Source organism: Echeneis naucrates, chromosome 22 (genome assembly GCF_900963305.1).
Source record: "Echeneis naucrates chromosome 22, fEcheNa1.1, whole genome shotgun sequence".
NCBI classification, from domain to species: domain Eukaryota; kingdom Metazoa; phylum Chordata; class Actinopteri; order Carangiformes; family Echeneidae; genus Echeneis; species Echeneis naucrates.
Window position 1 is genome coordinate 3,853,350 of NC_042532.1, and position 144,179 is coordinate 3,997,528.

Consider the following 144,179-nt stretch of genomic DNA (forward strand, 5'->3'; position numbering starts at 1 on the left):
ATAGGGGAGATGATGACTATGAGGGTGCAGCTGAAATCCAAAGAACACACATAGTCGGTGCTGCTTCTCTGTGGACAGGAGCACTGGGCACTGGTTTCCTCACACATACTGAGTCCTCATTGAACCGTGGCCAAACAGGCATGTGACATTTTATTGTACAACGGTCAAACTCCTGTCACTCTCACTCCATTTCCCTTCCATCCCTCCATATTATCCACAGAGAGAGAGAAGCCTTTTAACTGCCTTCCTCTGTCTGGAATTTTACACTTTCCCTCCTTTTAATACTTTTCACTGACATTGCTTCTCTTGTCTTGCTCTCTCATTTTCCGCTCTCTTCCGTCCTGCGTCCTCCGTCTGTCTTTGCCATTCACTCCTCCTCAGTGCTGCCTGACTTCCTCTGTGATTTATGATCGCCAACAGACGTTTGTACCTTTGCCTGCTCCTATATCCTGCACTGCACTCTTCTACTTTGGTCAAGAGACAACACAGCGGAAACAAACAATCACCACACACATTTATTTAATGGCATTAAAGTTACAAGAAATGACATCAAACACATGTTCCTTTATTGCAGAATTTTCCTCTCATTTCAGCTGAAGTGTAGGACTTTTCTATGAGTATGTGTTCAGTTTTCTGTGATTACCACCCGGTGTATTTGCTGCTCTGCCGTTGGTTTGAATGGTTATGTTTTCCCCGTGTAGGTACAGTAGCACCACTTAGTGGCTATAAAACTAACTTCAGCATAAATGAGCGGCACAAACGAGCCACACTCTACTGATACAAAATAAAAATATTAATATATGTTCAGTTGTAATAATATTTTGATGTCTTTCACACAACATTAAAGAGAATATTTGAAGAGAATATTTGAAGAGAATAATAAGAGAATATATTAACGCTAAATATTGAGCAGGGGATCTAATGCTATGAATTTTTTCAGTTTAGTTTTTTTTTTTAATTGAATCTTTTTTTCCCCCACTCACTAAAACTAAAACTGGATCTTTCCAGTATCTAATTTATTATATAGATATTGCAGCATTGATATGATTCTGGGATGAAATGAAATGAAAGGTTCAACACTTATTACGTACAATTTTTTCTTAACTCATTTAGCTTTCACCAGTTATTAAAATGTTTATAAAAACTTCAATCTCCCTACAAAAATATGTTAATAATACATCTCTGTTTCCATGTTGATGAATGACGAATGAGGGGATTTTAAAAACTTTGATAACCCAAACGCTCCCATGATGCTAGTATAATATTTCATTTATATTATGCCAAGTAAATGTGATTATTTACATGCATCTTTTAATTGACTGTGATTTTCATTGTCGACATTTTGTACCGTACACACTGAGAGGCCAAAGAGCAACACGCTGCACTTCTCTAATGACGACTGACGTAGACAGATATATGGGACAAAGTTTTATCTGAGTGTCCTTCCGCAGACTAATCTTTTTCCTTTTTAACTAGACAGATTAACGAGAGCCACTTGTTTACAGTTTGGAAAAAGTATGTGGGGGTTGTTTACTGTCAAACAAACAAACCTGACTCAACAAAAATGAGTCAATATTGTAGCTGCACCTAAAAGGGAGCAGGGTCAAATCAGACCAAGCGTAGCACGGACACATTTTTAAATCATGACAGATGCTCAGCCTTGAAAGTAACACACACATGCACACACACTTTGTAATCTTCCATAATTTTTGCCTGTTTCCCATCTCTTAATGTCATTTGGTGATTTGGTCAAAGCGTCACCTGATTTTGTAGATTACTGAGTTGCTGAAGGCCTCTTGATCTCATCTTCATCCTCCATTTGTGTGTCAGGGTTGTCAATCTCTGCGTTGCCGGACTCTTCCTCCATCTTTTGTCCACTCCACCAGAGTTTGAAGTGGGTGTTGAGCCGCTCCAGGATGTCAATGGAGTGGTTAATAAGCAGGGCCAGCCAGGCCAGCCCGAAAAAGATCCATGAGGCCATAAGGATGCTGTACCACTCTGGGTATACTTTATCTGGGTCACTGTCTGTAAAAGAGGGGGGGCATTTCATGCATAATTCAAAATGCAGTAAAGGTACGTGAAAGAAAATAAAAGGACATGGTCTTCATCTCCAGCTTATGACAACTCTGTACCTGCCACAAAATCTCCAAAGCCGATGGTGCTGAGTGTGATGAAGCAGTAGTAGATGGCCTGAGAGTAGGTCCAGCCTTCATGTAGTTGAAACACAATCATTGGAACAATGAAGAACAGAACTGTTCCAGACAGGTAAGACACCAGATGGACAAAGAAACGGGTACACTTCTGCAGTGAGATGTGGAAGAAAGCGCTGATGTTAGCCATGCTTAGTTAAGTGTGTAACACAAACATTGTTAGAGCGCTCTTAAACATACTTATACTTACTCATAGTTAAAATATCAGACTTCAAGATTAAAGAGATATCTCCTCACCCTTCTCCCGGTCTTCCCCTCAAGGAAGTCAGAAATGTTCCGCTCTATTACGAGCATGTACTTGCCCACCCTGTTGAGCACCACCATGTTGAGTGGGATCCCAAACAGAGCGAAGAACACGCAGAAGATCTGTCCGGCTGTAGAGCTTGGACTTATGTTCCCATAACCTGCAAAACTCTAAGTTAGCACCTCACCTCATGGCAGTGGAAGGAGAAGAAACGTGAAACTGAGGCGACCTGTTGCTCAGGTAGATTTGTTTGTTAAAATAATAAAATCAGTAATACTACATTCAACTAAATAATAATTACGAATAAACTATTTAGTTGATTATTCTTTTATAGTATATAGTTTACAGGACCGGTGGAGAGAAAATGAAGGAGAGACGCAGTAAAAATCCCAGCCAGCCTGGGGATGCTGCTCTTCACTGTTAGCATGTTAAACCCTCAGCCACAGGAACAGCCCATAAAATATTTAATGTAATAAAACTTTCCAGGACATGAATTCATTTCTTTGGAATCCAGTATATTTTCCATTTTCTATTTCATAATTTTATTGTCTATGCAAGGACATTTTATTTTCCTTCATTTGAAAATATATTATTTTGATTCCTATTCTCATTCAGATTTTCCCTATTTGGGGTCACCACAGCAAGTCAGACTTACATGACTGATTTGACTATAGTTTTTTACCTCGGACGCTCTTCCTGCTGCAACCCTCTCCATTTATCTGGGCTTGGGACCAGCACAAACCCACCACTGGTTTGCCAGGTAGGTGGGGTTTGAACCCAGGGCCTCTGCTTGCAAAGCAAGCGCTCTATGGTTCAGCTTCGTCCCCGGGCTTGTCTTACACAGTTTATGATATAAATTGGTCAATGGTTTGAAAACTCAAAAGTAAAATCCAGTTCCCATTACTTCAGATCAAGATTAAAATTGCTTGTTTCTGTTGACTACATTAAATCCCATCATTTTATGATTGCATGAACTGTCGTATTAGCTTAAAATGTTTAAAACTCCCATAATGTAGAAAATCAGGTGCAGGTTCTTTATTAATGCCCTAAAAGTATCAAAGGACCTGAGCCTGCTTTAGGAAACTGAGCCCTAACCAGCTGTCAGGACTTTTGGAACGTGATGCCAAAACTACGCAGTCATGCTCTCAGTCATGCCTAAAGCCCCGCCCACCTGGACATATCATTCATCTTTCTAAGATTTGGTTTCTCTGAGTGTACCTGAAATCTGCTTTGATTTTACTGCGCCACTCAGAAAGCAGACACGTGAGTCAAATAATTTAAGGGTGTTGGATGAGCCAATCAGAAAACAGACTCAGATCCTCTTGTCTAATTGGCTGACTGAGCAGCTGTTACCAGAGGTTCAGATAGAACTATGCTCAGATATATATTCTTATGATACCAAAACACATTTTAAAGACCTGCTTATGCCTAACCTATAGTTGTCACCACAGTTGCAGCAAACACAGCTGAGCTTGTGAATTTCCAGAAGCCATCGGTGGTGTTGTTGCCCTTCAAACTTAGGCCTGCCTTTGATGCATCTTGAACAACCTGAAAAAATTACAATACATATATACATATATGATTTTATCATATTATATTCAAAGGAAGACAAATAGAACAATGGCACAGACTTGGATCAGACCCACAATTATGCAACTGTTGTACATATTGACCCTCAAGAGACCTCGGATCATGCAGGTCAATACATTAAACCTGTCAGCATGTCACACAGACACTCAGTTACATCACCACAGCGGAAAATTCCACCTTAGATATATGCAACAATGGGATACTGCTGCTTTGTCATCACAGTTTTTAGATTCATCAGCTACCATGCAGCCTCCTGATCCCACACAGGTGTAGTAAAAGTACTTTAGATGTCTTCAAGCCATCTTTTTGTCTACTGAGCTGCTGCCTTTAAAGCTTCTTGGGATTTCAGAGCTACCTCAAGGCGGATCTGGTCATATTACTTGGCTGGTTTATTAGTGTGCAGCATAACAGGGTTGTCTGTGAGATTTATTTCAAGGTTTAAATGTAAAAACACTTAGTAGTTTCCGAGGGGGAGATCATACAACCTGGAGCTGTGCTCAGGAAGGTTACACAGGCAAAGTAGTGTTGACTGAAAGGCTGCAGAAGCTAATATTTGCATGGAAGAAGATGCCCCTCTGCCACATAAACACCAAATTAGGCTGTTTTGTTTTCAGAGCATTGGGCTGTTAAATGAAATCTCGTTGGATGCATCAACAGAAATACACCACACATCCGTACAGTGATTGACTGAAGAAAATCTGCTGCGGCAACCCCCCAGTGATCCAGTAAATTAAAACACAAAGCTACATCATGTGAGACCAATGGGCAGCTCTGCTGAAGAATTCCTCATTGAGAAGTGTAAACATAAAAAAAAAAAAGGAGTAGGATTGGTTTTAGAAACTGTGACTGGAACACTCCCCTCACATTTCAGTGTTGACGTTCCCCCATCCAAAGGATACAATGTGCAGCTGTGTCGGCTGAGCCTCACCTGAGCCACTGCCTCCAGGCCGTCTTGGTTCAGACAGGTGTATCTCATAAGCAGATTTTTTTTGTTCGATAGTAAAAGACTGATGTCCTTTTCTCTGAGGTCTCCTTCCAACTTCCAGAAAATCACCCCGCCGATCAGCACGTAGATGATGTAAATCACCCCGAGCATGAGGATGGAAGGCACCCGGGCCAAGCTGAAAATTTCCTTCATTCCCATTTTGGATCTGCTGCAGGATTTTTCCAGATGACTTGAAGAGCTCACTCTCTACAGCCGGGAACGGCAAGGAGTGAATGTTTACCTGCTTGGCTTGATGTCTTTTCTTGCACTTCAGGTAAATCAAACTCCATCTGAGCTACTGTTTGAATCACTCCTATGGCCTCTTATGCAAATCTGGTAACATGACAAAAGAGAGACACCAGCGAACACTGAGCTGTAAATGGAGTCTGCAAAAAAAAATAAAAAAAAAAATCACCCATTGTCGATGAAGTCATGAAGTTTACCCAGACAAGATCAGCTGCAGCAGTTTGTAGTTGTAAGATTTCAGTTTCAGTCATCTTTACATCTTTTGGTTAAATTAAGTGACTATATTCCAAAAACACCCTGACAGATAAAATCATAGGTCATCATGGACCAGTCCTGTTTGCTCTCACATCAACCTACTGATTAATGAGTTTGTTTAAGATACCTCTCCTGCTCCATTCACTGAACCACCATTACACAGACACGTCAACGCACACGCAAAACATACACATATAAACATTTTATAATAAATACATAAAAAAAAAAAGCACTAAAGCATCGTTTAGCATCGTCTGTTCTATACCTGAGGAAAGAAAGACATTAGAGGGTGCCTACCTGAAGTAATAGCTGATCATACATCCTGACTTTGTCAAACTGCTAACAGTAACTTTTTCAGAAATATGAAATAATAGTTAAGCAATTTGTCAGGAATCAAAATTAACAGGAGTAGTCTGAAATAAAAGCAGTGCCGCGCACAACTGAGAATAATAAAAGTGGACATGATGTGTAAAGTCAAATGAAACATCTCTATATTTTAAAATACAGTTACACTTGTGTTTTGTCTGCCTCTTCCGCTTTGGTCATGGTTGGAAATTTTGACCTTCACTTTCTTTGCAATCACATTCTATATATTCTCCATATTTGATGTTTTCTCTGATCTGCCCTTTGACCCGGATGACACATCTTCCGACACGTCTTCTTCCGCTTCTTGTGTCTTTAGGCCTGGGTAAGTCAGGACGGCCACAATTTCTATTACTCTAGCTGCCATGTTGAGGATGAGGGCAAGCCAAGCAAGAGCGAATATGATCCATATTCCTGCAAGGCTTCGGTACAGAGCGATGTACTCTTTGTCCGGGTCAGTCCCTAAAACAATTGACATTACTTTGTTAGAAGATGTGAAGCCCGGGGCAGTTACGCTAGTGCTCTTTCAATTTGTATAATGACAAAATACAGATTGTATTAAAGCAAAAAAAAAAAAAAAAAAAAAAAGAGTTTTATTTAACACAGCTGACTGCTGGGATCTTTCCATCACATTAGTTCTTGTTTGCTCTCTTTCTACTCACCCACGACATAATCTCCAAAACCAATAGTGCTGAGGGTAATGAAGGCGAAATAGAAGCCCTCACTGAATGTCCAGCCTTCCACATAACTGAAGAGCAGAGGAGGGATGACCAAAAACAGCAGGCTGCCACTGATGAAGAATAAGCTCACTGCCAGAGTCTCAACAGTTTGCTGGGAAACAAACATAAGTTCAACCATATCAAGGTTGCGTTGTAGGCAAGAACTCAACTTGGTGGTAGCTCGCCTGTCTGATTTAACAGTTTTTCTGGCGTAATGAGTGGAAGACAAGCTTTTTACAAGCCATGCAAAGCAAAGTAAAGGTAAGAAGGTAACAAACCTGTTTTAGAGTTTAACCGTCATGTGAAAAGGAGCCACGTACCTTGTAAGGAAGGACTGAGACCATCCCCCTCTTGAGTCGACCCAGGTGGACAGTGAGACACTTCCCAGCCTGTTTGAGAAAGGCTAGGTTCAGTGGGATCCCACAGAGTGCGTAAAAAACACAAAACACCTGGCCAGACATGGTGCTCGGGGAGAGGTTACCATAACCTGTGAAGCAGATGACGATATGTAGTCAGCAGTGTAATCCACCTCAAAAATCAACAGTTAAAAGTGGAAATATTCGAGAGCGCTCACCTATAGTTGTGACTACCGTGCCTGCGAAAAAGAAGGAGCTGCTGAAATCCCAGTTACTGGGGTTTGTTGAGTTTCCTGAAGGATTCACCCCCTTTTCCCAGGCATCCAAAATCACCTGTACACACACAGACACACACAGCAAACTGTTAAAATAAACGCACACTCACTCGCTTTGACATTCGAACATTCAAAAAATGGAAGTGGACCCATTCACTTCACTAATGCTAACACTGAAGTACTCCAATTGCATTATGTATTTTGAATACTGAGACATTGATTTATGGGTCAGACAATTTATTGTTGGGTGCCTAGCCTAATCACATAAAACCTAATAATAAAATTGATCTTTCAATTTCTCCGTATTTGATTTGAGCTCAGCATATTGCCTTTTGCCAAACATCACCAAACTGACCTTATACATTTTAGTATATATCACTATTAAACAAGCTGAGAAATTTGGTGTGACTCAACAAAACCTGCAGTTGCCATTTATTTTAAAAGTGAATTTCTGCTGTTATGTATCAAGAAATCTCCGAAACAATAATAAACCATAGATTCCATTAAATCTGCGAAGAATCCCATGGAAAACCTTTACAAATTTCTCCAAGGCTGGTCCATCTAGGCAGGTATAATTAGCCAAGAAATTCAACTTCTCCAGCTGGAAGTGGTTACGGCTGTTGCTCTCGGCCTCTCGCTCCAGTATCTGGAAGATTATGGCCCCGACCAGCAGGTACATGAAGTGGGCCAGAGTCAGAATTGCTGTCCAGCTCACTTTGATCCGGTCCAACTGAAAACTCGCCATCAACCTCCCCAAACACCATAAAAGGCAAAAATGTAGGTGTTCACACTCAGAATATGGTTTAGTCACTTCAGCAAGGACCAGCAATCCAACACATACATCTCGTGTATTGTTCCTCAAAGAAAACATCCATCACTGCAGAGTTCCTATTTTTCAAATGGAAAGAATAGGAAAAAGTGAAACAAAAATGCATTCGTAAAAGCAAAGTCAGCTTTACATCGCAGCAACATGAAGAATGGTGGATGTTTGGTGGAGCTGTATCTTGGGGTGACATTTGCTGGTAAGGTAAACTTCCCCCCATATTGCTCTTACTCTGATTGGACGGATTGCCATAGATGTTGGGCACTGATTTATGGGTTGCTTGGGTAACGATCAAACTCCTCTTTGCCATTAGCATGACATCTGTACACATGCACACAGGTTCATCTGTTTACACTAATAAGGAAGTGGTGGCAGCATCTTGTCAGCAGAACAAAAGTTAATATTTTACCTGACCGATGTTGATTTTCCCGAGTACCCTCCTTTATGGAGTCTTTCAATAGGTCTCTGCTTTGTGGGGCCAAATTTTACTCTCCGAGCTGGAAACCTGAGAAAAGTGCAGTTCAACCACAAACTATTGGATTCCCGATGTCAACATACTTCACAGAAATTGCTGTCAAAATAACAATGATTGGTGCCCACCATTTGAGACATGGCAAGGGAGATAAATTTAACTTAATTAAATCCCGACACTTTAAAACCTCATAATTTTGAAAGCTCAATTTCTCCAAGGATGTCTGCTAGAACAATCATCAGAAGCTTCACAGTACATTGAGAAGCCGGGCAAGTTTATGGTGAAGTGGAGAGGAAGGAGATGACATTTTGGAGAGGTGTGGCAAGCCCAGCTTGGTCGTGGGCCATAAACCAACAAGTTGAAAGATGCCTCAAGATAGAAACAAATTGAGTTCTATGGTTTCACTGTTTGTATAAGACTGAAACTATATATATATACATACAGCTGTAATGATCGTCATCATTTTTGGAGAAATTCTCAGACCTGCTTTGGTAGATTGGGTTCCCACTCGCTATTTTCTACCTAATAGAATTTAAAAACCCTCCTGTTGAGCTTTCATCAGTGTAGAGAGCAGATCGGAGAAACTTTAGGACGACCTGTAATTCCTATGCGAGTGTCAGTGTCATGGTCATGTTTGGATATTCTTTGAGTTGAGTTTCCTAGTTTTTTTGTAAATACCCATCTCTTTCCTCATTTCGGACATGTCACTTTCTGTCCACTTCCTGTGTTTCCACTCCTCCAATTACATGCTCTGAGCTAATGTGTTTCACGGCCTCAATGACAAAGAACAGATATCCCATACCCTGTCATTTCTGAGAGCTATTGAAATATTTGCAAAGCGAGATCTTTGGGGAAAGCTTATCAGCTGGTGAGGATAAGGGAGAGGGAGAAGACTGCCTCTAATACAAACCGAGGCCAATATGAATATTTGTCTGTGTATTTTGGTCTGACAAAAGCCCAAGTGGTCTGCCAGGCCCTCATCAATGAGGCCTTTTGTGGAGTTTCTCGGATCCTGAGTCATTCTTGGGATCTAGCTTTTGTTAGTGTTGTCTCTAAAGGGCCCACTCCTACTAAGTATAAACAGGTCCAGCAATTCCTTCACTTCTTCAACGTCCATAGGATGTTTATCTCCGCTTCATTAGCATCCTTGCCTTCTCGCATGCACTGAGTTTGACCAAAACATTTTTAGTGGTATTCTCAGGCAAACCAGGCCTTTCAGACATTGATATAGTGCTTCACACCCACTGCTTCGGACCTGCACACCTTTTTGGATGGGACGCTCCTCTTAAAGATAGACAGCAGGCTTCACCTTTATGCTCCCATTTCCCAGAGGCTGGATAGATAGGGAAGCACTGCTGTCATGATCCCAGTTGGCTTCACTTCAAAATGGCCATTTGTTCCTTGGTCATTCATTCATTCATTCGCTGAACACACTCCTCCTGCTCTTCTGTGATTCAGGAGTAAAACAAACAATTTTTGAACTCAGAGATGCTTCTGGTGCCCGTCATGGAGACGCAGGTCGGCGTGTATGATGTAGTCCATCCTGCCTGTGCCGGATATAAAAGATGCCCTACTCCTGGGTTTTTGTGCCCCCTTCCTGCTCTCTGTTGCCATGGGGCTGACATCTTACTGGAATTCATCACAGCTTTTCTCATTTGATTTTAATCCCCATGCCCAATTGCTGCCAGAAAGACGGCAGAAGTGGTTCTGTTCAGTGCGTTTCCTCTATGCGTTTTCTCCAGGGATGTTATCAGTCCGGGGGCCCCCTGATCATGTTGTTCTGGGAAATGTTCCCTGCACCTTCATTCCTTTTGTCCTTGTACAGCCCAGAGTTTATGAGCGGTGTTTTTATGTTTTTGGACCTGTCTTTACCCTGACGTTTTTGATACATGAACTTTTTTTTTTTTTATCTGATTAGCCCTTATACCTCATCCAGAGCTGGAGTAGATGTTTTCTAACTTACAGTCTTCAGTTGAGTTTGAGTCAGCTGATATATGCACTCACATTTAAATTTCCGTAGTGAACTCTCTCAATCTATCAGCACTTTCGCGAAAAATCTATTTCCTGCTCACTCTCACTGTCCGCAAATTGATGCTGGGCAAATGTTGTGCCGTCAAGTAAACAGTAAAAAGCGAAGTACATGGGAGTTGCTTTTAGAATAACATGATATTAAGTAACAATTCTGGCTATATTTGTAGAAAACCGAAATATCGACCGATGTGTCCTCCCTGCATTGAAGGAAACACTATGCTGGTTGTCTGAGCTAAGCTTTTTAATATACCGTATGAAGTATCTATTCAGGGTGATGAACCAAGTCATTGATGTGATTGAGAGAAAAAAAAAAAAAAACAGATAGTTTGACTTGTCCAAGGAAGGCTTCCTCTCCAAGGCAACTCTGCCTGGATGCAAATTGTGTAGCTGCTTGTCATCTGTCAAACAAATCAACACAAAACAATGCAAACACGTAGCTCCAGTGTTGTCAGGTCATCTGTTTGGAGGAGATGGCTCCAAGGTGATTCATGGCCAAGACTAACCAGGCACAATATAAGAAGGTGTGGAACTGTGGAATGAAATGAATCTATTGATTGAATGATGATACATGTTACTGCACATGTAACATGTATATGTACTGTGTCTTAATTTATGCCTGGCACTCACCTATAAGGTGTAACACCGGCAGCGTGCCTATATAGAGTGATGATGCAAAAGATTGCACAAAAATAAACTTTCACACTTCAGAATTGTTGGTTTGTTAGTGTCCATACATAATTATTCATTTTAGCACGGAATCATCCGTGCTGCAGGCAAAACACAGCTTTTGCTCAATTTGAATTTCAAATATTGCATCTTAAGGAAGCCTGTCTACACAATTCTCTAGGATATTTTCCTGCCACCAGTGCATGCTGGGATAGACTCCACCTTCCTCTGCACATGTACAGTAAACTGTGGTGATGAATATTGACTGTGTGATCTCTTACACAATGGCTTCAAATTTAAGAGAAAGACATGTTTATTCAAACCTTTGTAATACTGCATGGAAGAAGTTTCCAAGATCAAAAGCAATTAAAGGGCAAAAGCTATGAGAAAGCCATTTGCATAACTGATAAAACAGCTGTGGCAATGGATGTGACTGATTACAATCCCAAAATTGTATGACTTTTTTAATTTACATCTCTTACCGACATCTTCATGCAGAGTAAAGATCAATATTGGTGACACAGAAATGGTTTTTCACAATTTGTAATTCTGCCACTTTATTTTGGAAAAACCGCCACACTAATGTACACATATTTGATACATCTATTGGCATTTTATAAAAGAGAAATAATATGAAATCAGGTTGAAATATGAAATGTATTTACAATCACTCTGCATGTTGACCATTTGAAAAGCCATGGTTCATTACAACCTTAAACAGACACTAAACACACTTTTCTATTGCCTGCTCCTTCCTCTCATATCTAGAGAAAACATTTGTTCAGATCAAATGGCTGGCGCAGGCTATGATTTATACTGCTGCCCTCATCTTCAATAAGTATGTTGATGCATGGGACAATGGGGCAGGATATGAGGTGTGTGTTTTTGAGGAGCACTTTCTAAAAAGAAATTTGATATGTTCGTGATCACTTTTCCTATTAGTATGATTTTGTCACCTAACAGATGCAGAGTTTGCTCAGTGGAAAGACAGTGATAACTTCAGGCCTTGAGAACATCGTGTCACTGCTGAGGTAGGCCTGAAATGATCAAAAATACAAAAACACAAGGGTGACAAGAAATTAGCAGAAAAAACAAAGAAAAATTGAAGAAAAGATATGCAAACTATAGCATATTATTGTTCTGTCTGTTACTATATATCAGCTCCCTACACTTCCAAGCATGCACTGGTGACTCAAAAGCTGTTTTGATAGAAAGAATAGCACCTCACAAAGGTTAGCAAACAGTCAAGTAGAGGGGCTTTCCAGCTTAGGAGTGCCAAAAGTGAAGAGGTATGATGTGAGAGAGACAGAAACACATTTTCAGTAGTCAGTTGTGCTCCTCAGCTTGACTGTTTTTCTATGTGGTGTCCCTGCTTATTTGGCCATTGTTCTTTCTGTTCTTCAGACCTCAGTTGCTTGAAATAGCGGTAAACCGCAAGAGAGCCAAGTCCTTAGTAGTCTCTCACATTCAACAGCAACGAGAGAAGGGTCAAGGGAGAAGAGAGATGGCAAGAGGCCGAACCATATAAAAGCTACAGATGAGCAGAGAAGAGTATAAGGCTAAGATGGTGAGGGAGCCGTAAGAAGAATTTTCACTTATAGGCCTTAGCCTATAAAAGACAATCTCTATTTGTCATGCTGCCGCAAAACTAAGTGTGATGTGTACTCATGTTAAGCTCATAATTGGTATTTTATCAAGTGTTATGTATATACAGGTAATTTCTAATATAGAATATGAAAATATGAATTGCAACGTGAGCAAGTGAACTGAATCTCTCCAGGCCATAAAACAAGACATCTACACTAACGTAAACTTGGTTGCAGGGTTGTGTGGTTTGAGGCGTACATCACCAGAGGGCAGTATTGATCACGGAATACATACTGTGTGAGTGCCTAGCGTGCCTATATTCTTTTTTGCTTTGTGTGTATGGATTACCTGTTCTGTTGAGGAGGTTTTGCCTGGCTCTGACAAAGGCCAGGATGTCAGCATCGGTCTGCTGATCTCCAGTCAGGGGAATGGAGGAGGATGAGAGCTTGGTGGTGGAGAGAGCCCTGAAGTTGATGTGACGCATGGTTTATGAAAGAGTGCAAAGATTATACCAGAAAAGCACAGTTTCACAGTTTTGAAACAAGTAGGGACTTCATTATGCTAAAATCAATCAAGACTTTGATTTTTTTATCTGTGCAGTGTGTGTGTGTGTGTGTGTGTGTGTGTATGTGTACCACTGCTGTAAAATGTCTTCACTGTTCTTTGTCCAAGAGCCCAAGTTACCGGTTCCCTTGTATCATAAAGCCCCCATTTAAAACAATAGCATCTCTGTGCTACACATGCAGAAAAGCATTTATATCATGCACTGCTTTTAAAAAGTCTGTTTCAGCAGCAGCATTCAAGCAAGACCTTTTGATTTGGTCATAGGGTTTGGAGACATTACTTCACAAAGAAGTGAAAATTTATGGTCCCATTTATAGATGGAGAAAAAACATGGCGCAGCTGTATGGACAGATTTAAGGACTACTGCAAACATATAGGAACTGCTTCTGGCTTGGCTTGCATTTAGTGAGCCACTTGAAAAAATGCAAACATGCACAGTATTTAAATAAACTTGGTCTTGGTAAGTCCATAATGGCAGTAAAGAAAACGACACTGTCAAAATCTGGAAATCACACGAGATATTTTCATACAGCAGAGGAATTGTCTTATCTTAAGGAAGCCCAATGCAATATTTCCTAGAATTTAGAGCTTGGTTATAGAATTTCCAGAGCAGGCTCAATATGCTGAACGGATGGAGAGAGACATTTAAGCTGCTGTAACACATAAAAACAATGCTATTTATTACTATCCAGCAAGCCCCTCTCCTCATGTACCTCCACTCAGGTGAGGGAGTGGAGTCAGTTACTCTCCCATCCATCGACGTATCATGCCACACAGGGACAGGTGTTAAGGGGGGTATGTCTCTGGGGTTCAGGCTTCTGAAATTCACAAAGGCACATTAATTACATTCTTAATATGATTAGGATGAAGTGTCACACTTAGGGAAGACTGATTGAGTGAAGATGGGCCAACCTTGAATCGTGAACAGATGAGGTGGAGTCTGGATTCGGGTTTCTGCCTGCTGGTAGGTCTCTGAACGTGCTGCACAGACCAGGTGCACTATGAGATAAGAAGGCATTTCATGAAGACATACAAAGAAAGAAGAAGAATCTTTTATTGTCCTTGTAGACACACTGAGGCCAATTCACACACAACAAAATTACATTTACACTCTGAGATACGTATATATACGTATCTCAGAATTTTACACAAAATTTAATCCCTCAGTGTGTATATATATATATATATGCCTTGCTCAAGGGCACCTAAGCGGTTCCCTGGAGAAGGACTGGCATCTCTCCATCCACCAGTCCACACTCCACATTTCGTCGTCCGGGCTGGGACGTGACCAGCGACTCTCCAGTGACTCTAAGCCATTCCCAACCCACTGAGACACTGCCGCTTAGCATAAACCAAAGATTTTTTGTCGAACATTAATAAAGATTGCTTCACTGTCATACCATTCAAACCATCAAAGAATGATGCAAAAACAATTGGGGACATATGGCCTGGATTATTTTTCACTGTTTCATATTCTTCAGCACTTTCTGCAGTACAACCAACCATGAAGCAATGTGAAGGCAACTTGGGCTCAGCTTGGGTCTTCACATATTGTATATGTACAACAGAAATGGAACAAGATTTCAATGTATAGCATTTATGGTATTTTGTATTTTTCATTTTATTTTATTTTATCATACTTAATTTTCCTGATTAAGGGATTAACAAAGGTACATTTTTATCTCATATCATCTTTTCTTAAATGAATGAATCAAAAATGACGGGAAGTAATATCACCATTACCTTTTAACATTTGTTCCACGAACACAAGCTGCAGGTCGATGGACATTTAAGTGGAATTCGAACAAATTGTTAAAAAACAAACAAAACAAAAAAAGAAGCAACAAATTAAGCAGAAGTGAGTCATGGTGATGGGAGGGTGCTTTTGTTACTTTGTAACTTTGGACTTGGACTTTTATTTACATTTTTAAGTAAGTATAAGTGGTGCAGGGATAGACAGTTGGACAGTGAGTCATCTTTTAAATGAATCAGAGAAGATGTCTCACCATAATCCTGGAGTGCTGGGTGAGGATGGCTGCATGTTTCCACCTGGTGACCCCGAGTGACATCTGGCTGCCTCTGTCTCTGGGGCCTTGGTCATAATCAGTTAAAAAAAAAAAAAAAAAAAAGACACATGAACACCAAAACACAGATTAAGGGATGAGAGAGCCTATGGTATTTTGTGTCTCATTGCTCCATTGTGTCTCCAAGTGAAAATTGAATCCATTACACAAACTTTAATCCCTTACACATGTGCCATTTGTCCTAAACAGACCAATAAATGCCTAAGTCTGTTATATATGTACTGGAGAGGCAAAAAGGCTGCTTCCTACTGGTAAGATCAAAACCTGCACGTCTGTCAGACGTCCTCTTTGTCATTGAGTTACATATTCCCGTTGCTCAGATGTGATATTGTTCTCCATTCATAAGAAAGAACCTTCAGAAGAGGGGAGCTTACAGTGTCTGCTGGTCAGATGTTGCTGCTTAGCATCTTTTTTGTGGTGGCGTTCTCAGATGTGCACAGCAGCCATTGGGGCCAAGAAACGCATGCAAGACCTAGTTCTCTCTAAACCAGCATTATTCATAATTTGTGAGCATTCAACTCATCTCTGTGGAAGCTTTTGTAAACACTGTCTGTCACCATACTGTATGAACCTCTTTACTATTTGAACACAAACACAAAACTATTATTACAGACCGAAATAAACACTGACTCACTTCTCCCCCGCTATGGTGCTGTAAAGCTTCATGCACATGTTGTCCTTGTTAAGATTGGAACTTCTGAAGCTGTGTATTGATGCTGTTGTTGTCTTGCCTCTAAACTGCTCCCCAGGCCCTTGAATGGGTCACATGGAACTCTGTAAAAATATGTCTCTGTGTATTTGCCTCCTACAATCTTCCCACCAGGGCTCATTCAGCATGATGTTGAACAGAGGTAGCAAGGGTCACACTGGTGCCTTAAAATCCTCCTAAGCTAGAGACACATGCACATCATCCGACACAAGCTAACACGCCCATTGAGGCCATCGCTGAGGAAAACCTCCATAAATACAGAGACAGAAATGAACACAGAAGCCTACCTGTCTCATGTGAGGAACATCTTTGACGTGCTTACCTGGCAGTTCTGTCATGTGACCAAAGCTTAATGTGGTGCTGTCATGTTGACTGATAGAGGAAGGTAAGGCCAGTCACCTGCACACTAAAAGTCTCCTGGTTCCACCACTTATGGAAGTCCCTCTGGAGTTTGACCTTTGCCCTCTCCAGCAACAGCTGCAGGTGCTCAATCTCTGTCCTCAATGCTTTTAGCCGGTCAATGGAGCTCTTGTAACTGACAGGAGATATTGTCCACATTACACAGCATCTGCTTTGTCTTTTCAATCTAAGCAGGGTCTTGGGAGAAACAATGAAAACATGCTAAGGTATTCCAACAAAATGCACTTTCATTTCACTCACGCCTTTCTCTCTTGCTCAATGTGTTTGCACAGGTTTTCTTCCACAGAGTCCACCTCCTCCTCAGCCTCTGTGTAATTCCCCATCACACCTACAGTAAAATTGGGTGCACACAAAGCAAGGAAAGTCTTAAAGACAGATAAAAATTTGTGAGGACACATTATTGATAAAATCATGTTTGTGTTCAGAAGCTAGTATGCCTGTGTTGTGTACATGTGAGAGCATTTCCTTAACACAGCGTTTAAATATTGGCCCAGGATAATAGTTGCCAGGCTGCTGTGAGACCTTCTCTGATGCCGGGCTCAAAATAACAAGAAAAGCCTTTGGCGTCTAAATATGTTTGTATGCTTTACAACCAGATTTCCCCATCAAAGCATTTATGTCACTGATCAAAACAGTCAGAAAAGACAAAATGAGGGAGTTTCAGAGTTGTGCCGCCCAGACCTTGGTCACTGAGCTTTCAGTCACAAGCCTACTGCAAAGGCTTTGAAGTGGGCACTGCATCACATACAGTTCAAGAGAACCCGCAAAGTGTTTACCATACTGTTCTGAGAGTTCAGTATCAAAAACATGACAAAAGAGTCACCCCTTGTGACATCTATGTTCCTCCTGTCCCGATGTAGACTGGATTCTCTCAGATACTGTGAGCTTGGCAGATTCTACATACACCCATCCATCTTTAGCTGTTGGTGTGGATGGACTTGGGTATCTTGCTGCTCTTCTAAAAAGACACGATTAAAGGTTTGTTGTTGTAAAATCCACTGTCAGCTGGAGCTTACCACGAGCTGCCCGCTGTCTCCTCCGCATCTCCAGCTGCTTCTTCAACTCATCTGAAAAACAGGGGTGTGGATTTTATTTTATTATATTTTATTTCAAAAATCATTTTCAACAAGAAATATACATAAGAAATACACTTGATCAAATCTTTGCCATGAAATGGAAATGAGATGTATTTTTGAAACATGCTGAGAGGGACATTGTAAAATGTAAAAATCAAACATTGCTCTCTGGTGGACAAAATGTGATTGTTACATTTTCTCTAAGTGACCTAAACCTAAAGTCTTTTGTTCACCATGAGTCATTCATGAAATATTTTAACAGCTCCATTTTACACTATCCAATGAACAAAGAAAACTATGGAACAACTAAACAGCTGTCATCATCTTTACTTAGAGATATTTTGAGTTAGCTGTCTTTCAGTAACAACCATTGCCATTTTCACTTACATAATTCGCAGGTCTTTCACGGATGAACTTACCACTTGAGTTGTTACAGTATGTCATTGTCTTTAGACAGGCCACACTGCTGAGTGACACACAAACATTCTCCTCTCTCAACTCTCACTTTGTCTCTTCTGCTACTAACATCGGAAAGGCATATTCTATAGCAGATTTCTCTGATTTATTCTATCTGTCTCGCTTCCCCTAATGGGTAGAAGCAATGTTTCATTTGTGATGCAGTGTTTCAGTGGCAATGATTTTAAGTAAATGCACAAAAGTATTTTGTACAAGCCATATCTGAGGCAAGTTCTATGTACACCAAACATCAAACTAATGGAATCATTTAGGATGTATAACGCGTCAGACATTGAGATGAGTGAATGAACAGAGCAATTATGAAGCCAACTGAGTGATAAAAGGGGCATTGAGTGACATAAAACTGACATTTCAAAGGCTCTAGTTTATAATTTGACTGTTGCCACCTTGTTTTTTGAAACCACACTTGGATGAGAATGTGGAGCTGAGGATGATTGAGAGCTGATCTGACTTACACAGTAGCCATGCACTAATTCCTTTCCTGCTTGATGGTCTATGTTCCTCTACATGGGGCCATCATTTAACAATCAACATCATATTCCATTATATAAGACTTGAAACCAGAAACTGAGACCATAAATTTAGAAAAAAAAATTCTGAGTGAATAGATTAGTTTAGAAGTAGGGACATTTTCCCAAAGATTTCAATACAATTCCCTCTTTCAGCCTTTTCCCTATTCAGGGTCACCACAACAAGTCAGCTCTTTGACTTGCATGAGTGATCTGGCAACATTTTAAGTCAGATGCCCTTTCTGTGCCAAGTTTCCCCATTTATCACGACCACTGTTTGCGTTGTGGCTGGGGTTTGAACCCAGGGCCTCTGCATGCATGCAGCTCTACCACTGAGCTACATCCCATGGCCAAATAGTCAATACAATCTGACTTCATTTTACAACCAGTGGAGTTGCCCCCTGATGATCGTTCAGCATCAGCTTCTCTTTACAGCTCTACTGCATCCACTTTTATAGATGTCACTTGGAGCCAATCCCAGCTGACATTGGGCCACTGTGCAGTCCACCCTGGACAGCGGGCTTATTGTATATAGAGACTAACAGATCTGCAATAAAGGCGACTTAGAAACCAAATGTGAATGTCTTTGCTCTGTGGGAGGACGCTGGACAACCTGAGGGAACCCATGCAGTCTCAGGAAGAACATGCAAACTCCGCACAGAATTTTGGGTGGGGCTTCATACTCAGACTCTTCTTGCTGTGAAGTGCTAATGCTAGCTGCCCAATCTAAAAATAGAAATCCAAAAATAAGAACAGTAGCTGAAGCCACATTTTGTGAAAAGTTGGGTATGTGAAGACACCTTTTCATACAACACCTCTTTGCTGCTATAACAGTTGGATTAGAGCTGTTGCTTTGCCAGAGAAGACACAGAAAGCATTTAAGACAAACATCGGTCCTGCTGAAATTACCTTGAGTAAAGCTGGGTATCATATAACATTATCAAAAACTTCAGGCTCAGTTTAACAGCATCTCACAAGGTGCCACTGTTGAATGTTTTAAATCAGTTTGCAATTTGCCCATGCAACAGACAGGCCAGCTAATGTATTTTTTAAAAGCAGACTAGGGTTTGGAGTTAACATTGCCAGTGGAGATGTGAATGGATGATCTGAAATGTAATAAATGGCCCACACAAGGACATAATTTATCCATGATAGCAGTGCTTTTCCACTTACTATTGGGTATGAATCAGAGTTGGAAAACCACGTGTTATCATACAAAGTGAATTTGCTGGGTTGCTGGGAATATAAATGAAGTGAGATGCCCTGTGGCTTTAAATCATGGTCAGATAGGAAGCCCTCGTCTTCTGGACAGACACAGCCCTCACAAACAAGCCACCACTTATTGACATATAGTCCTCTTTTTCATTACAACAAAAATAAAGAGATGTTTATACTATAATTATGAAGTGAGCACATGACAGCAGTATGAAGACCACCCCTAGTAATTTTGCATTAAGCATCATGACAGTAAATTAGCTCTAAATGGCCCAGGAAACACACTGCAACTTAAGAAAATACATGTAAAAAGCAAAAGCACATTCGTCTTTTTGATTGTGGTATGCAGTTGTGTGTATATGTTGACAAATTGATGAAGCCGTTTCCTGAATTTGTTTGTGTTTTGTCAATTTGCATGCATTCGTTAACTTCTCAAGGCAACTGTACTTAATGATACCCTCAGTGCTCTACTGTAACAAAATGTAATGCAGATGCATTCTGCACAATTTTCTACTGCTGTTTTTCTTGGACATTTGTCTAAAGTCATACACATCTGTGCAATGATTGAAGAGTCAAACAATAAAGACAAACCCTCGCTATTTTTGGTCTTTAGAGGCCATTAGCCGCCGAGACAGATTTCAAGTCAACAGCATTTTGGACCTTCACTGTCAAAAAAAAAAACAACCAAAACATTCCTTTAAGATAAATTTGCATACGTGTCAAGTAATAATGGTGTGTGGTGTGCTCACTGCAATACTTCATTACAGTTGGATGCTCTGCCATCTCTCCCAGGGCAAGGCAGTGAGCTCAACAGTACAAGCTCTTCCAAACCAATGCAGGGTTTCCCCCCACATCATCAGGAGACATGCTGTCGTCTTTAAGGACTGGTTTCAAGCTACAAGCCTCAATAAATATTTGGTGATTTTTGTGGCATGGAGGTTAAATGTGATATGCCACACAAATACCACAGTGAGTTAAGATCCAAACATCATACAAGCTACCCAGCTTCTCAATATCTAATTGGGTAACGATTCAAGCGCTCATGAACAACTGAAACATTATGTGCCCACGCTAATGAGAAAATCCTGTACAGCTACACAGACAATGCCAAGATGAGAGATGAATGACATTTCATAAACTACTCTTTTGGCAGCTGATGGTGTGATGCAGGTACATCATTGGAAGGTTTAGAATAAATCAAGTGGCTGATGGTTAAAAAGACAACATCTGCCTTTGGATTTAAATATTTTTGGAAATGACATACACCATGGGCTCTGGTTGAGTTTCCTTGTAATCTGTTTAAAAATACTTGGGTCTTTGGGTCACTTCAGCAAAGGTGAAGAGAGGAAGGCAGTCCCAAAGCAGATACCAGATGCTCTATTCACTTTACCACATAAATCCATTCACATCTGGCAGAAATATCAAGAGATGCTGCTCATTTTCAGCTGCCCTACACCTTTCATGCTGTAGAAGATCTGCATCGCTGGTCTTCCTGAATAAATATATATGTTTGCACTTTTTGGACATAGGGGCTCAGAATGTATGCTTCTCCAGTGAGAGTGGATTCCAAAGCTGTGTGTTGTAGCCAAGAACTATACTGTATACCAGGGAATTGTTTATACACAGATGTTTCCGTGGGCTACCGCCTCTCCTCTAGCTCCTGCTACGGACACTCATACTGGGTATATCCATCAGAAAAAGCAGCATTACGCTTCTGTCTATATTATGCTAACTGTTTCCATGTTCTACATTAACCATGAGACAAAGATAGTGTAAAATTTCCATGTGGGTCTTCCAAGATGGCAAGGAAAGACACTGAACTAAATATTATGGTTCTACTTTCCAGCCAGAAGAGGCAACCACCTTCCACTAAAAACACTGTCTCTCATCTTGGAAGAATGCAGCTCTATGCACCTAACAATGTAATAATATTTGACAGCATTGAGATTTTTGGGGATTTTTTTTCCATATTTGAATAAAAAGAAAAATTTGCTTAATACTTCTCACAAAAAAACAAAACAAAACTTAGATAAAGTAGTCAAAATCCAGTTTCTGAACATAGCGGTGATTACTGATTTTGACTTGCTAGTATTCTACATGTTGTCATTCCTGATTTCTGTGAGGTTTGACATGTGCAGGATATGACTGTGTCAGCTGCTAACGGGAGCCTGAAGAAAAAAAAATTAAAAAATCTAGCAGTGATAAATGTATTTTGGCTTTCATGAGGCCAAGAGGCAAATGCTACCAAACCACCAAGTGTGATCTGAGGCAGCCATGATGCCAGGGACTGGTGTGAGCTAAACCTAGCCATTTCAGAGGCATGTGTAATGAGTCACAAACACACACAGTCCAGGGAAATTCATGAATGTGGCTTGCAACTATAAATGCAAACCAGATTGAGCCCTAATAATACAAGTTAAAGTGTAGAAAACTCACTCTTAATGACGCTGGTGACAGGGATTGTCTTTCACTAGCCATGTGTTACTGAATAATGTAGCTTCAAATCAGTGTGGACTCTTTTCAATCTCTGATGAGGCCCTCTGGATGATAGTTCATCAAAATAATAGGCTAAGCAATTAACAGTTGTGTTAATGTGTTAATATACACTATTATCTACATGTACACACACACCAGACCAGTGAAACCTAGGACCAAAGGTGTAAACGTTGGGTTTATGCCCAGCCTTATTTTGGCATGACAAGGCTACCTGTCAAGGACATTACCCAGAAGAGCACAGGGGTGCGCTTAAAGAATTGCCATAAAACAGCCTGAGACAGTCTAATAAAAACTACAGGTTGGAAGACGAGGTGGGTGGAAATTAGAATGCCTCTCTGTCCTGGAAAAATTGTGGAATGTGCTGAACGACATTTCTCCACTCCAGGGAGAAGAAACTCTGACAGCGATCTGTTCATGAATGTTTTCCAGGCAGGTACACTGGCTAGCGTCTGCCGGGACCCAGGGAGCACAGATTAGCATTCAGCACAGCAGTGCTGATTTACCAGTGGCATTATTATGACAGCGACATACAGACCTGACTATGCTTACAGGTCCTAAATGTGATGTGAACCCGGCAAAGCTACTTTGACCTGTGGAAAGAACTTACTGACTTTAGTCCTGGCTTCAATGAGTTGCTCCCCAAGTCTCTTAGCCTCAGTTGACCTGTTCACAAGATCTTATGCATTAATTGCAGCATTAAAAAAACATTGTATAAAGTGAATATGGTGAAAGCATGCGCAATATTAAAAGCTCTATAGGCTATAAAGACTTAAAAGTGAGGCATTACATGCTAACATCAGATGCATAACACATTGCTGTTGCTGAATTACTTAGGAAAGTTTTACAGGTTTTTCTGATTCCAGACAAAAACAATACATTTATAAAATATCACATTCCCTGCAGGTGCTAATAATCCTAGTCAAAACCAGATGCTGTCAGCTGTATGGTGCCAATGGCCAAGGGGCAGTACATTCTGCCTTTATACAGAGCTTTCAATGAAATACAGCATCTTTTACGCAAAAAAAAAAAAAAAAATTAACATCTGTTTTAGTTGTTGTCATTAATTTCAATGATAAACATAGCTGTAGAATTATTTATTCAATGAAAAGATTTTGTGTGAAAGTAGGTTGTGGCCTAAAACTAAAAAAAGCACATAATTCTATTGCGTATGTTTAAATGACAAAAGGGCAATATCACAATGTAAAATAATTGTCTCACAACTTGTCCTACTGGTCACCAACCTCTCCCTGAGTATGTTCTTGTTGTCTTCAATGGTCGGATAGTCCTCATGGTCTCTTATGAAAGTCTCATAAGCCTCTTGCTTTCCCATAGACAGCTGTGGACCTGAAGGAAGAAACATCAAATAATTGAAGTAGTCTTCATATCAACGGGTCCATGATAAAATAACTTCTACCATACAGATGACCATCCTATTCAAGACTTTGTCCCTGTCATAGCACTGATAGAAATGTACTAAGTATGGGAAATTGTGTCAGGTCTAGGTTCCCATATCCACAGGTACTTAACTCCAATCTGGCAGCCAGATGTGAGCCAGAGTCCCACAGACTCAGTTGACCTCCTGCCTATTATTAATTACAAAACTGTATGACTATTAGCCTGCCATTCAAGGTTTGGAGACAAATAAACACAAACATAATCATCAGTTGTAAACATGTCAGGATAGCTGAGTTAATGCCCCCCTATGTGGCAAGTTGCCAAATGTAAGGAAACATCATTTTGGGAAAAACATCCTGCTGACTGTTGAATTTTATTTTTATAAGCCAGTCGTATTATTTAATGAGCATCTTTATTGAAATTCTGCACATCTGGTTTAAAGAAATAAAAATATTGTTTCTTTTTACCAGTGAATATTGGATTTAAATTAATTTGAAAATAATAACATAGTAATAACACCAAAGAACATTTACAGCCTGTAATAATGGTGCAAGACCCTGCTCACTGATTGTAACTGGAAGGCAGTTGCTAGTAATGCTGCTGATTGTTATTAATTCGTGGGGTTAATGTGCAAGCAAAGCAATTTTACCATGTGTTTTTTCATTTTCACTGGACGTTATGTTTTAGTCAGTTAATTGAAGTTACTGGGAGCAAACAGACAAAAACTCAAACTCAGAAGTTCAAACTCCAAGGCAGAGACAGAGACATGAAAACAAGAGGGACTTTTTATTGTGAGGAATTTTAGTGACATAATGTCAAAATGATAATGCTTTGTGTCTTGTCTGCTTCTGTGTTGAGCTCGCAGGAGTTCAAAATTGGCAGTTAATTATTAAAGACTGCTGCATGATTATTTGTTTATTTGTTTGTGTTATTGTCTGACAACTTTAATTTACTTAAAAAAAAAAAAAAAACATGGTTGAAATGTAGTTCCACTGACTCTTAGAAGTGAGTGCATTTAGCTCACAGAAAAACCACAGATCCATCCAACACAGATCCAACTCTCTCTTGTGTGATAAAATTCAGTACAAATAACAAGTAATTGTGGGGAATTGTGAAATTTTGGATTTTCAACAAACTAACAGCTTTTCCAGAATGCAAGACTCCACTGGAGTGCATATTAGCTAATCTTAGAATACAGGCCAGCATGATTTTGCTCTTTCTGTGTGAGTAAAAACCCAAAACTTCACAAAAACCTCCAATGAATTCACTCTTGTTAGGAGCATATGTGACAAAGCTCCTCTAACTGAAGACATACACAGGACAGTAACTCATCTGAGAAGAATTGTAGGATAGTTTTGGAATTTAATTTCTTTATTTTTGGAAAGTCCTGATTAAAACCAGCACACATCCCACAGGCATATGTCGCAAGAGCCAACCTCACCGAATCAGCTTGAGGGTTTCTTCATTCAATATGAGAGTAAAGAACAACCACATTCCAGAAATATCTAAGAGTGATATGACATCATATTATGTTGTACTAAAATCATCTGTGGGATAGTGAAATCACATGGACCGTAGTCCAACTTTCCTAATTCTTTTTTTCCATGCTGACAAACCACAGAGGTTTTACTGGAGAGGTATGTGTTGATAATATTGCTGCTGTTTCAACAAATTTTAGAAATGAAATAGCATCAAAATGATGTATGACTCGATTGCATAGCAAGGCTAGCTTAAGAAATGCAGATGTCTGTGATTGGCTGACTGTGTGCTCCAATTACAACATTGGCTAGCCAGTTAAGTGTTGGATGGACCACAGTGCTCTTTCAAAACAAATGAGTTTATATTGCCATCATGTCATCATTAGGTGTTTACAGACAGTGTTGTCAATTTAGCCAATCCTCTGCATTTTTTTTTATCTAGATTAGTGTCACCCAGATTCTTTTATGTGTTAGAATCTCCCCATCTCTCCTCCTATCTCTGTGACACAATTTACAGCTGTAGCCCAAGAGCAAAAAAGACTGTCTAGCTTTTGCCAAGGCTCATGTTGAAAAATGTGAAGATTAGGACTCCATCTTTTGGAGGGAAGAGACAGAGATAAATCTTTCTGGCACTGATCTGTTCCAAACTGTATGGCGATACAAGGGCCAGGAGTTCACAGAAAACAGTTTGGTACCTGCAGAAAAGCATGGTGGTGGTGCAGTTGTCGGGGAGATGCATTACATCAACGGTAGCATGAATTTAAAGACGTACTGTAAAATTCATTCATTCATGTTCACACGCTTATCTGCTTCCGGGTTGCGGGGGAGTGCTGGAGCCAATCCCAGTGACTGTCTGGATGTAAATGCTCCTCCAATAGAAACTCTTTGTGTCAATTCTTTTTGAAACAGCAACAGCCATGACGTGGTGAAAGTCCATTGTGGTATTGGTTGCCAGCTGACCAATCCTGTAACTTAATAGTCAGTGATCCATACTCAGTTAGCCGGTAAGTCACAGATATGCATAACATAGAGTTGGCCCCACCACTGCAGTCCAGACAAAAATCACTTTCTGACAAATATGGCAACTTGGACAAAGCCTAATCTACTTTTCAAAGAAGACAGTGGCCAGTAAAAAAGGGGACGTAGCTTGGAAGCAACCGGAGCTTCACAGGTAGTCTAAATTTGTTACACTGTCATTAGAAGTATTAGAAGTTAGAAGTATTTTGGTTGATGGTAATAGAGTTATATTTCTAGGTCCAATTCTGGCTCTTTGATCTCCTGTAGTCTACAGAGTCCCAGGCCTTTGGTAAGATGACAGAAGTGTGTGGAGGGCCTGGTAGAATCATCAGCATCTCATTACCTACTAGCAGGATTTACATTAAGATCTAATTCCCTGTAAGTCTCAAGCCGCTTTTCAGGATATAGTCACCAACCTGAATTACAACAGGAACACTTTCTCCATTCACTAGCCATCTCTTCAAACTAGAAAAATGATCCTGAGAAACACAGACAGAGGACACTGTACATCGGTACCCGTGAAGGTAGACGAAAAATCTGCGTCAGAAAAACACACAGGTAACTTACAGAGACAGACAGAGAGCAATCAATTTAAAGACACATAGTTCAAATCTAATGCTATGAGGAAATCAAAATTTTGCACTGTATGGAAACAGTGTCCATCAGGAACTATAAAAAGCCTCATTTTATTTTGTTCAGCAAAAAAAAAAAAAAAAAAGCTCAGTATAGAAAGATGTACTAAGGAAAGAGTCAATTATACGCCATTTAGTAAGCATGAATGTTTTCCATGGAAAGGTCATCATCATTAAATTTGCAGTTAATCTTCAGGGGAAAGCAAATACCCTCCTGTAACCATAGAGTTTGTTGGCCACATCAATAGACTCCCCAGTTTGAACCTGAATTAAAACATACATAAACATTCAGTGACCCATGGAGGAAATGATAAGTGCATTGCATTTGTCTTGAATTAGGGCAGGCTAAAGAACAATGATCTAATGCACATATAGTTTGGTTATGCCTCTCCAAGTGGGTCACTGAAAATCGGGGCTCCAGATGTGAAACATCTGACACATAATATAGTGTTATAAGAACTGTGCCAGTTTTCTTTTCTTAATAATTTAAACATTAAATGAATTTAAGATAAATTCAATATGTAATGAATGCAATGGGCTCTTAGACAACACAATTATGTGGTGATCTTGACAAGAACCCTGACACCAGGTGTGCTTCAGGATTTTGGACAGTGAAAGTCAGACACGCTAAACCCTGATCTTCTCTAATCTCATGAACTGCTCCGCATGTTTTTAAAAGCTTTTACTTCCCAAAGTGTAGATCCTCTCTGGACAACATCAAGCTTCCCCTTCTGGTAACCAGCTGATGGAGCTGGAAGGGTGCTCACAATCTTGGTTGCCAACAGAGCAGAAAGAGACAAAAATTACTCATGAAGTATGAGAAAAGTGGATGAACATTCCAGAGTGGACATGTAACTGCCAGCAAGGGACCAAAGGATATGGGAACTTTTCTGTAACGGTGGCAAGTTTTCCACAAAAAGTTGGACAATAATATACACCACCAATATTGTTGGCAAAAGTACAAAATGTAGTAATTGTGTAGTCTGGTGTAAGAGTGATGTCATGTGTTAACAGTATCTCTCTTCATACCCCAAAATAATATTGGATCTTGTGAAGCTGATTATCTTACATTTTTCTCAAGAACTTAGAGCATGACCTACAAAATCTTCCAGTCTAACGCTTACATGTTACAAACTCAGCTCCAAAACCAACAACCAACAACTGAACTACAATAAAATACTGAAGTGTTTGCCTTGTGTGTTATTACGTTTGTGGGAAAAGAGGAGCCAAAATTTAACAGGTAAAGCAAGTACAGCAAAGGTGAGCACTCGAGTGATTTACTCACTTTAAGGGTCAGTGAGTCACAATGCGAACAATCGGTGTACTGACACCCTGGCCTGCATTACACTGAGGAGGAATTCATTCATTCATTCATTCATTCATTCATATTCTACCGCTTATCTCTTTCAGGGTCATGGGGGCTGCTGGAGCCAATCCCAGCTCACTCTGGGTGAGGGCGGGGTCACCCTGGACAGGTCACCAGTCCATCACAGGGCCAACACACAGAGACAGACAGAGACCAACAACCACTCACACTCAGACCTACAGACAACTTAGAGTCACCAGTTAACCCAAACATGATGTCTTTGGACGGTGGGAGGTAACTGAAGCATGTGGAGGAAACACCCACACAGGCACAGAGAACATGCAAACTCCTCACAGAAAGGCCCCAGGCCAGGAACTGAACCCACCACCTTCTTATTGTGGGGCAACAGCTCTAACCACTATCCTGCTATTTTCCCAAGAAAGAGATGATCTCTGTTGTCAAACTTTAACTTTAACATCTCTTTCAGACAAAACTCAGTTTGATTCCAGGGGCCCACACATGTTGACAATGACTTTAGAAGCCTCTGCTGATGGAATTGCTTCGCTCAAAGTCTTACACATCAATGGGATTTTCTTTTACTCTGACCAGTTTCTTAAGCCAATGTAGTTTCTAAATTGAATTTCTTTTGCTTAATTTCTCAGTTTCTGTGGTTCACAGCGTCTTTGATATTAATCCAACTAAACAGTGACAGATTTTCTATATATTGGAAAAAAAATTCTATAAAACTGCTGTACCGATGCTTGAAAGCATCCTGGTGAAGACGATTTTGTATTGTTGTGATAGAGACGACTAAACAGAGGTCAAAGTCAGTGTGTTCTGATTGCTAAACTGCTTATTACCTGCAACATCTCCTTTAACACAGAATCTAAGAAAGACTCAAAGTGAGTGAGAAGTCCTGAAGCTCAAAGAAATGTTATGAGATTTAAAAGAAGAAAGGGCAAAGTCTTGTCAGCTCTTCAGTGTCCACATCCGAACTAAAAATCTGGATCATGGTCTGTAAACTATGATGTGGACTGAACAGTTATCGCCACGTTAAGATAATTTATGGGCCTATTTTCCCCCAGGTCAAAAGTTGTTTTCTTATTTGTAAGCTATTACAAATAATAACCTGTGAACAAATGTGGGAGGGAACAGCAGTGAACATGTCAGTGTTATATTACTGACTTTGTTGGTGTTCTTGCCAAAAGTAACTTTCAGTCAATCAAGTATTCATATCCTTAAGATGACAGAAATGACCTGTGCCGTCTCGTCCTACTTTGAAGCAGTTAGATACTTTACATGTAATACTTGTATCAATATCTAATATATCAAATCATGATTCTGTTGCTCCTCTGAAAAAGAAATAATGACACAGAGGAAGCTTGTACCTTGTTTACAGCCTTCAAATTTGCACATTAAAGCAAATGCCACAAACATTGAAAAGGAAGTGATACAGATGAATTCTACTTAGCCTGGAAAGAAAGCTTAAATACATATATAAAAAAACAAACATTGCCAGAGACTCCAGCTATTCACCCCCTGTCCTTCACACTTGCTCTCACTGTGTCTCTGACTGCCCCCATCTCTCCCTCTCTCCACCCAACCATTCGAGACAGATGGCTGCCCTCCCTGAGCCTGGTTCTGCCAGAGGTTTCTGCCTCTTAAAGGAAGTTTTTCCTTGCTACTGTCATCAAGTGTTTGCTATTGAAGGGATATGTTGGGTCTCTTTAACAACTCCATAAAGAGTTTGGTCTAGACTTGCTCTATGTGTAAAGTGCCTCGATGCAACTTTGCTATGATTTGGTGCTATATAAATAAATTTGACTTGATTTGATTTGATTTGATTTCAATATTTGGACATAGTATGAGAATCTATGTGGCATGTTCGGGTAACTTGACCAACTAAAACATTCTTTTCTACAAAGTTAAATGTTTATGATCTTACCATAAATTCAGTTCAGTGAATATTTAGCAAGGCATCTGTGTACATGTGTACATCATGCATAAAAACTGCTGTCTTTCTGTCTGGTCTGCGTGGTTGTGAAGCTATGGATGTCTTCATAGCCCAAGCCAACCAAGTGGAAGTGGAACCCATGAAATAATAAAAACAAATCCAAAAAGATCAACTGTAAGGTGAAAACCAATCCTCGAGAAGCAGACATGGTCATCTGGTTCATCACATTAACTCACATACCCATCTCAGAGACATGTGGTACATCATTCATTAGTAATTTGTAAAACCGCAGCTTTGCAGCCACTCATCACACTGGATCTCATTGTCCCCTTCGATGAATGACTGAGTCGCTCTGTAAACCCTGACTGGACTGAGTTCAAAAATGTGCTTGTTTTTGAAGAGAATATTCTTTCACAGGCCCTGTTTGCAATTACCTCTTCACTGGCCTTATTACCACCCTGGGCACCATTACACACAAATGTCAAAGAGGATGAGGGAGCTGTGGTTAGCACAGTCTCACTTGATGAGTTGCTGGCTAATACAACTGTGTCTGATGGGTATGACCAGACTTGTTATAAGGGGTCAGGTTTATCATCACACTTAAGGCTCCGTTTACAGGAAAACGTTTTAAACAGGAAAAGCCAAATAAATGCTACTGCTGGCTAGGGACCATAGCTGAAAGCCTGATTGGCTTGACTTTCAGCAACCACCACATTCCCGTGACATTTCAACCACAGTTCATCTCTTGAAAAGTCACATATTGACTGACCATCCAGTGCAAACTTCAGTCTGAAGTCTCTACAGCTAATTACTTTATCTCTAGGTCTCTATGTTTAGCGACATTATTGTAACTAAACCATTGGATGCAGATTGGTAAAGCTCCAAGGACATAACCTTACCATTTGCAACACTGTGATGACACTCAGTTCAAGACCACATGAAACAGTAATGTGCCAGTTACTGGAACTATGAAAAACAGACCTCTCTTTAATTAGATCACATTTTTAATTTTCATGTTTCCCTGTGTATATAAAAGACACATAAATATCCTGCAGCATGTTTACCTATATAAGAAATATATTCTAGTCTTACAGTAAAAGGGTTTAACAAATTAGGTATTAACCTTTTCATTGAATGCGGGGTTGCTGCCTCTACATTTAAACTCAAATTTTCTCAAATGTAGTGAATCCAGCTTTGTTATCCCTCTCACGTCTGAACAGTGTCTCATGTGTTTACATTTCAGCATTCTTGGCTCCTGTTCCCTGCTTCATGTTCCAGTGAGTATTACAGGTTTTAAACTCATCAGCTTTTCATCAGCAACAAATTACAGGTTTAATGTGCTGTACTGTCTAATGTTGCTTTGCTGACAAAACTGCACTGGACCACTTGAATGACCTCCAAAGGAAACTTCTCAATACATGCAATCCCATTGAAGACATTGTTTCAAAATAAGCAAGTCTGGGGGCTATGGGACATCAGACGGTTGTACAGTAAAATCCAGAAATAAAGGATTTGTCATACCCGACAGGCAACCTCAGCAGACACACTGAAAATCAGCTCTGGCCACAATGAGCTGCCCACATTCCAATCAAGAGAGATCACTCACAGCTCTTAGCACCTAATTCATCAGAGAGTCATTGCCTCTTCCACCATAGTATGTTTGACTGTCATGTTTAATACATTCAGCATCTGTGCTTCTTCGATTTTATTTGTCCACTACTTAATAACGTTTTTCCCCATTATTATTCAGTAGAAGTGAGCAGCTTTAGCTTTTACAGTACCTCAAACAAATGTGTTTTGGAGGTTGGAAGGAACCCTTGCAAACACACCAACTTCACACGGAGAGGCCACAGCTGCCCTGGCAGGGTTCATCACGGATAAAAGATTCAACAAAACACACTATCTGGCCATTCCTTTCATTTTGCCACTGAGATTAAAGGTGGGAACTGATTTTTTGTGGACTACTTATGGTCCTGACAGTAGGGAAAAAAGGCTCTAATAAGAATTTAATTGAATCTGGGGCCCAAAGCCTTACTGCATGGAGTTTGCAAGTTCTCCCTCTGTCTCCATTGGTTGGTTCCTGACCACAATCGCACATTAACTGGTGACTCTAAATTGCTTTTGTGCCAGCCCTGTGATAGACTGGCCACCTGTCCTGGTTATATGCCACCCCGCCAACTGATTGCCAACTGGGCTTGACTGAAGCCAGATAATGGAGGCTTTGGGATGGAAGCAAAGTTTGATAACTTTGTCAATACCATCTATGGGGCTATGTACTCTAAGTTGTAAGTTACAAGTAAAAAAAAAAAGTGTGGCCTTGGTTTCTACATTATTATTGTAGTTTGTATTTTAATATCTTACCTCATCCTCAGCATTTTTAAAGTTATTTTAAATCTTTAAAATTGCATTGTTTTGTGTAGACAAGCACAAAGAAAAAGTTTTCTACCTCTTTTCATGTGTTGAAAAGCTCGTGCTTCATGTCCCCCATGGTTGGCTGAGATGGTGTCTGCGCTGATTTCCCTCTGCAGTGGCACTGACTGCAACCTCAATGCATTTGCGGAGGCCAAGCTCTCACTATTGGCGATGTTGGCGAAGTGAGCAGCAGCATCCAGGGTCCTTTTCTTCTCCCGCTTCAACATCTTCACTAGGATACCTGTAGGCATCGAGTTAGGGACTCTACCTCTCATCCACCAACTTCTGGAAAAAGACATCTGAATTGCATATGGATATCAATTGATCAATGCTGATTAAATGTATAAGTCAGTGAGAATTTGACTGCCTGAGTACAGTTTTTATGATATGATAACTCATCCAATTATTCACAGCACACTCAATGAATAAGAAAAAGAAGAAACTAAAAATGTCAATATAAGGAGAGAAGGTACAGCAGCAACCAGTCCTTTCCTACAGGCAGTGACACATGTCAGCAGATGCCCAGCATCTGACCTCACAGGCTTGGGGAGATGTCATGGTGTGGGATGAATCAATTAGGTGAGGAAGAGCCAGAGAATCGACAAAGAATAAGTCAAGATTCCATGGAATCGTCTCCCCTTGATGAGTCTGTATGCTTTTGTCTACTTGAGTTGCATCATAGATGTTTGTGTAAGTGTGACAGACAGGAGGTACTTGAGTATCTGCAAGTCTGAAAGTCGAAAACTCCTGCTTAGATCATGTTCATATTGTTTTTATTGTCATGACACATTTCACTTCTACCTCTTAAATGTCTCTGTGCATTATTATATGTGCACAAATTTCTTTAATTATTTCCTTTGCTCCATATACTGTACTTGGCTACCAGCACTACGCTACAAACAACTGCCTCCTACTCAAACAGCTTTCAGCTGGCACAATTTTGTTCAACACTTTCAAATTTGATTATCACATACACGCCTGGTTGCTATGCTTCGGCACAGCACTTGCAGACCCGTAGAGCGACTTTACTGCTGTTTCCATTACTGGTGAGACAGTACTAGTGGAGTATTTTTTGAGCTGCTAACAGAGGTGCATGGAAAAAACTATATAAAGAAAAACATGACCAAGGCATTTTACAAGCAACTGCCAAAACTGCTTTTAAGATGTCAACGAAAGCAAGAAATCAAAGCCTGTCACAGGTTAGAAGGTAAAAGACAAAAGCTTAGCCTAAAGTTATTCCTACTGTAAATATGCAAGTAAAAAAAGGACATATAACCTTCAGGTAGATCCTCATATACATTACCTCCATGAATAAAAGACTGCATTCTCATAAAATATTCATTCATCTCCTGCCTCCTGTTTTTCCATTATAAACTGAAGTGTGTTTGATGGCCTAATCACAACCCATAATTTAGAGTCAACACATTAGTCAGCTCTTCAAGCATGGGTCTATCATGAGATTTGCAGACATGTAGCTGTGGCCAAAGTGAAACTGTGGTGGTCAGCAGACAATTTGGGATGCTCAAAGAAAGAAAAGTCAGACTGTCATTAGTTTGGATGATGAATGGACAGTTTTTGAGGAGCTGGAGAAGATAATTTATATTACTGTAAGTCAATACAAAGGGGTATCAGTGGGAACAATAACATGAAGGAGTTGGGTCTCCAATTACCATTTCCAAGGAAACCAACCATCTAATCTTCATAACACTGCCAAAATCTAAACCCAACACAATTTAAACTGACCGATAGAGGCCAAGTTTTCAAAAAAAAAAAAAAAGAAAGAAAGAAAGAAAGAAAAAAGTACTGTTTCTGTGAGTTCTCTGTCATTGTTACATTCAAGCCATTACTTCAGACTGATGTTCACCAGGTTTTTCCATTATTGAGATCTCTGGCATCTGATATAATCATTCTTGCAAAATACGACCATAGACTTGTAGTATATGAGGAAAGATTTCTCTTGGGAGTAAAATGTTAAATCTATGGGCTGCTTCACATGCCACACACTCTAAATGTTGTCAAACTCAGCTCATGATGTCCATTCAATCTCTCGTCCTCATCTGTCTTGTCACTTACTATTGTACTCTACGATGAAACAGACAGGAAAACTCATTCAAATTACACCAGTGGGCAAAAATGCAACAAATTTGATTGGTGCCACAAATAGCTCTTTACAAGTAATAAAACATTTTAAAGAAGAACTTTTACTTTGTAAGTTTTTGCAGAAAAGATTTTTACAAAGCAAAAACTAAAAAAGTGAAGAGAGATAAATAGTAAATTCAAACTAAAATGAATATCAGTTTATTTTAAAAAATAATCTCTACCAGTATCTTCAGAAAAGGATTCTAGTCAATAATAATTACTACTTCTCTACTACTACTACTACTCCTGGAAACTAAGGATGTCAGCTGATCACTGAAGGCTAATTTGACCATGTATTTTCAGGCATTTAACCTCAGAATGAGATATCCTGACAATCTAGCCTGTTCTTAAAAGAAAAAACTTTGGTCATTTTAGAAAACACCAAATAGCAACACAAGGCAAGTTTATATTCAAGTGAAAAACAAGTACATTAATGACCAAATTCCTTTTCATTTTACCATTTCCCCTTTTTTCCACCGATAAGGGAGTCAGATGACATGTAGATTTTGGACTGCACCAACTACATTTATAGTTGTCACTAAGTGTTATGAATGGTCCTTAGAAAATTTCACAAGACTCAGACCTTTAACTCTGTCTCGAAGGGCAGCATCGGGTCAACATATGTTGTGACGGAGTGGATGGATTTACAGGAAGTCTGAAGGGTAATCTGGGCTTCCTTATGTTTCTGATCACCCTGTGCTCTCATATCAGCAATATCTTGTCTTGTGGGTCATAAGGGTGAGCTTGTCAAGATGCACATCCAACAGACCCTGACAAGGTCAACTGTAATCAGTGACAACACGTGAACCAAAGGACGACTGGGGAATGCATGCTTAATTAGTCCCCAGTATCCTCTAATGCAAAGACACCAGAGACATGCCATCAACACAGCAATAGTAAGATTTACAGTGAAAGTAAACGCCGATAAGCCAGACTCTACTTCATATCATTCAAACACTTATTTTTTTTGCTGCAGTTACAAAAACATCTGCAAAAAGACCAGTTTATCTCAATCAGCTTCAATTTGCATATCTGTAAAAATGGTTTGCAGCTGGTTGAAAATGAAATAATTGCCTGCCATTATCTTTGACAGCTTGTAATTATGTACAGTGTTAAAACAAAACCCAATCTAGATGAGCTACACATCTGACTTAGGGCATAACAATCACATGACAGACAACAGCAAACAGTGATAACGTCCCACCCTGGCTTTGATTGTGACACATTCATAAACACTATGTATTTATGAATGCGGTCCACTAAGTTTTGTTTAATCAGGCCCAGAGATTCAAAGTGAACTTTCAAATACTGAGGTTCAGAATAGTTCCGACAAGGATTTATTGTCAGGATGTAATTACCATTTCAATTGTAATTATTACCATTTTTCAACAGGAGCAAAAATAATAATGGCACCACCCAAAGAAATGTTCCTTGCCAAACTACCTCTATTTTCCTTTTTTCTATTGAGGAGGAAGAGACTTTTGTGTCTTTGATCAAAACATTTAAACAAAGTTAAACAAACTTAAATCCAACTGAACAATAACCAGAGTTGTTCAGGTTATCCAGAAAACTTGTGCCAGTGCGATTAAACCTTTCTTGGATACGGTCAGTACCAGTGGTCCAAGGGAAAATAAAAGTGAATGGTGGGCCAGTTGTACATTCAACAATTCATTGATTTTGATCTGAAAATGTATTTTAAGTACTCCAATTTAATTCCATTTTCTAGTTGACCACACTGTTGAGCCTCTTGTGGTATAGTATCCTAACACACAATGGTCATTTTAAACAATATGAAATGGATATGCGGTCATACATGGCTGAACTAAAATCCGCAGACAGCAGAACTAAAATATTGCAAGTTAATGCCAATAAACTCTATTACTCTCTCAATTTATGCTGGCTATTGTAGCAAAACACTGGGTTAACTAAACACGTTCCTAATTTGTGCAAGACAATTCTAAAGCATTGTTCAAAATGCAGGCAGCATACTGATTAGCGGTGCTGTTCCACAAAAAGGTTGTCGGTTCGGTTCCCAGCCTGGGGCCTTTCTGTGCAGAGTTTGGATATTTTCCCTGTGCCTGCGTGGGTTTCCTCCCACCATCCAAAGACATAGGTTAACTGGTGACTCTAAATTACGTAGGTCTGAGTGTGAGTGTGAGTGGTTGTTGGTCTCTGTCTGTCTGGACTTTTGACCTGTCCAGGGTGACTCCGCCCTCACCCAGAGTGAGCTGGGATTGGCTCCAGCACCCCCTGTGACCTGGAAACAGATAAGTGGTAGAAGATGAATGACTGAGTAAATGGTCAAAATGCTCAAAATGCATGTGTGGCAGCAATGTTTGTTAGTTAGTGCCTCGGGGCTCTGCACAGACTGGACTGGACTCTGGGCTCTGCCCATAGTCACTATTGTTATCCTCTTCTGTCAAAATTTCAATTTGTCACTTGACCTAGAGAATTATATATAAAAATATGCGAGTCTGTGTTGATCGAGGTGCTAGATTTTTTCTACAACATATACGCATTTCTGGTGGCGCAAACTCAAAAAAGCAGCCAAAAAATGAATGGGTGTCTATTGTGTATTGTGTGTGTAATTCGACTGTCAAGTTTTCAGGCTTTTTCCAACCTGTACTACTTCCCCGTAGTTACAGCAACAGACTCAGATGTTGACAAAAGTCTTGTCTATTCTTCATAGTTTTCAGCCATTTCACATCTCTTATGCTTTTTGGGCATCAAATGTTCAAGTATCATGCTCAATTTTGACAAATTATCAGTTTATGATGAGTGTGTATTGCATGGAAAGTTCAAGCATGGTGTGCATTTTGGCTAGAGTGGAGAGCTGAGGTGAAAATTATCTGAAAAAATGTTAATAAATTGACTTCACAGACACATAGTCTGAGCTAGCCACACATTTTTTTTTCCAGAGTAGTAGAGATTCTTGTCCTGTTTCAGACAATATGTCTACTTTAACTGTGAGCCAAACAAACTGTCTTTGTTTTTTACATCGCTGTTTTGTCCAGATTTCAAGATCTAGAAACACCAAAAATCACACACTGCTTCAGGAACTTGTTGCAGCAGTGACTGTCTGCTCAATTCTCTGATAGAAGCTACTGTTTTGTCATATGTCAGTCTAGTTTGAGGGCTTCACTGAGCCAAAAATCAGCCTCTTCTCTCAGGGCTTTGTACCGGCAACCCCGGAGCTATAGCTGACAGTTGCAGGTGTGTGTGTTTGTGTGTGTACACTCAAGGTGCGGAATCCTCTGATATTAGAGTTGTTGATCAACTGACATGGACACACACCCAGAGTTGCATACACACAGGGTTAAAATTAATGTTGTTCACTTTGTTCATACATTATTTTGAGACAGAGACACACACAGACAGACATACAACTAAAGACAGATACATATAAACAGATATTCACACAAACACCTACAAACATTGAGTGGTATACACAAAAAGGCACACATAGACAAACACAATAAAAGAGTTAAAGCCATTGTTGTTCACAATAAAAGCAACACACACACACACACACAGTGAGCAATATACCTAAACAGACACACAAACAGAGTTAAAGTCAGTATTCTCCATTTTGGTCTGCGTGACTGTGGAACAGCAACACACACACGTGTGATCATGTTTACTGAGCTGATCTGAGATGAAACAAACATGAAGTGGTTTTAACGAGACGCAGTTTGACTTTATGGAAAGAAGACTCAATGAATCAGTGCAAAATAACATCGACTGGAGAAGCAGCTTAGATATATAACACACATTTAGATACATACAGACATACAATGAAAGAAAGATCTATATTCACACACACACACACACATACAGTGACTGACATATATGTAGAGACACACAAAGACAGACAAACACAGACGCTGATGCACACACAACACACAGACAGACAGACAGACAGACACACACACACAGGATTAAATTCAATGTTGTTCATCCTGTTCATACATAACTCTAGGACAGAAGTGACACACAGGGGTACAGGTACACACACATATCGAGAAACATAGAAAGCATCAAAGTCCATGTTGTTTGCTTTGTTTATACATTGCTGTGGGACAGACAAACATCTCCCCTGGCATCAGACCCCCCAAGGCACTCTGAACATTTCTGTCAGGAAATGTTCTAGTTGCCCTTGCTGCTCATCCACATGTTAACTGTGGATGTCTCATCATGCCAACAGAATGAGTTGAACAATACCAGGTGCCTTATTCTACCTTGCATGAGAACACACGGGGACTGTGGGTAGGGAACTCTCTCATTATCAACCCTGTTAAAGAGCACTAGTGTGGGAGGAGTACGCCAGGTGAACAAAGAGCCAAATTGAGGGGATTTTTAGATTGGTTACTTTCACATAGAAACCATCGGGATTTAAAAAGCATAGTCTAAGAGGGTTCTAGATATGGCGTAGTCTAGACAGTTATAGCCTACCCACCATGACTGAGACCAAGGGATTCAAAGCTTAGGCAACAACAACTTTATATATAAGCTTGTATATAATGTTGTGTAAAAGGGTCTCTCTCTGATTTGATGAAATATGTGCTTTTAAACATACGCTCTATCGCAATTTTGTGATAACATTTGTATCATTTTAAACCAGCGTAAGGCATGTCTAGAGGAAAAATCTACAAGGAGGAAAGGATTTTACATTACACACACACGATCCAAGAAATACTACAGTCAAATATCTGCATGATAATAGTCTATTTATTTTTTGAGAGCTGAGGTTTTTGTGGTGAAATAATCAAGCAGACATCTCAATTTACTGACTAATGTGCTGTGATATAATGACAGGCCACAGCAAGAGGGCTTGAGAGAATACTAATCCCATAAAGCCATTAGAAATCTAATATTCAAATGCAAATTATTATGATTAATAGCAATCCTATGATAAAATTATGATTAACTGAAGTATTTAGATAAAGATCTATGTGAACATACACACTCTAAAACAATATGTTATGCTGGCTTTCATTGAAGGACTATTTCCATTTTTTAATTTATGTTTGTGAAGTGCTGTGATCCAACTATGCAATAACACAGGCAGATTTACGTTAGGATAAATATATTTCTGCTAATGAACAGTATTATAACTAGATTCAAGTTCAAATTTTAGTTAATACCTATACTCTAGTTAGTCTATTTAAATCTCCAAAGCTTATAACAATTTTAATTACAAATTTCCTATACGCTACACTCCCTTCTAAAACCACTGTTCACCAGGGGAGTGTGATGGGTTCAAATTTACCTTTTATCACATATTCTTTAGCAAAATGCACTCTGCAGGAACATCAGGAGTACTTGTTGTAGAGTGAGACGAGAGTCAGTTCTTTCTTTTACAAAAACAGCTATAGGTTGTCCAAGTCAGGGTTATTTTGATGGCAGAAAACCTGTCCAAGCTACTTCTGCACCCAGTCTTAAACTCCATGATTCACTATGCCAGGGGACACTTGAACAAACCCAGAACTCAAACTCAGTCCTTCAGAGCAGTGTCCCATTAAGCGCTGTATTGTTAGGAAGCCTTATAAAGCAGATGTAGATTGATCCAACAAGAAACCATTTGTAATATGCAGCTAATCTTGGCAAATTTGTCTAAGAAAGCAGTAAAATAGTCATTAATTTCAACTAGTGAATGTCTTTTCTCACATCATACTAGGAAAACAAAAAGTAAAAAAAATTAGCAGACCTGATCATTTACAACACCACCACCACCAAACACCACTTTTGGTTTAGAAGGTGTTTGCATTTTGATGTGACGTAAGTGAATCACCTATTATTGCACCTCTCTGATCTATCACTACAGCAAAGAATGCAGACAGAAATTCTCATGTAAACGATCTTACTGTATCACATAATGTCAAATTTAACCACAAGACTAAACATCCCAAACCTCAATCACTTAAACAGCGTTGGTCAAAGGATACTGATTTCATTATCACGCTGAGCCAGTATCTCCTTTAATTCGGCCATCTTTGCTCCACTGTGGTGGTTGTCTTCAATTATTTCTTCTCTCATTGGTGCTAATGACTCATCACTGTGCTTGCTTCCACCATGTTGCTTGTGAATCATTACCTGCACAAAAAACAGAAAATAAACATTGCTGACTATCTGTGCACATTAGGAGGAAAGCTTTTCAAAAATATTTAAAACTATTTAATCTGGTTGTCTGGCCTAGGCTTGGGAAATTGCACTCACTGAAACCATTAAACCACCACAGATCGTAAACTTCAACACAGTAAATAAGTGGCTTGCTTTCTACTACAGGTGGATTTTCAGTCTGGAACAACATCTACAGTGTAAGCAACCTGTAAAGAAGCTGGAGGCTAAATTGTGGTAGCATCCTGGAAAGTAATGCTCTTCTTAATTCTCTGATACTCCCTATACATTAAATACCACCCTGCCTGCAATATCAGTGCAGAATTTTAGTGACTTTTCAACCTAAAGGACAGGTAGGAAACATGTTGAAGCACTGGAAGCTTATGCACGTGAAGCAACTACAGCAGACGAGAAAGGTACAAAAGAGGAGTGAGGCTGGTCCCAGACGTGTTGGGGTAAGTATCAACCAAATTTTTGAGGGCACTTGAGTTCAGGCTGATGTTCTCCAGATTTGAAATTTGCTTATTAACTCTCCATTGCTGCTGTTTGACAACATACATACAATGTGAAATCACTGATGTTACACTGTATATTTGAGCTTGCAGTGTTGAAAAGTTAAGACTACAGGCATGCACTGATGTATTTGGACATCAGAGTGAAAGAAGGGCAAGTAGAGAGCTGAGCATGGAAGAGCAAGCCTGCGTTGGGAGCAAGAGAAGGAAATCTAATTTAAACCAGATCCAAATTCCTACAGAATCACCGGAGTGTGACTGGAGTGATGCTCGTAGGAATGTAAACTGGAAAGGAGATAGAGTTTGTGGGTCATAACAAACTGATGGAGAGATAAACAGACATTCAAGTGGGTTCTGGAACTATTTCTGGTGGCTGCTCCAACTCCAACAAAACCAGAACCCAGGAACAGTGTGAGCATTTCAGTGTTTTCCCTACGCTCATTTAGCAGCAGTGGGCCATCAGCTGCTGTTTGACAATGTTGAATCAAAGCTATGACCACTCTGACTTTCCCCAAAAACCAAAAACCCTATGCGTCTGTCTTTTCTCCAAGCATTCTGCAAACAACATGCAACCTTTTTCCATGGCAGTGACCATAACACATTGTCAGTGTCAACAAAATTACAACCACACACCACTATCATAAAAATATATAAGAAGGAAATATGACCAAGACTCCTATAATTAGCTATTAAATGACATTAGATACATATGTTTAATGAAGATTACTTCATTACGGTTTACTGCTTCCTATACAGTACCAGTCAAAGGTTTGGACACACTTTCCCATTCGACTGAAGAGGAAAGTGCGTCCAAACTTTTCACGGGGACTGAATGTATCTATCTGTGTGTGTGTTTGTGCGTATTGTGCCTATATTAATCAATGAAATGTCAGTAAACAGTGAAATACTCCTAACTGTCCTGTGTTCCAAGCCAAAAGGTGACATCTCTTGACGATTTGTTTACTTCAACAAAGAAGACAAAGGCTAAGGTTTAAAGCTGCTGTGCAACTTCTTCAGAAGATGCTTTAAATACACATATTAAAAATGACAGTCAACATTACACCTTGCATCTAATTAGATGGCAAACAACTGAGAAACACCAATGTCTAGACAATGGAAAAAATCTACTAAATGAAACAGCGTCATTGGCTCTTGAAATATTTACACTTACTAAGCAGGTTTTGGAGTAAAGCTTTTGTCCAGACAAATGCATTTTTCACTTACTGGTATTTAATAATGTCATCTAAAAGATTTATTTTTTTCTTAGGGCAGAAGGTATGATGGTATAAATTGTGTGCTTTCCTCAACAAAGTATGTTGGTAAAACTGACGAAATAATAGTTGTATTAAGCGTATGAAAAGGAAAAGGAAACTTTAGTTTGGTCCAAAGTGAGGCATCTCTCTGATTACAGCTGGGCTAACAGATGAAGGGGAAGACTTCAGTGATCACATTTCTTTCTCTACTTGGCAATACACACTCTTATGACAATAAAACATTGTTTCATCAAGCAGCATTTAAGGAAAGGACAAGGAAAAATAAAAATTTCGACGTGGAAAATCGATGCAGATAGAGATGTGTTCAATGACTGTAAGTGACTAGACAGCTGTCAAAATTACCTTTAACAGGGAGAAACAATACTGGATCTTTCTCATATCCGGTCCTAGTGACAGAGTCACACCTGGATCAGGGTCATCCAGAAAGGCCTTGACTAGCTCTTCTAACCTAAACAAAGGGATATAGACACAATTACACATACACTCAGACTGTGTTATAACCTAACCAAAGCTTAAATCTAATTCACATCCAATGTTACATCCTTTCTCTATCACACTTAACACAGGTTCATCAGGCTTTCAAACTGTTTGGATCCATGTATGAGGAGCGTTTCTAATGTTTAAAATGTGGGTCTGGTCAAAGAAAACTATTTACTTAAATGTGTGTTCCAGCTCCACTGGGCCAGCCTGTTGATAAACTATCACTAGATGATAGTCCAAACATTGGTTCTTCGTGCTCTGGAACCAGCCACTGGAAAAGACCAGGAGGCAATGGTCCAGACGGATCCAATGTAGGGACAACAATGTGTGGTTTTTATTTTCCGGTGTAATGTGTCTTGCAACGAAACACACTAGGTTTACATGACAAAAGACTTAAAATAAACGTAGCATGCTTGTTTCAGGCCCCTGAAACAAGTTGGATTTTGAAGAATCCTCTTCAAAGCCAAATACAATACTTTTTAAGAGAGATCCTTTAAATGTCAGAATTTGATAGTTTCCAAATAGCTTTCCAGTCTGTGAAACAAATCTAGAAAACTAATGTTTTATTTCGAAAATTTGAATTGACTTTTATGCAAATTGATTGGTACAGCATTGAAAGCAGAGTAAAAGCAAAAATCTGTATGCCCGAAGACATAAAGAATGTGTGTTTGGAGATGCAGTGACCAATAAGTCAGGATGTGTAATAAAGCAGCAAGGCGTCAAGGCATAAACTGGGAAGGAAACGGTAACAAAAAAATCAGCATGTTCACTAAATGTGGTCACAACAGACATCATTAAAGGTTCCCTCTGTGAATTTCACCACTAACAGAGGAAATCGAGGATAATCACCTGGGTAGAAAGGAAATAATAAAAAGGGTGACCCAGGGGGCCAAGGCACGGTAAATACATCAGCACTGGATGAGCTAAGTCGTCAGAAGCTGAACCTTGGCCCTGCAGGGTCCTCTGTCATTTGAGCAAAAAAGTGGAAATATTGAAATCCTGAGAAACACCATTAGATCTTGGTAATCCTGAATGAATCAGCTTGTAGGCTTTACAGCATCAATGTAAAGCCAACCAAAAAAGTTATTTACTCACCTGAAGCTAAAGCCAAATATAAATCATTAAATATATTTTATTAATAATCTCTGGGACTATTGCTGAGCGCTGTCTTCCTGAGTCTTAAACATGAATTAAACATCCCAGACGGCTGACTGGGATGGCTTCAAACACTGCTGCTCACTCACTCCCTGAGGTCACATCTTGTGCACAACACACATACACACCATATACCTGTGATGTCCTCTAGGACATCCTAACTTTATTTCAAGACTTAGCAAGTCTGTTGCCTCTACTTATCTGACATCTGAATATGGAGATGCTATGGATGTCCTTGTTATGTTCAGTTATTCTGACTAAATAGACAAGGAATGAGGGGGCTTGGAATGACGTACTTCTGGATCTCCTCCGCAGAGAGCTGGTCATTTCTCTGCTCCCCTGTCACGATGGCAAGCTCTTCCTTCAGAGACTCAATCTCCCTTTTCAGACGTGCTATTACCTGGTGAATGTACACAAAATGTAGCACACATTTGGAAATACAGTACTATATAGACACACTCACATACAGGCAGACAATACACACAGGTAATATATCACATTTGGACATTTATCTTGCTGAACTAATTCAGCAGGTCTGCAAAACATGCAGACCTGGTGCTTATTACCATTAAAAAACATAATAGTGCTGCAACTTTTTGCTTCAATTGTTTCTCTAATAATTTATGAACCAAACTTTCAGGTTTTAACAGCCTGTGAACTGTCCACAGGTCCCTCCTTGTAATGTAATGCTATTAACAAATTCAGTGTGTTTTAGTGGGATTAAATTCCAGATCTACATTAGGAACAAGAGGTTAGAATGGAAACCAGTTGACATGCAACCCCATGTAAATGTTAAGTGGGTAGTAGTAGTGTGCCACAACTTGAAGTGGGGGTGCCATGAATAAATGGATAAAGCCTACCTACTAAACAAACATCCATGGCTGACTGATTGGCGTAATTAAAAGGCACTGTTTGATTTCTCTACAGGCCATTTATAAGTTCTTTACATCCCTTGAAAAAGGGGAACTGGTCCAATAGTAGAATGCTTTACACCTAAAGAGAGATTTGAAATTACATGTTAATGGTAGGGGAAACTCAATGTATGGTGTGGTTATTGGGGAGAGGCCAGACCAATTATTATAAAAAAAAAAAAAAAAAAAAAATCCACACAAATCACACCGCAAAAAACAAAACAAAACAAACCCACGAAACCACTTACAAAAACAAATGTCAATTGTTCGTTCTTGCACATGGCCCACTTCTTTCTTCTGTATAAATCGCACTTAACTATCGCTGCTGAATTTGACCACAAGACTAAAGCAGGCTGAAAGAATAGAACTGTCTCAGCGGCAAAAAGAATGATGACTGTGTGCTAGAGCAACACATAGAATCACAGTCTAGGATGCAGGGGTGCAAGGGAACCATGGTAAGTAAAAAAATATATCAAAGGTAATCAAACTTAGGAAAGCACTACCACTGTTTGCAGACCAGTCAGACAGTCAGACTTTGTCAAAGCAAGATGCTCTTGAGAAGAAGCAGATCTGCAGTGTGGTTTTGGGTCTGTGCCATTTAACAACAACAACAAAAAAAATAAAAAAATCACCCCTAATCCAACCCATATCATATTTTCTCACATTGAATATGGTAGCTGACTATCCCTCAGCAGAGCCGCTCCCTGTATCTCCAATTTGGAACCCATGGTCTGATGTAACCCTCCCAGCTGCATCCCTAAAATGCTCACCACCAGTTATTGGTCAGCAGAGTGGTGCAGTCTATTTCAGAGTGCCAAGCCCAGACTGGGACCACAACACCACAACAAGACTTCCACACACTCTGAATAAAACTGACTCAGGATGTGACTGATGATGTCAGCACATCACATGGAAACCCATGTCAGTGCAACATGCAGATTGCTAGGCAACAGTGCTTGTATGTCTGTGTTTACTGTATATGACATAATTAACGCTGAAACATTTACATGCACAGTCCTACCTTTAAATTATCCCTCCCTTTCTTGAAAACCTGCCATATTTTCTGTGCTGAAAACCACCCACAGTAAAATGTAAGGGCAGCAATATAACCACAGATTACACCTCAAATGTATATGTTTTCCAACAAATAGGCCGTTATTATGTGATCGCTTCTCATGAAAGAAGATGAGGCACAGTGTCCCACTACATCTTACACCTTAACACATGGACTCTATTTCATGCATGGCACTATTCAAGTATGGAACTCACTGTAGAATAAAGCAAGGAATGTTGTTGCACATGGAACCCAAAATTCCCCTCTGTCTTAAATGGTGGCCACTTACACAAGGCATATGAAAACTTAAGAGACTGCCCACCACCCGCAGGAATTTTTACACCCGCATGACGAACATGTCTCTCTGGTGGCCTTTAATCAGGTGAAAGAGTGACTTGCAGCTATGCACTAATCAGAATTTTCCTTCTTTTTCACTTTAAATTGTAAAGTGTAGAGGGTTCCAGGTTGAGAGAAGTCTCCATAACAACACCTTAGGATCAACTTGTTTGACCCTTTAAATTACAAAGAGAAGTTTGATGGCAATTCAGCTGAACTAAATTAAGGTCCTGCATACAAAACTTAAGTTAAGATACTTGAAATAAAAGCTACTCAGGTTGTGAAAGAATCTTGAAAGTGAAAGCAACTGTTGGCAATCTTCTCCAGAGACTGCAGACCAGGATCAGCCTGGTCTAAGGGAAGGATTAAGATTGATCTTAGTGCACTTGAAGGAGCTCAGAAAGAGACCCTTATATGGTGTGGTCATTGCAGCTGACTTCATTATAATCACTGGTCACTTTCAAAACTTCATTTTTTCCCTGTCCGCAAGAGCCTTGTTAATAGTTTTGTCTGGTCTGGCTGGTTTCCTGGTGTTCAGAGTGCATTTTGTAGCCTGTAGGCTACAGTATAGGACCATTTAGATAGTGTGCGGTCTGAATGATGCAGCAGACTGACTGGAAGATTGTAAAAAGCAAACTCCAGGTTTCAAATCAATTACCACAGCTAGTGTTTCCAAAAGGCTGTGTGCATTCAGATGGGGAAGGCCAAGAAAGTCTAAGTGTCACCCAAAACCACAGAAAAATGACATCATTTTAATGTGCCAACTGCACTGCCGGCTTTGCTTTTTCTCACTAAACCAGGGAGTGATATGGAGGGAGAGACAGAGACACAGGAGCAGGAGAAAAATGAGAAACACACTAAAAAGCCATAAACAGAGACAAGAAGTTTGCCCAAGGAGTTTGGGTTTTCCTAGAGCTGTAACTGTGCCGGACTCAATTGGGAGCCGCCAGACACTGTCACAATTACTGGGCTGGCCGCAGACTCTCTTAAAAATACCTCTGTAGGGTTTGCAAGTGGCCAGCCAAGTCTCAGTAGCAGTAATACAGTAGCAGTTGTTCCTGATGCAGATCTCAATGGGAGAGTATGAAGCAGATGTAGCTTTGATGGCCAACCCTTGCATATCCCCCATAGGCTCTTTACAACAGCAACCAAGTCTGATTTCTGGAAAACTACACTGGAAAAAGGTGTTACAAGGATTGTAGGTAGAGGTAAAAAATGAAGGCGGGAAGCCATTGTTAAGTGCTGACCTGGCTAAAACTGCTCAGTTATTTACTATTACTCTATGTATAACAACATGCAATACACAGCAGATATGGAAGTATGTCTGAGGTCTACTGTAGTGCATGTGAGTGGCCTCAGCAACCACATATGTTGCAAGAATCCAAAGATTTCTTTGCTATACATCTTCAACTCTGGTCTATTTAACTTCCATTTTTCCATTTCCAAAAATAGATAGAAAATACAATGCTACTGAGAGTAAGCAGAATTCCCTCTCTCTCATATATATATATATATATATATATATAGTCATGCAGATGAATGACTATTCATTCATCCATCTTCTACCACTTTTCAATTTCCAGGTCTCTGGGGTGCTGGAGCCAATACCAGCTCACACTGGGGTAGGGCGGGGCACACCCTGGACAGGTCCCTGTCACCCTGGACACCCAGGACAATTTAGAGTCACCAGTTAACCCAAACATGATGTCTTTGGACGGTGAGAGGAATTATATATATACATATATGTATGTATGCATGGGTTTCCTTCGGATACTCTGGTTTCCTCCCACCATCATGTTTGGGTTAACTGGTGACTCTAAATTGTCCACAGGTATGAGCGTGAGTGTGAGTGGTTGTTGGTCTCTGTCTGTCGGCCCTGTGATGGACTGGAGACCTGTCCAAGGTGACCCCACTCTCGCCCAGTGTGAGCTGGGATTGGCTCCAGCGCCCACGAGACCTGGAAACTGAAAAGCGGATGAAGATGAATGAATGCATGAAATACATATTTATGTCCTCAGATCTATAACATCTATCCAGGAAACACTTCTGTGTGGCAATACATCAAATACAATCATGTGGACAGTCCACGCCTGTATTAAGCTGGGTGTTTGAGATGGACATTGGGAAAATATACAATACAAACAAAAAAAGACACAAATTTAAATAAGATTGAGTGCAAAAAGCCACTACTTTAAGATTGACTGCATAACAGCGGAAATTTTTGTTTGTTTGGGAAACCTGAGGAGAGCACTTGAGCAGATGGGTTCCACTGTTAGATTTAGAGGTTTAATTAATCACTGGTCAATTTAAGGTCTGAAAGCTATGTCAAGGGTCTGGCCACAATGAGGCAGCACATTAAGTTATACTTCTGTGGTGTGTCTGTGTGGTGATTGCTGAAGTGGCATGTCTGGTTGTCTCACCAGGGTGGGATCCAGTTCTTCATTCATTATTGCCTCATTTTTAATGAGAGACACACGCTGAGCAAAGCGACAAGTAGAGATGGACTCCTGTCAGAAAAGGTTTTAAAAATATAAATATTAATACTTAAAAACATAATTTTATGAAGAAAAATACAATATCCAACACTCTTATTTTTTTGTGTCTTAAAGATGTAATATATTTTTTGATTTGAATGGCAAGCAATTTCAAATGAGAGGAGAAGAAATGTACATTCAATGAATGAGCATATCATTTTCATCCTAATTTAACACAATGCTGTTTCTGAGCGTGGCATTGAGGTGGCAATCCTTACATCAAGGTTGCTTTTCTCAATTGCAATAGTGGCAATCATGGTGGTCATGCAGTTTCCCCCAAGGCTGTCCCTTAGCACAGACGTCAGCATGGAGTTTCTGTATGGAATGTGGGAGCGGTTCTTCTCTGATAAAGCAATGATCACCTGAGGAAGAGAGCAATTGAAAGGGTTGGCACATTAAAAAAAAGAAAAAAAAGAAGGCTGGGTTAATGAATGAAATACCATATCTGAAAGGCAATGCAGTTATTTATTCAGTTACCACTCATTCACAAGTAACACCAAAGTCAAACATTTAACTTCCAAGTTAAAGATGATTAAAATTTCCTTCTTTGGAGTTGTATTTTAAAGTTTGATGTCTATTAGAAGATGTTTATTATTTTGTAACAACCATCTTGTAGTTTTACAACTTCTCTCTCAGGCTTCTCTTTGGAGCTCAAGTAATAGCCTGGTGAACCAATCTAATTTTTGTTGAAATAAAAAAAAATCCAGCAGATACCCACACAGAGAAACCAAATCCTACAAAATTGGATGGTAGGTTCAGGTGGGCAGGGATTGGGACATAGCAGATGGTGGTGACTACTTTGTTATGACATCACAGAAGATGTCAGAAACAATCATGGGCGATGGTGTTAAATCTCAGTTTCTGAATGCAGTCTGTGAGCATTTCACTGTGTACTGAGATCTTTGATACTTTCAAAGAATCAATAGGATTTATAATCAAAGACCGCATACACCCTGTATAATCTCTGAGATCTTTAACAAATAGCAGACTGAATGTATAAGGAAGTGTGAATATGCAGGATATGCATTAAAAATTTAATCATCAAAACATTTACAGATGGACAAAGGAAGCAAACATCACATAATGTTTAATGTATTTTATTGTTTTCATGGAAAATATTTTATATATCAAAATCCTGATGAAAATAGAAAAAAAAAATTTGGTTACCTGCTCCAAGTAGTGAAGGGAGAGGTTGATGTACTTGGCCTCAGTGAGTAGTTGCCCATTGAGGCCTGTCTTACTAACTCTATCTGAACCAGCCAGGTCCACCAGGTGCAGCTTGGATCGGCGCAAAGTGGCTGAGCCTGGCTCACGTCTGCACAAGTGCACTGTGAAAATACAGTGGGAACGTGTGGATGCCTGATTCATAGGAGTCTGGACATGAAATAACAAAAGAGAGTAAGGTAATGAGAGAAAATCCAAAACATATATTGAAAATATTGTTGAGATGTAGTTGAGAATTATTGAGAATATCCTCAATCCTCCAAAATTTGTACATGTGGTGGACACAAATATAAGAAATTTGGAATTTTATTCTCCATCTGCGGTGTTCCCATATTCAAACAACAAAAACATGTTTCCTTTGATGCCTTTTATTTTTTCTTTGGCTCTTGCTGGTTTGAAGATCAAAGTGATAGCATATGTAAGTGATGAGCACTAAACACATGGTGATGCTTTACAAAAGCTGAGGTTGATTTTGAGATGGTCACTGGAATAGCAGAAGTCAGGTTGAGCGCAGAAAGAGACAGAATTAGACTATGAGTCACTCTGCATAAACAAGCTTTATTAACTAGGAGGAGGAGGATGGGTTACTGACAGAGAATAAACAGAGGAAATGAATATTTGAATTGAGTGCTGAGCATTACTTTTTTGTTTTCTTTGTTTGCGCTATGGCCTGAACCTATGATGGTGGTTGGAAATATCAATTATTCTTAAAGAAACTGTTCATCTTAACATGGATTAGCTTCTGATCAAGTATGAGATTCCATCCAGTCGTGTCAGTGATCCAAAATACAGTCATGATTCACCCCATCTCTTTACTTGAAAACATTACTACACCTTGACAGGGTCATGACAGCTCATGACAGGTCTTTCACTGTCTTAACTGTTAACTCTAACCCTGCACATGTTCATGTCTGTTCCATGGACTATCCTTCAAAGTAATCTGGAGGAGCCCCCAGATGGCAAGGGATATGCCTAGCATATGCCTAGCCATCATAATAGGACTGCATGAAGGCTCAAGGTTAAGGGGAGTGTCCATGTAATGTAGAAATCCTTTGGTGTAGTGCGGTAAAACTTTGCCAAGTAGCCTGTTCCTGAGTTAAGTTCCAGTCACCCAGGGGGCACTGCGCATGTTTGACTGGACTGTCTATTTAGCTTATTTAATAATTTGCACAAGGCACTTCCTGCATGTCAGAACAAGACAATAAGTGCTTTATTTTATTTTGATAGCTTGTTCTGATATTAAAAGTGCTCTCTTGTGCTATGCATTAGAATGCGATTTGTGAATCTTTTTTGTTATATCTTTTCAATCATAACATATTGTAGTTTATATACACATATAGCACCAGAGTAAGATTCTGTATAATACTAACAATGGCAAAGCATTAAACTCTTAAAAGGCACTGTGAATATTTATTGAAATATAAGTGGTTCAAGCACTGCAGTAAAGATCCAAACCAGCACGTTAGACCAAATGTGTCAGTCCTCACATACACCAGCAACCTCCATATAACAGAAACTTAAATAGTGGATTGACTCATGTGTGTTACTGTGTTCTTTTCACTACAGTATTTAGCAAGGCTGAGCAACAGCAAAGAATTGATAGGTTTTGAGATCTGCATCAGAAATTAGGATTCAGAAGTTAATTTTAATAGTCTGAGAATCATGTCACCATAAAAGTGTGCAGACTAAAGTACATCAAATGGAGTGTGTATATTTAAATGGCCATAAACATGCACGTCCACACAGGAAATAAAGTCCACAAAGAGGTAAAATATGTCTCAGTTGTGGAAAAAAAATCTGAACAAAGCAACCTCATTGTAGTCACTTCCTCTTCTAGCCTGTGTTTGAAGTGAACCACATGCTGACCATAATCAGGGTTGTGATGGGTCAGCAGAAAGGGGCAACGTTTTGCTGGAAACATTTCTAGATCACCTGGCATAAGTACATGAGATGGGTAGGATCTGGAGAGAGTCATTCAGTCTGCACATCTCTTCACGTGTTGAGAAGAAACAAGGAGAGGAAATGTTTCCGAATGAAGTTGAAGGAAGGGTGAAGAGTTGAGAAGGTGTATTTTATTTCCTTTCAAACTCAAATGTAAAGGGGATTGCCCGGTCTCAAAGTGAGTGAGCTCATGGTCTACAGAGTGTTGTATGAATGGATGTGTCATCTTTTTTCCACATGGCTACAAGCAAGAGAAGAAAGAAAGCATTACTGTTACCTTTCATAAAGGCATGTGACGAGCAAAGACTTCTGGGACAATTCTGGCAGTGCTTAACTGACCATGATAGTTCTTTGTTTGCTTCAGCCTCCAGAGAAATCTTCTTATAAAAAAGTCCCAAAAAGTACGAGTTCACAAAAGTCTCTGTGTGGGTGGATTATACTGGGTGCTCCCTGCTGACCTGTGCAGCACCCTGACTGCTTGATTAAGACTAATGCAACAGCCAGGAATGTGTTTCCACAAACATATTCCCACAGATTTTACAGCAGTGGACACTGGGAGTGTGTCCTCATGGTAAAACAAAACAATGCAATATTGTTTAGATAATGTTCAGTGGAATAAGTATGACTCACAAGATGCATTTTAAAACAAAAAAAATTAAAGGACTGTACTCAAGGTATCAAAACCATTTCCTGGTTTGAGAACTCCCATTTTAGATCCCGAGACTGTTTCACTGGCAATTTTGTTTCAGGGAAGAATCACAGCCACATCAAAAAGTTACTTTGGAAAACTTGTGAGAAATGAAACAAATATCTGATTGAAAGCTCACGTTTTCTGTCAGCTATTTGTTTACAAACTAGCAACACAAGTAAACAAGGTGAGATCAGTGAGCTCCAAACCTCACATTACAAAGCAAAAGCTGACCCACCACGTCCTAACAGTGTGGGGAGTCCGCGTGTCTGAGTATAGAAGGAAAAAAAAAAAACACCGCAGCATAAACAGAAATTACAGAGAGAATACTTGGTTTTTCTGGGAAAACATGTTAAAAGGGACCACAGGGGACCAAAATAATATTTTAGAAGGGTCTTAAGGTACATTTTAGAATCCATATTGCATTTTTGGATAAAAAAAAAAAAATAAAATCTTTATGTCACCCGGGAGCTGGTTATTTATTTTTGCATGCTGTCTACAATCCTCGCTGAGAACAGTGCCTTGATAGTGTGTGACATAAAAAAGAGGAAGTCATATTATACATTTCTGTGGTGTAGAGTAGAATCACACTGGAACTATGCTGCTCCCCTTTCTCTTACCTCAGCAATCATACGATTGGTGTCACCCACAAAAAGAAGATTCAACGCCTCTTCCTCAGTCGCTGACTGCTGCAATGAGAGATTCTTGAGATGGATATTCTGGTCTGGATCCTCCATGATTATCACTCTTCTGAAAAGAAAAAAAGTTAATTCAAGTATAAGAATTTAGATTTTTAAATAAACTTAATAAACAAAAAAAAAAAAAAGTAATCCAGGACTGCAGCAATTACCACAAACTAATTATGCTAGTTATGTCATCTATTTTCCTCCCATTCCCTTGGACAGAGTCAGCTCTAAAGCCACACAAACCAAGTCTGCAAATCGGTGTGGGCATATGAACCAGTTTGACACTTGCGTTTTATCAGTGGGGTTCATTACTTGATAGCAGACATGACCTGCTTTTAAAAACACAGGTGATTGGTCATTACCCACTTAAGGTAGGCTCTCTGAGACAGTGTGCTTGAACAGATGGGTTTAAGATGACTCCAATCTTACCATATCATTTTCATCACACCACCAGGCCTTTGACAGTGCGGCTACCACATTTAAATGTCAAAGAGAGTGGAAATGACTTGAGAATGTGGATGTAACTGTTGTGTGACAAAACAGTATTGACCGTAATGTGATTACAGACTGTTCTGACTAGATTACAAAAAAATTGCAAAAAATTGCAATTGTTTTATTTTTACACAAACATAAAAATTTGTATATGTATATATTAAATGAATATACTTAATTTAGATAATTTAGAGGATGGAGGGCTGAATGTCTGAGGGAAAAAAGAGACATTAAAAAAAAAAAAGAAAAAAAGATGAGGGATGCTGTAGGCAGTGAAAGGGAATCAGCCAAAAACTCAGAGAGAGAAATCTGTCAGTGCCACAGCTTGCCCTTGAATCAGCAAGTGCAGCCACAGCATGGTTCACGACGGGCACTGTCTATTTGGAGAAGACTGTGATTTGCGGGTATCTAAACCTTGAGATGAAACCTCTGCAAGAGAAAAAAAGCCTTAAAATGGAACTGGTACAAGAAAATACAGCACAAACACCAAAATGATGTATGACGAAGGTGCTGCCTGTTCTACTTTGAGAGAAATAAGAATGGACTATGACAAAAACAGTAAATAAATAAATAAATAAATAAATAAATAAATAAATAAATGGGATCAAAGACAGACAAACCTCCTAACAGAAGGACTTAAAAATTACAAAGAAATATGAATACGTACTAGGAAAAAATTAACAATAAAATAAAGCAGGACAAAACTATTAGAAAGACATGAAACATGAAGAAGAAGAGACGGGTATGACATTTTTTTTTTCCCCCTCAGACCAGCTGCAACAGCGAATGGCCATGAAAAATTATTTCTCCACACGACCTTCTTACTGTGGCAGAGTCTGCCACCAGTTTGACCACATCCATTGCTGTCCCAATGTCTCATTATGTCAGTTGGCAGCTCGTAGTGCGGCAGTAAATGCTAAAGTCTCCACATTTCACCACACACTGACTGTTAGCCAGTCTGACAAATGGCCGTAGGGGAACACAGCTCAGCTAAACCCAAGTGTTTTGGAGAATAACGGATCCGCCAATGATTTGTTGGTTGGTCTATTCAACTTCAGAATTGACAAAATAGTGCAATTATGAGCTGTGAAATATAGTCTATACTGTGTGGCTTAAATGCAGACAATGACAATTTATTAAAAATTTGTTTTGCTGAAGTGTCAGTGTAGCAAAAGGAAAGGATACTGACGGTAAGTCTTCCAGTCGGGAGGCTTCATGTCGGGAATCCAGAAGGTCATATCCCATCTCATTATAGATCTCCAGGTAGGAGATGTGGGTGGTATAAAGCATACTGCTATCCTGAAAAGCAAAAAATTGAATACATAGAAATTGGACTGGACACACAAAGATGACATTCAGCAAAATCAAATCTTTGCAGTAGAAGAAAATAAATGAGGGGAGGGATCAGGTAGGATACTAATTTGGACTTTGGTATATATGAATGCAGCCAGTACTTACCAATTACACTGACACATTAAATCACTAGGGAAAAAAAAAAAAAAAAAAAAAAAAAGCAAGGAGAATCCTCCTGTACTCACCTGGCTAAAACATTCGTACAAGTAGGAGAGGGTACGAGGAATAATACCACGATCACTGTAACGCTCTGCCCCTCCTGTAATGGTAAAGGTCTTCCCACTGCCTGTCTGGCCATAGGCAAATATGGTGCCATTATAGCCAGCCAATACACTGCACAGATACACACATAAATACAATTTTTTTTAGGATAGACAATGAGAGGTCTCTAAAGCTTTTATCGTAATACTTAAGGATAAACATCCAAATCCCAGTTAATATGATATCTTTCAGTAATTATCACCTGAATGAGATCTGTAGAACTACAACTATATTGTTGCTCATTTGCGTCAAGTTCCTCCTCTCACATCACCTTAATTTTCAAATGTGCAAGGGACTGTCAAATGTATCCCAAAACAGGCACCCAAAGTCTGAGTTATTCAATCTGACACTTGAAATTCAGGAAAAGATGGCAGTAAGTGAAGAGCTGCAATGGCGACAGACTTCTGCCGGTGAGGGAGAAATATCTGAGAGTATGAGTGAAGGAAAGAGCCCAAACCCATTCCACTAGGCAGGGCCCGGTAAATTTTGGTTTGGCGCTGAGCTGCCTCTCTGCACATGTAAAAGCCAATGGAAACCAATGGTATTCTGTATGAATGAACTAAACATCTCAGACGATGGGAGAGAATATTGGTATTTTAAGTAAGCATTTTGTTTAGTAGTTTTGTAAATAAGAAGAAATAGTCAAATGACACACGTGTTGAATAAAAGGTGAGGATATGTTGATATATTATTCAACATGAACAATTGCCAACTGAGTGTTGTGTAGCTTTGCTGCACAATTACACACACTTCACGAAAAGGGCAAGAGGAAAAATCTACACGTCAGTTTATATAAAACACAATGTCCAGTCATGAGAATGATGGCTGGTTGGTCAGCCATTGGGTGTTCAGTTAATCTATTATGAGTCATGTTTTGATTGGCAGCGGGGAGAAAATACACAAGCTCAGTGATTCATTTAATGCCCGTGCCAATGATGCGGGCTGAGCCCTGCTACTGAGGCTTGGGCGTTTCCCAATGCTTGTTGCTGTTTACACCTCAGCTTCCCTGGAGATTGGCAACTCATCATACAGTGGATCCTTGTTTTTCCTGCTCATTTTCTGAAAAGCAGTATGTCCAAACGTCTGAGGTGGGACAGTTGAGGATAACGCTGAACAGAAGCCCCACTCTTCTTTGAACTTGAGCTGCAGGTTTCACAGCCTTGTGAAATGGGATTACAATGCAGATAGAGGGTTTGCTTTGCCAGCCCAACATCATTACATTGGCTCTTCCTCTCCTGCAGCTATTAATGCTGGTTTGTTTTTAAACTACTGTGTTGGGGTTGAAATGACTGGTTTCGGTTACACCGCAGCAGAGACAGAGACTAGTGTGTAAGTAAACGAGTTAGAGCGTTTGGCAAAACTTGAAGTACGCCAAGTATGACAGAGTACCAACCAAAACAGCAACCTGACAGTTATTGCTAGTTGAGCAGGACCGACGCCTGGGTGTATGAAACACTGGCGTTTTGTGCGACAGCAAAACTGCTCCGATTCAAAGTGACTCTTGACTAATCCTGAATAAATGCTACCCAACTACAGGGGCTTTAGGAAAAACATTCTGTCAGTTTAGATTTCATCATGTTCGCGATTTCTATAAGAAGACCGGAGATTTATAATGTTAAAACTTTTACAAAACAGGCATCCTGCAGAGGGTACTGGAAACTGACAGCTGATGGCAATATTGGATACAGTTTGTCCTTTAGACTGCAGACATTATAGTTATATCAAAGACTAAAAGCCAACAAGCTCACATTGATATGGCAGGACATTACCTGGTTATGACTAAAAGTTTTTAACCTGATGTTTACCATCTGACACAACAAAGGGGGAACTGTTTAAAGGTTTGCTAGGGAGGGCAACCTAATCCCTAAATCAGTGAACCCATGTGAGTCAGGTCAAAAATATACATGACCTTAGTCAGCCGACCCAGACGTCTCACCATGTTGTTTATATGTCTCATAACAGCAAAGATAATGCAAGACACTTGTGAGATTCTACAAATAGCCCCCGTTGTGAGTAAAAAGACTGTAGTGGAATGCTGGGAGAAGATCAGGACTGGAGGATAGTTTCTGGCAAAGAGAAGAAGAACCTTGGTCACATATCTACAACACAACCAACATTTAATCACAGGAAATTCCAAGTCAATTCCCTCTGTTGTTGGCTGTTTTTTCCTTTGGAAGTCAGTCCACATTTAAACTCAAATCTAGGCAGAGAGTAATGATCTGTTATAAACATTAAGAGTTTTGCTTTGTTGAAATGCAGTGAGCGTTGCTAAGAAGTATCTTGGAGATAAAGCCGCAAGGTGTGAGGCAGAATTTTACTTTTAATTATTATAAAAAGGTAAATCATAAAAATGTCAGCGCTAAACACTCAGAGTAGCATTGTGAAAATATCAACAGGTAACTCTACTGCTTTCAGTCAAGATAGTCGATAATCAGATAATCAATGCTATAAATATTAAATATTAACTGTGTCCATTAAAAATGGCTACAGTGTGAAAAATTTATTGTGCTGTAGGCTAGAAATGAATGAAAATCCACGTTTATGTGACATCATTTAATAAATGAAATCAGTCTGATCATATCCAAATATTCGTGCCATTACTGCACTTTAATGAAATTGTTGATGTTGAAGGCCAGATATTTCACTAGGTGAATCTAATGAATGTGGTCCTTTTGAATAACAAGTAAAACTATATGAGTAAGTGGTTACAATATCTTGCGTAGCTCTGTGCTGTGGTTTGAAAATGTTCAACACTCACTGTGGCATAGTGTGCCATCTTGCCTGCCAGCAAAGTCCACTTAGTGGTTTAAGTATGTAAAGCATGCCAAAAATCACAGACACCCTCCATTTCCATCTTAAAGAAAGCTGAGCTTTACTGACTTCCTGTCAACAGGGCTGGCTAAGGCCTGTGTGGCCCAAACACTACATGGGAGATGAACATGCCTGGGCACAGGTGGGCGGTCAAAACTTGATATGAGCTTTCAGAATGACTTGGCATGAAAGCAAATGTTTATCCAAATATCTCTATTTGAAAAGTGCAGTGTTGGTAGGATTTTACCTGTCTGCAACTGGTTTGGCAATGTTTTCGAATATCTCATCTTGTTTGACTGCTTGATCAAACACTCTCTTGAACCTGGACAAAAATGAAAATGGCAAATACAGTATCACTATGACACATTTGGAAGAACAGAAAAGATCAGAATAATTTCTTGATAATTATCATCTATTACTTAACTTACTACAGTTACAGTAAAGAGGGCATGTTACTGATTTATCGCACACATCCAATGCCCAATAGTCATCCACAGCAGTACTAAATGAAGACAAAAAGAACTTTATTTAATTTCCTAAGTGGATGCGGAGGAGTTTGGTGGTTCAGTTCTCTAAAGCAGTCTCAACCCATCTTGTTTTATCCCACAGAAAGATGAGAGAGATGTTAAAGGAATCCGCCCAGGAGGATTGTTAAAAGTGGAAATTTTATTTCTATAAGGGCACAAGGGAACCTCCAAAAGCTATTATAAGACTCTGTGGTTTTCAAAGGTTCTCAGTGTCCACTGCTGTCTGACTGTAACTGTGAATTTGGGGCTTGGAAGCGTGGCATGAGCCCTGCCCAGAGGGTATATAAGGCTGCTGTGCTCACCACCAGTGTTAAACAGATGTTCTGGCTGTGCACTGACAGAACCGTTGGATGAATTCTTCTCTGGAACAGTTCTTATGCAACCTTGGGAGCTTAAATTATGATGAGCATCACACCTTACTTTGTGTATTTTGTCTTCATTCATGAAGTTTTTTGTTTGTTTGTTTGTTTGTTTTTTTGTTGTTTTTTTTTACAGTGAAGTGAAATTAAAGGCTGAGTTCATCACCACTGCAAAAGTGTGGCTTTTCCTAAATTCAATATAATATGAAAAATTATCATTGTTTTGTTGTGCACTGACCTCATTTCTGCTAAACTATATAAAAGCTGCAGGTGCTTTTTAAAACAAATGGAAAGGGAGAAGAACTAATATAACAGGTTTTACTTCAGCCACTCTTCATTAAAAAGTCAAGCACAGGCATGGATCAGACAGTTGAATTTACCATTTGTAAGCTGATTTGGGAAAGAAAACAAGTGGAGAGTTTTTGTAGATACTACCTGAACTTGTAGCACTCCCTCTTGTTATTGACAAAGCCATCAGCCAGGTCTCTGGGCACCACAAGCTCCAGAGAAGCACCTGTCGGCTCCTCATTGTTTACAGAGTACACCTGAGGAAGCCAGAGACAACAGTACAGTCAGCTCACAGTGGAGCCAGGCCAATGGGCTAGTCCAGTGCTTCTCACAGTGTAGGGCGTGACCCACTGGTGGGAAATGGAGACATGACAGGTGGGGTGCGACAAACGGGAGGAAATTTTGAATTTCAGGCCTATCCTACTGTAAATGCTTTTCTTTATTGACAATAAGGATTCAATCTAAACAAAACATCCGCACGCAAAAAAAGTAATAATTAATGGCTAAAATGATTAATGAGCATTAAGAGACCGGATGAAAAATGTAACCTGGAACTAAAGTGCAAAACATTGATTGACGTTGGGATGTTAATTGCAGCAGGACAACAAGTTAGCAGGTAGCTGTGAGCAACATGGATAAATTTGTGGTGCAGACCATAAAAAAGCCAGCACCATCACATACACACAAGACAGACAAGCCAAGTCAACCAAAAACCCAACCAAAAAGAAAATATGATGAGAGCTATCGTGATCTAGGATTCACAGATGCAGTTTAATAAAATTAAATGTAATTTGTCAAAATTTTTGTTGGGGCAACAGGGTCAAATGGGGCTCTAAAGTCCTCACTTGTTCAAAGTGGGGAATTACGAAAAAAGTTTGAGAACCACTGGGCTAGTCTATCTCAAAATGGGCCAAGGCATGGAGCTTAGTTTACCATGAACGATATTTAGGGAATAAGCAGTCTTACATTTTCTGTGATTTGTATGTTGTTATAGTATGTGCAACCACAGATACAGTGCAATCTAAACACAGACTATCCCTGAAATATGACTTTGGCTACTTGTGGTTTAGGTATTGCAAGCCCCAAAATAAAAACATAAAAAAAATTTAGTTTATGAAGCATATATCCTGTGGAAAGCAATGGAACCAAACAGCCAATAATGACATGACATACAGTGTAGACAAGCTCTGCAAATTAACTTCCGCTTGCCAAAGCAAAAGCCATGCCTCAGGGGAAACAAGAAAAACTGTGGAACATTGAACCAATATAGATTGTGCTCTAGCAGTGAAGGACATTTAAAGTGAGGCTGGTTGGGTCAATCTAAACACTCCCCTCCTCTGAGTTTTGACATATGTTGTGGCATATGCTTTCAATTGACACACGCAATTACAAGTCCCATGGCTCTGTAAATAAAAAAAAAAAAAAACAAAAAACAGTGCGGCTTAAATGACAGAATTGTTTTTCATTGTCACACAGCCTATATGATTTTCTCCTAACCGCTACTGTTCTGCTGTCTATAGATGGACATGTGCAAGAGGCTCAATAGGCCCCAAGGACATAACTGTGCACATTTCATATTGTTGACAATGTGAGCTAAAGTACAGAAACACCCAAAGGTCATTTGAATATTCCTTCAACCAGCTGGTGTAGTCAGACAATAAACTGAGCTTTAAGGAGAAGAAAGTACTTTTCTGAGGAATTTTTTTGTCATGTCCAAAAAAAAAAAACAAAAAAAACAAACAAACAAAAAAACATCCTAGATCAGGTGGCAGGTAAAAATGAATATGCGTTTACTTCATTGGAAGATAACCATGAGTAGGTTGATAGGTATTTCTGTAGGTTTACAAATCTAATATTGGCACAGTATGGTTCACTTTGATAGCTTTACAGAGTTTACATAGTAAACACTATGAAATAAAAAAAATATGGTTACTCTGTTATCACTGGGAGGCTTGAACTGATTCTAACACCGGCTTTCACATCCTATATAGCATTCGGACAGAAAAAAATATATATTGAGGGGGAAGCAATGAACATAGTGCACAAAAGAAGTTACATGTAAACAAAAATAAGATAACACAGGCGTAATCAAAAAACATGTGATGATAGTACATTTTAATTGTTGGACTCCCACGGTGTAAGTGTAATACTTACAACAAATAGTGAAAAGAAAAGATGACGGAAAATAAACAAAAGCCTCTATTTAAAAGAAAAAAGTAAAAATCACAAATTCACATGCTCAATCGCTCTCATTACATTACCTCCTTTGTAACACAGCAAGCCAAATCCTCTTTGAGGCACTGCAGACCATTTTAACCCCAAGCCCCTCCCTGTACGCTTGTCAGTGGTCATTAAAGTCTACAAATTAACACTGCTTAATACCAGAAGTGGATATGTCTGTGTTTCTCCAACTAAACTTAATTGGCCTCATATGCGCACCTCATCTCTCAAAGGTAATTTGATATCAATTAATATTCTGTCTGTGGAAATCAATGTGCAGCAGAGCTACCAAGTGTGCACCCTTAGGAAATTAAAATCAGCATCAAATGGTGAACCTAAAAGGCTGAAGAGATATTTACCATCAAGTGAGACAGCTGGTCATTTGCGGAGTTAGTCCAGGGCAGTGCTTGGGCAACATGCTGATATGCCTGGATAGGAGTTTGAAGCGACTGGTTAACGCCAAGGGCCAGGGCCCGCTCTCCTCTGATGACAGTGATGAAGGCACCGTCTCTTAAACTGAATCTACGTGGGCAGCTTGGAACGCAGTACACTGTACCTGTATACTGCTGAAAAGGCGGGACATCTTTCTGCCTCTAACCATCCCACTTCTGAAACCAAATGTTGCAGGGTTCTCCCCCCCAAAATGAGAAAACACTGGTATAGTCTGTAGTTGCTGGCCTCACAATATTTGATAGTTTACAGACATTTATAACAAAGAGCACAAACTGAAAATAATAATAATAATAATAATAATAATAATAATAATAATACTTTCAAGTCATTCTATTTAAAAGGAAAAATTTAAAACGCACACTTAAGTTCGGCCCTGCGATGGACGGGCGACCTGTCCGCGACCCGGAAATGGATAAGCGATAGAAGATGAATGTATGAATGAACAGTGGTGACCCATAAGCCCCGCCTAGTGGGCGTGCCAGTGCATCAAAGCCCACCAATTCGAAATATGTAATACCGGAATTGACTGCAGCTTAGTTTGGCCAATCAAAGTTGCCTGGCGTACTGCGATAACCTGACTTCCCAGAGGTAAGTTAACAGCTGCTAGGATACGGGCTGTGGGAACAAATGTGTGGATACAAGCAGAGCTACCGAGTGAGCAACTTAGGACATAAAAACAACACGAGCTTTTATCAATTATTAACTGAACAAGAATTAAGATGCCAGCGTGCGTCCCCGCCTGCATTTAGCGGTTGAGACGCCAGGCGACGTCACGTGTGTCCATAAGTATGTGTTTGTCTGTCCCGTTCCATCAAAATATTAAACATCAGCACGAAAAGCATTTGTTAGCCATTGCGTGCCAAATCTGTTTCCACTAGTATCAATAACAAAACGCATTAAACCAAAGATAATGTGAGGATGGCCTTGTCAGGGTGTATTTGAGTAACAAACCAAACTCTGTCAAACCATCTTATTTGAAATGTTACAGCGAAAAACAGATGCAGCTTCATCATCAAAACGTGAATCAAGCCACCTGAACAATTAGACACATTTTATTACTACCTCTAATCACGTGTGTTTTTTTAATGTTATAACTAGCTTGTCTATATGTCTAATGTGTATACTTCAAGATTTTTCTAGATGCATAAAGCACAACTTCAGCAGTATGAGGCCCAGGCAGTTGTATTTTTGGGAGTTCCAACGTGTTACTTCGAGAGCAAATTGGAACAATTAACGTAACTGTACTATATGCCTGCAGGTTCAGTGTTCAGAGAGCCCTGTTTAATATGATGTCAACATGTGCTAATTTAAATAATGATCCTACTAGCATTGATGCTAAGTAGCCCACTTACCGCCGTAGTTTTCTTCGTGGGTTTAATGCGGCCAAATATTTGTATCGTGTGTTTAACCATTTTCCCCTAAAGTAGGAAAACGCTTAATTCTACTTGGTTCTCCTCATTCATACACACATACAAACAGCTATTTAGGCTAACGGCTAACATTAACATCGCAGCAGCGCTGGGCTCTTTGTAGTTTGTTGTCACTGGTTGCTAAGGTGACGGAGGTTCGCCTCCAAAGATCGTCTATGGCAGGGTGATTACTTCTCGGAGCAAAGTCCTCTCGTCTTTTCTTGCTTGCTGTTTCCAAATGCCTGCTGGTATGAGTCAAAGCCAGGTAGGGCAACAGAATGTGAATAATTTGCAATAGTTTGTCAGAAGGATAGATTAACCAATGATTCATAGCTGATCTATTTCCTTCTAATATTTACTATGCTTCTCTATGCAGGTGCTTTGTGTATTCAGGACAGGTCACACTGCTTTCAGTGACTCATTTAGAAAGTGGCTATATTGACAGAGAAACATTCAGTATTGTGGACACTCCCTACACTTCAGGCCACTGGCAGTTACTCATAATGCAAATAGGCATAACCTGCTGCCACGTCTATATTTATCTACGTGGCATGTGTGCTTTCTCTATAGGTACTATTTTACATGCATTTACATAAAACACTTTAAACATAAAAAAAAAAAAAAAGTTGAATTTATCTATCTGCTTTCGCCCAACAGAAACCAAGCACTGAGTTTTGGAAATGAAAGATCAGAAAAATGTGTGTGTGACAATGAGGGTTGAGAGAGACCAGAGTGCTGCATTTGTCCTTTGAGTCACATGCCAGATTGCATTCAGGTAACATCTCACATATAAACACGTGACACTGTGGCAGTTGAGCTGTAGCTTACTGGTGAACTTTTATTGCTTTGATTGAAGATGATTTTACTGTTGGACTAATACCACTTTACCTGAGCCATATGAGGCTTTTCAAGAACACAGACTCATTTAAATGTACAGTGGCTTACACAAGGAAGCACAGAAAAAAATGCTTGTCTCAACAGCTCATAAGAAACACAACTTTCCTTATCAGTTGATTTCCATAGAACTGTATGTCTAATGCTCAGGCAGGCGTGGTGAAGCCGGGGTTAGTGACTTTGACCTTGTCTCCAGCTCCAGTGTATGTGTGTCATGCTGTTTCTGGTATTTCACCTGAACCCAGGATGTCCCCTAAATATAGCGTTGCAGGAGGACTACCCCTATGCTGCACAGACAGCACACCAGGAAGGCTCCTTGGTTTTCATGGTGGCTTTCAGTAGAATGTATCATGTTTGTTCCAGTACATTCCTCTGTGCCGGAAAAAATACTTCTTGTGTGGTTCTTTGTTTAGAGTCGCAAGTAGGCCTGTGTGTGTGTGCTGTACATGATTATACATGTAGTTTGGTTTAAATGTGTGGATAATAATATATCATGTTTGCTACTAAGATTGAGGGGCATTTTACAGTAGGGTTGATGTGTCTGCAGTATGTCTCTGTGGCTGCTCTGTGTTAAACAAAAAGCAAAAGTTAAACCAACACTAGTCAAGCAAAAACATTTTGTTGAATCATGATTAACACTACTGTTTATCAATCTAATATAAATTCTAAACCTCCCATCAAGAAAACTCCCCATTTGTGTCACCTAATGGCTTCTACTGCTTGAAGAACCCATTTTGCACAGGAAATATTTTCCTAACTTGCAAAATTGTGTAAAAATTCTACTCATAGCTTATTAGGACAACATAAACAGTTGAAAGGATCGCGTGAGGATAACAAAATTGAAAATGATATATTTCACTTGGGGTCCAAATGCAGCCATGCATTCCTTCAAGTTGGGCCTTGTTTGGGATTTTTTGTGTTATGTAATCAGCAGGCCTCTGAGAAAGGGAAATGCTCTCTTTTAAATGGCTGTAGCTCACGTGTGTCACGTTGTGCAGTGTCCGACCTGTCATTTGGTTGAAGCAGTTATCAGGTAGGTACTGCCAGCCACACATGACTGATCAACTTCAAAGAAGCAGAATTTTTAGGGCTTTCAGGTGATTTAAAATACTCTCTGGCTGTCATACACTTCAGCCCCAGCTTGTGTGTGGCATAGAATTCCTTTTTGTGTTATTGCAAAATGTTTTAAAAGCACTTTATATCTGTACGCCAATTTGAACGCAAGTTATTACCTGGTGCATGTTAAGACAAATATGCTGGAGGTTATTTTGCTAAATTAACTCAGAAGACAAGTAGAGCAGTAAAAGCTGTTTGATCAGGTTACCCAAGCTGACTTTTCAAGTTGCTTGCTACAAAGGGCTGCCAGTTGCAGCAACGGTGGAAAAGACAATATCATCATTTTCAAATCTTCAATATGGAAATACTAATCAGTTTTTTTTAAATGCTTCCTATTTTACACTTTTCATATGTTTTACTTTATTACTATTTCATTAGACTTTATTATCCATATGAATGTCCATTAGAACAGCCCTGGACATTGCACGGCTTGCAGGCCAGATCTGGCCCATAAGATGGGTCCTTCCAACCTGCAAGATTGAGTCAAAACCGCACCATTTTACTTATAAGGCTAAAGTCAAGTCTCATAAGTAAAGCCAAAGAGACAACTAAAATCATCTAAATTGTCTTTTATTTTGAAATGACTGCATGGAGCGAGTAAGCTTGATTGAAAATGAATTGCCCACCCTCACATTAGAAAATAGCTCCAAGAAAAACACTACTCAAAAAGCTGTATTTCTGTTTAGCAAAGCAACTTCAGGGTTTTCAGTCTCACAAACATGGTTTACTCGCTAACGGGGTACCTTGCCATGGTAATTAATGCCAAACACACCTAACCTGCCCTTGACCAGGTAAAGTTCAGGATAATCCAATCCAATCAGTCTTGGAAAATGGCTTGTCCATTCCCAGAGCCTATTGATGTGAGTGTTAGCACAGAGAGAGAGAGGTTCCTGACCAAGTTAAGCCGGTTTGATTTTGTGGACAAAGTAAATGGACTTGCTCCTGAGTCCACTTTGCTCCACCTGAGGTTGGAACTAATATAATGAAGTTAAAATTATAAAACAAGCATTAAAAAAATCTGAAACATAAATTCATGGGTCGAACATACAGTAAATCTTGCCGATGTTGTGGGAATGCAATACTATAACCCCAGTATTTTTTGCGTTGAAAGTGCAATTTTTTGGCCAGGAGTCTTTGCAGCTTCTGGCAGCTTCAACTGTGTCGCTTTTTTGGTTGAATTACTGACTTGTAGTATCCATATCTTGGTAAGTGAAGCCAGGTCTCTGGCCAGTGAGCCAATCAGAAGAGAGGACCTGATTCACTTAGCAGGTCTCTGTGTGTGTGTGTGTGTGCGCGTGTGGTGACATCATGAAGTCACGGTAGACCTGACAGATGGCTTTAACGCTCAGTTTCTCAATCAAGGCTGTGTGCATTTCTTTTGGTGCTTTGACTGTGGCAATGTAGAAAATAGATGATGTAGAAATTTAACTTAATAGTTAGTGCAATTTTAATCAGTTATTAAATGCACTCACTATTCATGCTACAACCTTTATCCAATATCTTATTTTCGGCTTTTATTTGTCATTGATTTTAAGTGTGAAACACATTTTAGCTCAAATCTGAACAGCTGGTTGCCTGGACCTCCTCACAGTTGGTATTGCCTAGAAAGTCCTCAAACACTGGAGATGCTATCATTATATACTGACAATAGAAGCTATATCATATGGTTGCCTGAATCTCATATTTGCCTAAACAGCTCCACGGTATGAAATGCATGCTCCCAGCTTCATGTGGGGGCAGTGTAAAGTGTGACAGCAGGGCATCTGAAGACACCTGTGTTGACAATAGCAGGATCTGTTTTTTTTTTTTTTTTTTGTAGTTCCTGATTTGATTGTGATCGCCTTTTGATCTACAGGTGTTTTGAAGGAATCCTGTTTGCCTACATTTTCTGTTTCACTCCTCTGCCTTAATAATGGAATCAAAGATCATTTTCCCACCATGAAGTCTATGATGACCAATACCAGAAGAAAAATTTCAAAAGTACGTGGATGACATTACTTAGTATGAATTACAAACTTTGCGCACACAAAGTTAAGCCGTCTTAAGAAGTACCAAGAAGGAAGCAGCCACGTCCACTTTCTACAGAGCAGTTATACATTGTAGTTAAATCTGTTTCCTCAACAGAAAAAGTGCATGCAGTAAACACCAACCGAGGGCTGGACTGGGCTTGTTTGGGAGCTGTGAATTTTTTTTTTTTTTTTTTATATCCTGTTTTTGGTCCATGTGTTGTCTTTAGCTTTAACTGACATAGTTGTGGTTTCATCTGAAAGGAGGCAACTGACTGTACTGCATGAGTGTCACACATGGAAATGGTCCTTAGCTCTGGATGCAAGACATGTTTACCCTCAAAACATAAATGACTAGCACTCTCATTTTGTCTTCACCAACTGAAAATTTTGCTTGCATGCAAACCACAGTTTATTTCTTCCTATATCAAAGTGAATCAATTCCAAATAATTTCATTTTTCCTTGCCAGTAATTGTCCATACTTCTGACACTTTTTTACTTGTTCATCTGTGTTGGATTCACAGGAGGATCAGGTGACTATAGAACATATGTTTGTGTCACAGTACAATTATCACCATGCATGATGACTTTACTGTAATTCTTTGCATGCATGTGGACAAGCACGCACACACACTGCACAAATGAATGCTTCATTACCTCTGAACGCAATAAGCTACAGTAAAGTTATTTCGAAACATTAAGGTTTCGACTATTTGCTTCCACCAAGCACATTTCAAATCTTGCAGAACCTAAAAGGCAAAAACAACTTGTGCTCCAGTAGCAAAGTCATAAACCTGTTTTTTCAGTCGTCTTTGCCAGAGTTCGACATCTTTTTCACTGAGCACTGGGATGGCAATTATTCAAAAAGGTGTGTTTAGTGTCAGAGGATTTCAGTCTGACTGGGAGCTCCTGCATGTGCTCTCCTGACAGCCTGTCTGGATTGGTTTGTGGTTGTGATTGTGTTTGGATGTTTGCATGATGGCCTGGTACCCACTTCAATGCATGTTTTATTACAGCAAGATCAAATGTGGTGCATTGTGCCAGAGTGTGACGTGGGGATGGTCTAAAAGACCCAAACAATAAGGCAGACATATTAAGTGGTTTTTCCAGCAGCGGTAAAGATGACCTGTAAGTACACATCATATACATTTCCATCATATCACCCAGTCTTTGCAATATGTTGAAAAGTTTTGTGTAGCTTGAGACTACGAGTTGTCTTTACAGTAGCAGTCTTGTTATAAAATCAAGCTCCTTTTGATAAACGTACAGAAGTGGAAGAGCCAGCAACGGTAATTGTCATCGCTTGCTCACAGCTTCAACGTTAGTCTGCAAACCAAGCATAAGCAGCAAACTCACAGTTGTGGGAGTATTTGTTTGTTTGTATTTGTATGTACATGTGGGTCTGAACTGTAAATGTAAATCTCAGTCATCAGTGCACGCCCCTGTTACACCGAGATGTAAACACTGTACCCTCCACAGCTCCTGGCTAATTGTTCCTTCATGAAGGCGTCTTGGCATTGCTTTCAAACAGGGTGGTTTTGATTTGGCCAGGCCATCATTACAGACCCGGCAAAGATGATGCTTCAGTGGAGTAGCTGCCTCTTAGTGGCTAAGTGGTTGAGGTTAGATAGATTCCATAGGATGATATTTTGCTCTGTGAATGCATGTGTTTGTGCGTTGTTGTGTGTGTATGCATGTGTGTGGATTATCCCCAATTGTGAAGGAGAGGCCACAGAAACTTAGTGGTGAAATGTCAAGATACTCCTTTAACCAAAGAGATGATTAGAGACAATCTTCTGCTGCTATGCTACCTTGCGTATGCTGTAAGATGCTGTAAAGTCATCAGACATATATAATACACTGTAGGGAATGGAAAAGCCTATTCTGCACTGTAGACATGAGGGCCATTTCAAACAGATGCTGTGATGGCTATGATTGGCAGGTAAGTAGAGGAACTGTTTTATGATCTATTTTCCTCTAAAAGGGACCATCATGAGCATCTTGTTGTACTGAATACTCAAAAATAGACTGAAACCAAAACTCTCTAGGAAAACATTTACTAAGCTAATAAAATAAGGAAGAAGTAGGAATATTTTCACATAGACATCAATACACTCTGCCTTCTTTTAACAACCGTTGGAGTCACCCACTCGCTTGGAGGGATTGCAGGTTTATGGCACTTCAGCATTGAGTTGGCTTTTCTGACAAAGTCTGCATCCACTTCTATGCGGTCTATACGCTGGCTGTGTAAGAGAGTGAAGAGGCTCTCCAGGGCTCTGCTTCTCTCAGCTCCATCAGATATTTTTAGACTTATCATCATGCAGCCAGCATTTCCTCAAACATTTTCGTCACTCATGCACCCACACCATTACTAAACTACTAATGACACATCTCATGGTTTTCTTTAGTTTTTTGCATTAGTTTCATTATTTTCTTTAAATAACATATTATTATCCGCCTTGCCCTTCCCCAGCTCATGATTAACGTGAATTTATTGTCGCTTTCAGTTATGTTGAGCTCTGACTATCTTGTGCGCGTTAAATATGCATATACCAAACCCACACGGCTTTATCCAGAGAGCCTGGGAAAGGCTGAGTGTTGAACGCCACTGCATTCACTGATGTGGCTGAACATTAAAATCTAAGAAAAACCAATGGCAACTGTTAGATTCTTGAACAGCGGACGTACCGCAATGCAAGCTTAGCGCAAGCAACATACATCGCATTTTCATTTACACACTCTACACTGATAAGATAACACTGATTTCACTGACAGGATTGTATGTTTATAAAATTATGATGATAAAATAAAAGGCAAGTATAAGATAGGACCCGCTCTCATGATGATGACAAAACTTGTTGGGGGAACTATCAGTTCGTAGATTCATAGTTTCAATTCAGCCTTAAGACTGGAGGGACTTTTTATTTTAGTCTCCTCAGCACAGCAGAGCAAACTCTAAACACAACATTGTCCATATCTTAGCAACATTAGGATTTATTTGGAGTGAAGCATCCTGTCACATTTGTTTCAACTATTTCGATCTCCCCCTGCGTCCTGACCCCACATAAGCGGATGAAGATGGATGTATATTTCGATCTCCCTTTAAATCTCTTTTTGTCTTCATCTAATATACCCCAGCCTCTTAGCAGCTATCTCTGTTGTAGCACCAGAAAGCAGCATAGTACTGGAGGAGGGCAGCATTGCAGCATAGTGGTTGTCGCTGTTATCTCACAGCAACAAGGTTGTGGGTTTGATTCCCCGGCCTGGGGCCTTTCTGTCTGGGGCTTTCATGTTCTCTCTGTGCTTGTGTGGGCTTCTCTGGTGGGATACTCTGGTTTCTTCCCATTGTCCAAAGACATGCATATTTGGGTTGATTGGTGAATTTGCCTGGCTGAATTGTCCGTAGGTCTGAGTGTGAGTGTGAGTGGTTGTTGGTCTCTGTCTGTCTCTGTGTGTTGGCCCTGTGATGGACCGGCGACCTGTCCAGGGTGTACCCCGCCCTCACGCAATGTGTGCTGGGACCGACTCCAGCACCCCCTGCAGCCTGGAAACGGATACGCGGTATGACTGAATCAATGAAGGACTAGAGGGTGCTGCTGTGAGAGCATACGTTTCTCACCTTGACGGATTTCTCTCACGTAAGATATAATAATGTGATTCAATGTTGGTACAGAATATTGAGCTTCACTGACAAAATAAGGCAAAATAGCTGCTTTTGCACTTGCAAGATTCTTGAAAGCGACTGTGTGCATAATGGGCACATTGTCATGTTAGTGCGTGTGATGGTAAAATATAACAACATACAATACAGCCGTTTCTGTCCATAGCCAGCACAAACCAGAGTGCTGAGTGTCTTTGTTAGGCTGTCCCTTGCAGTGGACTCCATGCTATTTAAGTTTGGGGTTTCAGCAGCTCTCCTGTCTTCCCCTCCAGTGCACAGTCTTCTGGTTAGTAGCCGTGTCCAAGGGAATTCTTTAGGGCTTTGGTTATGTGTTATACTCTGAGGCTTCTGCCCTGTGTTATGCTTGCTCAGCCCAAGCATATCAGACTACAGTCTACATTCCTGAAATACTGTATATGGATCTCCAAGATTCAAAGAGCCGCAGCATTGTGGGATGGACTCAGGGATGAGCAAGAAGTCATGGACAGGGTGACATTGACATTGGGCATTTTTAGATCTGTCAGCAGGGTTGTTTCTCTGAGCAGTTGAGGAAACGTAAAACATGCTGATTTATTTGGTCGGAACTTTTTTGCTCTGTGACGTAAATAACATTCTGCAGTCACAGTATTGCCAAGTGTTTCTGTATGGCGAACTGAATGTAAAATCCAGAAAAAAAGGACATGGTCACTATCAAGCAACTGTTGGTCACAAAAAATAAATAAATAAATAAAGATTCAATAACAAGTGCTTGAGGAGATATTTAGTTAAATTTAAATTTTAAATACAACAGTATATTGAAAATCCACTGATGGGACATTTTAAAATCATACAGTCCATAGTCCATACAGTATCTTTGCTCTCTAACAACTAATGTAGCAATGAATATTCCATGCTCACGTTGATTTATACCAAGTTTTTCCTTCTGTCTGTGTTTATCATGTAATCACATAATTGTTTTTTTGATAACCCCCTGTAGCAGCTCAATAAGTTAATCAATCAATAAATCAAAGTGGTTCCTAACTGTTCTAGGCATGCACAATAAATCCATTTCCCTGGAAAAAAAAAAAACAACTGATGCATACCTTTTCCTTTTATGGAAACTGCAATTAAACTCCTATCACTTTTCTTCTTTTCTTATTTTATTTAATTATTTTTTATTTTGTGCATAGTCAATTGTAAGCCATTTTTGCATAATGGACATTATGCTAGCAGTGTTTGCAGATTGCTGCACAAATATACTCATTGACTCTGACTGCTTGGAATTAATGTTGTGCAATCTCTGTAAATACCAACTAAATACTTTTCTTAAGTCTCCTTGGATACTTGTATATATTTTTCTCAACATAAGCATGGAAAAAGTAGTAATTTGTTTACAAGTATAGATATGGAGGGAATGACCACACACCAGGTTTTGCTGGTTGTCTTATAGGTTTTCATACACTTCAAACAATGCATGCTTGTCTGGTGACTTGCTGTCCTTCCTGCCCAATCATTCCATCCCCTCCATTACTCCAGCCCAGCTGCATGTGGTAAGGAGCTTGGACAGTGGGCAGGAAAAGGGCTGGGTGGGGCTGGCCTGGTAGTGGGGAAAGGAGGTGGATTAGCCCCTCCCTCTATGGCCTGGAGCGCCGAACACAGAGCTAACCGCTCTAACTGCACAGTATAAATAGAACAAACTTGGGTTTGACAGAGCCACATCTTTGCTTCACAACTGTCAGGCAGATAGGAGACGGGAGAACATTGATGGCACGAAGAGTGGGGCTGTAATGAAATCAAAGTAAAGTTATTTTGGAATTTACTTGTGAACTTTTGTTCCCGTGAAGTAGCAAGAGAAGAAAGATAGAGTTTTTTTTTTTTTTTGAGAGAGAAAATAAAAGGATATGAAATGTGACAGGGTTAAAAGAGCACTAAAGGAATATTTGTAGTTGGAATAACAAACATATTCACCTCTGTGGGGCTCTGTACTGTAAGGCATTGGAAGCTCTGGCAGAATTTCTCCAGTTAATCCATTTTCTTCGACCCCCCTTTTTTTTTTTTTTGAGCCATAACTAACAAGAGCCAGAAACTTTCTGTCCAATTTCATTTCCCAACACATGCCAAGCCCAGGTGATGGTTTAGCACACAGAGCATTATGTAAGTAGCGCAGGAATGCTTTCGAGCTGACTGTAATGGCCTGAGAGGGAATCTGACATGAGAGTCCCCATTCGTTCACCAAATTCCTGCTGCCATGGAGGATTCTAGCATTCAAATTCCTCTCCTCTGCAGCACGGTAGAGTTACAATGAAACCTGGCAGTGCTGAACGCGACTGCTTTTGAAGTCCTATACAGGACTGTGCAGTGGCTGCTGCTGTTGCATGCCATTCCTCACACAATAAGCTGTGTTATGCCATTGTTACCCATTGCCAACCCCATGATGTGTCACATCAGACAAGGCCAATGCATCACAAAAGAATTTCAGATTCTTCAGAAAAAGCTGTTGGAAAAAAAGATATGCATCGTTGACCACTGGGTTACACAATGCTATAAAAGCTGACGTAATGTTTCACTCAATCGTTTGGCATCTGTGACAGAAATAACATGGACAGCTCATTGAGGACATTTCCATTACAACATTGGGTTTGTGTATTGATTACTTGCAATGTGTCGCTATCAAATGGGCCACAGAGAGAAGACTAGAGTGAGTGAGGATGCTGCTTCATTCTAGTTTTGTTTTTCAGTTGCCCAGAGGGTGAAGCAAATTCCATTTCTTCTCTGGCTATTGCTGGAAATCAATATGTCCATGTGATGGTTTTTCTCGCTCTCTCTCACAGCATCTGTTTGAGCATATACAGAGGCTGCTGTGCAGCTTAGACTTAGGCTTTGAGGAAAGCTGTGAAATGAGAGGAGAAACTTTTTAAAGCATTGGATCCAAATGTACACTTCAGAGTCAGGTAAACCATCATGCAGGTTACTGGGTGGACTCTGGGCAGATTGGTTATTGTGCAGAGACATGGAACAAATGGCTGGTGAATGAAGTGAAGAACTGGGGCTTATGTGCTGCTGCTTCAGTTATAGTAGATGAATTTGTGAGTCACAGGCATCCAGGTAGATGCACATGCACTCAGCAGAGTCTCACGCACAGCAGAAATAAAACTTAGTGGTATAGTGCTGATTCTACGCTCTTATACTACAATCATCCAAATGTAGCAAGACTGAGCAGGGACAGAATGAGAGAGGATGGGCCAGGGAAAGGGGATAGACCCAAATGACTCTGTATGTGCTTTCAGCATGAAAGAGAAGAAGTGTTTTAGGGGCAATTTAGCTACACTTTCTCCCTCTGTCTTTCACCCTCGGGAGGCAGGAACAATGAAGTGGGTGAGGATGTCGATATTGTGTGTGTGTGTGTGTGTGTCTGCTGGTGTGTGCTGGTGTGTGTGTGTCAGTGGGGAGCATGCAGTTCAGTGGACAATGGAAAGTCTCTGTGTTGTGTAGGATGGCACAGCCAGGTCAGATGTTCAGACAATGTCAAGTGAAGAAACAGCTTAAGGTGCAAGTGGTTCGCAGAATTCTTTATCGATCCTTAAGAGGAAATTAGTCTCTGTTACCCCCCCCGCCAAGAAAAGATAATTACACTGTGGATAAAGTTGGTGTTACAGAAGATAAAAATCAAATGTGTTTTTGCATGTGTGCTTCCTGGATTGGAAAACAAAATTCTCAGCACTAGCTTGCCGATGTATAATCAGCCATCCATTCACCCTCCTGTCCACCCTGCTGCTTGGGTGTTCCCAATGTTCTTGTCAACAGCAACAACTTCCTGCTCCTCCTGGAGGATCCCAAGGCACTCCAAGGCCACGTGGAAAACCTCCAGAGGAAGCCTTGGAGTTAGCACTGTCCTCACCTTTCTCTGCTGCCTAGCTCTTCATGACAGCCGACCCCAAAGACCATCCCTACAGGTGGTGGTCCCGCAGGGTGACGGTTCCATCTTGCTGTTCTTGGCCTAAGTGTCCATTCGTTTTTAGACCCATGGCACGGTTTCCATTTGCCCCCCTTCAGCTCTGTCAATGCGGTTCACATTTTGGCAATGGCTCTTAGTCCCCCCTACCCTTTCTCTTGGGAGCAAAAAATGACTTGTGCAGCAACGCAAAAAAAACAAACAAACCTCATTAGCACTTGTGTGATGTCTGGCATGGGAATTTAGGGATTGCGAGGATTCATTCAGCCTGCATCTAAACTATCTAAAATATATGTAGCTGTGCCCATCTATACTGCTTGCATATGGGATATTTCTATTCCTTTACAGGGAAATATCATTGCGAACCAAGCCTTCTTTTCCAGGAATTCCCTGCTCAAACTAAACTGCACGGTTGCTCCTATTCACCCATGGACAGGCAGGTGTATCCGTTATTTTCCCTGCCCAAAGTTAGCCTGTGAACCTTTTTCTCTGTGCTTCTTTAAAGGCCAACAGTGATTGGCGGTTTTATAGCTGGGCTTATGTTTACATTACAATGAATCACATTAAGGAGTTTTTGAACACCTGTGGTATTTAATCTATACTGAAGGGCTAAGTATTTTCTGAGAGCGGCTGTGGTAGGGTTTTTTTGTTGTCATAGCCCTGAAAAAAGTAGGCTTCTGTTTCAGCAGTGTAACATGTGATAATAGCTTAAACCTTTTTTTTTTTTTTTTTATCTGAAGTGACTTGGACAGCTTTTGGTCTGATTTGCAGGATCGTCTGATCGTCTTTCTGAAATGACTAATACCAGAATACTTGGCAGAGTAAGCTTGTGACCGACTATTTCACTTGTTGGCCAACACACATTTAATTTTCAAGCAAGGATGATCTACTGCAGTGGTGTTTCCATTTGCTCTTGAACTTTCGGTTATAGCCTGAAAAAACCTCTTTAGATACTAACTTGTCATTTTTTTTGCATTGAGTCATTGCCCTCACTCCAGCTCTCTTGTATTTTCCATCATCACTAACATGGCTAAATGGACACACTTACTAGAGCAATTTTCATCATTTCACTGTGAGTATTTCAGTCACTTATTCAGCTGGCTTGTTACTCGGGCAATTTGAAGTAAGTGCCCTTGGTCAAGGGCATCAAGGCGTTTGATGCCGGGTGGTAAATCTGACAAGCAGTCTTTTATCTGAACAGCCATGGTTCATTCAGATGCAACCTGATGTGAACGTAAATGTTTTCACTTTGATCTAAATGAGTATGTGGACAGGATAATGTACAATTTTACCTCCAGTGCTTTTTGAAGCTTAAAGCTCCTGCACGTATCGTATTTGTATCTAATGCTGCTGTTTTTGTCATCTTTTTCTCAAGACTATCACACAGCTCTGTGTCTGAGAGCCTTAGTTTGGGACACTCGTAATTTAAAGATTTTCACATTAGTTAAAAATGGTCAAAATACAGGCATCCCTTCTGAGGATGTGGTCTCAGAAGGTGTGGCCTTGTCGAAGGACCAACCAAAATTAGACGATTTGCTCTTAGGAAGATTTCCTCCTTGCCTCACCAGCTGTGCCCATGCCCATACCGCGCTGTTTTGCAAAGTGCCGCTCCTGTCACCTAGCAATCTTGAAAACATGCCACTTTATTTTTGAGCTCAAACTAAATACTTTTGTCAAAAAGTGTGATCGGTTTGCGTTGCTTGGTGCCATGCTATTTTCATATCTGCCAGGATGAATACAATCATCTGAGTGCAAACTGCAAATTCGTGACATATAAATTGATCTTTGTGCGTCAAATTGGTGGAGTTGCATCAATCATATGTTTCAAATTTCACAGTACACCTCACCATGTGTGCAGCGGTCCGTATGTACTTTCTAAATGGCCATATGCGAATTCAGTTAGCACCATTTCTCTTCTCCCAGACACCCATGAGATCCTGATGTGTTGACTGGATATTTTCACATCTGCAGCCGTGTCAGCTGCCTACAAGCAACCTGGCTCCTGTCTGATAGACGCTCAGAGTCTTCCTGTAACTAGATCTGTTAGTCTTGGCTGTTAGGCCTGAGCAGCAACATGGAGCTATATCTATCTATCTATCTATCTATCTATCTATATAGATGGATATAGCTCCATGTGTGCCCATGTATATATATATATATATCTATATATATATATGTATATATATATATATATCTATATATATATATATATATATATATATATCTATATATATATATGTATATATATATATATATATAGATATATATATATAGATATATATATATATATATATATATATAGATATATATATATAGATATATATATTCTTTGAAATGCTGAAGTGTCTCATTTGTCTGGCTGGACACTTCAGCAGTCTCTCAGAAGTCCCCTTTTCTCTTACAAGAATTCCAGCATTCCTCATGTCTTACAAATGTACTTATTTATTTATTTATTTATTTATTTATATATATATATATATATATATCCAAAGGGATTTAAGCAAAAATTCATACAATTTGTTCCTGGACTTGTACTTGCAAACAAAGTCTGAACTGACTCTTGGCACCCTATAGCCTGTCTGTCTGTATGTATGTGTCCGCATTTCACCAACTCTAATTCACTGGCTGAGTTTTGGAGGTCAGGCTGAAATGCTCAAGTTAAAGTTACTGACTGAGTATCATTATCCGACAAAGTCTAACTCCCCTATGATATACTATCTGCTCTGGATTATAGATTTGACCTCCAGCAAGTTTTGCCAAATTGAAGAGATTAAACCAGGCCTCCTTCTTGGTTTTCTCCCAAGGGCTGAATCACCAACTTCCTCTGGATAATGTCATCCTGGCTTTGACAGGCCAAGCCGCCACGCTACTGAACAGCTCCACTATGTCTGCTCATGGAAGACGCACATAGACGCCACACGTGCCATCTTAAAACGTTGGCACTTAAAGCTAACACGTTTAATGTCTGTCAGGAAGGTGCAACCACTCTGAACCGCACTGAAAATACTTCATAGAAGTCATTTTATAGGGTAACTCTTCTGGATCATTAAACGAAAGGAAGACTTTAAATATGCAACCCTGAACATCTTATTTTAAGACTATGAAAATTCTTTTGCACTAATAAGAATAAGGAATTTAAGAAGTGCTAAACAATGCAGTTAGCAGCAATGCTTCCACCCTAATTGTGTTTCCATATTATTGCTCTCAGCGCCAGTGTCTTTATCATTAGCCTTCATTCTAATATTACTGAATTAATATTACTTATTTACGTGCCATCACAGATCACCTTTGTCATCAGTTTCTACAGATGTCTGACATTTAGTCCCTTTGTATGAAACAAGTACCAAAACAGCTGGATGCTATATTTCCCACAATGCAACAAAATGGTACCCAAATTGTGGTTAGGGAAGATACTGAACCCCATTAGTGTTTGGATGAAAGTGAATGGATGAATGCGGCTTGTCATGTAAAAGACTGCGAGCGGTTGATAAGTGCAGTAAATGTATTCCATTCATGTGGACCCCAGGAGGAGTAGCTGATGCTTTACATCAGCTAATCCTAATAAAGAACGAATTTCCAGCTGCTAACCTGTGTGAAGGGAACTCTGTGTAAAAGCATAAAAGTGAACCTTTAACCTTCTCAATTAAAAAAAAAAAAAAATCTGTTGCCAATTTAAATTGTTGTGGATTGAACAGATGGGGCCTGACAGATGTCCGTCAGAGTTGCAGTCAGCCAGGGCTCTCCTACAGTGTGGATGATTTCACATTTCATGGGTACGATTCACTGATTGTGGAGAGTTCAGTCCGGGCCAGGCCATTCACTCCTGAAACACTCCGTCCCGTTTACTGACCTTTGAGCAAAACCAATTTCTTGCTGAGAAATGATCTCATGCACTCATGCCCACAACATCTCAGCGGGGCTTGTTTCTTTCTCAAACACACAGAAGTCGTATTGATGTCCATGTTTGATCCCAGGTCAAAGTGGATGTCTAGAATTTGCAATCATGAAGGATTATGGGCTGCAAGGAGATCAAAACACAGCCAGTAATGGTGTTCTTTCATATTTCAGAGGATTAAATGCTTCACAGCCGGGGCGGCCAGACCTTCACTTTATATTTGGGGAAACGTCATTGGACCTTATGTCAGAGGCAAACTGAAAATCTGTAACATATGTCTGTGTGTTGACACGCTAATTGCACTGGCTCTTCAGAGCTCTGGTAGGATTTGCGGAAATTGAATGACAAACAAGTTATGATATGACTTTTCGGAATTCTATTGCACAACTACCGGTGCCCTGCTGGGAACTTTTACTTTCACCGCAGCAACTTATCAATGGCTGCTTGATTATTTATTGAACAAGGCCATTCACTATTTACGGGGTGAAATGAGGGATTTGTAGTATTGGGCATGATTTACGTAGTGCTCGCCTTATCTCCAGCACATGGGCGCGCGCGCGCGCGCACGCGCAGGGCACCCAGAGGCAGCGCGGTAGCTTTAAGAGGGGAGGCGTGGTGCTGCTGTTTGGACCGACATGTCAGTTCCTTTACTCTCCACTATCACTCAGCTGAATGAACGGGCTCGTACAGTGATCGCGGGGCAGCGGCTCTCTGTTGGTCCGGCTCTGTCAGGCTGATTCCTGCCCGCCCTGAGCCGCTCACACACACAGGAGGGATTATTACTCACATCGCGCCCACCGTTTCTCCGCAGACACGCCGGGAGGTAAGTTGGCAGTTTGTGTGCAGTCGGCGGCGCCCCGTGATGGTGCTGAGCCGTGGATGCAGAGAGGGAGCCGCCGGCCGGACGCGATGGATGGACTGTCAGCTTCAGCCTCTGCGGGATGCTTGTTTGCTTTAAAATTCAGGCTGAAGCTCTGCCCCTGTAGTTGCAGATGGAAACGTGATTCACGCGGCTGCTCCCACTCCCCGCAACATGCCAGTCAGAGCCAGCACCTGATATACAGCCTGACAATCCGTGGACTGCATTGATCATGACTAGGGGATTATTAATGGCTCTATATCGGTCGTTTCCCATAAAATTATTAGCGCGATTAGGTGCACATTGGCTCATTTACATTCCGTTTGCGCACGTCATCTGTCTCCGCAGATGAGAAGATCGCAGCATCAGGCTGCTGGCTTCGCCGGTCGGTCAGCAGCACCGGTGCGTTTTCTCACGGTGGACGGCGTTCACACGCTGCGCGACGCGTTTGACCTCGACCATGGGCGGCTAAGCGCGGAGAGGCGGATTCGAGCGAGCGTCCAAAGAGGGCGCTGCGCCACCTCCGCTGCTCTGTCACACTGCAAAGACTGAATAAATGAATAAATAAATAAATAAGAAATCAGTAGCCTGTTCACAACAAGGCGTACTGTGCAGCCGAATATTTTTGTCTTTAAGTACCTTTTAAGTTATCATTCCCAGAGAGGCCCCCCACACACACACACACACAAACGTCCACATGTTGAATCATGGAAGTAAAAAAGAAACAAAACTAGGATGTGAAATTAAGATCATTTCATTATAAGACATTGCACATTTGCAATAATAACGACAAACGATAAAATCTCGTTCATGATTTATTCATTCCTGTCCATTGCAAGAATTCCTGCTCCGTTGAGCAAAATTTGGCCAGAGCAACTTCTCAGCGTGTGTTTCACATGCAGACATCAGCACGTCAATATACTTCTCTCTGTAACAGAAAACATATGTCCCTGTCTGGATATCAGAAGAATCTGGACAGTGATGTGATTTTTTTTTTTTTTAAACCCAAGAGTTTCACACTGTTTTCCAAATTGCTTGGTTCCAAATAAAAACACAATATTATAATTTGTTTTGTATATTTGTTAAAATTATTAGAATTAAGGTAAATTACTTTACTCTTGAGGGCATCCATGCCTCTTAAAACACCCACAGCCAGGCCAGTTTATGGGATGGGAAGGCATGAAGAGCTATTTAATCTAACTGAACATCTGGTATTGATGCAGCGTTGGGTCTTCTTGGCCAGTTGTTGAGGCTTTACAAGCTCAGCACCATGCTAAGCACAAAATCATCCTCTCCTCTTCCTCACCCATTCAGCTTTACTTAAGGAGTATTTAGCATCTGCTACATTCCTCCTACCGGATCAGCACTCTGCTACTTGGGAGCATCAAGTGAGGCCACAGTGATTCACAACTGTTTTGCCAAGGTTCAGAGAAATAAGAAAAAGGGCAAAATTAAAAAAAATAAAAATAAAAAAAAACATGATTATGGGTGAAAGGATTGAAGTGGATTATGACATGGAAATGATGTTTTAACCAGGTAAACACATTGGGAGTAAGTGGTTTGCAGGATTTGTCCATGTAAGGCTGCAGGAGGAATTTTTAACAATGTGTAATTCACATACTTTACATGCATCAATAGGCTGCCCAGTGAACCCCAGACTTGTGTTAATGGATGTCACTGATGGATGGATTTATTGTAAAGCCCAGCACTATAGCCGGCTGTATATCTGTAAGCAGAGCTGAAGTCCACTGAGCTTTTAATGCGCTTTAAGCTTTTTCACAGACTCAGCATGTAAATTTATAAATATGAAACAGGGGTATTTGCCTGTTTACTCTCAGGGCTGACCGGAGCAGCTGCTCCAGCAATTTGGCCGGAGTATTTTTAGGTCCACTGTTTGGATTGTCATGCGTAATCCATCTACCTATGCGTTTTCAGAAGGGAGCTAGGGAAGAAAAACAGGTGTGATATCCAAAAGTAACAAGGCCACTGGGCTAAGGTGTTGGGGTTCTGGACGCAGCTTTTGCTGACTGAGTCGAAGGGACAGGACTTTTGGTTGTGTGCTTAGGGGATGTTTGTGTATGTGTGTGATGTGGGTGGAAGGATGACTGGAAGCCCTGCTTAGCTTGGGGGGCTGCGTGTGTGTTCCCAGGTGTCAGAGTGGCCACACATGGTTTGGTATATGCCCAGTCTAAGCTCCTCTGCCACAGGGCGGGGGTGTCAGTAGGGGAAAGACAGGGCCATTGTTCCTGCCCGGCCAGCCACTGAGGTGGAGATTTACTAACTTCCAACCAGGTCAGATGTTTTGGTTGGCAGTAGCTCCTGCCTGCTGCGGCAGTAAGGTGAGAATCTGGGGTGGTAGGCAGGATGAGACGGGAGTTGAGGTAGACTGGGGGCTATGTGCGTGCTGCAAGGAGCTTATTTTCTGTCTTCTGCACAGCCTTTATTGTAAATACATATCTGCCGCTGATTTACTGATTACTTGTATGATTTGGTGGAGTTAGCTTCACCCACAGAGTTGTTCAAATGGGACTTTTATTAAAACACCACACCAATCACCCTTTCAGTTCATAGTAACAATCCAAGTAAATCACTTTATGCCAGTCTGACCAAATAAATCTTATGTAGTTTGCCACCTACTGGATCTGCTTCCTCTTCCTTACTCTATGCACCGAGCATCAGCACGTGCATGCACACACTTGGCGGCAGCCCACCCTCCTCTTTGTGCAGTAGATACAGCAGACAGCATGTTGGCCTTCTGTATGTGTGCAGAGTTTCTGGAAGAGAGTGAAGGAGTCTTGGAGCTGTGAGGGTTTAATCCTAAACCAGACAAAGCGTTGCCTCAGACCTCAGTCACAAGTGGCCATCTCACCTCTTGCATTTCACTACTGAAGCACTCATTTGTGATAATGTGTCAAAAAAGTGAAGCCAGTGTGGTTTACAGATTTGCTTTTGCAGCCGAAGGCAACTATATGTTTACTCTGTGAATTACGTTTGTACAGCCTGCATTTGCAGTGCCAACACACCGGAAAGATGGGTGCTTTTAAAAATGAGGCTCACGTGCACAGGATCACCCTGAAACCTAGAAGGAGTTAGCGAAGGTCAGGTCCAGCACTCAGTCACTAAAATAACTTTGATGCTATACTAGATTAAATACTGAAGGTTTGGAGACCAAGGTACCAAAGAGGATCAGGGCTTGCAACAGTCTTTGGTCTTTTTCAACCAAACAGAAAGTGAGGGTTGTCTCTGCTGTAAGCACCCTAAGTTGGAGAGGAAGTGCAGCATGGCAGGAATGCCCTGTTATGCTTGCATTAATTTGCATCAGATCGGCGTGGGCTTTGCCCATGAAGCAGTCTTTGATACGATTTTAATGTACCTGTGCTGGCACCTCGTACCTGTAATCTTAATATCTCAACAATTTGCTTACTTTCTGCTTTTCTAACTCAGAACACGGAGTGTGAGCAGCACATTAGCAATGATGCAGTTGCCCCATTAGTCCACACTGGATGTCTTTAGGCACAGCGTGGAGTTCCCCTATGTTTTGGATTCTGTCTGAGCACAATACAAACTGTATTACGGACTGTAAAGCAGAGGGAAAAGACTTTGGGCATAAATCCTGCCTCTACTAGCACACTAATAACACTTTATGTACACATGCGCTGTCAGTCTGGTGGTTCTGCCACAACTATGAATCTTTTCGCTCTAATTGACAGGAAAAACCAACATCGATAGGCCATGTGTCACCTCTTCCTTGAAGGAGTAAACTTCCTTTTCTAATGGGATCTATTAAACAAAACATCGCAGGACACTTTGCATTCTTCCACCACCCCTCCTTTTTCCTCCTCCTTAATATGTCCCCATAGTCTAATTTCCTCTTAGTCTCGCCACTCACACCCACTCACTCAAAAAAAACGTTGCACAATAATGCGGTTAATTAAAACTGAATAAACCATAGGTATTTTATTATACAATGGACACTCAGGTTCTGTTCGTGCAGCCCTGCACAGTGAATCATTGTTAGCTGGGCTTTTGGCTCTTCGTGCCATTATAGTGTTGTTGGAAACAGTAGCCTGGTGCCTTGACTACCTGATTAGACATTCATGTTTCCATCGCTGTTATAAATTAAGAGGCTATTTAAGGCTCAGTTTCGCCTTGGATTCTTGTGATTCTACGGAGGGAAGCACTGGCTTTTCAATGACATCAGTGCTCCACACATAAGGAGCAGATTGACGCATCACATTTTGTCTTTAATGTCTTAAGGAGTTATTCCTCTCTTACTGGGGAAACAATGGGGGGTAATGGAGGTTGAGAGTGTCCTTCTATTTCACTACCTGACAGCTCCCGCCAACCCCCTCACCTCTCCTTCCTTTTTTCCAGTCTTGGTCCCTTTTACCCTCTCGGCTCCTTCACCACCCAAGACACTGAACTCAGTACAACGGTTGTTTCTGTCCCTTGTCTCCATGTAGTCACAGGCAATTAGCTCTCGTCAAAATAGGCTGCGGGATGGAGGGTTGAGACTCGGGCAACCAAACCCCTTACTCTCGGAACGCAGGACCTGCGCACGTGCTACCACGCTGAGCACAAAGCAGCTCTTTCACTTGGGATCCAGCGCACATATGGAATCGTTTATCAGATCTCCAGTGCGTCAGTCCCTTGTATTCTCTCTGCAGTGTTTCCCCTCACCTCTGCATCTCACATTCACTTTGCCCCTGACTTGATGTTGAAAGGCTCAACCTGGAGATGCTCCACGGTAGTAGTCAAACTCCAAATGCACCTCAGGTCTACTAGCTCAAGCAGCTGGATTTGACCTTGAGTTGATTTGATTTGTCCAGGACTTTGATTCGCCCATTTAAATAGATCCTTTCACAGAGAGGCCAATAGTCACACTGGGCCATTTAAATAGTATGTCCATTGATACTTTTGACACGGGACAGTTAGCAGTCATTGCAGTTACTGCTTTGTGGAACAATTTCAGTGAGGCTTATGAGACCTTAATTCAAGGGCTTAATTTACTAGAGTTGCCTTTCCTTGAATGAATTACTGTCCCCACAAATTACAGGAATGCTATTTTAACAGTAACACAATGCCAGTGTGACATCATCCCCAAGGATTGGCCTCTAAACTGCACAGCTGGGTGTAGATAACGGAGCAGCTTGGATGTTTATTTTTTCCCCTTCTGCATTCCAGCTTCTTATTTATAATGGCTATGATATCCAGCTCCAGGGGTTACTTCTATAAAAGGAAGTTTGAAGACTTTTGCCGGCCCACTTAAAAAGGAGTCTTGCATGCCACAATTTCTCAAGATGCAACTTTAAGATATCCAGTGGAAGGACATCAATCACATGGCCCAAGTGAAACTGTGTGAGTTTCACTTGGGTCAAATACAGTGGGATACACGATTGAATACCTGACTGTGGACACTGCAGAGTCCAAATAAAAAGCCATCGGTTGTTGAGTTTTACTTTAGTATCAACCAGGTGTATCCTCAAAGGTTTGAGGATCCAAACATCTGAATTAGTTTCATCTCTTAAGTTATGAAAACTGCAATAAGGCACTGGCATAAAGAAGCTGCCCTATTGAAAATAGGCTCCACACATAGTTAACTGTAATTAATGATGACCTTTCACCTGTGACCTTATTTAACTACTCAGTCAGACTGGAATAAAGGAAATAGATTTTGCTGACAGTCTTCTGTCTGAGATGGAATTATCTTGACATATTGGGTAGTTAACGGCATTCAGTATCTAAGTCTATATGTCTCTTTGTGAATTTCCTTGAATGCAAACTTGGTAAAGTTGGTCCCCATCCCCATACTAATGACAATCACTCTGCGGCTTTGTCAGCCGTTGAGTTTTTAGCTTCCACTGTTGATTCCCAGGATCAATCCTCCATAAAAGAATCAAAACTCCCCATCACTAACAATCCAGATGTCGTCAGTGGCCTGACAACCTGCTTAACGTGTGACAGATGGGATTTGTAGTGGTAGGTTCTGCTGAAATGGATTACCTTTAATGAGGTCATTTCCCAATGAACTGTGCCAGTCTGGCCAAATGATGTGGTGGAGGCCCTTAGGACGCTTCCTGGTTTCTATATGTACAAAAGGTTACCAACAGGTTAAACAGTGTTTGTCTGTATAGTGCATTTACCGTGAGGGGCCTCTTCGCGAGATATGGTTTAGCATATATTTCTCTGGGCTATGTTATTGTAACTATCAAAGCTTCTTCCTCTTTCCCTTGCTCCCTCCCTCTGTCTCCTTGGTGGACAAGGGTCCTTTTCGCTGCCCTGTGTGGCTCTGTTTGTGTGTTTGATTGTGGGAAAATTTCTCAACTGTCCGTGAGAGTCCCCCGCTCTCTGGACTGACTTTTCCCTTGGGGTCTTTCAGGCTCATAGAGGCTGAGCCCCACTGCTGCTCTGGGGCCCCTTTCCTCCCAGCAACCCTCTAGTGGTAGTAGAATTCCTTTGCCCTGTCTTTGAGTCCAAAATCACATGTCTAAGCTTTTTGTATGAGAAAGCCCCTTCTCCAATATTTAAGGTCAGCAGCATGAGGTCATTCTGATTTTTCTGCACACTGATGAAAAGCCTGACAAAAAGTAGTCCCCAATCACTTTAGACAGGTGGCTGAGATCAAGACATGGCTCCTGATGTGACACAGACTTTTGGGAATAAGATGCACTGTGGAGGGGTTATTTTGGCAAACCTTGCACAATATGTTCTGGCTCTAAAGCTGGACATTGAACCTGAGATAGATATCATTCATGGCTTTGAGTTTGCAGTTTTGTAAATGAGACTGTATCAGTTTGGTTATAGTATGTTATTTGGCCGAGGAAGTTACCTCATTAAACAAAGTATGTTGTTTTGTACATGGGGTGTGAATTACTGTTTTCTTTTTCACTTTGCATTCAGTTGCCATCGGCTTTGACTTGTTTCGATTTTCGCATGTAGTCCTGTTTAATTTCATTAGTTTAGTTGCATTCTCATGAAATACAGGTATTGTGCTGTTCCCCCAGTAAACTACAATACAGTTTGTGACACCATTTTACTGATGACTGTACTGTTTATTCAGACTTTAAATTCTGCAAATGCCTGCTTGTGTTACAGTAGTTACTGACCAGTAAATAAGTGGACTGTCATCCTTAACTTAAGATAAGGCAGGCTGTCAGAAAGCAGGCCTTTAACCTCAACCCTTATTCAATTTAAACAGCTTCAGTTCCCTTAAGTAGTGTGACAAATGCGTTTTACACAGTACTCAGTTTTGTTAACTTTGTGAACTTTGTTGGACTGTGCAGTTTTAGTTAGTAATGATTTTGGTTTATTGTCTTTGCGATGTGTCACTCAGTTAATTGTCTGGGATTTGATTTTGTACTTGTGTAAAGTGCAGAAGTTTTTATATGAGATCCTACAGTTCACTTTGCATGTCAGGAAAAATCATCTTGTCCATGGAAATCCCTGTACTTCCACAATTTTAGTATCCCAAGGTATAGATTGAGACAAGTGTGCAAAAACCTATCTGCCAAAGTTTAAACTATTCCCTCGAGCATAGTGGCCCAAATGATTAGCATGTAGAAACTGAAATCACCAGGACCTTTCCTGGAGTCCTTAAAGGGCCTTGATCAGGCAGGTTACCAGTATTCCAGAGGTCACGTAAGCAGGCTTCCATCAATGGGGATTTTAGGGTAATGCCCTAAATCCACTTGGAGTAAAAGGAATATAAGAATTCCTGTTTTGATTTTGCCAAACAGCATATAAAGGACTCTTAGATCATGAGTCAAGAGATTCTCTGCTCTTATGAGATGGAAACTAAACTCTTGGGGCAGAACTCCAAACACTGTCTGGAAAGCACCACGCACATTGTGACAGCGTCATGTTATGGAGGAGCTTTTCAAGAGGAGCCAAATACAGACAGTTTTTTTTTTTTTTTTTTTTTATGTTTTATTCTGTGTGGCGATGGTTAGCTAGGACTTTCATTTCAATATAAGGGTGCATTAGAGTTGAACATGTGACCTATCAAAAATGGGTCCACAGTGCTCCTCTTCAGAGTAGCTTCTGGGCCTTCACGCATCTAGTTGATACAGTCATACGGTTTTATGCTCCTTCTCGGCCACTCTGTTCCTCTGAGGAATGTTGTCTGGTTCTGCCATCACTCCAAACTCTCAAAATTCTATCAGAGCAGGAGTGTCCCTCCCTAAAACCAAGAACGCGTTACAATCCACCTAGAACATCACCTCTCCTGAAATCATTAACTAAATGTCCAACCAGCACTATATATGCATCTTTAGTGCAGTCCCTATGCAAGTTCCCTGCACTTATGAAATGAATGTAGTACTTAATACTTCAAGGTATCCTGCCGCAGTCACAGTCAGATAAATCCATCTACATTTGTGTAAATGCAATGCGGGAAAATGGGCTTCTATGAATTACTGAACGAAGCATCTCGATAATTTTGCAAAACAGATTTTAGTTTTTGATTGTTAAGTAAATTAACATAATATAAACGTGTAAAACCTTGCTTTTTTTTTTTTTTTTTTTTTTTCGTAATTTCCCATTATGGGATATTTAGTGTATGCTTGATTGTAGATGACGGCGTTATCTAACAACATAAGTGGTTGCCAATGATCTGAAGAACAAAAAATTGTGTAAACATCCACTACTACACAAAATAACTCCCTAGTGAGTTTGTGTTGTTAAAAACTAAAGGCCGTGACTAAACAATAACAGTTTATGATCTCACCTATGATCTCGTCATAATTCTTTCTAAGACTTTTGGATTATTAAATCTGGCATCCGTAACTTCCCACGCATTTTTTTTTTCCCAATCAAATCATAACTTCATGGTTGCTATTCAGAGTTCTTAAGAAGAATAGAAAGCTGTGACAGGCACAGGCACCTTTACTGTACTCCTCAGACTTGCTCCGAGACTCTAATGCTCAGACTCATCTGAGCTAACTGCCATCTCATTGTCTTTGAGCTGTGAGATGGATGAGTGAGTGCAGTTTAGGATCTAGGAACAATAACCAACAATGATGAACAATGCTATCAAGTAACTAAACAGACAAACACCAGCTCAACAGTGGACCTGAGCCATAGATCCTTCATCCCCGGTGAGTTCTTTTCAAATACTCCTTTTCACTGAGTGACAAACCGCGTGGTTGGCAACAACTAAAGCATTCAGAGGCTGTATGAATAGGGGTCTGTCTCTGGAGAGGCTTGTTGAAATGGGGCCTTTTGCTTTTATCCCTCCAGAGGGGCAGATTGATCTCGCACAGGTTTGCACTGGCAGTGAACTTCAAATGGACTGATGAAAGGCAGCGCGTTTATTTGTGCTGCCTTATAAACTGTGTCCATTTTCCAGATTTAGCATATGTGGGTGTTCTCCATCGCCTGTAAGCACTACCAGGCCAACCCTTCTGCCCTCTGCATTGGTTATTTGTACGTTCACCTGCAACAGTTACCCAAACTTTCTGCTCTGCTCTGTTTTACATGTGCCTGTTCTCATCTGCTCTCTGATGGGAAACGCAGATATTCATGTGGAGTGCTCATGTAGGTTTTCTTTGTGAAGGTGGGGAGGAAGCCTGTTAAAACAGTCGTCATCCTACTCTGACATACACTCCATCACCCACAGTGGTGAAGATCACATGTGGACATCAGGTGATTTCCTTAGCTCTGTTCCCTTGGTTACTCAAATACAGCCTCCTCCTCCTCCTCTTCCACCTTTGAATCGCCCAGCAGCCTCTCAGAGCAGTGTGCTGTTTTTCTTCTCCCTCCACTTGTATAAACCAGAGGGCTATCTGCCATCAGCATTCAGGAAGTGTAGGGGTAAACAAATGACAGGAACCAGCACGAGAAACTCAGATGACCCGACGGTGTCCTAGCAACCAGGGAGAACAGGTTATTTTGGGGTAGTTTCTGTATCTGCGTGCATTGTGTTGGTAATATCGTTTATATATTCATCTCAGGGCAAACTCCTTTGTGCACTTGTGAGATTACATGGGTTGGAAATCGTAAGCAGGATCTATGCTTGCTTTCATTTTAAGCATCAGCACTTTGCCAGATGGCATATGATGCAAGTTCTTTCCAATCGTGCCATGGACTAATTACTCATTTAGAGTGTATTCACTCCCATGCTTGAAGTCTTTTGCTAATGTGGTTATGTAGTTCTGTGTTCCTCTTCACTAATGCGCTGTTGGCAGTCTGAACTGTGACCGGTTTTGAGTTAAAGGATTAGGGCAGCTTTAGCTTTTCCAAGGAGTGTCAATGTGACAAATTTACTGACTGAGAAAGTATATATAAAATATCTGTGTGCACATGTGTGTTGGAAGGTTCTCCCCTGGTAGTAGTTGAGTTATGGGGAATGAAACGACACTGATCAATTCGGTACCCTCTGAGTCTGCCAGGCACATACTCACTGGCTGAACCTCTTGTTCAGCCAGTCAGTTAATATCAGAGGCACTATCAGGTACCATGAAGGCCCCAAGAAAAGAGCATCTTAAAGTCCTGTCTTTTCCTCTTACTGCCACATCATCCTGCATCTAGGCGGATTAGCTGTGCCATGTAGTGTGAGACGTTCAAAACCTGCAACTGTGTGCCCATGACCACATCGATTTGGATTAACATTAGCGGTGAGTGGTGGAGAGAGGCATTCGGCAAACGACTGCACCCTCATACAGATAATTAATGTTGCTATATCAACCCATCCACACGTCCTCATCCCCTGCCCACCCCTAGAATTTTCAGGTCTGCTACGGAGGAACAGAGGGCTGCTTTAATATGAAAGGAATATTGATGTAATACTTGTTTGTAAAAGGCAAGTTTAAATGTTGTTTGCTAAGCTGTGTATATCAATTTAAATGCCTTGATAGATTATCAGTCGAATAAAACTCAGATCCAGTTAGGTAATGAGGATAAAATGAGATTTTCCAGATAGGCTTGAGCAGGTAGGTTGATGATTTTGGATCTCTTCCTAAGTCATTTAAAAGGCAAATCATGTACCAAACCAACATTAAGTTATTTATATGAACGAGAGCAACCCGTAATTCATAATTATGAATTAAAAAAACAAATGCATGAGCATGTTTAATATATTTATAAGGACCTAAGAATTGCATTGCAAAAAAAAAAAAAAAAAAAAAAAAAAAAAGACAAGAAAAAGTAAAAATCACAAAATGCTCCAGGGCTGTTTCTGAAACTGTCTCTCTCTTTTTCTATCCTTCTCTCTTACTCTTTCACACTCTCACTCCTTCCCGTTCTTGGATCGCCACTAGCCTGCTGTACGTTGATTTGCTGCCAGGTTGCCTTGGTGACTGGCCACAGTACATAAACCAGTTGATGTTTGGGGATTGCTGTGCTGCGAGGCAGGAAATCTTGTGCATTCTTTATCTCTCACCCCTTGGATGGTTCTCCCGCTGTCCTGAGTAGGGAGCAGGAGCTACATAACCAAATGGAAGCTTTATTTCTCTGTCCGGTCTGTTTTCCACCTTTTTAGCCAGAGATGAGCAGAAATCTCTGTGGTCTGAGCATCCGTCACTTCCTTTGCAAGTTTCAAAAGGGTTTGAAAAGGAAAGGTAGCAAGAGAGGTTGCCTGTATATGGAATTTTAACGACTTCAACAATGGCTGTGTTGTCCATTCATCTTTTGCAGAGGTTTGAAGCCTTGCAGATTCATTGCTAAGTGTGCACAGGTTCTCTTCCACTATATAAAACATACAGCGAACAACCTTAAACCCTGCCCACTCGCCATTACCTTACCTTTCTGACATTTCACCCATGAGCCTGAGGAAGAGGAAAGCGGTCTGCTGATGAAAGGCCTGCCGGCCGGACCCATTGCACTCCGGTGAGGAAAGAAGCCCTGCTGTGATTCATTCTTGACTTGTGCACATTTGAACACGCTTGTACACACAGTCCCGCTCAGAACACAGTTGACAAAGCATTAAAGCAGATGCTGATCATAAATCTGTCTCGCACTTTTGGCCACTGGTCAATGGTGTGCAGTACATTTCCCAGACTTGTCCCTTTTTTCTGTAAATTTAATTTCTTCTCAATAACTTCAAATGCAATGGCATCAATAATTGGATCTTCTTCTGTGGCATATTTTTAGCTGTGATGCTGTTTCTTGATACTCCTCCAGCTTGGATTGGCTTCCTTTTTTCACAGTTGTCTCCAGTAAAACTAGAACAGTAGGCCAAAGCTGAGTAAGCCGTTTTGACTCTCGCGATGCCACTCATTGGCTCCTTTCACCCCACCCTCAATCAATGGTCATGGTTATTGAAACAGCTGCTTTAGGCCGTGTTTAACATGAGGAGATGACGTTGTGAAAGCAAGGTCAGTGAGTTCTGCTTCATATCACGCCCTGCATCTCAAAGGGCAGGAGTGTTAACTGGTCTGCACCGCAGTGACCGGTGTGGCCATAATAATGCCGGTTTCCACTACAGTCCTACAGTCTCGGGAGAGGGAAAAAATTTCAGACTCATTGTTCTAAGAAGGAAACTAAGATGCAGAGAGAGGAAAAGCTGCAGGGTGGAAATAAAAAAAAAATGCTGACCCACATTTTTGATGCAGCGTGCAATGGGACAACAATTCGAGGCCCAACCTGACTATTTAACTCAAATAGCATGTAATCGGAACAATGTGTGTTGATTGTATGCCGCCAGAGCAGATGTGATTAACCCAGATTTGTGCTACAGGGGTCAAGGTTTTTCTTTTTTTTTTTTTTTTCTGTTTTTATTCTGAGCAGGTTTTCATCCTGTTCCGACCAGCAAACGAAGACAGCTGCTCATTGTGTGACAGCGTTTCGTCACCCATAACCTGCACCTATATTTTCGCAGCGCTGGGCATTTTTGAAGCATGGCTAAGGAAACATCTGCAGCACATTTAAGTGAATACAGTATATAGCAATATGTCTCAAGCTTTGGCTCCAATGATGTTGGATGTCACACATGACTGCAGTTAGAACGTCCCTGGGGATATGTTGCACTCTTAGTACTCCTGATTGGCAACCATTAAAATCTGTGTGTATGTGAAAATGTGCTTGTGTTATCGCTCTGAAGAACAGCTTTCTGCAGAGAGAAAACTGAAGAGGCCTTTTAAGAAGTTGTTTGTACAAAGTGGTCTGACCACATTTGAAGGTGGAAGTGTTTGTAAATTATACTCAACTCGTGATCAACTGCATGTTTATGTGACAGTTCATGGATAAAATGACATTGAATGTGTTAGTATAATGTTGAAAGTGTATTTATTTCAGCCCAGAAATCAGATTATACAAGATTATTCATGTTCCTAATGTTCAGGCACTCACAGTGTTTTGTATAGATTGGTCAGATCATATAAATGCAAATATAAAAGAAAAAATCAGGAATGTCAGTGGCAGATAAATGTTCCTCCAATGAAAAATCATAAATCAGGAATCAGTTGATGGTCACTTGTCCTTTCACATCCAGGGTACTTCAATGGTTGTGCATTTAAGCAAGATGTTTAAAAATGCACAAAATAGGGCTACAAGACGGGTCCCTTGGTGTGAAATATTGGAACAAAAAAATATGATATTTTGAAGTTTGGAGATGTGTTGTAAAGAGGTACGATATAAATAAAAATAGGCTTGCCTAGACTCCTTGCTGGACACCTCGCTGCTCCTTTTGAAGCGGAAGTCACTGAGATGCACTGCTTGACCTTTGAGTCTAGATTAACATATATCCCGTTCACATTTGGTTGTGAAAATGACAGACAGGTCTAGAATTTCCAAAGCCAAAACCAAATAAGCTTGAAAACAAATTTTTATTGGTTCACCAACAGAATTCGCAATCGACGCGTACAAATCCAATAAGAGGCAAAGACAATTTTGTCAAGTCAAACAGAGAGCGAAAAAAGAGACGACACTAAAGGATCCTAATCAGTCCAGCGATACAAGCTTGGGTGTCTTTGAATGCTCAGAGTTGAACTCATGAGCACTTGCATTGCCAAGTCAGTTTTCTTGATTGCATAATTATATTAGGACGATGTACTCGTGCGTGTGTGCGTGCTTGCGTGCGGTGAACTAGCACTCAGGACCAGCTTGTCAGTATGTACAGTGCAGGCCAAAAGTTTGGACACACCTTCTCATTCATATGAATAGGAAAGTGTGTCCAAACTTTTGGCCTGCACTGTATCTGTCAGAAGCCAGATGGATTTCAGAGGCACGTGGGGCCAAGCGTGTGCCTGCCACACCAGGAGCCTGCCCCAGACTCAGCTGGCTTTAATCAACACCCATCATTTACCCTTCTTGTGGCTAATCGCGCAATGGCCACCCTCGGGTTGTCTCCACCTCTGATGGCCCAACAGCAACCCCTCACCCTGCATGGTGCTGTATGTATTTACATTGTCCCGCTTGCGCACACACCAGCGAGTGGACATGTGTGCTCCCACAGTCACACCATTCACTCGCACACTTAAAGTCGCCCAAACTCAAACGTCAGCATGTAGACGTTGAGAAGGATTTTCAACTAAAACTGTCCATTACAAATGATTTATCTCCGACCAATAATTTCCCTTCATTATAATAAACTTCTGTACAAGTAAGCAGGAGCTAAGATCGAACTTTTTTGTTTTTGATGAGTTGGACATATGTGTCCACTCCACGATCCTGCGCATAAAACAGATCACGGCTGTAAGGATAAACCTCATCATATTGCAGTTTTTGAATATACCATTAATGGGGCGCTCCTAGTAATAACTGAGCAGTAAATAAGCACCTGTATTTCCAGTTCTACTAACCCTGCAGGCTTGTATGAAATCGTTATGGATGATATTTCACGTCCCGTCAGTCTTCTATATACAGTGAAACAGGAGCAGCTGTGAAGGTGGTCTTCTGCAGCTGTGATGTCGCTTTGTGTGCTGTGACATAGATGGGAAAGAATGGAGTGACAAATTAAGATTGGGTTCTTATCAGTAAAGCTTGGGGCTAATCTCAGCTCCCTTGGTTTGTGTTCAAATGTGCTTCCAGCTTCCTGCAGACAGGGCAGAGTGTTGCTTATCAGCTTCAAGCACTGAAGTCTAGTCCTGACCCAGCCCTCAAGCTCTGCATTTCAACCAACCCTTTGTCTCAGTGTGTTCCTCTCAGCCACTTGAAGGAACGTGTTGATCCAGCAATCAACAAAGTTGCCAAATCCATGTGATAGTCCACAGCAAAATAGGCTTTAGCCCCCTCAGATGGATAACAGGATGTGGCAAAGGGCTGCTTAACTTCAGGGGATAGTAAATCAGTGTGGTAGCAAGTCTGACTCTTCCCACCAAAATAAGAGGCAGCTGGACAGACGAACTTTCTGTGTGGTTAGCAAGAACACGAGGCACGTGTGTGTGAGTGATGGTGCTGGGTCGAAGGTCAACTCTTGTTTGGCGTGGTAGAGTTCTCCACACAGTCATTACGTGGTTGTGGGAGCAATCCTTCATATTTGCTACAGTGGGTTTTTTGTTGTCGTTGTTGTTGTTTGTTTTTGTTTTTGTTTTTTTTTATTGATCCATTGATGTGGCGGAAGGTGGTTGTGTTTTTCTTAAATTGGCTGTTTTTCCCCTTTCACTTTTGTGAATAGTGCATGTTTCCTACAACATTAACACATGATAATCACTGGATTTCTGTGGAATGAGTAGTAGCTCAGGACAGACTGTCCTGACCTACTGTATAGATAAACAGGAAGTGCTTGTTATTATTCTGTCATCTCTGGAGAGGCTTACAAGATTTCTTTGCAGTGAAACACCCAGCTCAGTCATCATTCCTAGCATTACATCCACCAACAGAGAGAAAGAGGAGCTAAAAAGAAAAGCTTGATTTATTTTCTGCAGTGTAGCTCAGAGTAAACTGAGGCTTTAGCTGAGTTGGTTGGACCCATTATGGTCAAGCCAGACCAAAGGGTTTGAGAGCGAAATTGGTAGGCTATTTTTAGGTAATCCACTTCCTCTGGTTTGTGTTAAAATCTTTTGAGGGAGTATGGACCTGGTTTTTGTCACAGTGGCTTCAAAGGTTTGGTCAGTTGTTGCCTTTGCTGTCACAGTGTTGTGCAAATCCATAATTACAGCTATGTTTTGCTTAATTCACAAATCCACCAGCTAACCGTCAAAGCCTCGGTCAAGGCCTTTCGTCAGTTAATCCCGATCAGCATGTTTATTTGGAGCTGTGAGCTGCACTTTCTGCATCAAACAACAAATGAACCTGCACACTGGCATCCTCGGGCTGAGTTAACTTGACCTTGGCCGTTCAGACGGTGCTGTGTGTCCCTGTTGGTGCCACGGGGGTTGAACAGTTCCCCACCCAGAGAACAAGAGGTCAGGAGTCAAGGAGAAGGTCATGAAAAGAGACACACCTGTTCACATGGGGCCTCCTTCAGCATAACAGATGACTCCCAGATGTTTTCATGGAGACACTGTGACAGCTGGGTCTGTGCGTGTTGTATAGGAGCTGGGGGGTCACCCTGCAACTATCCTATTTACTGGATAACCAAACTGGATAAACCTTTCAATAAAACTCCCCTGACATGCTCCGCCCTGCACGGGCAACATTCAATGGCTTTTGAGGGATGTAAAGGTTTGATTTACATTGTTTTGAATGGGATTTAAAAAGGTACATTCTCACACCTGGAAATGCTCAGATTGAGGGTCAGTGCTCGTTCAGCAAAGACCAACCCCACTCTAGAGTCTCTTTTGAAATGATTGATACTTCTTGAGTAAATTTTTCTGAATGGCAGGATAGAAATGGTGATAAATCCTGACGTCAAACTCACAGCTAGAGTTGCACTTGTGCAGAGAAATCAGCCCATTGTCGTTTTTTTTTTTTTTTTTTCACTTTTACCATCACCACTCTTTTTTTGCTATTACTATTCTCTGCAGTCTCTATTCCCCCTTCTACAGTTTACCCACCTGGACTCCCGCAGCTGAGTGATGTATGGCTTTTAACTGTGCTCTTTGTACTTTGCTTTCAGATTTCAAAATTTTGACAGAATTTTAACATGATTGCTCCATGCGAAGAAATCATTCTAAGTCAGACAGTGACCTCCTCATAGCTAAAAATCTATGTCTTACATCATTGGTTAACATGATGAAGCTGTCATGAGTCAGTCACTGGAAAGCTGGACCATTGTCCAAACATGACAGCATTTTGCTGGCGCTTTTCCAGGCAGACAGCAGAGGTACTGTATGAGCAGGCAGTTGGGTGACCTCTGATCCTGGCCAGTCTGCCTCTGGAACAAAGAGCCATTCAGATGCCCAGTGCACCCCAAACACCCACAGCACTTGATACAAATGAGTGGTAATCCTGATGGAACACTTGTTTACGCTCAGTTAAGATTGGAAAATCAACTGTATCATCGCACTTGTAATGGAGGTTAGAAAAGAGTTAAAGCAATACCGAATCACTGCTGCTGTAGCGGAGGTGTGTTGTTAATAAAGCCAGGAAAGAATGTCACCATAACAACATGGTGACAAAAATTAGATTAGTGGTTTATGGCTTTACTGCCGTTAGATTACTTTTCTGCCGCAGGGTTTTGAAAGTGTTCCCCTCTATCATGATTTATAGCTAACATAGAATTAGACCATGTATAAAAATGTGCCCTCATGTTTATACTGTCAAGCGTTCGGTCTCTGTACAGTGGTGGTATTTTTCTCAGTGCCAATTTATCTCTGCGCTGGCGTGAAGAAAATGGTTGTGTGCAAAGTGCTGTCACAAGAGATTCTTTGCCGAAACAAAACAAACTTAAATTAGAGTTGTCTGGTTAAAAGAACCCCCCAGTAATATATCATGCATGGGACAACACGTCGTAAAACTTGACTGTTTGCCATGTTGGCTCCGGTGGCTGCCAAATTTGGAAAAGGACTTCGCCACAACAGCCCTGGAAAGACTTCCTCCAGATGCCAATACGTACAGTTTGAAAAACTTCTCAGCCTCTCCCCCAGCTGTTTCTCACCTGTTATCAAGTTGACTTCCTCTGCATAGCAGAGGTTTGCAGGAGAAAGTGTGGTTTATGAGCCTGAAGGAGACCACCTTGGGTGACCCACTTCTTCTGGTCCAATATTCCATGCACCTTTTGTCCAAGTCCGCGCTGACCGCCAAGTTACTCCTCACTGCTGCCCCAGACTAAATTTAGCACTTGTTAACCAGGTGGTGATTGTTTGATTGTTCCTGCACTTGTTACTGTTGTGGATAATTAATGCTCATGAAAAGTTACCAGCTTGAATGCTTAATGGACTCTTTCATCTGTTGTCTTAGTGGATTGTGAAGGAATTGGACAGGAGACCACCAGGCAGGCCATTCACATCATTCCTCCAAAGAGGAAAGTACCCCACCTGAAGCGTCAGCCTCACTCAACATGCTCTGCAGCTGGTTTATCAGTCATGACGTTTGCCGTCCAGCGTGATTTACTGTGGGCAAAATCCCGACCTCGCTTGCATTTAAAGAAATTACCCAGAAGCTGTGCAAGTTCAGCAAAAACGAGTCTGGAAAGGCCACAAAGTGCGGTCAGTCTCCTTGGCACTCACATTGACAAGATGAACTTTCCAGTGAATGCGTAACCTCCGATTTTCTTTCTTTTTGCAAAATGCAATTTGTCCAAGATGAATATAAACAAACATACCCCCTTAAGAAGAAAAGTAGAACATATTAACCTATTTTACCTTTTTTTATTATTATTATTATTTAAGAAACAGACTAGCTCACTCAATTTGTGTCAATTAGCCAAGGTAATTCCTGAGGCATTGATGGAAGCTGCAGGGCAGCTGAAAAGCACTATGCTACTCTAAATCATTGCACTTGGGCCATCCCTTTTTTTTGGGGATAGAGGCTTTTCTCCCAGAGAGACAGAGAAGGAGAGGATGTGGGGTGGGTGCAAACCTGCACACTGTAATGCTGCACAGAAAGAGACAGAGAGGGGTGGAAGTAGGAGCAGTGGGTGTCATGGAGTTAATCTGGTTCAGTTCTAAGAGCTGGGCTAATGCACACATCCCCAGGGCCCGCTCAGGAATGTACCCAGACATTACAGCCAGCAATGTGGTGTCATTTGTCTTCTGTCCCCAGACGAGGATGAGAAATTGTATTATCGCTCCCCCCCTCCACTGTCTAGCATATCAGTGGCTCCAGTTTGTGTGTTTTTCTTTTTGGGTCCTCCCTTAGAGGACTAGTGACAGATTTTTCCTTTCTATTAAGATGCATTGGTATTTTAATGGAGCTGTTTTGTGTTGTGAACTGACGATAAAATGCCAATGACCTGTTTATAGAAGTCACATCTGTCTGGGTCAAATTGGTCTCCATAAGAAGGTAATTATGACAACCAGTGTTTTTCCCTTTCTTTACTTATTGCGTGAATATGAAGCGATGGAATTGGTGTTTACTGATTGATAATAATATAAGCTACACTGGGGTCCCCTCCTGCTGTATGTCTGGTCTGAAAGATCAGGCTGAATGCATCAAAATCCAAACACAAACCATTGCTGCTGCTGAGAACGCAAAATGGTAGTTTTACACTGTAAAAGTCCCAGAATGTTAGCAGAGCAGGAACAGGAACTAAAATCACTCACTGAGCTGCAGCAGTGAAGATAAATGGTGCTCATAGCAAGTGTTTGTGTGTACGTGTGAGAAATTGCTTTTCTCCAACATGCAGTCGCATAAGACACAAATGCGTAATGGACACAACAAACAACCATGGTATTAACAGACAGTCGTTATAAGGTGCTTCAAGCCGAGAGAGGCTGATTACTCCTTTTGATTATTGCACATAACAGCAGATAAGATACAGTAGCAGATTAGAGAAAATGACCAAAGAGCAAATGGGGGGGGGGGGAGCAGAGGAGTGGGAGCTACACGAATTCAGTCATTTTGAATGGTTGGATTGTATATGTATATATATTTTAGGACAATTAAGATATATGTCAGCATTTATCTCTCCCCGAGGCTGGGGATCAATACTCAAGTATCGATCAGAAATCAACACCAGACAAGCTGTCACTTCAGCCAACCTGTGTAGCAGACAAGAGGCCTGAATACGGATAAGATGTGTATGACCCTTGTCCCCAGATGTGCAGTAAACGGCAAAAAATTTGCTGCCTTTTGAAATGTCAAAGAATTGGTATTGACCAGTGAGATGTAAGTTGTTACTGATGTCTTAAGGTGTCCATTATGGACCTGTAGAGATTCTGCCTCATGCAGTGATACTGAGCAGATACGCTGCTGATATGCTTTGATTCAAAATGACTCAGTTTGCTCCCTAACCTTTGTGTTGTTACGAAATGTACGTGTGCCCAGGCCAGTGCTGTGAAATGCTGCTATTGTTTTTCCATGTAAAGAATCACAGTAACATATATGTAGCCTACACTAGATCTCAGAACCCGCAGTGTTCTTCCACCACGCACACACACACACACACATTCATGTGACTGAGCTAATGGTGTGAACTTGGCAAGGTCCATAGAATTTAGTACAATCAAATATCCCGTCTCAACTTGTTAATGAAGAGGGATTGGATCTCAGGGAAAACCTTTCCTGTGTGTGCCACTGGGGTAATTCCTAATGGAGAATCCCATATTTGGCATATCTGTGTGTGGGAGGGTGTGCATGCGTGGGTGTATGTGCTTTTATGTGGGTGTTGGCGATGAGAAGACATGACAGGATAAGGGGTTTCCTTTGGGCGTTGTGCCTGATGTCGTTTTTTCGCTGCCCGGTGAGGGAATGCGTTGGGTGGAGTTGAGGTGGGAGGCATTGGCTGTTGAGGGTCATTTCCTTTCATATTGCCCTTTTCCTTGGCCTCATACAGCAGGCGCCCATACACACATACCAAATGTACATACATGAATCCATTAACAGAATCCATCACCGTCCCTTGATATCCACACGGATGCTGTCATATACTGGGGCTGCAATCCAGAAGGGGAGTGGAGACGACTGATCTGAAGGCAGAACATGAGAGAAGGAGAGAGAGCAAGAGAGGGAGGGGGAGAGAGAGGGAGAGCAGGGACAGTGTCAACAGCTCAGCTCTCAGCACAGTCAGCTGAAATCCTGAGTTCTGCTCAGTAGCTCTGAGAGTGGAAACAGACAAAACGCAGCAGCTTCAGCTGGGAAACATCGTCGGACTTGTGCTTCATGGATTCTGGACAAAGAACAATTCCTCCAAACAGCCGCAGGAGAGGTTCAAAGCCAGAGGATGTAGGAATGAGAGCATATTTTCTCCAAACATTGCTTCATTGAGAGACTTTTTTTTTTTTTTTTTTTTAAAAACCCCATTAGTTGTGACGTGACACAGGGACAATCCATCTCTCAGGGAAGCCTGTGTGAAGTGGGTAAGTAGAGATATTTGATCTTGATACTGATAGCTGTAACCCCACCTGGTCATTGTGAGTACTAGCTGCACCACACTGCTGTACACCTGGCAGGACCAAAGCCAGTTTGTCCACACACTGCGTTCCCTGCTCGACCCACTCAGGAACACGCTTATATACCGCAGCCAATTAAATAAACATTAGTCAGTAGAAAGCTGAGCATGAATAAAGCTGCAGGGAAACAAAGGTTTCTAATCCCAATAAGATGATAGTTTCCACGTCTTGGTGGTTGTAATTGGGGTGAAAGGGCAGTTTTTTTACTGTCATAAGAGCCACAATGTGTGTTGTGAAATGTCTGCAGTTGTATTTGGGCTCTTTCCACAGAGGTGTTGACAGCATGCCTTGCTCTGCCCCCACAGCCTCCCATGTATTCTTATGTATTATATGAACGAGGCTTTTTGCATATTGGTGGTAGTCTTGGACTCGCTTTTAGCATAAAATGACTGGAGATTCATTTTCTTTGGAAAATGTTGCATAAGTTCAAGGATGGATTGTGGTTCATCTCTGTTGGTAGGAGCTCAGAGCAGCTCAGAGTGCTGGAGAAGGTGAGATCTGCTTTACTGGTTCCGACCAAGGAAAGGTTGTGATGTCTGGGGTCTAACATGTACAGGAAATGTTTGGCATTTCAGGATTTGAAGGAGAACAGGACAGGGTTGCATGTATGAGCACATGCCTATTTCGAGTCCTCAACCTGGCCTGAATCATGCATGGTCATCAATCACACCATCAGCCAAACATTCCATATATATGTCAAACAATTCTTCCCAGCAACACCTCAACCCAGTATGGAACTTTTTGTTCTTTTTTGTTGTTATAGAGCTTCCACAAGTCCCTCAAGTCAAGCCAATACTCCATGGCAGCAAGGGCCAACATAAGCACCGAGTCCTCATCTCACAGGCTTTCTCATTTGAAGAGAAAGTGAAGCCTCCTTTCCTGTGTGGAAGCATTGCCCATCCTGGTTTTGAGGCTGTTAATCTTTATGTGTGTTGGAAGCCGGTAGTGAATGTTCAACTGCCAGCCCTCCACATTTCCACCTGTGCAACGGGTTAGGGGTGCCTACTCAGGGTTCATCTAAGTTTGATGGTTTATGGGTCGAAAACATTCCGTACAAGTACCTCAGCATCTGTGAATTTGTTTTTAGTGGATTGGGCTTTTAAACAACTGATCAGTAGTGATATGAATAGACGTAAGACAAGCATTATTTTTCTGCAGAGTTAAAAGTCATTTCTTTCAATTGCTTGTGTTTGAAGGCAGATGAACCAGAGGCAAAACTCAGCTCCACAGTCATAGGGCCTTGTCTTTTCTTTGATGTTTTTTTGTGTTTTGCATTGTGAACAAGATAGTATCCATTTCCACCACATTAAAGACTTACTCTCCAGTCTGCTGGAAATCCTCAAGCATTCATGTGCACCAGGGAGTCAAGCAGTGACGTTGCTAAAAGATTCAGTCTGTCATAAAGGGCATTAACAAAAGTTGAGGACTCGCCCATACTACATACACACCCTCTGCTGCTGTCAGCGCTCTCAGGGCTTTTCATATTTTATCGACCATTACGGATGCATGAACTGCTCTCTCAGGATTAGAGGGAGCGCGAGGGGAGAGTTAGTGAGCGGCGCTCGACCTTTTATCGCTTCAGCCCTCATCGGCCCCCTCATTAGGATAGGGACTGAGAGAAAGAGAGATGAGGCCCGTAAAGCTGCTTAAATGTAACTATCCGATCTCTTTGATGGTTTTATTATCATGTGGTGTTTACTGTAGAAAGCAGTTACAAAGTCTGAGGGACGAAATTCCGGGAGATTTTAAGGAGAGAGGCTGCTGTTCCTCTTTCTCCTTCACTGGAAGTCCCCACACTGTGTGTCAAATGGCACCATTGTATTTGTGCCAGTGACACACTTTCTGGGCTTATGATGTGTAAGCATCTTCTTTTGACAGCATTTCAATTCAGTGCAGTATTACTGCAGGCTATTTATATTTAAAAAAAAAAAAAAAAAAAAAAAGGGCCAGTCACGTCACTGGGCCGTCCCTATATGTGCTGCTATAACTGTCCCAGTAGAGCATTCCAGACATTACCCAGAAGCCCTCGGTCCACTATGCTGCAGCTGTTGACCTCTCACCCATGCAAGATTAATAGCTTAACAATGCACAATATGGACTGGTCCTGTCCACACTTTGACAATCACAGAAATATTCAAACCTTGGTATGAAGAGCGAGAAGCCAATCTATAACAAACAGAGAGCTCCTGAGCTAATATGAGTGTTGTTGTTAGTGTCTCTGCAAAGCAATGTTGGTGAGTAGTGGTGTGTCCACGCTTTTGTCTCAATTAAAGGTCAGACTGTCGACAGTGAGATTTCCAGAGCAGGTCTAGGTTCTATGTTAATACAGTAAAAGTATTAAAGTCCACACAAAAATGCTCACAGCCTGTGTTCGGAAACTGAGCATTACAACCAGCCATTAGATTTCTGGAACTTTGTGATATCACAAAGAAGCAGTCACCACCCTCAGCTAAGCCCCACCCAATCAAGCCCACAGTTCAATTTTGCAGAATTTGGTTACTCTCAGTGTTTTACCTGAAATCTGATATATTTTTATGGGATCACTCAAACAGTCAGCCAATCAGAGGTTAGACTCAGATCCTCTTTTCTAATTGGCTGACAGAGAGAAGTCTGAGAGCCAAGCTGGAGAAGATGGTTCTTAAAACCACAAATGTATTTTCTTACGGATATTAACACTTCAAATAAAACACTGAAAAGTGTAAAAATTTGCTAACCACTCAGATGAGCTTCTCAAGTATCCATGTCATCTGTGTACTGTACTCATGGAAACGCTTCACAAGACTCTCAAATTGTCTGGGAAGTCCAGCGTCCTTTCCTTCTCCGGAGTGACTGTAACCAGTTCTGATGCTGTACTGTTGCCCAATTTTTTTTTTTTTCCACACATATAATAACACGTCTCTTGTTCGACTGGGAGCTCGTGACTCTGGCGCGACCCCCTCATATGAAATAAGAAAAGGATTCGACACGGCAGGGTATCGCTTTGGGGTTTGAGGAAAGGGATGCCAAGGATTGGATTTCGTTCCGAGCCCTGTTAATATATGGGAATGTTGGGGGCTGTGGAATGTGGCATGGCCGACTTTCTTCTCATTCCCAGTATTAATAGCATAGTTATCCCAGTGATCCAGCCTATTTGATGAGAGGAGATGTGACTCGTGGTGGAGATGTGCTGTTGGCCAGGGGAAAAGTGGGTCAAACAGTGGGTCTATGCATCTGATGTCAGGGCCCCTAACTTGCCTGAGCCGCCTTCCTGAGTTGGGTCCCATTCAGCGACTTGTGAATTTTCCTTGTGCAACACGTGGATGACTTTTTTGAGTTTAGTGACTCCTATGCATGCTCTAAGAAAAACAAGATGTTAAATGAGGTGGAACAGAAATGCGCTTTTGTAAAATCATGAGGCGACAGAGCCTTTGCCCTAGTTGGGGCTCCAAAATGTACGTCTGCAAACTTCTGCTAATCCCTCGGTGGCTTTAGTTGTTCTTTCAGCTCGTGTCTGTGGTTCGTGGCTTATATGAAGGGTTTAAAATGTTTATAATAGATTGCGTCAAACTGTAACTGTGCATGGATGGAACTACTCAAGAGCTTTCTGATCAAAGCAAGAGAAACAAAACAAACCAAAAGAAAAAGGGGGAAAAATAAAGATCTGAAGCAGTTGTAAGAATCTTGGTACTTGACATGGTCTGTGCCATTATGAATGATCCTCACACCAGGAAATGTATTTCTTAATGAATCAAACTAAATGAAATGGCTATTAATGACATCCCTGGAGGAATGGACCCCCCCACACCTTTTTTTTTTTTTTTCTCTCCAGTGGTTCGGCTAAGGCATTTCCTTTTTATGGATGAGGTGGATGGCCCCGTTAGAACCAGTAGTTCCTTGTGTGTTTGTTTAGTTAGAGTTTTCCGATGTAGGCAGTGAAATATCTCTCAGATCTGAAGTTTGTCTAACAGCGCTGGAATGACAATAGAGAGTAGGCTGGTTTCAAAATTAGTAACCTGCACATAGTAGGCATGTCTTTAAATTTGCTGTCTCTTTTGTAAACAACATGTCTAAATGTGATTGTTTGTCTGGAAATATGTAAGCAATATCATTAAACATTTGCGTTTATACTAATTAATAATAATTGCCATCGTGGTCAATTTCAATGGAGGCGCTTTGACTTCCTCATGCTATGCACAGGACTGGTTCTTTACTTTGTGACACATTGATGGACCCAACTCAACTTCACCTTAACATTGTTCTGGTGAACATTGTTGTCGTTCGAGCTTGTTACGTACAAATGCTGGGAACTCATGTGCATGAGGTTCATTCTCATATCCGCTTGTGCTTTTGTGCCTGTGACTCACAAGGCAGTTTTGCCCCTAACTATGTCCTGGAGAGACCCACTGACAATAGTTGAGTTAGTTTTCATCGCTTTCATCTTTGCAGCTTCCCCCTATCTAATTGCAGGATAGCAAGGAAGGGATTAAGGGGGAACATAAGCAAAAAAAGTGAGGGAGGATTGGGGGAATGGTTGAAAACAGTGAGGGTGTGAAGGGAAATGTGGGTTTGGCTCTTTTCCTGGAAGATGCACGTACGCAACAAAGCACAGACAGTTCTTATCAGTAACTGCCCTAAACCACTCCGGTGCCTGCAGATGGAGCCCAACCATGCCTCTTATGGATGTGGTTTCATTAACTGCTTATCTTTATTTCCCACCCATAACGTATAAGCGGACATTTATTTCATTACTGCCACCATAATGTCTGATTCATTCTTCAGTTGCTCATCTGTATGTTGGCTGTGCCAATCAAGTGTTCTGGAGAGTGATCATGCTGTCATTGCTAAAAATAACTGTCCCCTTGAAGATCAGATGTACATGGTCCCCAGAGCTAAAGGAGGAAATTTAACAATGCGTAGTCCTAAGAGAACGAACCCTCCCAGCCTTAGCCCACCCATTTAGGCCCCAAAACAAATCCATTGGCCTTTTGTCTAGGTCTGCATACAAGAAAGTCCACTTAGGCCATGTTTGGAAAGCAGGTGATCGCTCACAACCTCCCGAGCAGAAAGTGCACTTTGAGAATGAGCGCAGGAATGCATCACATGCAAATGTTCCGGGAAAAAAATGGCAGGTCCTCCACTGTCAGCTCATTTTTCAGTGAATGCTGTAACTCAATGCCAACCATGGACACCCACACTGGAATAGACAAGTAATGTCATACCGTAGGAATGCCAGTCTAGGTGTATGTGCTGCACTGTCCTGTGCGTTTCTGATACACAAACATGAATCATATTTGGATTAACGTAATCACGGATGGGACCAGTTAACAAGTCAAGGCAGTTGCTTCAGATCGCTCACTACAAAGTACAAAGTACTACAAAGATTTTGACCTTTTGGCTAGTCTTCAGCCGTCTTAGGTTTAGGTTGAAATGATAGTAAAGGGGCCACACAAATTTAGAGTTAGGTTGAGTACAAAGGAACAAAAGGTGTATGTGTGTCTGTTTGGCACTCATATAACTGATTAGCACCACAGTGTGACCTCTGTTCCTAACAGGGTAAGAAGCATGATGTTTACATGGCAGGAACATGAGTGTGGGTGGGCGATGGAGTACGAGTTTTCAGAGTCCCAGGTGATTTGGCCTCGCTCCAGAGGCTGTTTTTATGAAAGGAAAAGAAGTGAACGGTAAGACCATTAGTCACTGACCAGACAGGCAGCCAGTGAAAGGGGAGGCTAGGGGCATGTTGGAGAGGGCATGTCTGGGGCAACAGTATCCGAAGGGTGGCATGGTTCCAATGTGTCCAATGGCTGGGTTGAATAGTTCCTTCATGTCAAATTAATGAGAGCGAGTAGTTCACTTCCATGTCAAAGGAGAGATGCAATATTTACATATCAGTACACAACTGTGACTGGCCACGCACACAAACATGCCGGCATGTACCAAGACAACACAATAAAGTTTATCTTGGTATGTACAGACATTTGATCCTCATCATTCAGAAATCCTGCACCGGGACATCAGTGGTGCAGACAAGAGACCTATGCTTGCTGGTGCAGAGGCATTTTGGTCCAGAAGATAGTTATGGCTAGGTTTTCCTAACTTCTGACGTTCCCATGTTGTGAGTTCTTGTAGTAATTTGAGTAGAAGTGATGTAATGCTAGGTAGGAATATTAAATTCAAAGCTTTAAAATTTCTTTACACCAGAACCAATTTCTAGCCTTACTTATGGTTTGAGAGATTGCCAGTGTAAGCCATTCAGTGATTTGCATTCTGAAATTGCCTTTATGTAACAGTCCTCATTGATACTGGTGAAGTCTCTGTCCAGGATGTGTGTGTGTGTGTGTGTGTGTGTGTGTGTGGACGTGGGAAACAAGGCTGGCTGAATGGCTGTTACTTTTATATATACATCCTCTAAGCCTACAGATGTTTAAGCCAGGTTTGCAGTAGTTCAACAAAGTGGTTCAGAATGGGATTCTGGGTAGTTCTGTTTGCCGTTTTTACTGTATTTTCCCAAAGTAACACGGACAGAAATCTTAAGGGTTATAGCTGCTCAGTGCTTTTTTGAATTGGGCTGTCAGTTGTGTTCCCTCCCTCGCCAGCTGTGTGACAAGAGTTGGCCAAAACAAAGCCAACCCCTAAATCTGCTCTCCATTAGGCATTGTGTTCCAGCCGGTGCCAGCATAGCACTGCTCCCCATCTCTGGTGCCAGGTCATTATGTAAGCCGGCCTGCATCTTCCTACATGACCCAGCACCCTGGATGAAGGGACCTCATTTGTCGGACCCAGAAACAAACAAAAAAAGAGGCTTGCCTCTGATCCTTTATGCAGTGCCAGATGTACATGTTGTTTGTTTCCACCCTTTTTTCTTATCGCTTCTTGTTTTACTTCCTAAACTGGGGTCCTTAGTTCCTTTCTTTTCCTTTTTGTATCCAGCTGGCGGAAAGAGTAAGAAAGAGTCCATTCATCCATGCGATACTACAAAGAACATGCCGAGAGAAACTCCTGAGAAAGGGGCAGGTAGAAGCTCGGGAGGGGCAGGAGGTGGGGGTAGAGGGGAGAATAGAGGACAAGGATGGTGAGCAAGATGCATTTTGATGCAGGATAACACTGCAGTAGCTGTAGCTCGATCACAGTGGGGGCTGATGTGCAGAAAGGAAAGGACAGGCAGTGGGTGAATGATGCAGCTTTTTTTTTTTTTTTTTTTTTTTTTCGATTTGGTCTGTGTTTGGTAGGGACGGGACGGATCGGAATTGTGGTTTCTATTAAATTTCTGAATTTGGTACTAAAAGCATTGTGTTGTGTGACAGATGTTGGGGAGAGAGTTGAAATTACACAGGCACAGATGTTTGAGAGGCTGATCAGTACAATGCTATGCTATTCTTCTGTTTTAATTCCTCTGTCTCTCGCCTAGCACACACACACACGCAGCAGCAGCAGCCTGTCTCTCCTCACTGCCGCCACCACCTCCTCCTCCTCCTCCTCCACTGACCTACTTCCCGGCTTCAGGGATGAGGCGATGAGGTAGTGGGCTGAATGAAAAGTGGCAGCAGTATCTCCCTTTATCCCTGCCTCCCTCCCTCGCCTCCTTCTCATCTCTCTGTATCTCTCTCTGCTCGGCTGCTCTCCAGACCCTTCAAACGCAGAGCAGCCAGCAGGCTGCTCTCTCTGCTTCAGGGCTCTTGGTGTGTGTGAGTATGAAAATACTGCATGCGCTTACATCTGAATCTTGAGTGGGTGTGTCTGAATTTTAAAGATTGTGAACATGTGACTATGTAGCTGTGCAGACCAGACAGTGCAGTGTGTTTGTTGCAACTATGTGCGAGCGAAGAACAATCGAAATTCATTTGCATAGACTCTCGTCAGTCGTGTTGGGCATTTAACAGCAATGTCGACACACCTCGGCATCACACATTTTCATGCACATTAACAGTGGCCTATAGATGGCCGTGAACTTCAACTTTTTCAGTGACTGCACTGTCATAAATTCATCTGATGATCTGAAATAACAGGCATGTTTGGTTATCATTTTAATGATCACAATACATCCTACTACATGCATTGGTTTTGTTTTGTTTTTTTTTTTGCTTTTTTTTTAATAAAAAGAATTTGTTTTCACATTTACACACGTTTGTCCCAAACAAATGTGTTCCCATGTGGAGATGCTCATTGGTGGAGCGTCAGTGTAGCCCCAAGATGTTTCTTTTTTTGTTGTCACACATTTTTATCTTTTTATCAGAGTGTCATGTTGATGTGCACTGTTACTGTATTACTGAATTGATTAAAATCTTCATCCCAATTTATACTAATCTTCGAATGTGATAAGTAAAAATATATTTTTTTATAACCTCCCCTCACATGTTGCCTCACATGCCTTACTCTGGTTTCCTCCCACTGTCCAAAGACATCATGTTTGGGTTAACTGGTAACTGGAAGTTGTCTGTAGGTGTGAGTGTGAGTGGTTGTTGGTCTCTGTCTGTCTCTGTGTTTTGACCCTGTGATGGACTGGTGACCTGTCCAGGGTGACCCCACCCTCACCCAGAGTGAGCTGGGATTGGCTCCAGCACCCCCCCGCAGTAGAAGATGAATGAATTAACCTCTCCTCATTTGCATACTGAATAAACAACAACTTCATAGAATTTCTTATGAGATGGACTGTTTGGAGATATTCCATTTTGTTTTGCAGTCCTGAATATTAGCTGAGCAACAACTGAGCCGTAGTCATAGGACGAGGTGCATGTTGAGCCCATTCTTGACCAACACCAGTTTATCACCCCCACAGGGTGCATGCAGGATATTAATCGATTTGTGCTGTCAGTTACAGCCTAGATGCAAAAGGGGGAAAAAAAAAAAGATGCAGCTCTAGTTGTCATGTTGTCAATGAATGTTAAAATTATGGATACATATACAGTTCTTTGAAGTGCATGGCTAATTTATTGTCATATATTTTTGTCTTCTTGAAAATAGGGAGCAAAGATGGTTCAAGGCAATTCAGAAAGTGACGAGGAAATATGACAGATGTTACTGTCAGAGGGGGGCTGATGAAAGGAATGTCTCTCTATTTACCCTGAAAGAGCAATAATTGTAGAAGACAGTGGGGGAGGCGGCGAGGGGTGAAGTGATGGGAGATAAGAACAGCTCTGAGGGCACATATGGCACTGGATTTGGTGACTCCACCACACGCTGATAAAAGTTTCAAATGCACACAGACCGCAGCGCTCTATACAACAGATACTGTATTTCAGTGCGCGTGTAGTGTATGTGTGTATTTGGATTCGCTGGCCTACTTTCCATGGGCATGAACTGGAAGCAGGCCAGCAGAGCTGCTGTTGAGTGAGGACTGGCGGCACGTGGGCCTCTGTGGGAGAGTGACGATAGAGGCAGACACACACACACAGACAGTGGACAGGAGGTTTAGGTTGTGTTTTCTGCTGAATGGCTTTAAAGCACCTGCAGAGAGGCCTCTTTTCCATTAGCCTCCACCAGCTGTTCACAGCAAAAATTATCTAACTCACCACTATAAAGAAAAGGCTCCAGCTCATCCTCATACACCAATGAAAACTTAGCACTGCTAATACCGTGAGGCAGCGCATTTTCAAGTTTTAGTGTATGCAGCATCAATGGTGTGTGCTCAACTTTCATTATCTCCATGAAAAACCACAGTGCAGTTTTGTTAAACAGAGTGGTTTGACTAGAGACCTCAGTTGAGGGACAGCATGGATAAAGTTCAGGGGACGACTCTGTAGTTTTAAGATCGAGGCAAAACTAGCCTCTGTGCTGTAGACCAGTTCAGTAGCGATAGAGATTCTGGGGTCAATGATATACTGTAGGTCCGCTAGGAGTGGTTTATGGTCATTAAAATTAAGTCAAGACAGATTCAGTTTTGGAACTTTGTGCAGATGCCCTTCCACGCCTTTATAACCAAGCAGAGTACACAAACATAGTACACTTAGTATTGTTGGACTGTGTCATAAACTGAAATGATGGGGTCCATGCACAGTGTTTCAAGTTTGTTCTGAGACAGCTTTCTTGCCAGCATATACACACGGAATTTGATGACATAACTTCAATACAAGAGATGCTGGTCAAAAGGGGAATGAGAAAGGAGGGAGTCAAATCAAAGTGTTTGTGTAGAAAACTCCCTCTTTGTGTTTCATTCTCTCCTTCCTTTAAAGCAAACTAGAAATAATATAGGCACCATTTTAATCTTCTATGTCCATTTTACCTGAAAGGTACCTGCTGTAAAGGAAACAGGATCCATTCAAATGTGCACAGGGTCAAGGAGCATTTTGGGGGAGGCGGGGCTTGCATCTAAGTGCAGTATCAAATGCACAGCAGAAACGGGCACACATACACAAGATGCCACAGGACATTAACTTTCAGCACACTGATGCAATCACTATAAAAGAGCGTCCATATCTGAAGGTGATAACACAGAATAATTTAAGATACAAATGCTTGTCAGTAAAGAAGTTCTGTGATGAATGCATAAATGAATCCTCAAATTGAAAAATACCAAAGAAAAGCATTTAAAATGGCCTTGAGTCCATCTGTAGCTGTGTTTCTCCTGCTTGAGAGGGATGGCAGATTTAAGGAAGCGGAAAAAGTAAATGAGCATAAGACGAACGGGCAAAATGGAAATGTGGTGTTTTCGCTTTTCATTTTTTCCCCTTTAAGCTCCTGTTGAGGGCCCAGCGCATTCATAAAGAATTTACCATCTGGCTATTTTTAGACAGCGCAGTGAGAACTCCTACGCTGAACAAAAGTGTGAGAGGAGAGAGCGATGGCAGGGGGAGACTCGTTCTCAGACAAGATCTTGTATACTGTGGTTTTTTGTGGAAACTGAAGTCATACTTTCAGGGCCTTATTAAACAGACGGGTGTCATTACTTAATACTTTATTTGGTTATGTACACATATCAGCAAAGTCATAAAGTTTTATGTTTGCTGTTTTTAAATATTCCTCTGTTGGTCTTGGTTCTGTGTTTCTTGCTGGAAACTTCATGGGCTTTTCACAGAGACGGTCCCAGAATTGATTTCTTGGTGGATGTGTGCATCCATGGTATTTGCATAACAGGCCTGAAGGCCATTCATTCACAAATACAGAAAACATTTGCATAACGGAGAGGTTTTTTTTTTTTTTTTTTTTTTTTTTTGGCAACTGCGTGAGGCATTGTGGGTGCATGCTGACTTTGTGTAAGAGTGTGTATGCCAGGTAGTGTAAAGAGTGTATCATTCATGCAGTGAAGACCACCCATATCCCTTTTGCAGCATGGAGGAAATCCTTCAGGGGGTCGTGGCCCATTCAGGCCTCTGCTCCTGTTGTAGTGGGTGTCATTCACGACTGTCCATACACACATATACTGTGTGTTTATACGCATACAGTTTCTGCCCCACTGAAAGCATGAGGACACTGCTGGGGCAGCTCACTGAACATGTCTGCACAAACGACGCGCACAGACGCGCACTGCATCAGGTTCAGCACCATTGTACCTCACAGACAAGAGGTTTCTTTGTGGAGGCACACGAGTAAAAGATGTGGAGCAGAAGATGCTGCCTCTGTCCTCTCTGGACTTACAATAGGAACGTTTCCTCTCTGGCATGTGCTCATGTCAGTGAGGGGAATGAAGCAGGAACAGTTAAACACTTCCTTCTTGGTGATTCTTGTATCATCTGTATTGGTTGGCCCTCATTGTTGAAGCCCTGCTGCAGTGCGTGCTTCTTATTCACCCTGTATTTCCTGGTGATGAAGCTTCATCAGGCAGCTTTTTTTCCATTGTTTGTCCTCAGTGGATGTTGCTGCTCATGTTTCTTCCTGTAGTTTTTTCCAAAGAAGCTGCGACTCCCGGAAACAATGGCTTTTCTTCCCGAACACTACAAATAATTCTTTCCAAGGAAACATGGAGCAGATACAGTGTGCAGATGGGCTCTGATGTGTTGTACTGTGATTAGGAAAAAAATAACTCCGAAATGTATTCTGACATTGTAAATGTTTGTGCTCTCTCCATGTAACTGTTTCTGTTTTTCTCCCCTCTCTTTCAGATCATGCCCCCTAGATAGCAGCCTCATCCTCCTCTCCACTCCCCCTCCCTGGCCCTTTCCTCTACCTTTCCTGGCCCAGCACCTCCTCCACCTCCTGTGTCACCACAGCCATCATGCCCCCCAGGAAAAGGACACGGCCGGGCCTGGGCTTCCTTTGCTGTTTCGGCAGCAGCGAGCCCCCGGAGATCAACCTGAAGGACAGCGTACCTCTGCAGCTGCTGGAGTTTAGTGCCCCCATGCCACCCGCGGAGGAGCTGCATGCACGCTTCTCTGAGCTGGTGGTGAGTAAGCTAGAGGCCATATATATATATGTGTATTTATTCTTTCACCACTTTGGCAATCTGTACATCAATCACAACTACACAAAGTTGTAAGCCCAGATATTTCACAGCTTCCCATGCGGGTAAACTGCTTGTTAGCAGTTGCTGGGAAGCTGGTTCGACTGGGTGTTTGTAAAATGCTGATTGCTGGAGGGCCAGAGCTCTTGGCAGTAAATTGCCAGGATGTGGAGCACAGATATGAAAATTAGCTGGATTATCTTCATATTTATCTGTTGCCATCCACTGAATCAGTGAATCACAGTGTGTCCAATTTGGATGTGATATAGTTCAGTGTTGTGTGTTTTGCACCAAGGACACGATTGTTCACCAACAGAAAATATCTCTCATTAAAGTCTAAACATTATAAAATCTGGGACATTGGCTCAAAACAGTGCTTTGATACCACATAAATCCTGGAAATTTATGTTTCTTTTGTCTGACCAAACCCACTTCTACTTTACTATGTTGCTTGTTGTCCTTACCAAACAGGATTAGGCACAGGAATTGGAAGGGATTGGATCTTTCAGAAGGCGTCTTGATGGTTGGATGAAACCATTCCTCCACTGCATTGAACAAATTAAGAAGCTCATCTTTCCCAATACATGCAGCCCACCCTGTATTTCCCGTCTCGTGCACAAGTCACACTTGTTAGCAAAGTCTGTTACTCTGTAGTGGTGCCAAACAAGTATGGCTGTGTTGGCATGTGCCCATGGTGTGGAGAGGGATCAGGACACAGCTGTAAGACTGAAGAGGTCCGCTGTGGGTTTCAGCTGCCATGCAAGCTGGCTCTGGCTTTGCTAGGAGAACAGGGCTTTGCTGTTTCAGTCTCTTTGTTTCCTCAGTTCCTGTCTCTTGGACTGCTTCGGTCCTGTCTGTCTCCAGCTCAGTATTTCTGTCGCTCTCCCTCAACCTCAGATTTCCTGCTTCTCTCCGTCTCCCTCACTCAACAATGTGTTCTGCAGCATTAGTACAGGACTGCCTCTGGCACTGTCGAATCTTAGTCTTGGGGAATGCTAACCTCCACTGGCTGCAGGATACATCACTCCTCCAAATGTCAAAATCAATTCAGGACATTAAGTGAAATTCCATTTGTGGTAGGAAATAATTCACTGTTATCAAGGCAGATGTTTTCCCAGTAGTGATCCTTCCCCCTTTTTCCTGCTAATTGTTCTGATTTGAACCCAAAGTTTTTGTTTGGGCTCCTTTTATAATAACTAGTAACACAAACCATTATATCTCAGTAGTTACAGGATGTTCACTGGCTTGATTGAATGAGATGAAAAGTAAAGGATTGTAGGAATGAAACATCAATTCTCAATTCCTCAGTTCTGAAGGACCAGCAGGTTGCCACATGATATGCCAGATGACCTGTGGGGCCTGAAAAAAGCTTTCATGAATCTGGTTCTGAAGTGCAGAAAACCTTTTGAAAGGCAGAGAGATGGGTCTTTCAGGGTTATAACAGAAACATAGTTATCATATGGGAGTGCTTAGCAGAATTACAGCAATCCTCATAGTTGAGAGGGCTGATTGTCCCTCAGCTTATTTTGGGGTAAATATCTGAGCTTACTATGAAACTGACACAGATGCATGAGCTGAGGAAGAGGGAGAGCACAAGGATTCGTCCCAGATTTCCAAACCTCTTGACTTGCAGCTTTTCGACCCTGGAGAGAAGAGAGGATTTGGCATTTTCTCATTGGAACTGGGCCCTTCCACATGTTGTGAATAGATCATTCTTAAGATGGTTGCTGGATGGCTGCATCTCATGGTGTCGTTCACAAGCTTAGATATTTCGTCTTTGGGGTCATGGCTGTGTTGGGCTCGGGTTCATCTTGCCTTCCTTCTACTGCAGAATTCCAGCTTTGAATGCAACACTTGAAGTTTAAAATTCATGCTAGAAAGTTTAGAATTGATGTTCCAGTGAGATGATCAGTCAACCTTGACAGTTTGATTCATATCTGCTATGATTGGATGACCAATGCACAAACTGCTTCTACCTATGGTCATCTGGCCAAGCCATTGGTCCCCCACATCTGTTTTACTGATCCTGCAGCCGACATGCTGACACATTTGACCAGTCTTCCAAAAATCTGTGCAATCAGATCTTGAGAAGTCACTTAGTCTGTACACACTGCTTGTAACACAAGCAGAGAAGCGACGTAGGGAGGGAAAGACTTGCGCCACAGGGGAAGAAATAAAGAAAAATAGGACATAACATTACATAGTGCATTTCCATAGAAACAGGAGTTTGGGGTTTTTGTTATGAAAGCCTTTCTTGAGGAGGAGAATGAGACTCAATGGAGCCTCTGGAGTGGAAGTGACAGATCTGGGCCAAACGGAGGAGTAAACCACCTCCACGTGTCTTCACATCCATAATGGGGTCTCTCACCTTGTCTAGAGATCGCAGGGCAGGCTCCTCCACTTTGACTGTTCTGAGGAAAACACTTGGACATGCCTTACCCCAGGAATGTTATTTGGAAAACACTATTCGGCAGAAAATCTTTAACTATAACTTGTCACACGGGCACTGGCTGTTTAATGGAAGATGTGACATGATGTGTCTGTTTTCAGCACTTTCTTTTGAAAGTTGAGCTTTGGAAGATTGATCTTCAGTTAAAAAACAGACAGATTGCTGTGGAGGTAAATTGGGTACAACTCATTGCATATAGATGTACCGTTAACTCCTCACAAAGATGCAACTGCTGGCTTTGGTGACTCTGAGCCAGATGTCCTGCATTGTTAACTCATAGGGAGACTTATGAAATTATAACCTTTTAGAAACCTTTAGCAAATTTGATATTTATATGCACTCCTGAATAAGTCACAAAGCAATGCAAAAGAGATGGCTGGCTACCCTTTGCATGTATCTTGAGAAGCGAATCTTGCAGAATAAGCACGAGTGGGATTCATCTTTGGTTCCCCCGTTTAAACACTGTGAAATGGGAAAGTCTGAAGAATAAAGTTCATTCCAAGTCTGCCATAAACATATATGAAAGCCTTGTGTGCTTGATAATGAACTCAAAAAACCCATGGAAATGAACCTGGAAGCAATCGCCACTGATTTAAAAACAGCGAACAAACACCACATCACAGGGCCTAATGGATCGCATCAATTAAACTACACATTTGCATCTGGCCGCAGAATTTCCTGACAGCAAATGTGCTGCAGTTCTGGGTTCTGTTTTTTTTTTTTCGGATCTCACTGCAGCAGTTTCTTTCCACCAGTATTTCAAAGCACCCGTACATAGTTGATATATATATATAGGCCATGTGTGAAGATTGGCAGCACTTCAAGAACAATGACAACTTTATTTTGTTTATCAAGGCAGTCCCCTGCTAATAACATTTTGTCATCAAACTCAGAGTTGCACTTGGGAAACCAATTGCAGGATTTGTTTCTTCAAAGAGAAAGAAAAGTGTGAGGTTGTTTGGGGACAAGAAGACTGGCATATACATGTCTTGACACGTTTTCAATGGTCAGGGTCAGCTATGCAATTCTACTGACCCACTAAAGACAAAACTTTTCGGAATATTGAGAAGAAAACACGTAAGCAGGCATGGTGGAGAATTTACAGTTTTCCAAGAAAACAGTTCCAGAAAAAGAAGGAAAGTTGCTAAGCGTGCCTCCGACTGTATTTGTTTGCATCCAGCACAGGTAGCAAATGAATCCTGACTCCTAAGTCCCTCAGGCTTTCTCTGAAGGCACGGCCCAGTATTTCAGCCATCTGTAGCAGAGATGGGATATAATGCACTGCACATTTAGCCAAATTGCCACAAATGAATCAGATCCACTGGGCCAACATCTGGCAAGTTCACCATGAGCAGACCGTCTGTGTGTTCTCTCTGCCCTCGGTTTCTATCCACTGGACCTGGCTGTTTGTCTGTTTGGAGCCTCATTCCTTGCTGTTCTGTTTTGTAATATGGAAGGAGTTGAATCCCACCAAAGAGTTGCTGTCCAGTTTCCTTTGTTCACATCAACCTGTGGTATCCACTCCATGGCTTTTGATAACTGTTTTAGTAGCATGTTCTTAAAAACGTGATGGCAAAATAAACCACTCTCAAGCTTCATTATGTTCCCAGGAAACCTTGACTATGTAAAACATAAATCCTAGCTTAATGTTCCCTCCTGTATGACTTTCAAGCCCAATGCAAATCAAAAATGTGTTGCATAACAAGAGAGAATGGAAATGTTCTCCGCCTTCTGAGCCACTGGGAGTGAGTTTTCTCCAGTGTACACCCTGGGATGCACCGTCTTCCCTTTCTTTTTCCATCCCCCCTTCCTTTGAATTTGCCTGGCTTCCAATTTCTAATACTCTTTTCCTACCTCTGTAGTGAGGCCAGCTTGTACAGTCCTCAGCCAAACCTATCCTGGGGCTGGTCAAGCTGAATGCGGCCGAGTTGCGAGGCGGCAGGCTAGCAACAGCTACTGACTGACTCATCAAAGAGTGGACACTATGAGTCATCCAAATGCTGCAAAATGGTGTGAGACCAGAGTGTGTGTGTGTGTGTGTGGGGGGGATTTTTAACCGTTAAATCCATTCTTACCAAATCACAAGAATAAGAAGTTGGTCTTGGTCTTTATTGTGGTTGTGGCTGTGATTCATAGTCAGCCCACGCTTTCTGCAAAAAATTCCAGGACTAGTTGTGATGTTAGGCTGACACATGCACACACACGCACACAGAAAGAGAAACTCACTGAGTGGTGTTTGGGTCAATAATGGCAGCTACAGCTTCCTGTGAGTCCCAAGAGACCTCATATGACTTCCTGCCATCTTGCCTGCCTTTCGTCCGGCTTCCTTTCTCATCCAGAGACTGAGGCTGCTGCAGATATGCATGTATGTATGTATATGTGTGTGTGTGTGTGTGTGTGTGTGTGTGTGTGTGTATGTATATATATATATATATATATATATATATATATATATATATATATATATATAAACAGAGTTTGTCTGTGCGTTCTTGCTGTAAGTACAATGTGCAATGTGAGGGTCACTGTAAAAATGAATGAATGAATGGTTGGTGAAGATGCTAGCTAGCTAACAGTTCATGTCTGAGGAGATGGTAAATTCATACGTAACACAAACTGCACAAAACATTTGCTGGGCAAGTGTGCACAAATAAGGCAGGAAAAAAATATATACACATTTAACTTCACTCATGCTGTAACTTAACTGTTCAGCTGCTCAGGCTAAGGACATCTTGCCTCCAACTCTTGTATTGCCAACATATCTTTTGAATTATCCAAGCGCATATGAGAAGCCCACCGGTCTTGAGAAGCAGGAAATTGTGTGACAGTCTGCAGCAGACCTGACAGTCAGAGCTCACAGCCATGTGTGCCCATTTTCAATTTGTAACATTATTCGATAGGAAGTTCTGGACAGAATATGAAAGTGAGGGCTCAGCCGACCTAGGTGTGTGTTTTCTTCTTTCTTGAGCAGCAGGTGGAACAATATTAGCTTTGGTTTATATAAATTCCCAACTGAAGCGTGCTGGTGTAGGAGGATGGAGGCACATCAAGAGGAGGATTATACACAACGAAGCAAAATGTGGTTTTGTTTTGGAAGACTGAGACGGAGGCTGAGGGTTTTTTGAGGGGTGTTACTACGGTCATGAGGAGAGGCCATGTGATACGGATGTGGTATTGGAGCACAGTGTGAAGGCGGAGGGTGGCACGTTGATGCTGGATAAAAATGGTGGGATATTGCATAACTGGAAAGTGAAAAGTCCTATGGCTGGCATGACAGGAGCATTCCTCCACCCACCCAATGTCCTCATCTTCAACTTCATCCTTGCGCTCCTTCAAATGCAAACTCGTGTCTTCTACCTGAAAGTAACTGAATGATACATGCAGTTCGCATTTACAATTCTCTGCATCAGTTCTTAGCCCAGGCTGCCGCCTTGAATCATTATATAATAATTTATCAATTTCTATAAAAGGGCACCTTTTTTTAAAAAAAGAAAACAAGGTACAGGTTTATCTTACCTAAACTGTCGAAGACACCGGAATCCTCTTTTCATTCCTTGTGTATCTCGCCCTCTCACATAATACTCTGCCCTATGAAGCCTTAAATTGGGAGGCTTAAGGGGAAGAGAGAAGACAAAGGAGCATAGAAAACAACTACTGGGCTCATTTCCCATGTGGTTGAAATCCAGGGGTCTCAGTCTCACTGATTGCCCCAGGAACCCCCAAGTATCTGCTCTTCCAAACAGCAGCAGTTTAGATGACAAGTGGGCGACAGTCCAGAGATGAGTTTGCTTCTAGGCCTCCGTTTCTATGCTGAGGGATGTGGAGTGAGGATTGTGTTGTGAGCCAAAGCTTGGATCTGTAAAGAGTGAAGTGCAGACAGGGAGAGTGAAAGAGAATGAGAGACAGAGGGTCAGTATTCAGCTGATATGTAACGGCTGGGTTTGTACTTGACAGTCAACAAATAACGGCAGCATGCTGTTTATTGTATCAGGTGATGTGGACCCCTGCTGGACGGGAGTCTGTGTGGAAAGCTGCTGATGGTTATCCCATTGAAAGGACAGGGTGAGGGATGATGTCATTCTTCATAGTGTCGGATGCTTGGAATGTGGATCACTTCAGACTCCCCTCCAGCTGCCCCCAACCCAGTTCAAATGAATGGATGAAAACAAATCCTGTGAATCTACTGGTCGGCTTTGAGGGGCCCCACCTCTGGCAGTGGTAGCCATCCTCTGTCTGGGAGGCCCTGGGGGGCCCTGCACTTCTGGCTGACGTCATGTTAGCAAAACCATTATGATGAGATTAGTGTGAGCCTGTCCAAAAAGCCATGGCACCATAGTATCTCAGCCTCTCCTTGATTTTGTTTTTGTGCTTGTCCGTATGCAGGACCACATAGTTCTTTTATTCACCACCTTCTTCTTTTTCTATTCATGCATCTCTTTTTCTTCAACCCTGATTTATCCATTGCTCTTTTCCAAGACTTTACTTTTCCTCCCTGGCATACTCATTTCCTGGGTTCATATGCATTTCAAAAGCTGCAGGAGGTTCCTTGTTACCAAGATGAAGAATTGCAAAGAGCAGAAGAGTGAATATCAAAACACTGCTCTGTAATCTGTGAAGCCCAATCCTCAGCTAGGTAGTGGGAAGACTGGAAGAGTATAGATCATTGGCACTCCCAGTGGTCTATAGTTATTACCAAAATCTGAACAAGCATGATTTCTACATTACATTCTTTTCTATCTAGCACTTGATATTTATGTTTGTTTGTCTTGTTTTTTTTCCTTGATAAAACATCTTCTGCACTGTTGTTTTAATTATCAAATTGAATATACCGTTTCAACAGCCTGCATTGTCATTTTAGGATGAACTGGATCTGACGGATAAGAACAGAGAGGCCATGTTTGCTCTGCCTGATGAGAAGAAGTGGCAAATTTACTGCAGCAAGAAAAAGGTGAGTTGCTTTCCTCTGAACTTTTATCAAACATCATTTCTTGTGACTGGCTACCTGGACTTACAGTTCAGAGCTAGCCTGTTAGCAGAGAATGTAGTTGAAGGCCGGCCTATAACCAAGACCCAGTTTGAATCATCTCGGTCTGTGCTAACGTAAATATTGTGCAAATACAATATGTATTACAACAACTGCATGCAGAGAATACTTTCTGAATGCTGTAATATGTTGGTTGTTGTACGTGCACATAAATCGCCCACATGTAAACAATGCCGGGTACAGAATCGGCTCTTGTTTCAAGACCCCCTCCCCACGTTGGTAAAAGCAATTTCTTCGTGCTGTTAAAGAATCATCAACATACCATGGAAGCACTCAAAAATTTTGGTTAGTCCTCTCTTTCACCCCTCTCCTCTCGCCAAAATATCTTCAATTCTCCTCGTACCCTTCAGGGTGTCTCTCCACAACAACTCTGGTCTCATTTTGTGGTCAAATATCCACCAGGAAATGACATTGTGCTTGGAGAAAAAGAGGAATTCAGTTCCCCCTTGCTCAAAAGCAAATTGAATAAAGAGTCATAAACCCTCCCTTGTGTCCTATTGCTAATTTGTTTGTTGGCTGAGGGTTTTATGTTGGGAATCGGAAGAGAATCAAACCCCTCCTTCCAATCTGCATGGCATGCAGGCTCAGCTTAGCTGATGTGATGTACTCTGGCAGCCTTTTTAAAAAGCAGTAAACACACATCCCCTTTGTGTGCGTGAATTTGTGTGCACCTGCATTTGAAAAAGTTTGTACTTTTATCCAGGCCAGTATTGGGTTACGAGGAAAAAGAATAGAATTGGGATCGTGTTGTTTAGAGGGATGTCAAGGGGAGGATGGAAGCTGGAGCAATACATCAGTTAACAATGAAATGAAGTAAGAGTAGAAATAAAACAGGAGGAAGATACGATCTTTGTTTTAATACGTTATGATAACTGAAAGACTTGCAATGTGCTATCTCTCCTGAATACATTGCATATTATCAAAGGGGATTGGATTGATGGCAGAATGTGCATTAGCATATGTGAAGCCTCACAAAAGCCCCAAGTTCAGTAACACTAAAATATCAATTGTTGAATATCTCACTGAAGCAGCCACAGATGTTTATAAGGACTCTTTGTGCTGTAGCAGAAGGTAGCAGAAACAAAATTTTGGCAGCAGCCTAGGTATATTGGAACCAAAATGGTTTGCAGTATGTACCTAAACCGGGTTCAGAGGTAGGATATATTAGTTTGTCGTTCCTCCTTCATCTTTCCCAGTCAGAAATCATTTCCTCTAAGACGAAGGTAAAAAAAAAAAAAAAAAAAAAAAACCAACTATGTGTCTAGGCCAGGAAATGGAGAGCAAAACTAGGGTAACAGTGCCGAGCGGAAAGCCAAAGGAAAAACCAAACAAACCCCTCATTCATGGATGAAGGCGGTGTAATGGAGAATGAGGAAAAAAACAACTGGCAAGCAAATTTGGATAATAACCTGCATGTCTGTGTGTGAAAATGTTGGCAGGAAGACATGAATACTGTCCTCCTGCATACAGACATAAACGATATATTTTGGAAAAAAACGCACATGCAGGTTATTCAAACTCACACACTTTCACACACACCAAACAATACTTAGCCTGTGTTCCTGAGAAGATGGTGGACAGTGATTTGAATGGGGAGCAGTGGACAGCAGAGTTTTCCCTCAGCCCTTTCTGTCAGCAGCGAACACTGGTTTCGTTGTTTCCTATGCAGCCATGCGACTGCTCCAGTTGCTCTGGTTAGATAACACTCAGAGGGAGCCACCAAGGTAAGGGACAAGCTAAACTTGGTTTGCTTGCAAAACAAACTAGCCAACACATTCACTGCAAACCTTTTGACAGTTAGCGAGTCAATTTTACCAAAGTCCAAGAAAGATTACGTGTTCCAATTCTGGTTGTTTTTACCTTTTCACATTAACTGAAAAACAAAATACTTCCCTGTGGGTAGAAAAATTGATACAAAAGTGCACCTTTGTTCTAACCCAAAATGAACTCCCAGCTTTTTGAAAACTCTTTTTTTTTTTTTTTTTTTAAACACCTATTTTTTAATTTGGTTGGCACCATCTTTTTTTCTTTTTTTTTTTTTTTTAAGTGAATCTCAAACGAACTTGGCTGTTCTACTCATCATGTTATGATTTGCCAATTCAGGGTTAGGGTTAGATTGGAGCATTTTTATATTTTAGTTTTTGTCAAAGCTCAAACATGTACTGTAAGTATTTGTTGGAAAGCTGACTGCCACAGCAGTTTAAGAGTTGCACAGCAGAGGATTGTGGTGTTTATTGCAACTTCTGCAATACCTGCTGCCTTAGCTCCACAGCTGCACCTGCTCACCAGGGCTGGTCCTATCTGTGTAGCTTTCAGCTTGGATAGTAGATGAGCCATGTAGCCAGTCAGCTGGTGAGACAGGAGGAGACTGCTAGTTCTACCTGAAAAGTGTCTGAAACAGCATTATCTGCAATCTGTAAGGGCAATGATTCCATTAGCAGTGAAGTAAACATCAGGATCTAATAATCATAAAATATAATATCATATATTTGACCATGCTAATTGTTCTGCGTGTAATGGGACTCTTACTTGAAGGTTGATGTGAAATTCTTTTCACTCTTGTGTGGCATTTCTGTTACTGCTACTGTAGAAACAAGTGGGTAGCATTTACCGGCCTGAGAGGAGCGGTTTAACGGTTTAGAGAGTTTGGTGAATGCTCGTACCAATGAGCCTAACAGAAAAAACAAACCAGTCAGCAGTGATGTAAGAGCATTAGTCTAACTCTGGCCCCTGTACCATGACCAAACAGAAGATCTTGTCCAGGCCTTCAGACTATACATAAATCTACCATATCTGCACTTGTAATCACTGCCACCCAGTCAGATGTGTGTGTGGATGTTGGTGTGGGTGTGTGAGCGCAAGAGGATGTGCAAGGCAGACAGAGGACTTTGGTCTTGGTGAGCATGAAAATGGAGTGAAGGTTGTCTGAGTGTGCAACACAGATTGCATAGTGTGTTGCTTTCCTGCCTGTATGTATGTATGTATGTATGTGTGTGTGTGTGTGTGTGTATGCTTGTTTTTGCAAGCATGACTTGCATTCAGCAGCCCCCAGGTAAAGAACATGATGTAACATCTAATGACACCTGATAATTGTGTTCAGTGCTGCTAGCCAAACAGGGTCTTCTGACTCGTATTAGTAATGCTCCAGTGACCACGCACACACACACACACACACACACACACACACACACACACACACACACACACACACACACAGGGATTTCAGATTTCAAGTAATCACACAACACAACACAGCCCTGTATTGGTACCAAAACACTGAACATAAACATAACACACACACATTTGCCACACGTTTTCTTCGTCTCAGGTGCTGCATGTTGAATGTGAACACGAGCTGGCTGATGCTATATGTGTACCTCCTACATTGCCTCTCCTAAAGCAGCACAAGCATATGTCTTCAGTTATTGGCCACGTGCTTCATCCCCATCATTTAAACTGATGTGACCCTGGGCAAAGAGTTTTGCTTGAACATGTGCTAAAACTTGTGTAATGGCAGCTGCCTGCAAGACATGGCAAGCGTTACATAATCATCCAGAATTCAATATCCTGTCCATTTCCTGCCTCTGTAGGTGAGACTTTATATCCCAGCTTCCATAGATAAATATTCCCTACAGAGAGATTGGTTCTTTGGAATGTCGGACAGTCTCCCTCATTGCACATACGGGGATATATGTGGTGACAGCTGGAGCTAAGAATATGGAGAAAAATATTGACTTATATGACAGCAAATGCATCCCGATTTCTAGCCATAACAAAGTACAGTCCTATTGGCTGGACAGTCCACGCACTGCTTTCTCGACTGTACTGCACAGGATGTGGAGGACTTGATCCATGCACCTGGAGTATTTCAAAACAGTTATACCTTTGTTTCACACATGCACACACACATGTTTCACAAGACAGCTGAGATGGGCCTCATAATTTAAAAGCTCATCAAAGTTTCATCTGTCACTCTCTGTGTTACAGCAATTAGTTATCTTCAGTCACTTTACACGATGACATTCTCATTCATCATGCAACATTGTCAGGGAGGCTTCTGACCGGACCCACTTTCATCATCTGGCCTGAAACTATGGCCTCTAAAATATGTGTACAATCATACAATGAACTCTCTTAAGTGACAGCAAGATCAAGGAATCCTGAAACACATAATCCACCACAGAATTCTGATCAGAACAAGACTCAGCCTCTTCTCCAAGAGCCTTCAACCACCAGACAAAATATGCCTAAAATGCATTGATAAATGGAAACCAGAGCATTATTTGTCTCTGTCGCTCAATTATTTCTTAAGTTGTCCCGTAAATGAAATGGAAATGTCGTGTTCCATAATACCAGCCATGTTTGGTTTTGCCTGATATGACCAATTGGTTATTTAGCAGGTTAGTTGCTGGTTATTTTTGTTGCTTAACAAGTTGGCTTAACAAGATTTATTATCAACCATTGACGTCAATAATCAACTGTGCATTACATATAGTAGGGAATAAAGAGAAACTCAAAAGACTTATGATCTGCAAATGAACAGCTGGCTGGTAATTGGAAGAGCTACATAAGGAGTACTAACATCTGTTTACTCATCAGTCAAGATGAAATGGGAGTTCAGCATCAAATCTCATTCTTTTAGTCAGTGAGAGCTGTCTGTAGTAGACTGTAACATCAATATTTTATTAGAATGCTAACCAGAGAGCTCGCCATCCAGCTCATCACTTTCTGATAATGACTCACTATACCCTTCAGTCACCCCTGAAGTCATACAGTAGCTGCTCACATGGTGGATTATAACCTCCAGTGTTATGAAGACAACAACGGTTAAAATTGCCAACCGATGATCACCATAACGGTTTACATAATGAATGAAAATGTTCAGTGGTGTAAAAAGCCTCTGAAAAAGAACAGCTTTTTCTTGCCAGATACAAATAAAAATGTGTCTAACTGGGCATATATAGTCGATCTAGTGAAGATATCTCATTTGTTTATGAAGTGGTCTCTGAATATAGGGCATTTTGTCCAGTATTGCGCCGTTTGCCAGTGCTCTCACGTGTTGCATGGCTCCTGAGAGTCCCAGCATCAGAGCCAGGGTCCTCCCCCCCGGGCCTCTCTGAGCAAATGGGAACATGGAAGTGTTGAAGCCCAACCAGAACTCGCATTGGAATTTGGAGACCTCGTGGAAAGATGTCACTGATAACTAATGTATAAAATGAGAAGAGTTGAACTCCATTTGATGGAGGGTTTGGGTTAGGCTGGTTGCAGATGTCAGCAGAGAGCTGGACTCAGCACAGCAGCAAAGCATTATTTCTTTTTACCCTCCTCAAATTAAAATGCAATTGAAGCGAAGTATAAGCAGTAGAAGTCACCCGCTGCACGTATTTAACCAATGCCAATGAAGCACTTTGGCTTTCTTCCCTATGTTGCTGCTGAAACAGTACATGTACTGTACGCTGTATGTGTGGATTCCTACAGCATGTGGGCTCAGTTGTCATTGTCAGCAAAACTTTTTGGGAGGTAAGAAATCTTTGACACAGTCTTGTTACTTGACAACAGCAGTGCCAAAATATGTAATTTCATCCATCCTTTCAACAGGTGCCCCTGTAAATGCAGTAGCCTGCCAAATACACAGGGAAATATTGTTGAACTCTGGCTTCGGTTAGGTATTTGGGGCTTCGCAGAAACAATATATCCCCCAGCAGATGTTCATAACATGAGGAGCACCTTAGAGAAATATAGCTGATACAACGTTGGGGATTCCTGTCTTCCTTTGCTGCAGCCTAGACTGTAAATCATATTTACTGTCACCAGACATGAGGAATGTATAGCATGGTGCGAGTGTGTAATTTCTGTAATAGAATGACAGGCTTGACCCTAAACTGTCGCGGTGGAGCATGCGACTGGAATGTTTCCACCCGAAGGACCTTAGGTTTGAGGAGGCCTGAGCACCTTAGTTCAGCGGTTTCCTTTAAATGTGTAAACATGCAGACATTTACAAACTCTCCAGACCAGGCTCCACTTTATGGACTCCAGCTTCTTATCGGGACATTTTAATACCAGTCATCAACTGTGATTAACTTCCAGAAAGGTTTGATTAAGAAATAACTTAACATCACGTCAGCCCTTGGAAATTTCATTTAAAAAGCGAATATTCAGGAAGTGTGTGTACAGATATGACTCGGAACCCCAAAACAAACCTCATTTTGTAATAATTTTTTCATTTGTCCCAAAACAAGAGGATAATTACAGTACTTTACTTCAGCTCATGAAACTGCCAGGGTAAATGTTGCATTGGGCTCGACATGTTTTTGAAGGCGTGTGGGCGGCTGCAACTTTTTTTTTTTTTCGAGGGGCCAGAAAAAGGCAGTTAAGTTGTTAATCTCAACGTCAGGATCTGTCTGGCACTGCATCCTGAGTGTGTCAGCAGTATAGTGGAAAACACAACCTGAATAGTACAGTGAACTCTATTGTTTTTGTTTTAGTTTAGCCATTTAGCCTCTGGCACAGCGTTGCAAATCAGAAACAATGGTCATTACATGGGCTGAAATAGTCAATCGCCTGAGCCAGAAATCTGTTGTGAAACTTGAGTATGTATGACTCTTAAACCAGCGGATTTGCTCTTTCTGGCGCTCACGTTTATATACAAGTTCATTTAGTTACTGAAGATGAGGGGATTTTAATGTCTGTGGACAGTCAATTCAATTTTTAATTAACAAAAAGGTCAGTTTTTGCTGTGTTGTGCCACCATGTCAATATTGATGTAATGTTATGGAAATAAAGGGATTGGATTGCATAAAATATTGATTTTCCACGTCAAGAAGGAACACAGAGCAATTCTATGAGCTCTTGCTGCAGCATGGATGCCCTCTTTGTAAATGAAGTATGTAAAGTACTTCATGAAAGTCATATAAACTCTCAGAGCTTAATTTGTCCTCGGTGGTTACTCTTGGTTATGTGTTATATTTATAGTGTGCTAATTGTTTTAGGCAGATATGCTGCCATTGAGTATGTTGCTCATTTTAACAGGTTCTTTCAGGTGTTGGCTAACTCAACTCAGTTGACTCAAGCCTCAACAGCTTAATTTTTTTTCCGCTTACTTTTTCTGACCTGAGCAGAAAGCATGGCTGACTGACTGACCGTATGATAGGGGTATGCCACTGTGTAGCCAGTTCTGTCCCCACGTTTGGCAATCTGTTTGAACAATTTGGCGTGTACAAATACGGCATCATCCTACATCATTATCCTACTTTGCACTTTTCGCCTAAATTTGTTTACTTTTCTAAACCATAATTTTTTATTCTTTTTTTTTTTTTCACCCATAGAAGCACCTAATGACAGATCGACAACTTTCTGAGTACACCTTACCTTTTCTATGTAAAGGACAGTCAACTGTCTGGGCAACATTACCAGTTTTTGCTTTCCAGTTAACAATGTGGCATTTGAAATTGTTGTAAATGAGCTTCTAATGTTCTCTCTTAGTAATTTTAAATATACATGTAGCCAAAACCCCAGCACAGTCTTTAAATTACGTTTGGACATTCTGTCCAGGAATGTGTTGTTCATCAGATTAGCCTTTTTGAAGCAATGTGAAAATGGGGTGAATGTGACGATTGATTAACATGCAGTCTTGACCATATCAAAATTGTCCCATTTTCTTTGGTAAGAAACAGAACATATATAACACAAAGGTCATTCCACTCAATAAAGATGAACAAACTAGCTTCCAGGGAGGGCTGGTGATGGTCACATACACACACTGAAATAGAATATTTAGCTGCAAGACTAAAAGTGCATCCATCTTATAAAAAGTTGAGACACCTTGCGGTGTTAAGCTCTGAGAACAAATGCAGACCAAAAAAGGGAGAGGGGAAGAAAAACATATATTAAAGCGAACAGCTTCATTGGAAATTTGGCTAAATTCAAATACTGTAAACAGGAAGGGCTGAAACTGGCTGGAATTAGACAGAATGCAAACGGCCTGCAGCATGATCACCATAACACGAACCCTGTCTTGTTGAATTATTCCATTTTTGAGATATTATGAGAGTCAAAAGACACTTAAAGCTTTGGCACAGAATGACTCTCTCACCTCACAAAACTACCCCAGTATACCACAACTTTTCCACCTCTCGCTCCCTTGACATGCACACAGTAACAAGAACAACAGGAACGCTCCACTGGTGCTTTCAGCTAAACAAGACCAGATGTGAGCAAGGGACACGGTCTCTGTATTCCCCTGTGCCTTGGTTGCTGGTGGTATCATGCTTCCTTGGATTGGTCAGAACAAATTGATTTCAGACTGAGCTATTTGAAAACTATTGTGGAGTGCACTTTATACCTCAAGGCAGTCATTCCTTTTCTTTCTTACTCTGTGAAATAGAGGCAAAGTTGAGTGAGCAGGCTGAGATGTTGTGACCCAGTTGTTACAGACCGGACTGCCTGGTCCATTAGTCTTCATGTGGACATGAAGTTAAAGTAGCAGACAGACAGATGAAGCGATGAATGTGAAGTGTTATGGAAATCAAGTGAAGTAAATAAGTCCCCTTTACAGTAAACAGAAGTCAAAGAGCCACAGCAACCCACAGAGGCTGAAGTGTTCCTTACAATTCACTAGCACAAGTTGGATGTAATGAGCAACATGAAAAACAGACAGTGTTGCAACTGGAAAGGCATGGTCACCTGGAGACCATAAATGTCAGGTGTTGGCCCATTACATTTAGATGTTTCTGGTGCACAAGAAGTTCTGGCCTGATCTTACAGAGAGTGGAAAGGCCATAGGGTTACCAGGAACATAAATATTCACAGCAGATTCCAAATAAATCCCCAATTTTTATTTATTTATTTTTATTTCTTGTCATGGCCTGAAGTTCCAATACGGCTCTCCAGGAAAGGTCAGGATATCATCAAAATCATGAGGAGTCTTCCCCTGAGGGAAATACTGCACCAATTCCAGAATCGCTGTTAAATAGATCTGGTGTTGTGTTTATCGACGGCCATCGCTCTAAGTTACAAAAACAATTCAGCAATCAGTTATGTTGGCAGGATTAAAGGGGGGGCAGGGGACACTGTTTTATATACATAACTTATCTGTCACGCTACAATCATTATTACCATGTATACATCTTCAGAATGAATAACTTTTAAATCTGCATATTTGCAGTACAATCCATGTCTGAGCAACAACTCATACAGCTGCCATGTCATCTGAAAACGCTGTTTGCTGAACCACTTGATACATCAGATGCGATGCAGACTTCTGACAGTGTTTGGGGACAAAGGAAGATGCAGTGGGTTTCAGAATGTAATATAACTGTCAATGCTCCCCGTGTTTGATTCAGTCTGTCTTCATGTTCATGCACAGGAACAAGAGGACCCCAACAAGCTGGCCACCAGCTGGCCGGACTACTACATAGACCGCATCAACTCCATGGCTGCTGTAAGTCAAACTTGTCTATTCCCCTCTACTGAATATTGCTTGCCAGCTTTGTTCAGCTGTAACGATATATTTCACTTCAGGCTCCTCGGAGGCCCCAGTCATTCTCCCTCACATTTCTCTCCTCGCTTGCTTTTTGTCATCTCCCCGCTGACTGCTTGTTATGTGTACATGACCACATTCCTTCGCTGTGACCTCAGCATTCATACACACTGTGATGACAAACAGGCTCTTTAGATGCTCAGCAGTTAAGTCAGTGTGAATGACTGTCGGAGAGACTGAGCAGGGCCAAGATGGCAAAAATAATTATTTGCAGCTTGAATGGCTCCCAATATAAATCTGCACCGTGATGGAGTTACCTGTCTACAACAGTGATCTCAGTGCCGTTCTTTACAGTTACAACTGTCTATCTATTGTGTTATCTGGTTATACTTTTGACCCCTGACCTCTCAACCTGAGTCTGGGTGACAAGTAGGCTCCCAAATGTTTGGAGATCATAAAATGAGACATTTCAGGAGCTCCTCTTAAAGGACGACACATAGTCATGAAATTTAGCTACTAGCAAGTTACTGGTGGAGACAGTCTTGAAGGCTGCAGCAGCAGCTCCTCACATCAGTTACAGAGCCAAGCAGGCCAGCACTACATGCATTTACAGGTATGAGCAGATAAACTGATCATAATTTCAACAGGCCACTTTTTTATGCAGCCAAAATACAGTGGCATTTAATGTGTTTATTGCCACTTTGTAGGCCTTTTTGCCAAACACTTCTTGTGTTAACAATCCATGTGGAAGGCTGCTATTTTTACAGCTGTTTTTGTTTATCGTCTACACTTCAGGGATGGGAGGGAGCTACTTCTGAAGTCTGCGCTCGTACCTGAGCTTAGTGTTGAAGTCTGGAAAAACAATTTTTCTAACATTTTCCTAAAGGGCAAACATACACACACACACACACACACACACACACACATGCACACAAACACAAACACCACAAACACATGAACACACACACATACACAGAATTTTTTTTTCATGAAGTTGGGGGAAAGTTTTGATTTGTTAGCCGACCAGAATTTTATATCTGCCAGGGCTGAAGCAGTACATCTCTGCTTTTATGCATCACATTTTCTTTTACTAAATCTGCTGCAAAGCACACTGAGCCAAACCATTTGTATGTAGTGTGCTGAAAAGAATATAGGGCTTTAAAATGCTGACATTTTCATATAACGAGTAAAATTGAAATACTTCCACTTTCTTCCAGTGTCAGTGTGAATCATTGCACTATTGCTGTGTGAAAGCTTGTTTCAAAGAAAAGGTTAAAACAAATTGATTTATATTGGAACCAAGAAAGATTCTATTACATCATTGACTGAATTGGTTGGGTTTCAACAAAAAAATTCTGATTTTTATGATTCTATAGAAGGTTAAACTATTTGAAGAAAGATCAGTTTTGCAGTTTTTTTTTTCCCCCTTTTGGACAAGTGAACTCTTGTTCAAGTCCCTTTTTGAACAGGGTCTACCTTATTCATCATAATTCCAAACATGTCCCTCCCCTTCCTGGCTCCTTTATTCACCCCCACTAACAGTTTTCCATTTTCCCCAGCACAGTGCTCCAGACAGCTACTTGACAAGAGAGCATTTTGAAATTTTGGCGGTGCTCTGCTCGTCCATGACTTCATGTCTTGGCTCACACGCGAGCTCACCTGGGACAGCCTTTCCACAGTAGCAGAGTAACTGCTGGATGAGCTCATTTTTGCTTTGCTGCTCAGAGAGATTACTGTACAACCAGCATCTTGATATTCATTCATAAAACACCATCTAAGCCATGACGTTGTTTGTGATAAGTAATGTCCTCATGACTCTGAGTTACTGTAACCATGCTGTGTCACAGCCAGTGTGCCAAGCTTCAGAGCACCCACTTGAATATTATTTTGTGTAGCTAGACAGGGGAGGAGATTAGGCAGTGGGGGGTTTGCATACTAGTGATGTGAGGATATGCATACTCACCTATTGACATATTGCTTTTTGCTGCTGCTCAAGGTCAAACCTAGAATTCAAACCAGCTTTACAAAATTCAGAAACCATTGAAGAGTTAGTTTGTAAGTGAAGGGAAATCTCCCTGAAAGTGACAGTGGTCATTAGACATGGGTTTACATGATGTTCTCGTCTATAAACAGTGAATTACCTCCAATAATTCCAAATCAGTGTGCTGTCAGTTCAGAGAAACAGCAGGAGCATTAGTACAGGAATGATGAGCTGCAGCACAAAATGTTAAAGACATTCAGAGTATTTCCACCAAAGCAAATCCAACATCCGTCTAGATGTCCTCTTCATTTATAGTATTTTCTGCACTTTATCTTCCCATCAGAGCAAAGTGAAGCTTGGCTCTCTCAGCAGACACTTGACGATGTTGAGTACAAAAGGAAAGTGCTGCGCTGAATTACACAACCTCAAACAACCACTGCAATTACTTAAAAGATATTTATTTACACAATTAAAAAAAACAAATAAATAAAGTTTCAGTGTCCTTTGAACCTAATAGATGAGTCATTATTTGATCTGATTAGAGAAAAGACTTGAATGCACTTGCGCAGAATTTACGGGTAATGCCTATTCAATTTGCTAGTCTTGAAAATGTTAATGTTAATAAACAGCTTGTCAGAATACAAAAAAAAGCTCTGCTGGTTTTCAGCTTAAGGTCATTTTTATAAATGTCTGTGAGAAAGTTGGAGGAGAAAATGTTGTGGTTATTTTAAACAAAATGGTTTGACCCCTGTAACTGATATGTGACAATATAAGTGTGTAATAAGCGTTAATACCCATTAGTCACACAATGTCAGTTGTTAGTTTCTGGCCACCCAGGAACAAGAGGATAATGGGTCGTAATAGCTTGGTTTCAGCTACTGCTGTTAGCTCCATCCGGCTTTGTGCCTCAGACTGACTCTGGTGGACCACTGCAGGGAAAATAATGCTGTTTGCCTTCATTTATTTTGAACAAACGCTTTTTTTCCTTGACACATCAATGACACACATGGTCCAAATTAGTTTTGATGAAGTGCACTCATCACTCACTTGGTCAATGACATGCTGACGACTACCTTGAAGGCACAGTTGTGGCTCTTGGGGGCACTTCCCATAATAAGGATTTAGGGAAGTACCCTTTGCTGGTTTACCAATCGGCTGTAATAGTATCCTTATGTGCGTGTTGGCCACAGGTTAGAACGAGCTTACAAATAGCAGATGTAGGAAGGAGCCATTTGGCTAGACTCATTGACACGGTGAACTGGCTCGCAGCACGACCAAATCATTCACCCTCCCCAACACTTGTTGTGTCCAACTTCCCATTGACTATGAACATATTCGTTGAGAGAAACTGGAGCCAGAGCCTTTCCTTCTTGGCACAGAGTCCCTAAACCATCTGGACCTGATGGATGTTTTGACTGCACTGTTTCTAGATTAAACACGCTCACACACTGGACAAACCAGAGCTGTTGTTAGATAGTCAAACATGGGGTGGCTTTAGTTCACGACGTGGGTTCTGTTTGTTCAAAAAGTCTGCTCTCGCTGAGGAAGATTTGCACCCAGCTTTATACTGCACTTCACTTTTTTTTTTTGTTTGTTTAAGGTTGAAGGGCATGAAAAAACAGGAGTACTTTTAAGCAAGTATAGTTTTTCAAACAAATCGCTAGGCAGCCACTGTGGGTAGCTTAGTTCACAGCTGAAACATTCATTGTTCGAATCTTAGCACTTGGCATCACGCTGCCATGGAAAAAGCCTGGCAAGGCTCAACAGAAACCCTGTGGCCCTGAATAATGTGAACGCAGAATTTCTTTGATGTTGCTGATGGAGGCCCGTAAGTTATGCAGAAATGCATTAACACTCCTGCTGGCCAAAGTGTTTTTATGATTTACCTTGTTTGTTGAAAGCTTGATTGGAGCTAATTGTCTGCATGATTTCATCTGGCATGTTGCAGGCTTTAGTTTCAAACGCTTCTTTAAAAGGAAAATGAAACTAAGGGGAAAATACACATGCTCTGTTTGCTTTGTGATGCCTGAAACATTGGCTTACGAATGAAGCTCTCATTGAATGGCATCAATGTACTGATGTGGGACTAATTGAAACTCGTCAATCGGTTTGTGAAGAGAAGAAAGTATGTACTGCGGCTGTCATGCTGGTGCCAAAGCAAGATTAACATTCTTGTGCTGACCAAGCAGACACAATGAAAAGTTCTTAATTAAAAGTGAAAACGCAGATTTCATACCAGTGGACAGTTTGTCTCCAGGAACCTGCTTTAAAGCCATTACTGAGGAATATCAATCAGTTGTTTTTCCACTAATTTCCATCTTCATTTGTCCCAATTTGTCCAGATGCAGACCCTGTTCGCCTTTGATGAGGAGGAAATGGAAATGAGGAACAAGGTGGTGGAAGATCTGAAGACAGCTCTTCGAACGCAGCCTATGAGGTGAGTGAGTCCTCCTGTCTACAGCGCTCTGACTTTGTTCCTCTGCCGTTATCAGCTAAACGTTCTCCAGCACTCCATTTTTTTTGGCCACGCATTCTTAATATTTAATGTGTTGAAGTTAAGCCACACACATAGTTAATATTGGAGCATGACACTGGAAATTTTTTTGTCATGAAGTCTATCTACTGTTGCAGCAAAAGGGACTGAAATACCAGCAAACTATGCATATTTTTTGGTTTCTCTTCTCTCGACATGGTCATCAGCAGCTGTTAGGTCTCACTGGCCACATTCAAGGGCACTGGACAGCCCCTAATATAAGCTGCCTCTCTCCCCGTCGGGAGCTCCTTTGGAACTGTCCATCAGCCTGTGGCAGTTGTATGACGCAGTGGTCTGAACCAAAGCCAGGGTGTTGAGTTTTCTGCAGGGAGGCCATGAAGCGACAGCCCTAATATGCAGAGTGACAGCAACCCGTGACAGCGTAAATGTCTGGGTCATGTCTGGGTTGTGTGTGTCTTTAGGATGCATGTATGCATGCATCTGAATGTATGGGCCACTGTAACTGGAAGAAAGGCTGGTCAGAAGCTGTCTCTAGACTCTAGAAACAAAGAAAGAAACCATCAGGAGACTTCTCATATATTCACAGTGAAACATTTCTGGAGATGATTATACACAAAGTTGATCATTGGAACTGATTCTGTAGTGTGGAAAGTTTGTAAAGTCTCTTACTGACATTACTGTATGCCTTACATATGTAAGTGTTATTTATCCAGCTCCATGTCATTAGCATAAGTCAGAACAGATGTTCAACAGACACTGAAGCGCTTCAGTTTTCTCTGGAAAAATTGTTGTTAAAAATCTTACTCATAGAAAAATGAGTAAGATTATGAAGGATTTATTTAAAATGAAGAACAAACTACAAAGCAGCTTAAATTGGCACTAAGCTGATTGTTTGGATCAGGGTCCAAATTTTATGGATGAATGAAAATGTTCCCTGATTGACCTCCCGATTTAACATTAGCAAAATTTTATACTAGTGATAAATTTTTACCTAAAGATTAGAAGAAATGTGTTCTAATTGAAACTGCCAATGTGAGAGGACCCATTGAAGTACTGTATATAAAATTGGACATAAACTCTGGGCGAGTGAGTGAAGCCAATGCTGAAAAGCTTTAAACCTGCAATCTAATGACTGTCAGGGGGCGACTCCATGGGCTGTAAAATGTAAAAGACAGAAGTCTGAATGAAATTCAGGTGTATTGAAGTCTATGGGAAAATGCCTCTACTTCTCACTCGATTCATTAGATCAGTAAAAAACTTTCCATTTTAGGTTTATGGCCTCAATCTCTACTTTCTAGTCTCAGTCCCTAAGCAGCCAACTGGAGGCTTCAAAAGAGCATCTCACAAACCAGTGGGTGACATCACAAAGGGTTGACACTTGGAGGAACATTAAGGGAATATGACATGCAGCCCTCCAACCTGCAGTCATGTGGCTGGCATGCTGCTTTAACCACGGGGTGACCCAAGATGATCTTTGAATACATATAAATTCAAAGATATATTCATAACAAAGTTTGCCAAATGTTCTGAAGAAGCTAATGTTTTAAGACTATTTAAAAAAAATATTGCCCTGCTCTTACCAGTAAAATAAAATCTGCCTATTTGTTCCAGAGAGCAGCCATGGGACTTATTTAGATGAGGGGTGAAAACTGGAGACACACTCATTAAACATTAAATCTGATTTACCACTTAAACCTGCTCAGATTCCTCTGTCAGTCAGTCCAGATGGAGACTATTTTCCACAGTCACAGTTGTACTTTTACTTGCTGTTGCATTAAAGCAAGGAACAAAAGACAGTATACTTCTAACAGTAACCCCAATGAAAGCATAGAGCTTTGAAACATCTGCATGAAGCTCCACTGAATGATAAAATGGTACAATAACAGTTTGTGTGTGAATTAACGAGACAAAGCTGCAGGCTTTATGTAGCTCAAACTGTGTGTGTGATGTGATGCTCTTCATTCGATCATTGCCTGTTTCATATTGAAGGGTGCTCAGTGTACCTCACCAGAGGTGTGTGAATTTCCTCAAACAGCAGTATTCACTAAGACACTTGCACCAATACTGTCCATAGAGTGAATTATTGCTCATGAGCACACGCTCTTCAGTACGATGGCAGTGTGAAGCAGGTGTGTCTCACGTAATAGGGGTGTTCAGGGAAAGCCTGTGTAGTGTGCTTATGTCGGCCATGTCTCATCTCTGACATACTGATGACAAAAATGTTGCCGCATCTAAACACCCCGTTGTGTGTCCCTGCTGTCTCTCTTTGTGTAGCTGTATCGTGTATATTGCTGTCTTCTGTGAAACATGGTGGCGCAGTCTGCCTTTGGATGACTGCCTGAAACGGCCTCCGTCAGTCTCTCGCTCAGGCATTTCAGAGAGACAACTGGGTCTGGTTGTGCTGTTGTCAGTCTGTTGTGTGGCCATTTTTCTTTTATGTGTTCTCAGGTTGGTTCATATTAAACGTATGTGAAGACCTACAGGATCAACTAGAGTCCAGCAAATAAGTCAGTATTTCATAAGCACAATTGTGTCAAATGAATCACTTTTTTAGTGCAGCTTCAACAGGGTATGGACACACAAGCATTTCATATATCTGCTTGCACAACATCAGCCAACTAATCCCCCAAGACTTGTGTTGGGAAACATTTCAGCTTATGGCACTTTAAAGACATCAGTTCCATATTTAGGTAATATTTTAAATGTGAGAAGAAGTCGGCGGACTCACAAGTAGGTTGCTGTAATGCAAACTAAATGACAGATGTTCGATTTCAGAACAACTGGACTCTGTCTAACGTTACATCTGTCACACAGCAGCTACAGCAGGCTCATTTATCCTCGTCAGTGACGCTTCACTTTGTCCATTAATGAGAAATAATTTTAAGTAGTTACAATTGTTAAATGTGCCTTTTTAAATATTAGTGATTCCAGACAGCTGTATAAAAAAAGAGAAACATTCTGGAATATTTCTTTCACTTGAATTTCCAGCTGGTGTCATTCTCTCTGCCAGTAGTTATTGCTTTGTTTATTAGCTGTCAATTGGAGCTTGAATTGTGATGTTGGGAATGTGCATGTAGGCGCATAAAGCTGAATCATAAGTCAAGTTGGGCATCTGAAGTTCTAATACACAAAGAGTAACTGCTACAGGAAGCTGCGTAAACAAATCAGACTCACTTGGTCTGGTGTACATTTCAATTTAGCTCCCAATTATTGAAGTAGTTACACTTTGGTAGGAACTCACTTTAACTACATCATTACAAGCACTTACATAAGCTCTTTGGCCTCCAGGGACATTTGCACATCTGCGCTGATGTTTATGCTGATGAGCAGGCTGTCTGTGCATTCTTGCATCGGAGACATCACGTCCCTCAATCAATGTCATTTCCACTATGAAATAACTTCACAATGACAGGAAATGAAGCTTTCCCAGAGGTCGCTGAGGTTGTCCTGGCCCAGAATGCACTGCGGTTCCAAACTCAACTCAGCAGAGCATTGCAGTTCTTGCCAGCACAGCTCTCATGGACACTGTTCCAGCAAGAATATTGACTTGAGTTGACTGCAGCCGTTCCCTTTACTCCTGTGTCAATAACCCTTTGGATGATTCGCTACCACCACATGCAAATATTATCCCTCAAAACATTTTGCCGCTGGATCTCTCAAAGATTGGGCTTAACTAGAGTGAACTTTATATCTGTTTTCACATATTACCAGACACATTAGTGGGGGAGTGGAGTATCACACCTTTAAAGAGTCTTGGATACAGCAATGTTTTTGTTGCCTCAGAGCGCAGATTTCTCACCCTTTGCTACTGAGCAGTTTAGAGGGAAATGGAGAGAAAATGGGGCCAGGTGGGTAGATACAGGCCGTTTTAAAATGACTGATCCTGCTGATGAGGGAGGTTTGTGCTGGCATGGCAATAAACAGATGGAAAGTGAGAAAAGGTCAGATTGAAGTTCATGGGCTGTACTCTTATTTTAATCCCTGTTAGGTTTGGCTATTGGAATGACACACACTCTCCTTGGCTTGGTTAGAGGTTCTTGTATCTATAGAAAGCTAAGAGATAAATGCAGGTTAAATTAAGTCTAGTTCTGCCGTTTTTTAGATTGTGTGTGTCTAATTGAAACCAATTTCACACAGTCAGTGTTTATTTATTGGTGATATTGAGTACATGTGTTAAAATACTGTCCAGACTCCACACAGAGCAGTATGAAATCCATTAAACTGCTTCGGATGTTCTGGCCAATCAGTCTCTCCGTCACAATATCAAAATCATCTTTTCATCTCTTAATCCAACCAAGTTTGTCAAGAAACCTGGGTTTCATGATGACCAGATGTTATTCTCAAACCATTTTCTTTGCCACTTTACTGTGCAGAATTAAAGAAAAATCGGATTTTACCCGAGTCAATGTGCCAGTCAGCTCTCAGTCCAAACCAAAGGTGTCTCCCACCCTGACTACTGAAATGACTCTCTGGCTTCCTTTTACATTCACTGACATTCTTACACAGAGTTCAAGGTCTGCACCCACATATTTGAGCTTGGTCTCAAAGAATAATGCTCCTTCTTGGCCACTGTGGTAATCTAAGAAACGCTGCCTGGTACAGCTATCTCGGTCCAGACTCTTCTTGACGGAGCGCCTACCCTACCAAGCCTAACCAGAACGTCCACAACATCTTGACACTTAGTGGACATTCCAATTTCTTCTGCTGCACTGAAGCGCTAGTGCCGTTACACCTATTGCTGTAAAATCAAGGCAATGAATCAAATATGGAGGTGTGTAGTCAGAAAGAAGTGAGCTTATTGGACCTCGGCAGCCTGCTCTTCGTCTTTGCTGAAGGAAACAGTCGCTACCAAACATACAGGCATACCCAACTCAACTGCTGGCAGTTAAGTTGCATTGTGGGAAATATAAATGCTACAGAATATCTGGTCCTGTTCTGTTCTTCATGAGTCTGTCAGTGCAAAGCTAAATAAGTGGAGTACTTTTCATGTGTCTGACTAATGTTTTTCTTCGACAAGTCAGCGAAGCCTTTATGGACACAGGATCCACTCGAGACTATGTCAGACACATACACACTTGCAAAGGGATCCCTGTGGATTTCATGATAAACCAAGTCCATAAGAACTGTTCCCTCTGTCCCGTGATATACTGTACTCATCACGCATGTGCGCTGTGGCCAGGGGTTTTATTGTTATCCTTAAATATGTGTGTCGCCCTTTGTTCAGCTCTTATTTTACCACAGTTAAACAGTGGGCCTCGCATCAATAAATTATTTGAGTGAGAGCCGTGGTGATATTGTATGACTTCTCTTCCAAATGGCACCCCTGAAGAAACTCCTGGGCTCTTGTCCACATTCTGGCCGTTTAAAGCAGGACCAGACGTGTGTGAATGTGCATGTGTGTCCCTGTACCTTGGTGTAGGTGAGTGGGTGTTTGACAGAGGTGTTAAGTGTGTATGTCTGAATGTGGTGATTAGATGAAGGATGGAAGAGACGCAGAGAGCACATGATCCCTGGAACTTGTGTTGGAAGTGTTGCACTTTGATAAGTTTGTGTGTTTAGGCTTTGAGCCAAGGGTGAACTCTTGACCGACTGTCTGCCACACAGGGGTCATCAACAGTTCAAGAAAGCAGAATGTTTTGCCTTTGTTGCTGAAACCTCAAACAGCCCATTTGCTTGGAATGAATTTCGGAGTTTAAATTTGAGCATCTGGATTATTTTTCCACACTGTCCTGCTCATTTAGAGTCCTGTCTGCCTCTGGTTGGGGGTTTTACGCTGTTTAGATCAATGGAAACTACGTGACCCTCACAGTTTCTGCAAAGAAGGCTCACTTGCAACATTGCTAAACATTTAATGATCTCAGCCATCTGCAGCCAGCAGAAATCACCTTTGACCATCCTTGGCCCACACGTGGCTGTCACTTTTGTTTTGTACTGTCTCGTCACCTCGTTCCTTTGTCTGAAGAACTTTGTGTGAGTGTGTGTTTGTGTGTGTGAGTGGTTGGCTCAGCCTCTGTATTGTTCAGCTCTGCCTGAGCTCATATCGTATGCAGCATTTGTCGAGCACTCACTGTCTTCAACGCAACCCCAGCGGGTTTTCAAGAATGCAGCGGTTGTTCCAAAAAAAGAAAAGAAAAAGAGGAGGCCTGCACACCACTCTGCTGAGTGGATAGGAGAAGACAAGAGGAGACTCCAGAGTCAGAGGAGATGGGGATACATATATTCAAGCGCTCAGTAAAAGAAAATGAAAGATGGGGGAGGAGGAGAGAGGAGAGCTGGATGTCACTGTTGAATGTATCTGAAGGGGCCATGCATCTATGTTTGTGCATACAACTGCCCGTCTTCCTATCCAGTGTGTGCTAAACCACAGGCACATGCATCTGCTTTTGATGCAAAGGGTGCATTTGTGCTGCTGGTATGTGCATTTTCAGCAAGGCAACGAGTGCAGCCTTGAATCCCGTCCACCTTTTTGAACCCAAACTCCAAGAACAACATCGCTCACCCACTGGTTTCCATACATTAATCACATAGATGTTCAGCCTAACTTCGCCTCCCTTCTGAGGCCTCTCTCCCTGTGAGGTGCCCCTGCAATTCACAGAAAGCCGGATGACAATTGCTGGCTTCTCTGCCAGCCAAAGACATGTCACAGTTATAAGATGAGTGTTTTTAACAGCTGGAACCATCCCGCCTTGCTCAACTTCCAATGTCTGTTTTACATCTGAATCAAGTCATATCTAATATATCGGATATATTTTTTGCCACCTCTTTGTTGAGTGGAGGCTGAGGCTGCAGTGTCTGCGTTCAAACAAGAAGCACATTGTCTGCTGAAAGGACGTGCGTGTTCTTTGTGATTTCAATGCAATGTCAAGAGCGGCTGTCTTTATGAATGCATGCATGCAGTATGATCTTCTTGATCTCACCCAGGCACTTCTGGGAATCACTGGATTACATACCTTTGAGAGATTTACTGATCATGCCAGGTAAAGGCAGGGCATATGTATGCGTGAGCAATTGCTAGAAATGTGGGCTTGATCCTGTGTGTAGGGGAACATAGGACAATAATTGGATGACATACATTTTTGCATTATGTTTTTTCCATGCCTTCTGGAGCCAAGAAGGCAGTGGGAGGTGATGGAACTTCCCTCATTTAAACACTGTATCTGTAACAGTGTGTAGCAGAAAATCCCAACTCACAGACGCCACGGCTTCTTTTCTTCACCATCTCTTCAACTTTCCGCTTTTCTGTTTTCTTCCTCACTCCCTCCTTCTTTCTTTATCACAAGCCCTCGTTTGTTTGAAGTAATGCATGAAGGCTATCAGGAATCTTAGTAAGTGGGAAGGTCATTTACCATACAGCCCACAGTGTGCTCACTGGGCGTGACATCCCTCAATGTTTATATGTCCTGTCTGTCATTCACTTGCTCTGGTTTCTCTTCCAGAGAGCTGAATGACTTGCTGCTTTCTAATTAGTCCAGCTAAGAAGGGTTATCAACAGGAACTTAGATAATGAGTGAAATGATTTTTTTTTTTTTTACGGGTTTTATTATAGAGCCACAGTGTTTCTAACCTTTTAGAATCGCTTTATTAAATCAAAAAATAAATAAGTGTGTTGACAAGATTACTATGTTATTAGTTATTGTGACTTTCACAGAGTCCTGAACTCAAATGTCAAATCTTATTTTTTTATTATTGCATTATTGAGTTTGGATTCTTGGTCAAATAAAACAATCTGGAGATATTCCTCCAGGCTCTTACTTTTTCAAGTGTGACTGGCTCAATGAATGTTAATGCCATTCTGTTAGTTGGTCTTTCAGTCACGTTACGAGTGGTGTATCAGTAACCAATCCGTGGTTTCAGAGGAAAAACCACCACAGCTAATGGCATCCCCATTGGCATCATCTGTCCTATGATGCTTGGTCATTTGTAATGCTTTGATTACAAGGGATGTTGCATTTCATAGTTTCATAGCACTTATATTCTGTTTCACTAACTATACTGGAGCATTGCTTGCCCCTTAAATCTTATGTTTATTCACTTCCTCCAACTATTATTCTTGTCTTACCTTGCTTCCCTTCTGTCTCCATCAGGTTTGTCACACGCTTTATTGAGCTGGACGGCCTCACTTGCCTTCTCAACTTCCTGCGCAGCATGGACTACGAGACGTCTGAGAGCCGCGTCCACACGTCTGTCATTGGCTGCATCAAGGCCCTGATGAACAACTCACAGGGCCGCGCTCATGTGCTCGCACACCCACAGAGCATCAACACCATCTCACAGAGCCTGCGAACAGAGAACATCAAGACCAAAGTGGCGGTGCTGGAGATTCTCGGGGCAGTCTGCCTGGTACCTGACGGACACAAAAAAGTGCTGCAAGCCATGGCACACTACCAGAAATACGCTGCTGAGAGGACTCGGTTCCAGGTAAGAGATTCAAAAAGTGCGGGTCATGTAACTGTGGGTCATGTTAGTATATTCAACTAGCAGCACGCATTTTGTATGGCACTTTTCTTCATGTATGCCCACACAAACACAGTGGAAGAAATAGATTGAAGAAAAAATTGGAAATGAAACTTTAGAAATATAAGCCTATATCAACCATACTAGGGAGTCTCTGCTGTAGGGGTGGGGCATTAAAAGCTTATGGGAAATGGCAAACAAAAATGTGTCACACTCACATAAATCAGACTGTGGAAATTTTGATGAGTTGGAGACTCGTGCTGTGGTGCCTCAGGTTAAAACAACACAAGGACCATATAAAAGGCAGGTGAGGACATCCAAAGTTATGGAGGTCAGGAAATGTGCAATGCTTTAGGGACTTGCAGGACTGAGTCAACAAGCCACATTTCACACGTCCTTTGGGGCG

General features: G+C 41.2%; 4 protein-coding genes across 6 annotated transcripts in view; 1 reads left to right on the forward strand and 3 right to left on the reverse strand.

The window, feature by feature from the left end:
- Nucleotides 1–502: 502 nt before the first annotated feature.
- On the reverse strand, nucleotides 503–5,336 carry LOC115035769 (potassium channel subfamily K member 17-like). The gene is made up of 5 exons (XM_029493768.1): nucleotides 4,973–5,336; nucleotides 3,888–4,002; nucleotides 2,448–2,614; nucleotides 2,133–2,301; nucleotides 503–2,025 (listed from the first exon to the last, which is right to left on the reverse strand). Exons 1-5 carry the CDS (start codon nucleotides 5,186–5,188, stop codon nucleotides 1,775–1,777), a joined length of 918 nt encoding a protein of 305 aa, XP_029349628.1. The 5' UTR covers nucleotides 5,189–5,336; the 3' UTR covers nucleotides 503–1,774.
- A 780-nt stretch (nucleotides 5,337–6,116) lies between these two features.
- LOC115036154 (potassium channel subfamily K member 16-like) lies at nucleotides 6,117–7,988 on the reverse strand. The gene is made up of 5 exons (XM_029494292.1): nucleotides 7,776–7,988; nucleotides 7,187–7,301; nucleotides 6,933–7,099; nucleotides 6,556–6,724; nucleotides 6,117–6,355 (listed from the first exon to the last, which is right to left on the reverse strand). Exons 1-5 carry the CDS (start codon nucleotides 7,986–7,988, stop codon nucleotides 6,117–6,119), a joined length of 903 nt encoding a protein of 300 aa, XP_029350152.1.
- Nucleotides 7,989–12,255: 4,267 nt separating this feature from the next.
- Nucleotides 12,256–63,793, reverse strand: kif6 (kinesin family member 6). Its single transcript, XM_029494293.1, has 21 exons — nucleotides 63,734–63,793; nucleotides 59,856–59,965; nucleotides 58,782–58,856; nucleotides 55,648–55,795; nucleotides 55,299–55,408; nucleotides 53,552–53,681; nucleotides 50,246–50,452; nucleotides 49,297–49,440; nucleotides 48,965–49,051; nucleotides 44,540–44,643; nucleotides 42,951–43,056; nucleotides 40,651–40,798; nucleotides 32,601–32,807; nucleotides 23,614–23,716; nucleotides 22,980–23,035; nucleotides 17,616–17,666; nucleotides 16,840–16,927; nucleotides 16,579–16,714; nucleotides 15,393–15,478; nucleotides 13,153–13,286; nucleotides 12,256–12,272 (listed from the first exon to the last, which is right to left on the reverse strand). The coding sequence occupies exons 1-21, from the start codon at nucleotides 63,791–63,793 to the stop codon at nucleotides 12,256–12,258; spliced, it is 2,307 nt and encodes a 768-aa protein (XP_029350153.1).
- A 16,168-nt stretch (nucleotides 63,794–79,961) lies between these two features.
- The window catches only part of daam2 (dishevelled associated activator of morphogenesis 2), an 85,629-nt gene continuing 21,411 nt past the window's right edge, over nucleotides 79,962–144,179 (forward strand). For all 3 annotated transcript variants that reach the window (XM_029493105.1, XM_029493106.1, XM_029493107.1), the window contains exons 1-6: nucleotides 79,962–80,117; nucleotides 113,536–113,816; nucleotides 121,181–121,270; nucleotides 130,731–130,805; nucleotides 135,168–135,262; nucleotides 143,404–143,737. In XM_029493105.1, coding sequence (XP_029348965.1) covers nucleotides 113,649–113,816; nucleotides 121,181–121,270; nucleotides 130,731–130,805; nucleotides 135,168–135,262; nucleotides 143,404–143,737 — 762 coding nt within the window. In that variant the 5' untranslated portion in view covers nucleotides 79,962–80,117; nucleotides 113,536–113,648. The remainder of the gene's footprint in view (nucleotides 80,118–113,535; nucleotides 113,817–121,180; nucleotides 121,271–130,730; nucleotides 130,806–135,167; nucleotides 135,263–143,403; nucleotides 143,738–144,179) is intronic.

Coding starts and splice junctions, on each gene's coding strand:
- kif6 (XM_029494293.1), bottom strand. CDS start 63,793: ATGGTTAAACACACGATACAAATATTTGGCCGCATTAAACCCACGAAG. Junction 32,808..40,650: donor TCAGCGTGATAATGAAATCA/GTATCCTTTGAC, acceptor CGATGCCTACAG/GTATCCTAGTGAAGATGTTG. Junction 23,717..32,600: donor TTTTCAACACATGAAAAGAG/GTAGAAAACTTT, acceptor TTCTTCCTTCAG/GTCCACAGCTGTCTATGGGA.
- LOC115036154 (XM_029494292.1), bottom strand. CDS start 7,988: ATGGCGAGTTTTCAGTTGGACCGGATCAAAGTGAGCTGGACAGCAATT. Junction 7,302..7,775: donor CCTTGGAGAAATTTGTAAAG/GTTTTCCATGGG, acceptor GTGTGTGTACAG/GTGATTTTGGATGCCTGGGA. Junction 7,100..7,186: donor CACGGTAGTCACAACTATAG/GTGAGCGCTCTC, acceptor TCTGCTTCACAG/GTTATGGTAACCTCTCCCCG.
- LOC115035769 (XM_029493768.1), bottom strand. CDS start 5,188: ATGGGAATGAAGGAAATTTTCAGCTTGGCCCGGGTGCCTTCCATCCTC. Junction 4,003..4,972: donor GCCTGGAGGCAGTGGCTCAG/GTGAGGCTCAGC, acceptor TAATTTTTTCAG/GTTGTTCAAGATGCATCAAA. Junction 2,615..3,887: donor AACTGTGGTGACAACTATAG/GTTAGGCATAAG, acceptor AGAGTTTTGCAG/GTTATGGGAACATAAGTCCA.